The following is a 144,179-nucleotide window of genomic DNA, read 5'->3' as shown; positions in this document are numbered from 1 at the left end:
ATCTAAGCAATGCCTGCAGAGATTGTAGATATTGACTGTCAAGTATCTCTAATTCTAGCACAGCATTTTGATTTTCTTAAAGGTTGGTATATCTTGATACATTCTTGGAGACCTAATTTGTATTGTAGCATCATGGTACAAGTCTTAAGACAATAGTCCATTCTGTAATCTTATGACTTAAGGTGTAAAGACAGCATTAAGCTCAGTATGTATGGATTGGTAAGGCCACAGTATAATTTGGCTGTCATAGAGTCCATACTGCACCATCCTCTTCAACTTGCTTTTTGGGACACAATATAGCATTGGGTTTGTGCAACACTAGTGACTATTTGTCAGAATACCTCTTGCTTCATCCATAGCTTATAATTTATATAATCTAACACTGGAAGTGACAGCAGACTTATTACTTTATATTAACTTTTTTTCCACAGGGTGGCAATGCTAAAATGACAAGGAGGATTCAAAGATAATTTGAGTAAACCACAGTTTAATCTAGAAGGCTGTGTATCATTTCATGTAATGAATAAGGATTTTGTGCATTTCACTGAAAGTCTGCGTAAGCAACACAAAACCAAATTGAATAGGGGTAAAGTATGAACTATTGTATGTCTCCATCATAGATCAAATTTAACTGAGAAAGAATAGACTTAAATTTCATATGGTTGTTGCATAAGCATGGGAATTGTTCTGGTTTTGTTCAAATAGGTTTAGGTTATATCACATGACTTACCGCTATTTTTACATAGATAATCTCATCTGTCACCTTTTATTTCCCAACTCTATAGTGCAACTTTTGAAATTCTATCCGTTCTCTCCATTTTTACTGAAAAGAAATAGAAATGGAGCTCTTATCCCTAGTTTTTCAAAGCTTTGTATGTCTTGAGGCTTAAGTCCAAGAAAGAAGCCTGAGTAACCAAGGTAATATGAACAATTATGCTGAGAAAAGGAGCAGCTGTGGCTCTTTTGCAAACCTTCACCAAAGCCACATCTACAAAGTTAGCCAGTTAAAAATCTTTATAAATAGCTGTATGTAACAAAGACAGTGGATGCTTCAGTTTGTGGTGACAGAAAACTCAGCACCAATGCCCCAAGTATCATAATGCTGTATGAATGTTCAGTCTTCACTATTGAAGTTATCTTTTTCTTACTTTTCAAATACTTACTTTTTTATCTGTTTATGACTATTTGGGTTCTTCACCTGTGTGATAGATGTGATAACTCACAGGAATGTCATAAAGAATCATTTGTTATTTGGTCAGAGCTCTTGGATGAAAAGGTTTTCTGTTTTGTCTACTGTAGCTTTTAACTGAAAACTTGATTCTATTTGTTCTGTGCCAGCAACTGCCTTCCATTTGTTTTGTGTCTTATATAGTGTTACTTCCCTCTGCCTTTTCAAACTGTGATGACAAGTTTTCCATTATGTTTATTTAAGTTTATTTCTCTTAGAGTGTGAATATAGAGAAGCTGCAAGGGACAACCATCAACATATCTACTGAAGATGGGCTGCTGAAAACTAAGTATCTCTATGCAGAATCGGCATCTCTCTCTTCAGTAGCTGGTGATATTATGCTGGGAAGTATTCATGGTAAGAAGGAAAATCTGTCACAAATTTAGCTACTTTGAAGGTGTTCATGATGTTCACAGTAACAAATGGACTAATGCAATAGACTATCACTAAATCATAAAACATATGAACAAAACAATTCTGTCTTTATTAAAGACTGAATTGATTTTTTTGCCACCTAGCAGACTGTGTTTATTTTTAAAAACAATTTTATGAGCACACTTGTGAACAGTAAAAAGTGTGTATTGTGGGAAAGAAACATCACATGTATTAAGAACATCAAAATATTTTAAAATTCAGCAGTGAAAATTATACTAAAAGTTGTAAAGAGGCTTCTCTTCCCTCTCCCCATCCTTTATTTTCTTCATAGAAGAATCCAATCGTAGAGCATCTACTAAGAACTATCATAAAAGGTGATAGTAATTAGAAGTTTTTAGCAGAAATAGCCTCTGTGTGTGCTGGCACTTCATATTATTAATGGAATGGTGACAGTTCCTGTTCTTTGATTGGGGAAGAAGTCTCTAATCCATCCACCCTTTAATGTCTTTCACCTAGAACTGAAACTAACTACAGTCTTTTATTTAAACAGCACTTGTGGTTCAAATGTCTTGTGGTTTTCTAACTGAACAAAACTTCCACTGAATTCTGACTGTGCTGTAATGTGCTGGTGGTGATTTAACACTGAGTTAAACAAACAGGAGAATGTACAAAGAGTGAAAATTACTCAGCTCAGTCTGAGTTCCAGATTTTCAGCTATAGGCCTCAGAACAATTTGCTTCAATTTCTTAGCAATTTTATGTTGTCATCTCGCTTGAGAAATTCATTTTGTCTCTTCCTTAAAGGAGCAACTCCTCTGTCCATTTATAATAAATGTAAGAATGGTTTCTAAACCAGTTAGGTAAAGTTTGTTTTGGTATGCATAGGCAGAAATAAATGGCTTTTTTTCATGTTGTTGTATTTTTCTAACTTGTAGACTGTATTGTTACACTGTGATCAGTTTGTGAGCACTGTGAACCTCTGTTCATCTCTCTGTGAACCTCCAAAAGTTTATTTTTATTTTCTTGGTGCAAAAATGAAATCATAACTGCTGTAGCTAGTGACTTGCTTTCGTAGTAATGCTTCATTGTCATTTAGCTGAAGAACCATGTGAAACCAAATAGAATTGTATCCAAATTATACAGGCATTTCTTATGTTAGTTCAGGGTTGGTTTTGTGAGCTCTCTACTAAATGGGTCTGGAACACCTAATGTTACTTTAGCTGTTTCTTTTAAAAACAATTGCACATTAACATTTGCTTGGTAATTCTAGCCAGTTTTCTCAGAAAAACACTTTCTGCAAAACATCATGCTCCTCAATCATGTTTTGATAGTATGAGCAAATGCTTTTAAAGTACACACACAAACACATACTAATTAGTAGATAAGACAAACTCCTATTAAAGATTTCTGGTAGAAAAAAAATTATCACTTTCACTTATAGTTTTTGCTCATCAGGTGGCTCAGTTTTAGTAGTTGTTTTGTTTGTAAAACAGATTATTTCTTGAGCAACTAAACCCACAATTTGCCTTTAGCTGACAATATGCTGATAGTTGGCATCAAATCAGCACATCTGTGCACAAAACTAAGCTAGATTTCATTGCCTTTGCTCTGAGAAAATTGAAGTTAGGGCAACACAAACTTTACAAACCTGTCTGAGACAGTTTGTGGTTGAAACTCAGGCTGTACAATTGCAACACTGTCAGTGCTCAGGCTTTCTTAATTGCTCATTTGCATGCTTCATACTTTTATGAAAATGAGTAATGCATTGTTTTGAAGAAATTGGTTTTGAGTAATTTTCATCAGCTTCTGTAACATGAGAGATGTCAGGTGCTATTGAGCTTTTGATTTGATGCTTGAAAAAGAAATCTGATTCTGAGAAACTCTGTACTTTTAGCGAAGAGACAGTAACACTACAGTGAAACTTCTCTACAAAGGGGCACATAGGAGGAAAAGGAAACCCCTCTTTGCAGCCAGCTCTTGGATTGAGTTGCATTAACTATTTTATACATTAAATAGTTTCATCATGGCCAGGCTTTGTGAATGAACATTTGGGAAGGGCTCTACCCACACCTGCTACAAGCACATTGGTGGCTAAAGAGGCCAATGCAAGATAGACACGTCTGGTTGTGAAAGGCACAGCAGAAAGACTCCTTAGTTGTGTCGACAAGACACGATTCTTCCTGTGTTGTCTTTTCTCCTCAAGAGTGATCCTACCTGCTTTCTGAAAAGAAGCAGCAGCATTATAGATAGTGTGTCTCCAGACCTCCCGATTGGAGGCCAGAGTAGATGATATTAAATGATGATGATATTAAATAGTTTAAGTTGAAGGAATTTGATATCTAGCCCAAATGAATGCTTGAAGTGTGCTCAATTAGAGCAAACTTGCTCGTGGCCTTGTCTGATTGAGCTTTGAGTATTTTCAAGGCCAGAGTTTGCATGACCTTTCTGGGCATCATGTTCTGGTCCTGAATTATTCTTCTGGTATGGAAAAACCCCTTTTTTTAATCAAAATTTCCATTATGACAATTATGACAATACTGTAGTTTGAAGTTTTACAGTGTTCATGGAGAAGCAAGGCTTGTAGATGATAGAAAATATAACTATTTCTTCAGAAGCACCAAAAAACCAAAACACTAAACCACAGTCTTCAATATTCTGCAAAAACTATTATATGTTGGACGTCATAGTATTGCACCACAATGCTGAAGTCAGTTGGTTGTAATAATCAAACTAGTAATTACCTCTACTCAGGTCTTTCCCTCTTTGCCCTTGATGTGCCCAAGAAATATGAAGTTCAGTGTTGGCCTTCACAGAACAATTACATGACCAAAAGTGCACTTTAGGGCACTGTCTGTAGTCAGTGCAGGTCACGACACAGCAGGACATTTCTGTCTGCTTTAAAATCAGCTTTTGTTCTAGCTAAATGTTTGAAGTGAGCTTTTCACACTAATATGTTGACATTGCCAAACATTAGTTGTATCTGCCATATAAGTCTGTGGTTAATAGGAGTTTGATTTCTACATGTTTAATATTTTTCAAGCACCTGCTTGTCAAAACAGAAAACAAAACACTCAGACAAACAAAGAACATTAATAATACTGTTCTGACAATAATCTGCCTTCAGCTCCAGGAGAGTTGCTGGCTGACAAAACCCTACGTCTTTTTGTAGGTTGTACTAAGTACTAGTCATGATGAAATGGGGAAAAGGGTGGGATAATTATAGCATGCCTTTTCAAAAACATCAAAGAGTAAAACCAAACACATTTCAAGTTCATTGAAAAATGCTTTTGTTTCTGCTCTGATTTTCAGAACCCGTAAGTATTTTGTACAGTGTGTGTTTGAAAAGATAAATATAAGACTGTTGATGATAGGCTGCTTTTCTAGCTTTCGACCCACGAACCACTAAGAAAAATACAGGTCATATACAGTGGAATGCACTCAGCCCTAATGGTTGTTTACTACTGTGTAATTACAGAAAATAGGGCAGAGCTTGATCCATATGCAATTTGGAAAAATCTGAAAACTGTGAATACTGTATATTACTAAATCAGACTCGATTCCTGTGATCAACCTTATTCTTCATTCTGTCATCCTCTTGGGAGAATGAGAGAATGGCAGGAATGACATGCTGTGGTTTAGTTTTTAAATTAAAGCATTTTCTGAGAGATATTTATACATGGAACTGTGGAATCATCTACAATTTAGTTAGACTGTTAGTAGTATAGATGGCTTTTATGTTACAAGGTGTATCTGTCTTCCTTCTGGCTTCTCTTGATGATGCAGGTAAGGAGGAAGAATATGTATTTTGAAATTAAACCTGTTCAAAGTTATGCAAGTTCAGTAGGAGACCCTTCTACATTTTGTGCCTTTGCACACTTTTGTTTGATGTTCTCCAGTTTGTCCAAAGTACTCAGACCTCACTGAAGTCAATGGAAAGCATTGATCACTGGTTGTCATGCACATAAGAATAAGTTTGGAGGGAGTAGGTAATGTTCAGTGGGTAGAAGTAGACTTTGAAGATAAAGCACAAAATTCCCTCTGGGGGAGATGGATGTGGTATACCTTTATAAAAGAGGAAAATAGAAACTGTTTATATTACTCATCCTATTGAATTACTTAAATGATGCATAGTGCTGTTACAGGCATCAGAGCAACTGGAAAAAAAATCACCCCAAATAAAGTAAGGAGATACTGTGCATTAGCCTTGCTTTTTTTTGCCTCTCTGCTTTTTTCTCCCTCACATCCAGGCTGTGCCTAGCTTTACTCAGTGTTTTTCTTGGCTGGAATCACTTCGTTGTTACCCACATATAATGAGATTTTTGTTTGTAAAGCAATAACATAGAAAATAATTAAATTATGAATATGTTTAAATAGTATAGTTTTAACATTTTTCCCCTTTTCTTTTCATAATAGGTAACACCACCCTTCAGACCAAAACAGGGAGTATCACAGTAGGTATGTTCCACCATCTCTCTATCTCTTGCTCCTCCCTCCTCCTTTCTAAAACCTAAATATTCACAGGGAAAGTAAAAAAGAGGTGATTTGGCACAAATGTTTTTGCCCTCTTTTCTTTGCAGGAGTAACCCTGATAGCTGTGTAGCTGAATGAGATCCTTTCCAAACTTTGCTGTCAGTCTTTTGTAGTTGGGCAAGGCACACTGTCTCACTTTTGACACCCAATACTCTCTGGGCTTTGCACAAGTTAAACTGAGTCTAAGTGGCACCTTTTAGATTAAGGTGGGATAAAAAGACTAAGTGTACATCAAATGCAGTTGTGCCTTTAACTTAGTTCTCTATCTTATAGTTATTGATATCAATGATTAGCTATGTTTAATTTTTATATCAGGAAGTAATAGTCATTGATGTATTACATATTCAGGGGCTGGGGGGGAAGGCTTGTGATGCTTTCAACACTTACAAACTATTATGCTAATTGTTTTCCCTTCAGAAGTGAAAACTGCTCATAAACTTTCTTTTGTAAATTTGGGCATTTATACGACAGAATAACTCAGAGTTATCAATTATGGAATACATTATATCAGTGCATTTTATAGCACACAAACACAAAATGAGAAACTGAAATTCTGGTTATTGCTATGGCAGAAAATTGAAGTAAAGTAATTGTAGACAAGGCTCAATGTCCTTTGAATGTCTGTAGAAAGATTTCCCCTTCTGTCAGTGAACTTCGTTATGGGCCCAAATCTCAAAACTTCTGGTGATGGTGTTAACTGTAGTCCCTCACTAAGCATTGTTCAGGGACAATCTGTACCATTACAACTCTTCTTATGTTTCTAAGCAACCTGTATTAACATTCTTGGAGAATGAATGCCATACACATTCTTATGAGTTAGTCGTTAAACCACAGAATTAACTCGAGCTTGATAGTCTGTTTTTCCTTCTCTTAAATAAACTCACAGAGTATGAAGTGTGGTTAAATAAATGCTTCTTAACCCAGGAGATAGCTTTTTCCGTCAAAACAGATGATGATATTTTCCTTAACTAACCAGGTTCAGCTGAAACATTAAGACACATCTGACAGTTGGAAGAAACCTTATTTTTCAGATTTCAGTTCTGAAAGCATTAGTTAGACTTAAACTTTTCCTAAAGCATTAAACATCCTTTAGTATTTTTATGGATTTTTTCAAAGGTAGAAGACTTTTAAGTTCCAGGGGATTCAACTCTAAAAATGTGAGAAAGAAAATGTAAAGTTTTAAGTGAAAGGTTTTTGTGCATGAGGCATTTACACCCAAGATAGTTTGTTGAATTGCCAGAGACCTGACAGGGATTTGCTGATAGAAACAGGAAGAACAACTCAGATCTTCCAGCTTCCTTGGTTGGGTTAGGGCTGGGTTAGGTTGTAGTTATCTATTTCACCAGAGGCAGAATTTTATCAGTTATCTGAAAAAATGCACTAATCTCTAGGTTTTTTGAGTGTGTCCATGTTTTTGAGAGATTTGTTTACGAGTCAGACTTTAGTTGAGAATGATGGACTTCTTTTCAAAATATTTTTGGGAAATTACAAGTGACTATTTATGGTTTCTTGTTGTATAATTCCACATTAAAACAGAAAACCAATGCTCTTGTCTTTCAGTCTCTTTAATTTTTTGCTTTTATCTATTTATAAAGTAGTTTGATTTGGAAATTTATTTTGATATGAGTTCTTTGTGTAAATTTTTTTTTTTTAAATATTATCTAAAATTCAGTCCAATTTTAATCATCCAGCGTGTGGCAGTATTTCACACTGGCATCATTAAATTATGAAAATAGGGATTATTCCTTTTTTTTCTATACTGTGAGCATTGTTGGTCACTGACAAACTATTTTCCAACTCTATACTGGAAGCCTACTTCTAACAGTTGTTTGATGGGTTTTGAATGACTTGTTAATTTAAAACAATCAGACCTGTTTTTACTTCTAGTTTGTTACTACTTAAAATAGTAATTAGAAACCTGAATTATCTTAGGGAGTAATGGACTTGTAGTACTTTCTTTTTAGAACTTGTGTAATCTTTTAAATTTTTATTCAGTAAATTCATAGGAATACTGAAGTTGGAAGAGGCATCAGAAAGTTGCAGAATTGTAAAGTGATTGAGGTTGGAAGACACTTGTGGAGGTCATTTTGTCCTGCCCCCCTGCTCATGGGGAAGGTGTTCCATGCCCTGACTATGTTCGTGTTTCTCAGTCCAGTTACTGATGTCTCCCTTCTCTTGGGAGCTCCAACACTGGTTGCTGTATTCTGAGTGTGGTTTAATAAGTGTAGAGTAGAGGGAAATAATCCCTTCCCTTTATACACTGGCCATGCTCCAGATAATACTGCCAAGTTGCACTTATTTTCTGCCAGGGCACACCACTGGCTCACATTCAGTCCTGCTAGAATTTGCTTATTTCTCAATGTTATTGGTATGGTCTGATTGTGTATTCTGTACTCTGCTGCCAAGCTAAGTTTTCCCCTTCCAGCTCAAAAAGACCCATTGCTTTTTCTTACTGAAGTACTTGTGTTTAACCCAATTAATGCATTGAAGAAATTAGTCTTCTGTGTTTGGTATAGTCAGAAATGATAAAACTTATGGTGGTTGTTTCATTTCAGAGGAGAAGAAACAACCTTAACTAGCTTATGGGCAGCAAGGATTACTATGGAAAGGAAAACTCTATATTAAGCTCACAGAAATTGTAATTATTTTTTTACAAATACATCAGTGTCAATTGGCCTTACTCTGCTAATTTCTTTCTTCGGTAACCCAGTCTAGACAACCTGAAGGCTTCAGTGTCTTGCTGTGATGTTTGCTGTCTCAAATCAACCAAACCCCAACAATTAAGAACAGTTAAGAACAATTAAGAACGTTCTCGAAGATAAACCTTTGAGTAAAGTCCTGACATGAAAGTGAACTGAGGTGTCCTGAGATCCTCCACGGTGATGAGAGTCATCGTAAGACAATTCCCTAGTACAGACTCATAGAATGGTAAGGCTTGGAAGGGACCTTAAAAGTCACCTTGTCCCAACCCCCCTGCCATGGGCAGGGACACGTCCCACCAGCCCAGGTTGCTCAAGGTCTAATCCAGCCTGTCCTTGAACAGTGTCGAGGCATCCACAGCTTCCCTTGCCAACTGTTCCAGTATCTTACCACCCTCATGGTGAAGTACTGAGACAAAATGCCAAAGTTTTATTTCAAGAAGGGAATCAATTAAGAAATAAAAATTATAGTGTCGAAGACCATTTTTGGATAATTGGAAAATAAAACAGTAAACAACTTAGTGTATTTAGAAGTAGTACTGCATCTGTGAGATTTGTCTTGAGGATTCAGTTTTTTACTAAGTAATCTAGGGAATTCTAAAATTAAAACCCTCATTTCTGAATTCCATTAAAAGCAATTACTGTACTTCATAAAGTACAGCTCTTAAGTAGTTTAAAAGAAATAAATCCATGCACACACTTGTCTCTTAATAGCAATTAGTTCTGTTGATCTCATTTTTGCCATCTGCTTTAAGTGTGTTAATGCTCTGGCTGTCATTTTAAGTGTCCTTCATTTTCCAACTTCGTGTCTCAGAAGTTGGCCTCCTTCTGTATTCTGCTGATGACAGACCTGTCATTTTTCTCCCCATCATTCCCATGCTTTCTTCCATGTAGATTGGAGTCAGCTCCAAAAGTCAGGTGGTTTTTCTTATCCCTCAGGTGTCAGGTTATGAAAAATGAAAGTTTTAAACAGAAATAGTCCATTATGAGTTAATGTCTACCAAATTATTACTTGATTTTATCATCAGTCTTTTTTTTCCATGTTCCATTTCCCTCTCTTTGTCCATTTGAATGTAGATTATATGGCATTCTAGACAGAGCTTATGTCCTGGAGAAACTGCTTCTAAAAATTGGAACATGTAGAGCAGATAGCTGCTGCCTGAGTACAACAGCATTTTCCTTGCAGCTTAAAAGAATAAACTATTTTACTTCTGTATGTGTTCTTTTAGCAATAAACAGTTTTGGTGATGTTACATCATGTATGTTTTACAGCATCTCATATCACGGTGCTGAAGATTCTGGATGTTGTTACAGTAGTTCTTGAGTTTATATTGTATTTGGAGGAATATGTAGGGTTTTCTTTCCTCTTGGAATAGAATAGGCTATTTCAGTTGGAAGAGACCTATGAGGATCATCCAGTCCAGCTGCCTGACCAAAAGCTAAAGTGTGTTGTTAAGGGCATTGTCCAAATGCCTCAAACGCTGGCGGATTTGGGGCATCGACCACCTCTCTAGGAAGCCTGTTCCAGTGTTTGACCACTCTCTCCATAAAGAAATGCTTCCTCATGTCCAGTCTGAACCTCCCCTGGTGCATCTTTGAACCATTCCTATGCATCCTTTCACTTGATACCAGGGAGAAGAGCTCAGCACCTCCTTCTCCATATTCCCTCCTTGGGAAGCTGTAGAGAGCAATAGGTCACCCCTCAGCCTCCTTTTTGTCAAACTAGACAAGCCAGATGGTTTGGTTGTGGTTTTGGTTTTTTCTAACAGACTAAGTTATCTAGAAGAGACTATGACCTTTAAAACCAATGGATATAACTTTAAAATCGAGATACAAAACATCATTTAGAGGTAAGAGGGTAGTCTGGACAACTTAGTTAGCAGAAGAATTGTTTTCATGAGAGATTTCTTTGCTTTGTGTGTCACATCATTTGTTTTGCCAGGCCTGCATGGTGACTATGGTCAGGATGGATAAAGATTTTTCAGTATTATGTTCAAAGAGTTTATTTAGTGAATACATTTCAGTTTCTCACAATATTTTTCATGTGAAAGTTTTAGAGCTATGAACTTAAAGAAGAAAACTTGCCAATCTTCTATCAATAAGCAATACCAGATAGCCAGTTAAGCAGGAATTAAATCGTCATCACACTTCATATATGCTGGAATTTTATACTTTCTCCAGTCTTTAATCAAAACATAATAAATATGTTGTGTTTTCCTGTTGAGATTGATTTTGTCACTGATTTTAACATGAACAAGATCAGTACTTATGTGCTATTAGGAAAAGTATGTTTTTGCTTAGATTTAAGGAAAGATCACTAGTATTTAATCCCTTCTTCAGTATTTGACATATAAAATGAAAGAAGAAGTGATACTAAAAATTGCCTTTGTAGGCCTTTCACTGATCTTTAATTGTATGGTCTTTCTCAAGTTATGTGACTTACGTCTTATTCTTCAAGCTGTATTTATTTTTCATAAAACTTAACGAAGACTTTGTCAAGGACACCTTGCTTCACACTGCCCTTTTTTTCCCTTTTTTTTCTCTAGTACTAGTAAATTAAATAGCTGAAGCTGCTCAAGAGTGACCATCTGTTCCGTTTCCAGTAGAAGGATTTATCCTTGTTTTTCCCCTTGAGCTGTCAGTCCTTGGCAAACTCTGAATTCAAACTATACACTTTTTCCTTTTTTTTACCTTTAATTATTCACATTGATCTCAGCTAAAACTGGGTATATATTTAAAAATAAATTGCCTTAGGTTTGTTCTGTCATAACCATAAAATATGCATTGTCCCTATTATTATTTGTTGTGTTTTGTCCTACCAGCCTGTGCTACTTAATATGGAGTAATTTTTCATTGTTGAAATATTTATTTATTTAAATTAGGGCACCTTTTTTGTTATATCACCTCATCTTTATTTGTTTATTTTTTTTTTTTAATCCATTCCCCCCCCCCTTATTTGTTAGGAGTTAGAGACAAACTTAAGACAGCATCTTTATGGCTTTGCAGAAGTAATGAACAGCTCCAAGTCTCTTGGTATTCTTCTTTGTATCTGAGCACTTGTATTTAATATCATAGCCATAAAATTCATTACATAAATCCTATTAAGTTGTTTCCATGAAATATATTTCATGTTACTTCCATAGGTCAAAGATAAACAGTTGTTTACTGTGCAATACTGTAATGTCAGGTTTAGTGTTTGGTTAGTGCTGCCAAAGTTCTTTGTGGTTTTGAAACTGCTGTAGTTTCTTCTTCCATATGAAATTTTGTATTAGTGATGTGCTCTGGGGGTCAAAATCTGGCAAGTCATCCTCCCAAAACAGTGTTCTTCAATGGAAAGGTATTCCACTTCCCTTGAGGTTGTTTTGTGCTTTCCACGTGAATCTGTGCCTTGGTGAGCCTGTGCCTGATGCCCTCTCCCTGCCTCCTTTCTTCATGTTTATACCTTCTCAAAACAAAATCCAATCCCTCACAAAATGAGTATTGTATTTTTTTTAATATATATTAATTGAAAATCTAGAACACTTTGTTCAGTTGTGTAGTGGGGCTGCTAGATTCACAAAAGGCATCTTTCCACTGGGAAGAATCTCACAAGAACTGCTTTTGCATTTGAAGAGTGGGAAGAGAAAGGCTTCACTGAATAAACCTTGTCCCTGTAAAGCATCAGCAGCTGGGGGTGGTGTATGGACTGTTTGCAGTTGTTCTCCCTGGAGAGGGTCGCTGTCTTATCACAGGAGAATTTTCTTTCTTCCTAGAACTGATAAAGGCACTTACTACATGTTCTGTTTCAAGCCGAAGAGTCAAAGGCTGGATATTTCCTGTATCTGTTGCCAACAAAATCTATCAAGATCATGTGGAGAGTCAGTAATTGGCTGTTACTAAATTTGAATCTGCAAAAACAGCTTTTTCATGAATATCTCAAGCTATCACTACTTAAAATGTTTATAAAAATGTTGATACACGTCCAGTTTTCCTGTTCTAATGACTCTAACTTTTAAACTTTGATTATTATGAACAGCGTTTTAAAAAGTCATCAATAAAATGTTTCATTGTCACTTACACAAGCAAAACTATTTTCCAGATCATTATAAATGAAGAGTTAAATTTCTTTTTTCAGATTTGGAACAGATCTTTAACATAAAATCTTGAGATGGCAGAAGCATTCACATTCTAGTTGTTAGTGTTTTCTTGTTAGCCAAAGCCAGGCTTAGTTTCTCAGCTGACTAAATATGGATTAGCTGCTTTTTTTTAAATTACTTTCCCCTCCAAAGAAATCAGCTTTAGCTGTGGGATAATAATCCTTTTCCATTTTTTTGCTGTTGTAACCAATGCACTGATCTTTGGCATCTATTCTCAAAATCTGGGATCAGAAAAGCTCCAGATCAGTTTATTTAGAGCTAAAACTATATGGCAAAGGTAAGACATTAATGCAAGACATCCTTGTTCTGATTAATCAAGTTCATTCTCTCAGTAATGTTTTTACTTTTTAAAATGGAAAGTTTAATTCAGGTTTGTTTTTTTTTGTTTTAGCTATTTCTGAAGGCTTGACTGTAGGGTTTTTTTTTCCTCTGTAGATCCAGAAACGAGTCTCTATCACTATTTCAAGATTTCTTGCCAATACTTGAATTTCTAGCATGGTCTCTGAAAATATATTTCACTGATTTCCTTTTACTCATGTACAAATGTAATTTTTTTATGCTTCTCTAGAGTTTCTTCATAATTTCTTTGCAATTTTTATTAGCTATAGGTCAGTTCAGTTGTTTGAAAGTTAACTCTTTGGGACTTCACTGTAATATTGTCAAAGTCTACGTATTTAAAAATGGAAAACATTGCAAATAATTAAAGACTACTAGAGTGTACAATTAAAGTTTCTCAAAGACTTTCTGTTTGTAAAAAATGCTTCTTCACAAAGCTTTGTGATCATGAATTTTACCTAATAAGGTATAAAGGGCTGCAGGCTTCCCAGGGCACAGAACAAATGCTGTTTTCCTGTGTATATTGAATGGTTATCTCAAACATTTGTCTAAAATTCAGATGTAGTGAATGAGAATTTACAAAGTTATCCTGTGTAACACGATGTTACAGTGCACAGCTGCTTGTGTTCTGCATGGGGTGGCTTTCCTGGGTAAAGTTCTCCCTGCGCAGAGTCTGAGCAAATGAACTCTTTTGGAAACTAGAATAGATCTTAGTGCTCAAATACTGTGCTTGATCTTCACATGAAGATAAACACATCCTTGTAGAAAGATGTACAGTGAAGTTGAGGCCTTGTAGATGTAGAACAACTGCAGGACTATGGCCTTTGGACCAGTGTGTGCCCCAATTCTGGACTGGGGAGATTAGTTTTTTCAGAAACCTGTTTTTCTAGGCAAAGTCTGAGATTTGGTAAATTAATATGATACTTATTAAACACAGAAGGATTGACAAAAATTAGTTCAAAGAAACTATAAAGAAAGATTATGGCAAATATTTATTTAAGAAGAGTGAATAATACACAAGTTCTTTTGTTTGTTTGTTTGTTTTTTAGATTCTTCAGATGGAAGTCTAAAAGCTTCTACATATCACGGGACAATAGATGTTTATGTCAGTCAATTAAGAAAAGTGGATCTGAAATCCCAGAAAGGTTAGCAAACTAAACCAAATATTTTTTGTGGCAACTTTTGATGTAAAGTAAAAGGGGATAAAGTTTGGTTTTGGGTTGGGTTTTTTTTTTTATCTGTCTGTAAAAAAAATAGTTTGTGGTTCTTTGTTATCTACATTATCTTTTACCTCATAAATACTTTAAATATAGCAAGCTATAACTACTTAAATTATATAAATACCTATACGAATACTTAAAATACAGTATCTTCTATAAGAGTCAATGATACGTAAGATGGATTTAAAAATGTTTGTGTTTTTCAATATTTTTCCCCAGCAATATACCCAGCAGAATTCTACAGAGTTGACTTGAATTACAGTGCTTGTTACCTTGAATACAGTTTACTCCATGATACTTCACGTGCAGAGTCATAATTGACACACACACACATTTATTTTTCCTGCCTTCTGAGTGAAATGTCTCACTATGAAAATTTTAAGGCAGAAAAACAAAGATGAGAGCACCTTACTCTATCATTTTTCCTTTGTCTTCTGTTTACTCACTAAAACTTCACTTCTTAGTTAAAAGCTCACAACAAAAGTTGAATTAATAGTTTTGCCGTAAATTACAAAGCCCTGAATACATCTTATTAGTCCTGGTTTCGAAACAAACAAACCAAAAAAACCCCACTCTACAGCATTTTTATGTTTGGTGTTATCATCATGTCAGGGACTTCAGGTGAATTAAATGAACAGAGTATTTGGTACACTTCTGTCCTCTGTGAGACAGTGCCTGTGCCCTTTTAAAACCTAACATTTACTCAAAATGGCAGTGATGATAGCAATGCATTGAAATCACTTGCGTGTCCTGTACAATCTATTTTGGTTTCATTAGTGCAAAGAAATTTATTTTTACATTATTTCTTGGTTACCTTTTGAATCACTCATTGCTAAGTTAATGTCTCTTGGCAAAGAGGAATGTATTTAATAAAAGCTAATTAATGTTATTTTCAAAACATTGAGATCTCTTCTGGCAGCACAGTTTAGTAAAGGCAAAGTTGAAGTTCTGTTTTCATTTACCCTCTGAATTCAGAGTAACTGCTGACAGCTGCAGTGTAGAAAATGTCCCATTTGTGATAAATTAGCTGCATGTGTGTTGGGTTTTATGAGTCACATCACTGAGCAAGTCTCCAAGGAGGACCCAAAGATGAAGACCTTTTCCCTTTCTTATCCTGAGGCTTTTGTGTTTCCAGCAAAATGTAGGCCCAAATTATTTTGACAGTTATTTGTTCATTAGGACTGTCACAGGCAAGTCATTCTGCTGATTCTAAATTGCATAGCAAGAGTTACTTTCTGATGCTATGTAGCTGTTATAACATCACTTTCATTACCATGATCTACTTCAGCTTTTGGGATGGACATCAAGAAACGCTTTTATGTTTCTCTAAAGTGAATGTTGGAATTGGGAAAAACTAAGGAACACATATAAATAAAGTGTATACTGAATTTTGCTGGATTTTGATTTAATGTGTAGGACACAGCTTACAAACTTTGTGACTAATTCCAAATATGACTAATTTGGGCAGGTTGGGAGCCCACCATCTGCCTTTGGTCTGATGCATAGAACCACATAGTTAGGGGAAGCAGAAGTCAGAATTTCTGGTTTTAATCTCAAAGGTAGAATTATTCAGGCCACCAAAGCTGCAATTTTGCTAGGAGTTTACATTTTAGTGATACATAGTCTCTAAACTGGTTAAGTCACTTTTGAGACTGCATCTGTTGGAGGATGTGAACAGCTGGCCCTGAGCAGTGGTCAGAAACAATCACTAATGTTCACAGTACGTGAGCGAGTGGTGTCTCGTTGTTCCAGATGAGCAATTCTTTCATCATGTGCCACGCAGTGGCTGGATTATTTGTCCAGTCTGGTCCCCTGTCCTTGCTCAGGGTGTAAATATGCAACTAGAAGATGAAACTAAAGTCATAATACCTGTGAGATATAGTAGATTTGCTTCCCTTGATCATTCCTGTAATAAGATCCCCCACCAAGAGATGTTTCTAGCAGTGTATGTCAGTGTTTATTTTCATGTCTGTGAAAGAAATACTGTGAAATACTGTGACACCATTTTCTATATGTGACATACAGTGCTCTGTTTATGGTAAATGAAAAAAAAAACCCAAAAAACAAAACAAAAAAAACCAAAACAACAAACCACAAACAAAAAACCAAACACAACCAAAGGATGATTTGATTCAAGTTAGTGAAATAATTGCTTGTTTCATGCTTTGATCTCAGTGTTAAACTAACTAGCTTTCACTTAAATTTATACCAGGTTCAATTACAGTCAAGGTACCTGCCTCTCTCAAAGCCTATTTAGAGTTGTCTGGAAGAAAAGTGGATGTGAACTCAGAGATCCAGTTAAAAGAAACACAGAGAGCCTCCAAAGATGATCACGTAACTATAAGTGGTAAGGCTTACTAATCTTGGCTTCCAATAAATGTCTGTCTGGCCTTAGTCAGAGGCATCTACACTTTACTAGTTTATTGCTCTTGGCAGCTGCTTTTTCAATCTGTTTCATGCTCAAATGTTTACTTGTGCCATTGTACTCCCCATTTCACTAGAGAACATTCAAATTTTGATTGGTAAATGACTTGTGAATGTAGTCAACTGCTTCTCTAACAAGTCTTAAAGCCAAATTCATCCTAAGCATTATTCCAGTGCATTTGTGGGAGGTAATCCAGAGCTGACTTTGACCCATTGCTTTGTTGGCTTAGACAGGCACATATAATAGATTGCCTAGGAACATCTATTAAAATATAATAAAAAGTTTTCCCTGTCTGTCTTGGAGTGGAGGGGGGAAATAAAAGGGGTATATGGCATATTTATGAATGTACAGTAGTGCAGGATAGGCTGAGAAGTTGTGAGTGGGAGATAACCAGAAGTGCAGAAGAAGCTGGAGCTGGAAGAATAGACAGTACATGGAAAGATACCTGCAATTACTGGAAGCATTCTTCTAATGCATTTAAAATCAAGCTCAGAATCCCAAGTCTTGCTGTTTCCTGCTTGAGAAAAAAGTTTTACAAGTCATTGTCAGGGTGTGTATTTCTCTCCCCTTGTACAGATGTGTCTATCTAGAAGTTCAGGCTGTTGCTGTTACCAATTATGCAGTTTGCTCTAAAGGAAACATTGAAAAAATGTGTCTGAAGGCTCCAGCTTTGTTGGAATGTGTTATGTCAGAGTGACCTGATGTGATAGAGGATTGTGTGAGGCTTTGATTTTTGCTTTGGTTTTAAACCTGAGAAAATAAGCACAAAAAAATCTTGTCCTCTCCTATGTAAGATGTTAATCTCTTAAGTAGGGAAAAGTTAGATGTGTAATTACATAATTTTAATATGTAGCCTGCTTATACATATCTTTCTGCCTAAGAACAGTATCTAGTACTTGAGTTTACTAGTGGTTATTAAATACAATTTCTTTAAAATCCATGATTAGAAGTTCTCAGGTTAGAAACCTAGAGGATCCTAGATTTTAGCAAGACTATGGAATGAATCACCTCAGCAGTAAAACAAGACTTCTCCCAGTGAATGAGGACTACTGGCCAGGCAATCATCTTGTTAAAGAAAAGAGTGGAGTTTCAAATATACACAGCTGAATGACTTCTGTTGTTTCACAACCCAGTCAGTGTTTACATAGGACAGTCGTCCCTGAAGCGGATGCAATTTTTCAACCCACCATTCTGTATGAAAATGATCTTGGCAGTTGAGGCCGAAAGCGGCTCTGATTAGTTAACTCTTGAATATACATGTCCCAAAGGCATGGAAATCATCAAGAATTATGCAGAGGCAACAGCATTAGGCTACTGATAATTAATTGCTTAAAGAAGTTACAACATTACACGAAGAATTTATTAAACATAGATCTAAATTGATCCGAGGACAGGTGAATGAAAAATAGACCCTGGAGTGGATTTTCTGCAAGATACAATTCAGCTAAACTAGTGCTGGTCTGAAGTAATGTCTCTTCTTCAGTCTTTATACCCAGCAGTTATCTTTGTGTGTTTTCTCACATTATGTAACCTATGATTTATAGCAGCACTCTCCTCTCTGTTCTTCACTGACCACTAAGAAGCAATAAACCTGAAGGGAGATGAAGTAGTTGGTTTTAACGTGTGCTTTGCTCCTTTTTTTACCATTTTGAAAACAGTGCCTCCCCTTTCTTTGCCAAGTTGGTAACGTTCCTCTGGCATGGCAAGGGAGATGCTTCCTCTTCTCTTTACCTTATCACATGGGGATGGTGTATTCTTTCTACAGGAAGAGCACTTGTCCCCTCACTCTCAGCAGTCTCTTCCTCTTAAAATTGATAGTTGATCATTTTCTTGTACAAGTAGATTCTCAAATAATTAAAAATTAATTAATGCTATTTCTGCATCATGAGGACATTGTCCACTGTGATGTTCCAGGTACAAGGTCCATAACTGTCTTGCAGCTGCAACTGAAGAGATGTAAAGTAGAGAGTGAAGAGGGGTTTTGCCAAGTGGATAAAACCTGTATCACAAGAGCATAGCAGTTTAGTTTCTTTATGCTTCTGAGTAAAAAGGTTAGTTTAAAAATAGATGATTTTTCAGAAACTGGCTAGTTCTCATGTGGATAATGCAGGAACTCTCTGCTTTCAGAAAACTTTACTTGTCTCTAGGAATACTGTGAAGTTGTTAGAGAGAAGGCTGTCCAGTGGGAAGGCGGGGTTGAGTCCTGTGACTTGAGTAAACAAGAACTTAGTCTATCACCTGCCCTAGGAAAGCCTTCTCTGCTGCTGTTACAGCAGTTACCATGTACATCATCACAGGCTGCACAGCCCCTGCTTCCACACTGAGGGGGAAGTCAGTACACTGCAATCCCACAAGCAGTCACATCCAGGGGTTTGCAAGATAGCCAAGGAATAGAGTGGGATTTAGTGAAACGAAGAAGATGAAAGTCTGGAGTGAGTGCTCGAGAGACAGTGATGAGAGTGTGAAAAGGTGTTTTGCACTTTAAGAAAAGGAAAGGACTTTCCTGCAAAACTGGGACACTTGCTGAGAAAGGGAGGGGATTAGAGAGCAGTGACAGGGAATTTACTTTTTGAAGTAATTTGCAAGGACAAGGCATCTGTTTCCATTGACATCAGTAGGCACCCTTAGAAGTTATGTGTATGGTATAATGAAATCTGTTACAAAAATAGGGAGTTCATGCTAAGTACTGGTCCAGCTTCCATCTATGAAAGTGTTTGGCTGTCCACTTTGGGAGTGCTGCACTAATTCCAGTAATTTCTGATGGGTAATCATGGCAAAGTGTTTTTTCTCTTCCCTGGCAAATAGGGAAGCCCTTGCTTCTCAATGATTGCCTTCTCTGTGTCTCTAGGTCTGCCTGTATTCTTAAATCACCTGGTTTGAGAAGCTTGTAGAGATTATTACCTAGAGGTACTATATAGGTACCCAAATAAGTAAATAACAAAGTACTTATATAAGAAGTAACTAATAATTACCTGTAGGTACTATATAAGTACCTATAGCTATAAGTAAGAGGAGGGGTAGCAGGCTAAAAAGTGTTCAATATTTAAGAAGAAAAGGAGCTTAGGAGATTATCATGTCAAAGGGGTTACAAACGTGTTGAAGGTTAAAATTCAGATAATCTTAATTTACATGCTTTTTAGGCCATTTTCCCAGTAAATTATTTGAAGTTTGAAATACGAAGGTAGGAACAGTTACCTGTGTAAGCCTAAGAGGAGAAATATTTAAATAAGAATATCAGGCAGTAGTAATGTTACGGTGTTGAAAACAATAAGCACCACATTAACATGACTGTTCTGTAAAACTAAAAATAATCCCTTGGCTTTACATGGCATTAGTAACGCTTTGCTGGACTGCATCCAGTTTTTAATACTGTACTTCAAAAAAGCATGGGGACAACTGTAGAATCTCTAAAGGAGAATACATGATAAAAGGTCTAAAACCACAATTAATGAGAGAAGACTGAAAAGTGGTAGTTTTGTCTAAAAAGAGAAGACTGGGAGAAGAGAAGATTCATTTTTCTAGTAGTAAGAAATTGCTGCAGAGAAATAAAGAAATAGACTTTTCTGTCCACTCGCAATAGGACTAGAAATTATGATTTGACCTTATGGTAAAAGAAACTTAAGTAAATAGTAGTCTTTCTGATAGCACTTGTCTGGTGAGGCAGTAGGACTGTCAGTTCTGCAGATTGTGAAGACCAGGTGATGTGAGCATGTCAGGTTAAATTCAGTGCATCCTCAGGTTGCTTTCAGCCCTGTTTTCTCTCGTCTTAAGTTGATGTGACCATCTGCTTCTACCCACTCCACAGTAACAAAGGAAGGTTATCAGGCACGTGAATGAATGGGGACTAAATGAAATGTGGCTAGTGGGCACACTTCAGCCCATTCCTGTTGCCAACTTGTGTGTTGCCAGCTGTAAGCTTTGCTGGAAGAAGTCTTGCAATCATTCAGAGACTCTCTTTGGATCCTTGGTGTAATGTAATCCCTGGGCCTTTGGATAATGGTGTCAATTTCCAAACCATGTAAATCTTCCATCTCTGAGTGGTGCAATGGACTCATCTGGTTTCAGATGTTTCTCCATCCCTGGCCCCAGTTCTAGTGTCAAGTTCATATCCAGTGGCAACCTTTCACCTGACGCCATCCATCTGCTTGGTGCCAATGAGCTTTTAACTGGCAGTCACTTCTTCTGGTTTTCAGCACTTGTGTGAGTTTCCTTGGTAAAAGTCCCACCGTGTCACAGGTGCTCCTCAGAGACTGGGGATGTTTATCGTTGTCTCCCTATTCTTATTTTCTTAAGTTGTCAAACCAACCTCTTTGTGTTTTTCTGTCCTCATACGAAGAGCATACTCTTTGGGAATTACTTTCAAGACATACATTCTCCTGATGTCAGCCAGCATGACAACAATTGCAGCAGTTAACAGGATTTTTAGGTTTTGATTCTAATCCCATCCTTTCTACTGCTCTTGTGCTTTGCTAAGCCAAACGTTCCTCTGAGCCATGCCTTCTGGTGACCATACACACAGGTAGCAGGGCTCTCTCATACTGACTTGTGCCTTCCCTCAGATGTCTATCCTGGGTATGGAGAGAAATCCCATTTTCTTCTCTAACTCCTTTTCTCCTATGAAAATGTCGAGGTATGCATTACCTCTACCTTATGGGTTGATCCAGCATCCAGTTATTCTTTTGATCACTAGGAACTCCTTAGATGACCTTCTTCCCATGGCTCTGGAGAGAGTCACCAGTTCCCTTTGAAAAGATGAACATTGACACCACTGCCCTATCTCTGACTTTCCAGGTTTCTGTTAATAACACACTTCAAGTCTTTTCATCCTGCCCGGTTCTCCTGGTAGATTGGGGTGAGAAGCACCTTTCTCCTTACAGCAGTCATTCACTCAGGCATGCACTGAAACATTACAACTTCCACATCTGTCTGATGTTCCCCTCTGGAGCAAAGCGGGTTTGGACAGATGTTTCCTACCATCAGGAATAACTTACTTCTCACTGCTCAGGAACTGGCTCCTTATACTGAGAGAGTGGCCTATGGAATGCTGTGGACTTAGCTTTTAAGATTGCTCCAAAGCCAGTGTGCAAGGAGGGAGCTGACTGCATGAGTCTCCTACACCATGCACAAAGCTTTATGGATGGATCTGTCTGAGAGTTTTCATTATCAGAAATTCTGTGTTGTTTACTCCAAGGTAATGTCTGTGTTTTTAGCTGTCTGGAGTTCCAGGGTTGAATACAAACACAGCTGAAGGGGCAGTGAACAGCATGAGGCAAGCAACTTGCCTTTAAAAGGGAAGCAACTGTCAGTCTGCTGAAACTTAGGGTTTTTTCCTGAAATGTACCAGCTGCCCAAGTGTAGTGCTCCCTCTCCCACTGTGCAGCTGTCTTGGGTCTGTTGCAGTCAGAATTACAGTTCTGGTCCCAGGAGTAACACTATCTGCTGTCACGTCCCTCCCTGTTTTCTCTGTTCTTAGGGCACTTCAGAACTTTCCTTCTTTCTTAGAAGCAGTTTTTATTGACTCATGGCCCCTAGAATTGAGTGGGAAGAGCTTTGTTTTACAGTGTCCCTCCAAACACTGCCTTCTGTGAAGCCTTGATCCTTAAGCAATATCTTAAAAAAAAAATAAACAAAGACCCAGGTTGTATCTGGAAAAGATTACATTCCTTCAAGTGAAATAGAAAGTTCATCCAACTTTTATAAGACACATTAAATGAGATGCTATCCTACAGATTTTTATTGGTTTCAGCTTGCATTTAACTCAAGCTGTTCACAGCCTTTTTGATATATGCCACAGTCCTAACACCACAAGTGAACAACATTTAAAATATGATCCTCTTCTTGTGTTTTATGGTATGAAAATAGAGGTCTCAACTTCTCCAGTCTTCAGGAAGGCAAGTAAATAAACAGTCAGTACTTGACTGTGTAAAGGTTTGCAAAGGTGTTGTCTTCCCTTACACACTACACATGGGGGGAAAAACCCCAATGTTTCTCCTGGGCATTCAGTCGAAAAGGTGGCCACTCAGCATAATGGTGTATCTGCCTTCTCCTGAGCTCATGCTGCTGTCTTGATTGGTGGGTTTTGAAATGAAATCTCTTTATTTATTTCCCCTCCGCCCCCCAATTCTCAATCCAGAAGGCTGTTTGCTTTTGTGATTTAATCAAGCTAGCAAAGTCATCCTCAAAATCCACTTATGTTTCCACAGTGTTCAGAGTACAAGCAGCAAGTACAGTTAAGACCCAAACGATCATCAAAAGGTCTCCAACTAAACCTTATTGCTTGATTAGTGCCTCATACACAGAGCTATTTAAATACTTAAAATATCTTTGAATCTGCTACTAGTGATGGGCTTAATAACCTTAAAATAGTTTGAAGATCTTCATCCCTATGAAGTGGAACTTGACACTCACTTTCTTGCAGGCAGTTTGGTATTTTCTGCATTCCCCTCACAGGCAAATCTCCAAAAGAAGTATAAGGAACTAAACATTTTTCTACTCTCACATATCAAATGCAAAATGAGAAACAGAGCTCAGACAACCACTGAGCTTTAAAATGGCTCTTGTAAATTTGCTTCTGTGTTTCGTAAAATCTTCTTTAACTTTTTAGCATAAGTGTAGGAGGGTGTAAGCAGTGCATGAAACTTCTTTTACAGCGCTAATTCCATGCTTCACTGTTTGCTCCTTGTACAGAAGTACAAGCCATAGTCACAAAAATGGAGAGAGGAACTAGGACCAAGCACTCCAATATGCAATTTCTGGAAATATATATCTGCCCTACATCTATTGTGTCCTCTCTCTTTAGGAAAAAAGTTGTGTTTTCAATGTCTTAGAGCTCTGTTAAAGGATCAACTGAAATTTTCCTTTGTTGGTTCAATTTTTTGTCACTTGTAGGCTATTGGTGATGATCATCCTAGATTTAAGTCTGTAATGAGATGGCGAGTCAGTCCGTGGCTTCTGCCTTACAGTAGGAATGGTATTGACACAGTGTGACTGAGACTGCTGCTGCCCCGAACAATCAGGTGTGCAGAAATTGTACTGGGACATCCCCACGGAGATACCTGAAGGCATGGTGTAATCTGACAACAAAGGACTTCGAAATGACTCTGTCACTGTTGGGCTCTGAAAACTCTGTACTTCTAAACGGTACCTCAGCCTGTAGTGAATTGCTGTGGGTTTGGCCCATGAACTTAAATGAATCTCACTTAGAACTACCAAAGCACTGAAACGCTATTGAAAAGTTCTGGCACACAGAGCTGAGTTTTGGAAATCGATGCAGTGATGTCAGTTGGACTTCTGCCACTGTTTTTGCTGTGGCCAACATTTAACTTCAGCTGTGTTACAGAGCAGAGCATGTTTTGCAAAGTTGGTTCAGAAACTGCTTTCCTGCTATCCCTCATGCTATTCCAGGCTCAAACTAGTTCTAAACTTAGAATTCAGTCACACAAACACATGAAGGTTGATCTTGTGATAAAGGCTCTGATTAAAAGATCTCAGTTTAATTCCCAATTTGGACACAAATCTGTATAAATTTGGAAGGTCACTTACCCTCATTTTACAATTAAGAAACTGAGGCTGAGAGAGAGTAAGTTGAACTCTATTATTCAGTGAGCTTTTCAGAGCATAATTGTGAAACTAAATTTATGTGAAACGTAAGAAGACGGACATTTCAGAGTTGGTTTTTTGGTTTTTTTTTAGACCATTATCATAAGAAAACAGTAATAGTAGAAACATGTCTGGTCATCTGGATAATGAGGTCTCTTTTCTGTATTTACAGTAATAATGAAAACTTTTCAAATTACTTAACCAGATTAATGTCATGTAGTGTCATGGCTTAACTACAACTGACAGTGGAGCACCATGCAGCCTCTCACTCCCACCAGTGGGATGGGAGAGAGAAGTGGAAGAGTAAAAGTAAGAAAACTCATGGCTTGAGATAAAGACAGTTTAATGGGCAAAGCAACAGCTGCACATGCAAACAGAGCAAAACGAGGAATTCTTTAACTCCTTCCCAGGGGCAGGCAGGTGTTCAGCCATTCCCAGGAAAGAAGGGGATGTAGCAGTTACTGGGTAAGACAAATGCTATTGCTTGGAATACTCCTCCCCTCCTCCTTCTTCTACCAGCTTTATATACTAAGCATAATGCCATGTGATGTGGAATATCCCTTTGGTCAGCTGTCCTCTCCCAACTTCTTGTGTGCCCGTGGCCTCCTTGCTGCCAGGGCAGTATTAGAAGCAGAAAAGGCCTTGATGCTGTGCAAGGGCCACTCAGCAATAGCAAATTTTATATGTTATCAACACAGTTTTCAGCACAAATCCGAAACATGATCCGTACTAACTATTATGAAGAAAATTAACTCTATCCCAGACAAGACCAGTACTTATAGATATATTGCATTTGTGTGACAAGATTTTGGTAAGGGGTCTACTACAGGGGTGGCTTCTGTGAGAAGCTGCCAGAAGCTTCCCCCATGTCTGGTAGAGCCAATGCCTGCTGGCTCCAAGATGGGCCCACCACCAGTCAAGGCCAGGCCCACCAGTGACATTGTTAGCACCTCTGGGATAACACAGTTAAAGGGAAAAAGCTGCTACACAAGCAGAGAGAGGAGTGAGAATGAATATATGAGAGAAACAGCCCTGCAGACACCAGGGTCAGTGAAGCAGGAGCAGAAGGAGGTGCTCTGGGCAGAGATTCCCCTGCAGCCCGTGGTGCAGACCCTGGTGAGGCAGCTGTGCCCCTGCAGCCCAGAGAGGGCCATGAGGATTTAGAGATCCACCTGCAGCCCATGAAGGAGCCCATGCCAGAGTAGGGGAAGAATGTAAGTTCTCCTATGGGGGAAGGAGCAATACAGATGATGTGGTGAATGGACCACAATCCCCATTCTCCACTCTGTCCCACTGATGGGGAGGAGGTGGAGAATTTAGGAGTGAAGTTGAACTAGGAAGAAGGGAGGGGGGGAAGATGTTTTTTTAAGATTTGGGTCTATTTCTCATTACCCTACTCTGATTTGATTGGTAATAAAAAAAATTTTTTTTCCTCAAGTTGAGTGTTTTGCCCATGATGGTAACAGATGATTGATCTCTCCCTGTCCTTATCTCAACCCATGAGCCTTTCGTTATATTTTCTCTATCCTGTCCAGCTGAGGAGAGGAGAGATAGAGCAGCTTTAGTGGGCACTGACATCTAACCAGGGTTAGCCCACCATAACATATTGCTAGCCCATAATAAAAAGTACAGTATTATAGAATAAGATCCAAAACTTTATTGTGATGATGTATTATGGGAAATGAGATTAATGCGAATAAACTGTATCAAGAATGAAATGTCAGCAGCCTCTATTAAAAATAGACAAATTCTACCAAATGAAAGAGTGTGCTTTCTTCCAGGGAGCTTTGAAAGAATGGCAGTGTAAAGATGATACATTTACTGTGTGTCAAATTAAATTAACAAAACTCTCTTTTTCAGGTCACATGAATCAAAAGGATGAAACAGAAAAATGGATTAAAGCTGACACACAAAATGGCAAAGTATATCTTAAAAGCCAAAGTTGGATCCAGTCTGTCAAGCTGAAGAGTTCTTAATGGTGAAATAGGCCAAAGAGATTAAATCAAGAAATTGTAAAGGAACATTTGTGTAAAATTATGGAACTTTGTTGATGTATATTCTTAATATAAGAGAGAAAGGATATTAAAAATGAGGGTGTTTTAATCCAAGATTTGCCTGTGACAGTACTGGTGCTAAACAGGTCTGATGTACTTTTAGTGCCTTTTAGGAATAAGATGGTCTTACATGTTCAGAATTTATATACCTTGACCCACTGACCACGTCAGTTTAAAAGCTGGTAGATTTCAAACAAAAGTTTGGAATTGTCATTTAAAAATAAAAAGCATTTTCGACACTTCTTATCTCCAGATACGAGAATTTACTTCCAAGTTGACGTGCTTTGCAAGCTCTGTTACACTTTTAAATTAAATGTCTCAATACTGTGGAAATTCTATTGGTTTATGCAAAATGCAGAGAATTTTCTTTAACCAAATTGTCTCTATTGTGAATAGGATAAAATCACTTTCAGAACTGTAGTTCTTTTGTGGTCTTCTCGTTTGGTGTTTGGACCGTAAGTAGTTTCTGCCTTGTCAGTGGATACTCTGTGTAAAACTATTGCTGTGAAATGGCAAAACTTGCTCCATGTCTTCTTGAACTGCTTGTTTCTGGATAGGAATAAGAGCTCTAGCTATGTCTGCTGCTGATCATCTGCAAAGAAAAGCTTTTAAAGTAAATAGAAGTGTAATGGGTCTGTCTGATTTCAAGGAGGAACACTCCACCAACTGGACTTCAGGTGAGAGTCCACATGAACATTCCCCTGAAGTAAAAGCTGCCATAGAATGGAAGTATTGGCTTGGTAACTGAGAACTGTAATCTGTTTCCAGTGACTTCCATCCCCATCCTGCAAGGCTGCCAGTCAGCTCTTTGAGGCAGGAAGGGAGAGGAGGGAGGTGAGAGAAGGAGGTAGGCCCTGCACAAGGGCAGGCATGATTTTTGTGAAGGATTTTGTGTTACTGTAACAGAAACACACAGTAAAGTAAACGGAGCTTTTAAAAGCCTTTCCGTACATCTGTATGACACCTTATAAAAGAAGTACTGAAATTTGTGTTTTAAAGCTGAAATGTAAGAATCTCTGCCAGACGAGTGGATGGAGAGTAGCAGAGGAGAGTTCAGACTGTCAGCTCTGGTTTTAGGTTGTGTGCGTGTGTGTGTGCTTTAGATCATAATGGTACATTATGAGATGAACTTCTTTGCCACGTGATTCTCCAGAAGGTAAAATTGTCCTTGGCTAATGGACTTCAGTAGTCAAGAGCAGCATTTTTACTGTAATTTAGGGTGGTTATAAACTCCACATTCTTTTTGCTGTTGTGTGTACTGTTGAGATGAAGTGGGCACTGATGTTTATGATAAGTTATATGTATTTTTAATATAAACACTAATATATAAAACACTTCTAATAGTATTACTAAATGCATTACAATATTACTAGTTATTATTATACTTTTAAAAGGTACAATATTAATAAATCTCTAATGGGTTTGGATATTCCAAAAAATTTTTGAAACTAATGATTTCTATGCTGGAGCCAAAGTGAAAGAAGCACCTCAAAATTCACACCACATGGAAACATAAAAACAGTCTAATAGATATTTCAGAAGACCAAGTCCATTTAATGTTCCCATTATTCACACAGAGTACAAAGCCTGTCACCCTCTGAGATTAAGGTTGTGCTTTTTGGGACTGCTGCATCAGCAGTATAAGAAAGAACATAGTAAGAAAACATGTTATTTGTTCCACTTTCAAAAGAAAGCAAGCTAAGGCATTCATATTCCAAAACTAGCAGGACTTAAACATCAGGATTGTTAGTTACTTGCTTAAAGAAGTTTAAATAAGCCAGCAGAAAAATTGTGCTGCCACTAAAGCTAATTATTATATTCTTTCAAAGGTAGTAAATGTTGAGACAAGCTAGAACCTTAATATAAAGGTCAAGAATGAGCTGAAGAAGGACAAATCCTTGGGAGTTTCCCAAAAAACATTAAGTAATGTCTTGTTCTGCTGTAATGAGGTGAAACTATATTTTTCTGTAGACAAGTGAAGATTAGTAGGTTATCAGTAATTAGAATTTGAATGGCAAATCCCATGTGTGCTTTATTTTTTTTTGGTTCATCCATTTGATGAGAAGACGTGTTCTTGTAACAGGAGAAAATTTATTCTTTAACATTTTTCTTATCTGTGCTCTTTTTAATTTGATTCTCCTGATCTGTCAGCTGCCAGCCAGCTCACAGTTCAGATCTGCAGCTTACTTAGAGACAAGCTCAGCCCAAGGGGGTTTTATGAGAATTAGGGCTCTGGGTGCACAGGTGGCTGTTGAGAAGTGGAGAACTGTGCTTAAATATACATGTATCTTTGCATATTAAAGAATCAGCAGTCACTACCTACTCACTGTTCTCAGTTACTCAAGAATGCTGTACTTGATGAGTACCAGCCATGTCAAGTGTGAAGTTCTGTGGGGAGTCAGAGTGTTAATGGCCTGGAGAGGACTTTCATGGCACACAAGAACCCCAAACACATGCGGGCTTATTTATTGCTTACCCTGCATGGGACTACAAAAACTTTCATTATCGAAAGATGAAGACAGCTTGAATCAACATCTGAGGGTCAGAAGTGCTGTCTGAGTGCAGCTGTCTTGCTTGGAGGCATTTGCACTCCCGTGAGAAAGATTTGCAATGCTTCCTTACTAATGCAACAAATGGCCTTTTATTAAAGTGTGATTAGTTTTAAGAAAAAATAATACAGTGTTCTTTTCATGCTCTAGAGAAAAACCCTTGAACTGTAGAAGATTTTGTGCAATTTCTTCATTTTTCATTTGAAGAATTTGTTTATTCAGGCTCTGATCTGTGTTTTTTGGTGAAGGTAGTTATATTACCATCCCAGTCATATCCAAATCAGCATCATTATATTCATGTTTCTCTCAAGACAGCTTGTCTGCAACAAGGGTTTTAAAATAATAATGACAAACATTTTCAGAGGCTGTTTCTACAGAGAACCCTAAAAGCAGTTTAATGAGAAAAATTCCTTTTTTTTAGCTGAAACTATGATTATTATAAGAGCTATGTGGAAACTTAAACAGAAGATAATTTTTTAGGCCATAGAGTCACAGAAGAAATTAGGTTGGAAGAGGTCTCTGGAGATCATTTAATCCTGGTCTTGATTTAAATGGATCCAACTAGACAAGGTGGGTTATGGCTTTGCCAGATGAGTTCTGAGTATCTGTAGGGTTGAAGGTTACACAGCCTCTGAGATCCTATTGAAGGGTTTGACCAGCCTCCTGATTAAAAAATTAGTTTTGTTGTAATCAGAATTTTACGTATGCCACTTGTCCTATCAGTGCACCTTTGAGAATGGTCTGGCTGTGTCTTGTCTTCTGTATCCTCTGATCAGAATCAGAGACAGCAAATAAGGTCTCCTCCATCTTGAGCCTTCTCTTGTGACTTAGCAAAGCAATTTTCTGAAGACTCTTCAAAAGTCATGTGTTCCAGCCCTTTAATGGTCCTGGTGGGCTTCATACACACTTGCTCTAGTGTGCCAGTGTCTGCCTAAACACAGATCTGAGCAGGCAAGGCCATTGGAATGACAGCATTGTGTTTGGACGAAAACAACACCAAACAAGATAAAGAAACCACCTACATCAGAAGGTATCACAGCATCTCCAGAGTGATTTTTCGTAGCTCTATAGAAAGGCTAAAGTAAGTGTGCAGGTCCTTCTCTCTGTTTTTCTATTTGAACAGTGTCTTTAACACCTCCAAGTATTTTTACCCTTTCCTCCTTCACCCTCTGCTTTCTTTTTGGCCACCCTCTCCATTGTAGTTATCTTCTGTCACCCACCTCTTGTAAAGTGTATTGTTTCAGAAATGGAATTGAGTACACAGAGGGTAGTGCTATAGAGCCTTACAGTTACCTGCACTGGTCCTAGACCCATCCCAAGGCTGTGTTTTGCAGCCTCTCTGATAGCTGAACCAGAAAAGAGTTATCTGCGATGTCCAAAACTACCCATGACCCTTCAGATCTCCCTCAACAGTTTGTGGCCACTGCCTCTTAACAGCATTAGAACACAAAAGCAACAAACTACATCAAAATAGGAGAAAATCAGGCCTCCTATGTGAGACACCCTAAAAAGGATTTGAAGGGCAACTCTCCCCCTCCTTTCCCAGCAGTATCAGTCTAGCAACTTTCATTACCTTCCCAAACTGAAGAAACTCAACCCGCCACTTTCAGTCTTTTGAACATCTCTCTGTTTCCATCCCTTCTGTGACCTGGCAGTCAGCCCACTCCTGGCTCCACACCCACCTCCCCCACTGCTGCTCCTGTGCTCCAGAAACCTCCCCTGGGCTGAGTGTGCTCTTGTGCTCCTTGAGGAAGAGCCAACTCTTTACATTTCCTCTTCAGGAGATTCAACCAGATCTGGTGTGTCACAGCCACAGCAAGGCAGTCTTCCTCCCTGCTGGCCAATTCCTAAGCTCTGTAATGATATAGTATACAGCTTCTAGACTATACTAGAAAAAATTCCAAATTAAAGTGCTATGTTATTTGCCAGTAGTGCTACTACAGTGTTTTTTCTTTCTTTTTTTTTTTCCTGAAGTGGAAATGCTGAGATGGTTACAAAAGAGGCAGACATGCCCAGCTGTAGTACTGGCACCACCACAGCAGGAAATAGGAAGTGGGCAGGAGTGGAAAAGGGACAAAATTAGTGAAGCAAGGAGAGCTCCTTTTCAGCCGCTGCAGGATACTTTTTTTTAAAATCTCCAACACTGACACACTGTATAAACCACATGAACATAAGGCTGCATCTGTTTTTATATTAGGGAGGCCTGTGCCATGGAGGAATGTGTGCACAACTTATATGAGCTATAAGCTCTGAACTATAAAACAAAAATCAACTCATCTAAGTCCAAATTCCTGTTTTTCATGGAAACTGCAATGTATGGTGGCTGTCTGAAGCATGTATAAGGGGAGCTTTTACTATTTTTTTGGAAATTTATGATGTCTGATGCCTGGACCTGCAGTTGAATGGTTTGCCAGAAACAGCCATTCATTAATCATCAACACATGGCAAAAAAGATTGTTTATTTAAGATATACTGTACTGTGATAGAACCTGCTTATTTATTTATATAGTGCCTTAAATGAACACATTGATGACTAAAAGCATTTCAGGAAATAGTTGCAATTATCTTTGGCAAAACAACTATCTCCTGGTATAAGTGAGACAAAAGTACTGGCCCAAACACGCAGCTTGAGCAGCACTGGAATACGTAATTGCATCCTTTTCCAAAGTTTCAATCATTTTTACTGAGAAGGGGTAGGAAATACAGTTCTGCATCATGGTCTGAATCCTGTCCTTTCCAAAATTCAGCAATGTTTGACTGGGTCCATCATAATAAAAAGCAGAGGTTTTGAAAAAGACTTTTTTGAGATGAGGTTACAGAAACCAATCAAGAGTAAAAAGTAACGGAAAATAAAAACTTAAAAATGGGAGAACTGTTTATAGTGCAAGTACAGGAGAAATCAAGCCAAAGAGGCAAATGGAGGCAGGCAGCTAATGGGAAAAGCAGGAAGCATCCTGCATGCATGCTCCAGGTTACCAAAGGTGCTAAGACTACATTGAATCCAAAGTATTCTGAGGCCTATGTCAGCTGCAGTAGTTTTATCATTTTATGGGATCCAGTTCATGTGCACATGATGGCCGAAACATGGCACTCCAGGAGCCTCTGTGCCACTTCCAAGGAGCAATTTAGAGTCTGTGAGAAGACAGTACTTTATTTTTGTTGCTTTTTAAAAGAAAACTTGGGAGTAATTATTGTTAGTCATGTGTAGGTTGTCTTCATTTCCAGTTACATATGTGTTGGACTTCCAGATCCTTCCTGCCTTGAGACCTGCATATTTGGATAATACCTAAGAAATTCTGCTTTTTCAGGAAAAAAGAGTTCTTGCAACCTTCTTTCCAGCCATCAGCAACCATCAGAAAACACAAAAACAACAAAACCAAACAAAAATCAGAATGTTCTTCAAATGTCAAATGTATTGTAGCTATTAAGACCCAATGTAATTTTTCTTCAAAAGGCAAAAATTTTAATAGCATTTGTTGATGAGTCACTTGTTAACAGTGTAGTCATAATTTTAGGAGAAATGTAACTAGTTTTATATCAGTGCATACAAGAAAGAAGGAAACATTTAATTTTGCTCTTAAAGAAGATCTTTCAATGGAACAAAAAAACCTGTTACAGATGAGATGCAGTTTGGGGAGAGCAGAAGAGTGGCTGGCTTCTGTTGTCAATGACATCTTTCTCATTTTGCATCTAGAAATGGTAACACAGAATGTTTTACAGTGAAGTGTTTCTCTGAAGATGCTGCTGTGTTATTTCCTGTAGGATTAGTCCGAAGCAAATCACAACTGACACAACTTTTTCCTACAGAGGCTATGCTTTAAAAAGTGGTTAGTTAGCTTTCTTTTTCTCCTGTAGAAGAAATAAACTGTACCAGTACTATATTCTCCCACAGATAGATTATCCATGATTCTTTCTGGCATTTAGAACCAACATTAATTGACAGGTCATTAGCCTCTGGACACAGAGACCTTTTTTTTCTCCTAACATTTATTAAACCTGGAACCAGGGCAGTATGTCGGCAAATATGACCTCGAATGCTGCCTGATACTGGAAAGAATGGACAATTTATACACTAGTAACTGTTTCCTATGAAGCTACATTGGACTGAAACTTGAAGAACTTTGTGGCTCCACATGTTTTCTATTTTAATCCATCAAAACAGTAAAAATCAAAATAACTTTGAAAAATAATGTGACACGATACAAGAGATGTACTCAATATTTGAAAGGTTTAGTCTATTAAGAGATGTCTGCTAGGACTGGTTAGTGTTTAACAATAAATAATGGGGAAATCCTTTGGCACAGTGAAGTATACAGGATCCATAGAGATTTTAGGGCAACTTTAAACTAAAAACATATTTCTTCTATTGCTTATTTAGAACCTAAGCCACTAGCATGTTTAGTTCTCCAGCCGAATCTGATTTTTACATAGATGACCTCTTCCATCTCTTTAAACAGGGAATGAAATGTCTCTGTAGTGTAGGTTTCACACATGCAGAACATCTGAAACCAGCCTTTACATCCTGTGAAAATCTAAGAATCTGAATGAGGTTTTAGAGTTAGTTTGAAAACAGAGAATGAGGCCCCATTGTTTATTTTCCTGACAACCTGTTGCTTATTATTCCTTACAAAAAACATACAGGTTGTGACTGAAACACGTAGTTTTATCGAAATATGTTGTGACAGTGACAATACTGTCATTGCTTTTGATGTCATTGAAGAGACACTGCAAGATAACTAATTATAGAATCATGCTGTGCTTTTGATGTAGTTATTGGCAAAAGATAAATTTTTTATCATTTTTTGCCATATTGGCCTTAAACTGTAATGAAAAAAAGATTTTGCTAAAGTGGGAAACATGCAGGATGTGGAATATATGTGAATCTAGCTGTGAACTCCCTTTTATCTTCTGAATATCATTGGCCTGTGACCTGGCAGGGTCTAGGGAGGGTCTTTGGACCTGTTGGAAAGAACAAGCAAAAAATATCCAGTGCTGAATTAATCTGCATGATTGATCCATCTGATAGTTTTTGTCCCAGACTCAGGAGTTTCCTATCATAGAACATATGGTGCAAAGGATTAGAGGCTGAGGCTGGCAAAGAAAAGGACCATCCACTGTCCAGAAAACCAGGCTCAAAAAAGTAAAATTGGCAAAGTTTGCCTGGTTCTAAAAATCACAAAAAGGGCAAAGATAACACTGGGTGGAGATGTGTGTCTCATGGTTGCTTTTTTGTTTTGCAAAGATCTATAACTCTCCAGGGTTTTCTTTACAGTAAAAATAACTGGTTGAGAAATTCCTTGGCTGAGTCAGAAGAGTTTAATCAAGAGGCTTGGAGAACCCATAGCATATGGGACTCTGAGGCAGAGGCATAATCCTCGGTCATCCAGGCTGCAACAATGCACATAAGTCATGTCAGGTCTTTGATCGGGGCTCACCCAACACAAGTTGGAATTCACACAGATTTCTGTTCCTATTACACCTCGCCTCGACGGGAAGATGGATAAGCAACCAAGGCCTTAGAGGGCTGAAGCAGTGCAGTGTTGCTGCTCTAAAGAGTGATGTGAAGTCACAGAATAAACAAGTCAACAACAGTAATCTGATGATAAAAGAAAATCTCTTGAGGCTTAGTATGAGAAAAACTGTAAATCATAAAGCTATGAAGAGATTAAATGAATCTGAATTAATTTAGGTTGGCTTTTTCAATCACTACTCTCGCATACCAATCTTTCAAAGCACTTTCTGTATCTAACAAGCATTTAATTAGAAGTAGAGGTTTTAAGAAGGAAGTTCTGAGATGACATTGCGAAAACTAAGTCGGAGAGAAGTGAATATAAGAGCAATGACAGCAGAATTCTTTGTGGTTAGACATGGAAATAACAGAGGGGTGTTTGGAAAGTGTGAAGCTCACTGGAAATATCTTTGAACTTATTAAGCATTTACATTGGTCTTGTGGTCTCTAAAGTGACTGGTAAACCCTGGAATGGTTTAGCAGGGAATGCACTACCAACCATGGTCCTGTTAGAGTGGGGTTTGAGCTCTCCTAGTATAGACTCTCCATATAAGATGGTATTATATATTTCTTAGTCTCATAAATTTTTATTAAGTTGTATACTCAGATATATCAACCATGTCTAAACTTTAATTCCTGTCCAGTTTCAGGCCCTGTGGCATGTCTGGCCACTGTGCCTGGGCCGTGATGCTCTTAACCCCCATGGAAGGGTGGCATTCATTGAAGCCACAACTTTTGAGACTCACAGCTGAAAAATCAACTGCAAACTCAGCTCTCCCAATTTTCAAGAAGGGTAAGAAGGGAGACCCCAGCAATTACAGGCCCTCCAGTCTCACTTCAGTGCCTGGTAAAATTATCCAGAACGTTATTCTGGGAGTTACTGAATAACATTTGAGAGACAATGCAGTCATTGGGCATAGCCAGCATGGGTTCACGAGGGGAAGGTCCTGCTTAACCAACTTAATTTCCTTTTATGACAAAGTCATCCATCTGGTTGACCAAGGGAAGCCAGTAGATGTGGTGGGTTTGGATTTGGCAGCCAGTCACCAGTGGGGTTCCCCAGTGCTCAATTTCAGGGCCAGTACTTTTCTAATGTTTTGATAAATTATCTGGAGGCAGGAATCAAATGTAAAGTTTTCCAGTGATACTAAATGAGAGTCCTTTAAAGGTAGAGAGGCCTTACAGAGAGATCTGCATAGACTGGAGAGCTGAGCAATCACCAACTGTGTGAAACCGAACAAGAGCAAGTGCTGGGTTCTCCACCTGGGATGGGGGAATCCTGGTTACGCATACAAACTGGGAGATGAAAGGCTGGAGAGCAGCCCTTCAGAGAGGGATCTGGGAGTTTGGGTTGATGGCAAGTTGAATATGAGCCAGCAGTGCCCTGGCAGCCAGGAGGGCCAACCGTGTCCGAGGGGGCATCAGGTGCAGCATCGCCAGCCGGGTGAGGGAGGGGATTGTCCAGCTCTGCTCGGCACTGGGGCAGCCTCACCTTGAGTATTGTGGACACATAAAGAGAATAGAGAGCTATTAGAGAGCATCCAGAGGAAGGTGACCAAGATGGTGAAATGTCTTGAGGACAAGACTTACAAGGAACAGTTGAGGTCACTTGGAGAAGGGAAGGCTGAGGGGCGACCCCATGGCAATTCATCTACAACTTCTTCAAGGGTGGGTAGTGGAGGGGGAGGAGGGGGAGGTGCTGATCCCCTCCTCTGCTGACCAGTGATAAAGCACAAGCTGTGTCAGGGGAAATTCAGACTGGACTTCAGGAAAAGGTTCTTCCCTAAGAGGTCAGTCACTGCAACAGGCTCCCTGAGACAGTGGTCACAGCACCACACCTTGACTCATTCTCTGTAACTATCCTGTGTTTTGAGCACAGGCCTACACCTACTTCTGCCATATACTGACGTTCAGTCACTGGGAAACAGGCTCCCACAACTCTTGTTTGAGTTTGTATTTCAGTGAGCTGAAGTACATAATGCGATGGCTGAGAGCGTTAGGCCGCATCTGGTTTTCTCCTTCATATTCCCATGTGCCCTTGAGGTGATATCCTGTGTCTGCAGAAACTTCCCTAAATGGACATTGTCTGCCATAAAGATAGATGGGGGTCTGTATTTCTCTTCACTTCTGGCTGACACTAGAATATGTAGATAACCCCACCAGACCAAGGGAATCCTAAGGCACCAGTGTGGACACCCCCTGGTTAAAGAAGCAAGTTTTGGGGTTCACAGCCACCTCTGAATTAAGATTAGGAAAATCCCCATCCTCTTGGTAATATTTCTACAGTACAACCTTCCCAAAGACATTTCAGTGTTTTGTCAGTAAGATGAATGCAACTGGAGACATCCAAGAAGTAAAGACAAAGACAGGCTGCAGCCAAGTACTGGTTATGTGTATCAGTTATCTGTAAATGAAGCAACAAGACATGCAGAAGTTAGAAGATTATTGAACAGCTGAAAGAAAAAACACTGAGCACAGCATTAGTGTCTGATTTGTGGGAAAACTATATTTTAAAATGGAAATAAAGTTTCTGGCACAGCAAAATTCTTGAGTCTCTCCAAGAGGCTCCACAGAAACTGTCACTTTCTAATATTAGATATTAGTTAACTGTGATTCTAGTCTGGTCTAAAGTATTGTGGGATTTTTTCACCTACTGAGGATGGTTTAACTTTCCCAACCATATATGTCCATGTAGGATATGGAAGCCCTTAGCATTACCTGATATTGCATTGCTCTCACTGAATTATTAGGATGCATTTGTATCAGGGTTTTTATCTCAGTTCTCTGTTACAAATTGGTGTCTCACACCAAGACCTTTTGAATGTCTAGTGGGGTTTTTTAGCTCTGAAGCACAGCTGCTTAGTTTCACCTCACAACTCTATTTTTCAGGAACTTGCCATTGATGCTGGAAGTTGCACATAGAGTCTTCAAGGTACATAAACAGCCATGCAAGCTAGTAATTGCTCCACTGACATCAATGGGAACAGTCAAGAATACATTATGCAATACTTTAATTACCTTGTTCATTCAGGACCAGAAATCAAGAGGGAACATAGTAAAAACCTTTTAAAGATATTTGATTAAAATCACTGGAGCAGGATGATGGAAAGAGATGAGGGTTTCACTTGTATTAAAGAGCCAATCTCATGAGAATCTAAAAGGGACAAGGAGGCAAGATGAAACTGGGACCTTGGAACAAACGAACACTACCTCATGACAGTCCTCCTGGTATATAGAGGAATGTATATGTGCTTTGCTTATTCCAGATTTATTTATATGCTCAATATTAAGATCTGTAATAGATTAATAAATAGATTAAAATATCATTAAGTAGTTTAATATTCCTATTGAAATAAAAAGAAGTCGTTGGCTCTGTAGTCAGTAATTGGTATCAGATGCATTTAGAGAAATCTACATTCGTCATACACTCAATCTATTCCCTTTAGAGGACAGAATTACAGAATTCATTGTTCATTGAACTGTGTCTTCAGAACTTTGCTATTTAAATAGCCAATTCATTTAACCAGAGATTTATTTTCAGTTCTTGCTGTATATTTTCATGTGTAGGATATGTTTCCCACAGCAACTTCATTTTTTCCCTATGAAATAAGAATTATCCTTGAATCAGGTTCATTCCCTGAATAAGACTCAGAACAACACTGCTGAATATTTTATAGAATCAGCATTTGCAAAATGACTTGTACCTGCCCAAGGTGTACAGAAGCATGACAGGAAGGCTCAGTGTACATTCACTGAAGTCACTGGAATTCACTGAAATACAATTTGTCCCAAAAGATATGATTAAAGTGATAAGGTCTTCTAATTTTAGCGTAACCTGCATAACACATCCAAAATATTCTTAGTGTACATGTATTTCTATATTAATTTTTTCCCATGTTCTCTTTCTATGATTTTTTTAAAAATTCATTTTCTTGAATATAATATATTCTGATGTTGCAGGACACATTAACATATACCCTTTGGAACAGGTTCATTCTGATTTTAATCTCATGACCCTTTTTAAACAGTCTCTGAGTGGAAAATATTTCCCTACTTAGCAGCTGGATACCCTCAATTTACACTACAGATTGCCAAAGGATTTGTAAGACCCATTAGCTTTAACATCCACAAGTGTACCCATCTCATTTTATGGAGCTGCAAGCTGGATTCAAGTCAAAAAAGGACTTGTAAACCTATGTGTAGGTTTATTTGGAAGAATCTTGATGTTCTTTTCTGAAAATAGGGTATTAGCACTTAACAGATTGGCTTTATAACTGTTTAAAGAAAAGATACCATCTAGGAACAAAGTGTTGGAAGGGGATTACAGGGTCCCTGAGTTGACTCATTGTTCCCATTTGCAGGAACTACAAAATATGACCCAGTTCACTCCCTTACCAGGAGCCATACTGACATGCCTTAAGAGTTTGCCCCTGCCTCCTTTCCTGGGATGCTGTTTCACAATTCACTGCTGTGATAATCAGAAAATCTGCCAATTGCCAGCCTAAATGTGTTTACTGACTTTTTATGGTGTATAGTTTTTTGGATTTCCTTTCTTGGTATATAACATATAGCGGGAAGCACAGCAGAGAAGACTGATTGCAACATTACCTGACTTCAACTACTCTGGGAAGGTCTCCATGCACAACTTCCATTACCACTGTAATTGTGGAAAACCAGCTCAATATCTATCTAAAAGCAAAGGATACAGGAGATGGAGCCCCATGTATATAGTAATTAATGGTGTACAATAGGTATCTCAAAGAATAAACCGAGGGCTATTGTAAGATACAGTGGCCTGTCAGATCTGAAACACAGCCAGTGGGTTTTGGCCTAGAGGCTGAGAAACTTATGCACATTTGGGAGGCACACAGCTTGATTAAAGAATATCTATAATTTAGGACTGGCTAATTAGCCAGCCAAGTAGTCTCAAACTAGTTGCCCAGGAGGCTGTGTTCAACCACTGCAGGGAATGAGAGGATGTGAGGGCTGTGTGGAGCACTGAAAGGACAGCCAAGGGTTGTGGAGATGGGTGTTGGAGAGAAGAAAGGCAGAGACAAGCGATGGCTGCAGACTTATTGGGGAAGGAAACAGGACATGGGCACTTCAGTGGGAAAAAAAAGGGAGAAACTGGTCCAGTCAGTGGTGAGATTTTAAAGGATAGTTCAAGCTGAACATTTCCAAAAGTAGTAATAAACTTGTCTATTCCCACTTGATGGTGATGGAAGTGACATGACAACTTCTTGCACGAAATTAAAAAACTTAAATCTGCATTTTTAAAATTGCATTTGCATGCTTATTGTCAGAATGCAGCAAATATTTTGTTTTGCTGTTAAAGAAAATAATTAAACCCACTGAAACAATTAATGACACAAAAGCCAGAGCTTTTAAGTCAAAGTACAGGGAAGACATATACACCTTCATAATAGCAATAATTTCAAAAGGGAACACACATTCTGATACAGGAAAAGGATAACTGAGATGCAAGACTTGAATCAAAAAGAAATTATACAGAAAATACAGGAGGCAAAAATGCTGAAGTTGTAAGCTCACAGTAAAGAGGAACTAAGTTTCACTATAGATGAATCTCAATCTAAATAATTAATTGATGTAAATAATCGTAATTTTTTTCAGATATCTAGACATCCTGAATGAAAATGAGCAGCTTTCCTGAAGAGATGCTAGTTAATTGAATATGGCTGGAACTACACATGGTTTTATTGGCAATAAATACCTACTAAAGCGTGCACTTCATTAGACTCCCCAGCACACTCATGACAGTGGGAACCACTAGAAAAACTGTCACAGTAACTTGGATATTAAGGGAATATTCATATAGCCCTGGTATAACTATTATTCTAAGTCTCCTTTTAGTAGTCAACAAAGATGGGGTTTCTCAAAGAACTGAGGAAAGGTTCCCTGACTGATGCTTTGTAGAAACACTTCTCTCCACTGGCTATAAAAAAACAGGCTCCCTTCCATAGGTAGAAGTTATCCAAATAACTCATAAATTTTATTTTCCAAAGGATTTAGTTTCTTAGGCTTAGAATCTTCAAAATCATTAAGCATAAAGTTACATCTCTGAGTGCATCAGGTTTTAGGCACCTCTGCTATTTCAAATAGCCACTTGCCCTGCCATGTACAGCCACAGGTATTAAGTTCTATTACCCAAGTTTATGCTTTACTTGGGCTCAGAAAGAGCACAGGAAAAAATAAAGCATGAAAATACCAAGAGTTATTAAAGCAAAAACACTACCCTTTGGAAGCACCCAAAACCCTGAGAGAATATTTGCAGGGAGTATCACTAGAAGCCCTTCTTCCTTCACCCTTCCCTAGACATCAACCCCCAGAGAGACCAACTTTTTATCTGATAAGGAATGGACACCTTTATATTTTAACTGCAACCATTAGTAGTATGCCAAACCCTCTCAAGAGCTAAGTCTCAAAACTTAAAACTCAGGGAAAAGCAGCTGAACGATGCCAGCAGGTCAAATTTCTGAATGAAATAGTGAGTAATTCTTTGCAATAGCAATCCCAGAACTATCTCCCTATTTCTTAAACATACCTTTGGGCAACCCGCTATGTTGCCAGATGTTAGTCTGTGGCAGTGAAATGCCATTGCTTTCACAGCTTCATCTGTCAGCTGAGGGCAGTAAGAGACATGGCAGGGTTACAGGTATTTTGTGACCTCAATTACAACACATGTACATCAGCCCTTGGATCCACTTCGGGCACTTCAGTTCTCCAGGCACCCTTTACTAGTAGTGAAGTCATTCAGCTGCTGGCTGTGAATGTCACTAGTAAAAGAAGAGGTGCATTAAAGGGCTATTTTCCATTGCTAATATATTATACTTTGAGATTTTTTTTTTTAAATGAAAAAAAAAAGTATAAATTACATTATTTTCTTGGAAAGAAATGGGTAAGAACTTCAGAACTGTCACTCACAAGTTCTGGGTTCTAATATGCTCTGTGGGGTTCAGGACAGTTAACTGTGATACTGGTTGACTACAATTTCTATCCTCCTTTTTAGAGTGAATAAACCTCTGCAGATCCTACTGACTCCAATTTCAGCACCTTTATAACTCAGATAGCTTTTTCATATGCCCTGTAAAACAGATAGTTTTGGAAAAGAACAAACTCTCCTGAAAGGTCACAGAGATTCTTAAAATACACTTTTCTCCTTTGCACTCTAAAACTTTTTTACCTTTTGGCCTGAATCTTTATGAAGCCTGAAAATAATCACTTCTAGGCCTACAAAGGGAAGAAGGTAGACCTTCTCTTGAAACCTTTTCTGGAAATGTTCTCTTGAAGAGAGATATCTAAAATCATATTTCTTCACCCAACAGCCCCATGTTTTGAGCATCACAGAACATTTCGCAGCTCTACCAAAGCTTTGGCTTCGGTGAGAGTCTCTCCTCTTCTGTGATGTTCAGCTTAAAACCGTGGTGAGATATTTGTTACTGAGTTATCTTCCAGGCCTGCTAATCTTGGCCTAAGGCTAGTGTAATTTGTCATCTACTGGAATGCAATTCTACCTCTATAGGGGAAAGAAGGAAATACTTACATAGCAAATTGAATAAAAACCATTGGTTGCATGAAGCTTTTCAAAGCTTTCAAGACTTAGTCCTGAGGTAAACAGATTAAGGATCACATGGATAAATAACACATGCACACATGGAGAGGCACAAAAATGCACCTATTTATCATGGACAAATATTACATATTTATCATTTTGAAAAAAACTCTGCAATAATCAGACTATTGCCACTAACACACAGCTATTTTTGTCTTACATAAAACAGGAACTGGCACATTAACATACCGTTGATTACTGGAAAATTTTACCTTTGTTATGACAAAAAATTATGTGATTCTGTGTGATTTTTGTAAGTCTCACATAAACAGATGCAAAGAAACTTATCAAATCTGAAATTTGTATCATAGATGGGAATTTCAGAATTTTTGGCTATATCCTCACTCCAGTTTCTTTTTTCTGTCCGTCAGTACAGCTCTAGGAAGGCGGTGCTTCTTGGGCTTTGGGTTCTTGTTTTATTTTACAAAATACTACAATGTCAAGTGTTTTAACTTAGGACTGGTTAGAGTGGACAGTTCAGAATTCATATTCTGGATCGGCTTCTATGCCCTTCCTATTTCAATCTTGGCTCTACAGGCTGTTTGTCACCTGTAACACAGAAACATTCTCAACTCAGCAACTGAATGTTTATTATCCATGTGCAAGAGAAACTGCACATCCTTCAGAACTAGGCCTCAGATGTGATGACTTAATCACTACATTCTCAGCTAGGGTATGTAACACGAGCTGAAGCCAAGATTTCAATGCCTATGAGATATGTTTATCTTATTTTTACTAACATAGCTTGTCTACATACATATTTAAAATATTCTTCCAAGTTAGGTTCTGAATTTGCTCTTAACTCTTAAGTCCACCCCTGCATTATTTTGCAAATAGCATTGAAATTATATTTGCAACCAAAGGAGATGGAGCTTTGTTTGCTCCATTCATCTCTGTATCCCTGGTTCTATGTCTATATTTACCTTCACAACCTCTTCTGTATTTTCTTTAAAGTTTGCAAAATCTTTAGCCACTACAAAAAATCAAATGCCATATGAAGCAAATATAATTTTCTAACTTATTTGCACAATTTTAATTCTGTGTAAAGAAGGCCTGAGGACACACACAAACGTCAATGAAAATATCAGATACTAAAGTGCTGCTCATTAAGTGAGCATCACCTGAGTTATGAATGAGCAAAGATCCTATTTACAATATATGGGATCACATAAGCATTTATATACTGTTATACTGCCCACAGGCAGTGGGATTATAATGGGATTACTCTCTACAAATTTTCCATAAACTCACATCCTTACATTCAACTTACAAAAAGGAATTTGCCATTTTGTTCCAAGTTGCTTCATATCTCTTCTTCTTTCTCCTGTCCTCCCTGGATCCATGACAACATGGCTTCTGCTACTCCTACACATACTCCCTGCTGCTGCTTTCTTCCGCAGAAAGTTCAAATTCATATGGCAGACAAGGAAAGCGTAAGCATTTCTTTTTCACAATCTTTTTTTGAACTTACTCTGTGTAATGAGAAAACTGAAATAGCTTCTTACCCATAAGCACAGCACAACACAGAAGGTAATATTCTCCTCTGAGAGCAGCAGCACTGGCACTACTCGACTTTCCATGAGGTACACAAGATGTACATACTTGGTCATTGTTAAAAACATGGAACTTTACATGGAACAGTCATGAAAGGCGAGTCAGAATTATTCCCAAAGAGGCGAATCCTAACGGCCTGACGTGTATGTTGGGTAGCAAGATTCAATCCAGATGCAGCCCTTGTGGTACAACAACAACTAACTCATTTTTACAATATATGGCTATAAAATGATGGATGTTGAAGATTTATAATGGAAAAAACGTAGAAGCTGAAAACTGGGATTATGTGATGGCATTGCCTGTACCTGCAGCCTTATGATCTGCAACTGTTTATGGGCATGGAATTGATATAATTAAAAAACATGATTTAAGCATTTCTGTTACTTATGGTTAGGAGTGATTCTCAGCTACAGAAAGAAAGTGCTCTTATTTGGATGTAAAACCTCTCTCCTTCCAAACAAGAGGGATGGTTTTTTTTAATACTATAAAGTTACTAACTAGTGTTTATTTCTTATATTTTTCCAAAATACAAAGCAGTAAATCTATGCAATCATATTGAATTCATCAAATCTCCGTAAGGATTTTGGTAAACTACAAACAATCTGTGATAAGGACAAAAAAATTTCAGAGTTTAACTATACATTTTAGAAACAGTCATCTCTTTCTCTTCATTCTTAATTTTCAAACTGAGTTCATTTCATGCTCACTAGATTCTGTATGGAAATAAACAGAAAAAAACTGACCTCTATCCACCCTTTTCATGCCATAATTGAATGGATCTCTGCTGTATGGAATTGTAGGAATGAAAGGGTAGAATAATTTTTGAGACTGTAGAAAGGTGTAATGAAGAATGAATGATGATATGCAGAGCAAAATAAGATCAGTTTTGGACATGGTTAATTCAAAGAAATAGGGAGGCTTACAGGGAACACTGGAAAATAGGTGAAGTTTTACCAGAATCCCAGCGTCACTGATGTTTTTGCATTGTGATGTAGAAAGTTCCAATATTTTTCCAGGCCAGCCTAGGGCTCTCAAGCCCTAAAAAATTCCAGAAAAAATTAGTCTTAAAAATCAATACATGCAATTACATGTAATTACATTCAACATGTTAAGATGGTCAATACTGTCCAATGCCTGTATAGTAAAGCTTCCATCTAAGAATCACCGCATATTTTAAGACATTCTCTTCAGCAGAACACATATAGTTTATCCTCATACTTTTGAAATATGTATAAGGTTCAAGAATTCTAAGCAGAAATAATTCAATTAAGAAAGGGAAAAATTTTATTTTCCTACCTGCTGAAAAAGAAAGAGAGTGAAGAAAAGTAGTGTGATGTGAAATACTTCCACCAAGGCTCTCATAAACATACATTTACAGATGCACTCCTCCAAAATTTGGGGTTGAAAGAACTTTTCATAATTGTTGGGGGTTTTTTTTAGAAGAACAAAATACTATTTTCTAGGACCAAATAATGTCTTAAAATTGCTGCCTTACAATTAAAGGCTTTATAGCTACAGCTATGGCACAAGACAAGATTTGAAACAGTGCAGTCACACTCATAGGTGTATGAACACCCTCCATATTCAAGACAATAGGGAGGTGAAAACTTCAGTAAATTCCTATTTCAGGAGTGCAAAAGGATCCAAAGATGCTTTGTGATTTTTACTGTTTGTACACCAGGAAACAGGACAATGTCTGATCCTAAATACTCTAAACTGAAGGAGAATTGAATGTTGATTTTGTAAAATGTATTTTGATAGTCACAGCGGAATATCTCTGTACTTCATACCAATAAAGTAAACTTTATTGAAAAGCAAAGTTATCGCTTTATTCCACATGGTTAATAAATTATCTACAATTAGGCAGTGAACAGCACTGCTTAATTGTAGGCAGAGAGGAAGTGTCAGCCTGAAAAATAAGCACATGTAAATAGTGTCTGGAATCCAGATGTGGACACTGTAATGGTAATGCTGAAGAGTGCGGCTGGAGTTCAAATTTTGCAAATTCCTGAAATCTCACAGGCTGAATAAAACCAAAGAATGGAACAAGGAGAGAGATTTCCAATCTTGGAAAATCCTACTTATGAAAACACATAAATTTGCATTTTCCTCAGCAGACACTGTTATGTAGTGAGCATTACTTTCAACAGCTTCATGAAAATCTACAGATTCCAAATTTTTGTTGACCAAAGCACTCCTATTCAAGACAATAAACCATTTATGTACTTAAACCCCTGTGGTGGTTTGGGCTAGGCCTTCCTTGGTTACTAGTTTGTAACCAAGGAAGGGTCCAGATTTACCCAGTATTCCCTACGATTTTTACATAAACCAGATTATAAGAAGAAAGGAGGAGAGGCCTTCGCTCTCTTTCCTTCCGGCGGCTTGGAGGTGCAGGTTCCCTGCTGTTGAGCTGCCGTGTTGGGGAGCGAGGCCTGGTTGGGCCTTGTCGACCTTGGGAGACAGAGGTTGCCGGCGAGCGTTCCGGAGCGACCCTCGGTTGTCCCAGGAGAGTAGTGAGCTATTTCTTTGCTAACTCTTTTAGTGGATAGATATTGGGCTGCTAATTGGGATATTTATATATATAATATTTTGGTTTTGTTCCTTTTCCCTTCCCCCTTCCCTTTCCCTTATTTTTAATTGTATATAAGTGTAAATATATTTATATATCTCACTTTGGTTGTCTCTCTCTCGTTTCGGGTTTTCTTTTGTTTTTTTTTCTCCCTCTTCTCCCTGAGGTTTGAGGGGGGGGGGGGGAACTCTGGTGGTAAGGTTTGGAGACTTGGCAGGGAGCCAGCTTCAAACCATATCAACCCCAAACAGGTTTATGCCAGAACTTGAATTCCTTACAGCAGAGACTGATAATGATAAGGGTGACCTTTAGGAACATAATTTCTTCTTGGATTTTTCTTTATTTGAAAGTGTTCCCACTTTAATGTACTTGCTAAGGAAATACTAGAGAATATTATAAAGATTTTTTTGCTACTTGACAACTAATGCTGTTATGCCTTCAAAGTTAATTTATAATAAATTTATATTATTAAAGTGACATTGAATCACAGAACAACTATTTTGTTAAATGAAAATCAAAGTCTACTTTGAATTATTTCATTATTATTTCCAGATTTAAAAACAGAAAGAGTGAAGACTTGAAAGACAAGAAATGTCATTAGGAACCATCTATTACATATAAAAACTAAGATATTTCTATGTTTCCAAAAAGAAACCTCTTCAAACAAGCTCTATGCAGGAGGTCTAATCTATATGACATTTTAAACTATTATTTTTGTATCTATCATAAATACAAAGGAGCCAATTATCAGTAGTTTTATTAGACTTCCTGATTTATTCAGTAGTATTCCCTGATAAATAACATCAGGGATCCCCATCCAGAATACTGACCTAGTTCTAAAATCTTTTATCTTCTATACTAAGACTCCTGACATTTATGAAAGATATGGTTGGAGCTGTATTATCATTGGAACCCCTGGAAACAGATGCTGGCAAAACAAATACTGTGTAACATAGACAGTAGGATCACCCACTCTAGGATCACTGACTCTCCAAAAACATATTTCCTCTTTAACATAAAAAAATCCCCTCCTGTGTCTTGGATGAATCTTCTGTTGCCAACGCAAAAAGGAAGACTTTGTCCAGCATCTCTTCTATTGCATGTATTTTACCATTTCCATTTAGAAAACAACTTTAAAATAAAACTTCTTATTCCTCTGTAACAGCTGGGGGGTTTTTTTCGGTCAATTTTTACTTTTTTGTTCTGTTTTGTTTACTTTACTACATGAGGCCTACAAACAGTAGCAGAACATCATTTATTATTATTTCACCATGGTTTCTGCAGATGGGAAAATGGGTATTAACTACACCAGTTGGTAAGGGTCTTCACTTGCTATAGGCAAAAGTCACCTGAGGCTATGACATACCAAAGAACAGCTCTTCTTTATTTACATTCACAAGCTGCAAGTCTCTGCCTTTCTACTGTGGCCTGCAATGAATGTACCATCTCTTGCTAACAATAACCATGTGCTACTATATTCAACTTCTGAGATATCTGTTCACATATCTCTTTGTAACCTTCAGGGTCAGCATCTGTAATGTATCTCTATGTTCCAGAGATATACAGATGTTACTTCCTGTTCATACTCCAAAACAAGTAGATTGACCCCAGAGTGACTCCAATATTGGAAGACAGCTTTTAGGAGGTATCTCCCACCTTCTATTTCTGAGTCATTTAGTACTAAATCTATCCTCTAAAATGGTCAGTTTTCTGCACAGATTAGCCACAGCCAGGCACCAGTTTCATGGATCCAACACTAGAAGAGAACAATGTAATTCTTACCATGCAGATTCATTTTGCCATTAACAATACAAATGTGGCAGAACAAAGTTCAGTTTCACATAGTAAAAAGCTCCTGGAAAATGGGTAAGTTCTCACACAAATGTATACACTAACTATACTGTTTCCAACACCTGAGCTAACATAAAGGTGGGTTAGATCTGTTTACAGGAACTGCAGAGACAATTTTCCATTGCAGTGCAAAAATCTCCCTGTGTAACTTTGTGTACAACAAATGCCATAAAATTTAATTTCTGTATCCAATACCATTTGCTGTTAGAGCAGATCATAACTTACAAACTATGGTTGCCAATGTTTCTTCAGGCTAAGTCCAGACAACAGGGCTTCCATTGTAACAAAACGTCCTGTAAAAATATTGAGCCTGATTTTCAACATTGCTCAGTACTTTTAATTCCATCTGATTTGTGTTGGGACTCAAGGTGTTAGAATATCTGGCATCGATTGCAATTACTCTCTTTGTTCTTAATTCCTCTTTTTATGCAGAATTAAGTTTGTGAGTCTCCAAGTTTAAATCTCTCTTTCTCTATTCTCCCAAGTGATTTGGAGGGATAATAGCTGAATTTGGAGCTCACTTTGATATTTCTTTTTCCCTGCCTTGGGAGTGTGTGTGATTTGTCACATCCTTTCCTTTGGAAATCAAATGCAACTCGTTCATTTGCAGTCCATAGCTGGTCGTATCTATTAGACCTGAAAAGATTTTTTCATTACCCTTTACAAGGCTCTCCTACTGGCCTAATTTTCTAACAGACCAAAAAGTGGAGCCAGGCTATCAATTCAAGTCACTGCAGATTCAGAATCCCACTAAGAGTAAAAAGAAAGAGGTAATTGTGGAAAGTCAAAATGCCACTTTCGGCTGTGTGGGGTTTTTTCACCCTATTTAGAAACTTATTATTAAAATATTAGTAATTATTTATGTTTCATCCTGGCCTTCAGGACCAGTCAGGATCTGAAGATCATTAAGTACAAACACATAAGAAAATTGAGCTAAGTGTTCATATATCCATATAACCTCTACTGAGGAGTGCCCAGTGATTACAAAGTATCCTCAAATTTGAATTGTAACTACACACAGCACACAATTCAGCCACACAAGAGAATGGGGCCTTAGATTATCATGAGAGAATTTCACGCATGGCAGTCATTCCTGAAGAAAGTGCAGAAACAAAGAATACTTCTCTCTATGCTTTGTATGTCCTTTTTATCCTTGATTTCAGAAGTTTATCAGGGTTCTTCCCATTTTTAAAGTATTTTACCTATTTTTTGATGTTCCAGGCAATTTTTTTTTCTCTGTCATTATTACACTGCATATAATCCACCACTGATATTAAGCTTCCCTGAGTCTATGTCAGGGCATCTACTGTTTTTGTTGCTGGATGTTCCATATAACTCAGGATCTTTTATTACTGTGCTATGCTTTTCTGTCTAAGTCCTGCTTGATTGAAGGCATTTCCTTCAAATGTCCTGACACTTTTGTACTTAATTACTTTTTTAACGTCTCAGGAATATGGGTGGTCCAGGCCATGTGCATTAGCAGCTTGTGTCAGAACAAGGAAACGGGCAGCTGAGCACTTTCAGACACTCGGAGCAAAGCTGTCAAGGCTGTCTCATGAAGACATCAGAAAAAGTTCAAGACATTTTTAAAAAAATATGGAGAGTATGCAAATAAAACTGGTGACTAAAACCGCTTCTCTAACTCATGGAAGCATTTCCACTGAGTCTGCTTTTATAAAACAGATTTTGGTCCTAAATGCTGATGTTTTCTTCTCTGTAATAGAAGCTTAAAAATCTTACATATACTGTAAATACCCTTACAATGATCTCTAAAATTACGTGTGATATTTTCTATGCATTCATGAACACATTCATCGTACTCATAATTTAAAACACTATGGTTCCTATTCCAGGGATTTTAGAGGAGCAAAATGTGAGGGAAAACAATGAGGGACAGGAGGCGAGCTAGAAAAAAAAAAGGTGGTTTCTTTGCTCTGTCACTGTGTTGTTGCTTTTTTTTCCAAAGAAATGTTGTCATTAAGTTGCAAATATTTTCATTTCTTATATTCTTTTAATTTCTTCGAAACTTTAAGAAACTGATTTCTGGTACTTCAGGAATGACAAAAACAGAACAAATGTCTTTCCCACTATTGAAAAAAGTTATTGAGACTTAAAAAAATCTGTGTTTTTTAAAAAAAAAATAATAATAAAGAAGGAAATATTACCTGAAATGTAAAGGGATGAATGCTAAAATAACGAAGTTTAAAAAAAAATATATATTTAAAATGAAGATGAATTACTTCCTTTATTCTAGCTCATTTTCAGAAGTTTCCCTGGATATGTTCTCTCTATGTAAGATGCAGAACTTTTTACACAATATCAGAATCTGAACATATGCAGTGATTACTTTTATTCAACTTCCAATTTTTAAGTCGAGGAGTAGACTCAGGATAAGGATAATAAACTTCTTCAAACCCAAAAGAGACTTTTAATGTATTTTTTTATTAGTACTATATCTTTTAATTACTGTCTGTCTATAAGGTACTGTTTTGTTGTTTTGTTTTTTTTTTTTAATTAACAATGTCTTGTCAGGGACAAGTCTAAAGAGTCAATACATTTCATCCAAATGCAACAAGTTCTCTGATTGAAAGACAGGTCACAAAAGGAACACTGGGTTTCAGAGTAACCACAGAAGAGGAAGGAACCAACAGTGGGGGAAAAAACTTCCATTTTGCTTAAGTCAGTCATACTTGAGACACAAATCTGTAAAATATATGGCTCTGCTATATCTTTTCTCCTCTATCCTTCCCTTAGGTATCCTTACGGAAATAAATTCTGCTCTGCTTTGATGAGCAGAATGATTCTGCTGTCATTTGAAAAGCCAGAAAGTAAAATTGTCCTGTGTAGTACAAATCTAAATTGCACATTCTAAACATTAAACAGCAAGACAGCAAAAGCAAGAGAGATCTATTGCACATCCTGCAGGGAAGCATATAAGCCTCACGAGTTTTCTCTATCAGCACAGCGTACGGGTGTTGATTACTGCACATAAAACATTGTGCCCTTTTTAAAGCAACACTTACCAAGTCTAAATTGAAAGAGATCTTAGTATGACTTCCTCTGTATGCTAATAAAATGCATAATATCAGGTCAAAGCACACAAACAGTAGCCTGTTACAGAGCAGACTGCAAGTTTTCCTTTTATTAATTAATGTTTTAATACTAGAAAATGTATCTAATATCCACGCATGAATGCTAATGCTTCAATACAGCAAACAGCAAAAATCTTGACAGTTTTTTTGCTGGTATTAGCACTCAGATAGAAATGACAAAAATTAAAAATGGTCAGTTTTTGGGTTAATTTTATCTGTCTTGTGGGAAAGAGAAAACTGAAAGCCTTAGCAGTGCAGTGTAAGCAAAAGAGCTTGGCTTGTTGCCGAGGTCACGGGTTGTGCTATGTGAAAACTAGAGTAAGAAGCAACACAGCATTTTAAAAGACTAACTGTGGCAGGCAAGGAGAAGAAAACATTTATATTGAAACACTGTGGGACTAAAATTCAAGGCAGCATAATTTTCATTCAGATATAATTTTATGATATTTTAAATGAACACATTAAGGGAAGTCTTGGATTTCCCAACCCTCTTTATTTGGCTTAATTTTCTTCTTTATAGTCAGACCTCCATAAAGGATACAGGCATTTTAATTTTTTTTCACATTTTGATTACTTTTGCACAAACTCTTGTGTTAGAGCCAAATAATGAGGTTTTTGGTCAGAATTTTGTTTGGACGGTGACTGAGTGAAGAGTCTCTAGGGCAAATTTTTTTCACAAGGATTCTCTCAGATTTCTGTGTTCACTGTTTGAGAGAGTTTGTCACAAAAGCAAATGAAGCAGCAGAACTGGCTCTGAACCCTGTGCACAAGCAGGACCTACCTGCACTTCTAATGTGGAGTCCTGCAATGTTTAACCTGGCTCCCCAACTTGCTTTTTTTTTGCTTTCCAGTTTTAGCAACTCGACACATTGAAGACACCTTATTAGCAATTCTTTCACTATCAATTGCTTTCTAGATCACAGTGGAGAGGCACAATATGCCTCTGACGGAGCTAAGCTCACACTCAGCTTTCTTAGCTTAGCTCCTGAAGAATCTTGTACCAATGGCCTTACACATCCATTACTGACCCTAAGAGAGAAATGTAGGCAATATTTATAATCAGTACTTTTCCTACTCCATACAAGTCAATACATGATTTGCATTCAGCAGTCAGCATTGTAGATAAACAAAAATTAATAGTGGTATTTTTAAAATAGCCCCCAAAAGAATCAGAATGATGCTGCACTTTGGAATGGCTGAAAACCCAAACTTTCTGGAAAAGAAGGTCTATTGGAGATTACGGGAAATTCTGTCAGTTCCAGTACTCAGGTATGACAGCCACTCTGAAAGACAGAGCTTGAAAAACACATCTAGAAAGTATCAGAACATGTTTAAACATCTCAGAGTAATATTTGTATTAATTTTTTTTTAATTTAAGGAACTGAAATAATTTTAAGCGAAAATTATCTCCTAGCACAGAAGCAAAAGTCATCAGCAGCATATGTATGTGGCGGCTGTTCTGTACTGCATGGAGAGTTAACCTGAATTCTTAGGAGTGTTTCGCTTAATCAATTGCATATCTCCCACACAGCTAACTTATACAAAAAGGTTATAAAAATTAAGTAGATAGAAAGTCTTTCAGCCAAGCTGAGAAGTCTGGAGAGCTGACTCCAACTTTGGTGTTTCAATACAGTTCATATCTCTGGTATGTTTAACATTACTGTACACATAGCTTTTCAATGCATTCCCAGTATTTCTTTTGTGCTCCCTGATGAATAAAAAATTAATCCCAGAATTATGCAGGACAGAATCATACTTTGGCCTGTACACTTTGTTGCAGCACAAAGAATCACTGCAAATCCCAAAGTCTCAGCACTACTAATAAACCGATAACCTGAACAGAGCCTCATTGTGTGACCACAGGCTACAGAAGAAGCTAGAATTCATAAACTGTTAATTACTCTGCAACAATTCAGCCACTGTGGTAGTTTGGGTGTTATTTCACAGTGCAGTTGTTTTTCATTCTAGATGACAGACAAATTTAAGAAATGTAACTTCAGAATAACCAACTCGCATGAAGTCTATAAGGATGGCAGGTCCTGGCAATACTGAATTAAAAAAAATTTAAAATACTTATTCTGTAACCAGAGGTGAGTGAGAGAGCAGCTTTGGTGGGTACCTGGACCCCCAGGGTCAACCCACCACACAAGTTTAGATGTGTTAAAATCTATAACTTTGTTAATGCTGAAACTTTTAAAAGTGTCTGCAAAAGCAATAAAGTAAGTACAGAGTTCTACAACAGCTTTACAACTGCTTAAAAATTTTGTTAGGGTAATTCAGGAATTCTTTAGCACTAGAGGCAGTAGACACGTGCAAACACACTCACAGCCCATGATCTGGCTGACAGACTGGAAACCCAGCCTTCTAAATGTTAAACCAGAATACACAGGCAGCTGTCCCACCTGCCCAGCTGAACTACCAACATGATACCACGGTATTATTCCAGCTCTTCTACTGATATGTGACACATCTGAAGTGGAAAACAAGCCTTCATATAAAATATATCCTTCCCCTATACCATAAATAACAATATTTTCTTGGTAATTGTAAAAAAAATTGGCAGTTTTATTTATATCTTAGTATTAGACAGTTATAAAGTATTATTTCAATATTCAAAAAATTAAATAATGTCCAAGTTTCAATATAATTCTTACACTGGAATTGTCTTTGATTATCATATTCATCTTCTTCATAGCCACATTCCAGCACTGAAATATGCCATGGCTATGAAGTCATACTAAATCTACAGTTAGTTTTTTTGCTTGAATTGTATTAATAATAAATACATTTTTGAAAACATGATACAGGACCAAAAAACTACTTGCATAAAATATTTTTTTATATATTCAGATGCATATATTAACATTCTAAGAATTTAGTTTTAAAACTGAAACGTGTTAACAGGACTTATTACGAGTATAATTAACTACTACAATCCCTTTGCAATGGTTACAGAAATCCAATGTGATCTAGTGCCTTATACAGTCTGCCACATTCAGTACAAGAATATGTTTCAATGGTGAAATCATCCTAAGACCAGCATCTGTAATCTTCTGGCATCAAACAGACATATGAATGTGCCTGATGTATGGGGCTGCATTTACTCATCAACTTGAAATTGAAATATTAAAGATGTAAGTTACACATCTGACATACATTAAGGGACTGATCCAAATATCCACTGAAATGAGCTGATTTATTTCAAATTATCTGACTGAATTTTAAAAATATATCATCCTAAGAATTTTTTGAATTAATATACTAATATTCAGTGCTGACCTTGACAAGGGCTTTAAAAGTTCAGAAAGTTTTGGAGAGTCAGGGAAGAAAATAGACCTTATTTGTTGGCGTTTTGGAACCAGAGTCTTTGAAGAGAGAAGGTGACATAAAACATTCATATCCCTATGCTGTCACATAAAAAAAGATCACCAAATATTCTGCATATAACACCAAAATGTTACCATTTCAAACAAATAGTTATAATTCATTTAAACAGTAACTTCTAGACAGGGAGCGGTATGTGAAACACTTAAATTCTTCATATACTTATGTTTTGGAACACAAGGAAAAGAAGTAAGCACCTGGAGACATGAAATAGGACACATGTGAGACAGTGATCTAGTTAACAATCACTTTTGCAGAAGCCTGGAAATTCTTTTTTGATGGGCAAAATCAGTAGGAGAATGCTGTTCCCATATATTACATTAGCTTTAACACTAAAAGTGAAAAGTGCTCATTTATAGACTGGAAGACCATAATTCAGACATACTAATGCAAAAAAGAAGACAAGACAACTGAAATTTTCTGCACAAGACTGTAAGTGAGCAAGATTTATAAACATAATTAGCTAATAGTTGTAAAAAAATGTTTTGGAGAGAACTTTTCCTTTCAAATTGATTCTGAATAACTTTCTTTAAAGTCATTTGAGAGGATAACCCAGTTCCAACATCAGAAAGTTTCTCCAAATGTACAGATTTATTTTCTTACTTGAATACATCTGTCTGTAAGAGTTGGCATTTTGCTGATTAGCAAATCTTGAATTCCATTGCAGCCATTGGCAATACTTCTGAAGACATCAACTGAAATTTAGACAAGAAATAAAATGATTATGTCTTAGCAACCCTAACAAAAACATTACAGGGAAAGCTTGAGATCTCTTCAGTATTTTAAAACCATAGGTACCTAGATGCTCACTAAGACAAGAAATGCATTAATCTTACCAAAAGAAAAACAGACCCATAAGGTATATATATTATTCTGCAATTTGAACAACATAATCCAAAGGATCTGTCCAAAAAGTGTGTCTTTTAATCAAGCAAGAGTAAAGTCCAACAATTTTTACAGCTGACACCATTTATGGAAGTAGTAATGAATGTCATCGTCACATTATTCTACCTTAGTTTTCGCAGCCTTACGAGGTATTCACTGCTAAAATCCAGTTTGAAGCAAACTCTGAATGTAGCAAAGTATCTTCATCGCTTTTTTTCTAGATCCATTCCATCTGGATCCATTCCAGATCCAGATCCACACATAAAATGTGTGTTAAATTCAGAGGGGATACAAGGAAAGATCCTGTGCAATCACAATAAACTGAGCTCATTTAGAGAATCCTTCATGCAGGACCACATCACCAACCCTGAATACTCTAACAGAGCAATATTCAGTGAAGTTACAAAAGGACAGATGGATTTGTTAATTCAGTTTATTCCCTTTATCACTCCAAGGAGACAACTCTTCAACTACCTAAATTCAATAGATGTCCGTTCACTCTTGGGCATACGAAGTATTTCCTTTGACATATAAATGCTGTGTAAAGTAAAGGACAGTTTCCTTCTAGCTTCATGTTCCACAGACAACTTGGATGTGAATCATTCCTCCCCAGGAATTTGCCCCCTTGATATTTGCAGGTAGAGATTTCACTGTTTCCCAAGGGTTTGAATTTGTATAATATAACAGATGATGGTTGGACTTGGTGATCTTGGAGTCTTTTCTGACCTTAACGATCCTATCATTCTATAACAGTTTTGTGTGGTTCAGACCACAGCCATGCTGTGTACCAGGAATTCATTCACAAAATGTCCATAGAAAAAAGTAGTCTGTCATATCCCCCTGGGTACCAAATGAGGCCTGTGGAGAGAAGAATCCAAAGCAGGAAAACTGTAATACAAAGTATTTTGGGTGGGATTCTTGCTGTGTCCTACCTCTGCTACTTATCAGTGGAAACAAGGGTCAAGCCTGCTTTCCTTCCATCTTGCATTGAATTAGAAGATTCACACCCTGGGTTTCTGGCTCTTCTTCATTTTGCAAACTTAACATTTGGGTTCTTTTTGCATTTGGCATTTTTTTCATGGAGTAACTGACTTTAAGTTAGAATCAAGGCAGACTGTCTTTTCTTTTCTGGCATAATGCCCCATCTTTTAACTTATGCCCAGGTTGGCTTGCTCTTTATTTTCAGGCTGGAGTGGCCTTTTAAACAGATTCTTTGTAAATTGTTTTAAATATTTTGATGTCAAATGTCTTCTCTCTCCTTAAAGGACTGTGGCACTCTTTGCATTTTTTCCCTTGTGCAGCGGGGGTGTCAACACTAGAAGGGAAGTGGCTGGAAATGTTTGTGCAGGTCTCACAGCCAGCTAGCCAGAATATGGTGTGGCTCATGACACACACTGGCACTGTTAGCACTGTAAATAATCTGGTGTGTTTTAAGCTCAGGACAAGTGTAGCATAAATGTTTTTCCTACAGTGGATCTGTAGCAGCCTGTAAAATGGGAGTGAAAACCCTAACACCAAAATAAATAGAAGAAATATTTTACCAGTAATGCATGGTAATATAAATCCCATCAACTACCTGATAGCTGCCTGTGCTCAAGGTCAGGTCTGATATGGTGCAGCTGCAGAATCTGGATCAGGTTCTGAGACCAGCCTGAGAACAGCCACACCGTAAGAAAGAGGTGAAGAAGGAAAATCTTGGGAGGCTGCAGGGCTGCAGAATAGGATTATACAGAAAGAACCATCTTGTAACCACAAGCTGCTCAGAGCATGTAGAGCTTGTTGGTGCAGTCCAGGCTCTCACAGCACCTCCAACTGAGACATATCCGTTGGACAAAAGGGCACTGTGACTTTGGGAATGTGGTTGGTATGGTAACACATCAGTGAGGATCTGCAGAGAGTACTGTAGATCTCACTCATCAGCATGGATAGGTTGGATTTGCCCACCACAAATGATTGCAAAACAACCACTAACAGTATATGGCAAAGGCAATACTCTTTTCTACTGCTAATGATCACTAGAAGGTAAAATGTTGGTGTGGAAAGATGGGTGCTAGTTCTCAGGACAGAATGTAAAATTCAGCTGTCCAATTCTAATTTTGTACTCACTATTGGCATATGTGATGTAAGACAATATAATCCTATCTTGTTTCCTCAGCCCAAAACCTTCAGTATGTATGAAAGGGATTAGCTTAATTGTGAATATCAAACAAGCAGCTGCCTGAGGGAAGCACTGGGAAATCTTTACTCTCTGCTGGTCAGGAAGCACCAATTGCTTTACCACAGCATCACCAATTCGTCCAAGCAGGAGTTCACCTAACCCTGCAACAGGCCTCTTCCTCATTGGCTCTCAAGTGCCACAACAGAATAATTATGAATCCTGGGATCTCTGTATAGCAAAGAGCAACAAAGATCCCAAGACAGGTCAGACCTGACAAAGTCTGAATCGCCTCTGGAGACCTCCCTCCCTCTCTAATGGTTACGTAGATAAATTAATTTTCTAGGCACCACCTTAGTTTAGAGGCCTAAAATTAAGTGAAATTCCCATTCTCAAAAGGATAGATAGTAGGTAGCAGGTAATCAGATCATACTCCACAATCCTGAGGAACAAAAGTAGCATGTCTGTTTCTGGAATTCACTAAGGATTGCATAATGTTAACTGCAGTCTAAAGGACTTTTAATCTCTGTCTGGAAAAACACTGTTCACTTAACATAGCCATTTGATACCACAAATAGCAGAAATCTGGTGTTTTCCTCCATGCAATCCAAACCAAATTACACTGAAGCAGTTAATAATACCCCTGCACAGATTGTTTAAACTTTTTTTTCACTAGAAGAGTTTTTTAACTTAATAACTGGATAATGAGTCTCGGGCATCAGGCTGAGAAAGTTCCAGTGTGAAACATGTATTCAGATAAGATTAAATAAAATTAGTCAACATTTAGATGCTATTGCAATATCATATGTATTTATCTTATTTTCCTTTATTCCCTTTATTAACCTTAATTTCTTCTCTAAAGCCCATATGGACTATCTATGAAACTTCAGGCACTCTTGAAGATAAAGTATAGAAATATGAAATTTTGTGCACATTTTAGTAAAACAATTGCTTTCTCAACTCACCTGAAATTGCTGTGTTTAATAGATTGCCTCAAGAGTGAAGAGTTTGTCCTGAGAATCAGTGTTAGGATACATATGGAGTTTAATACTGAATTCTTTGCCCCAGATGAGCAAAAACCAACTTAAACCTTCTCCTTCAAACCAATTGTGAGGAAAGATCTTTTGAAGGTTATTGAGTCTTAGCTCCTACAAAATTCTGCAAAATAGACTTTTTCAGCATGACCTGTAAGATTATTCTATAAATGTTTTACTTTTCTTGCACATACAATTCAGAAGTCAATGGAATGATAAAATATAAATATAAATAAAACAAAGTAAACAAGTAAAATATAAGTCCGTGTCTGCAGGAGTTTTCAGTCTAATATGTAGATTTCTGACTTGGGTTTTTTCTAAATTGTATGCTAGGATACTGTGATCTGAAATGAAAGTACATCAAAACAAACATGGAGCAAACCACAGCTAAAGATCTGTCCCCATAAATTTAGAAAAAAAATTTAGTGAAATGATAAAATGCTTGTAAGAATCTCAGAGTTCATTTAATTTAATCTTTTTACAGTTTCTTAATCCCAAAGAATAGGACTATGCAGATTTTTTATTCAGGTTTTGGCTTCTTTGCTACACATCTCCCACTTTAAAATTCCCTCTTTCTCCCCAGAACTGACTGTATTTGTGAAATCCATTCTGCAAGGCAGAATGCTGTCTGCAGTACAGAAGGGATTTTGAAGAAACACTATTCTATGATTCCAGTATTGGCAACGCACTCTGAGTGTAGAAACTTGAAAATCAATGTTCAGGATCGAGGAAGTACTCACTGGGGCACAAGGGACTATCTTTTTTTTGTGTGTCCTCTCTTTGTCAAGAATCATAAAATGAATTGTGGTATCCCTTCAGATGTTTAGCACATTACATTAATGGCTTGCCTCTACATGTTATTTTTCTTTTAGTTTTCCACTGTACAAAAGAAAAAGCTTATATTAACATACTCCTGAATTAGCATGTTTCTAAAAATAAATAACAGTCCATGTGTAACTTATAGTATTCTTCAGTTACACAAGTTTGTACTCAGGAAATGTAAACAACCAGTTCTCTTCTTCAATAAATAAAGAACATGGCTCAGACTTGCTCCCCAAGTGATGGCCCCTTTTTGTTGCTCGATAGGTCCGAAGAAGCCAGAATTGGACAAAATGAGAATTCTCCCAATGAAGCCAGAGCAGGAGGACTGCAGATGGTGACAACTGGTGAAGCCTACACATTTGCCAATAGCTTTCCTGACATCCCCACTAACACTGAAGGATGTCAAGAAATGAAAGGGTCAAACTTATTTTTCCCAGTGGCTTATCCAGCTGTTGTAAACCACAGCAAGTGACAGACTGTTCCAACACATTTTGGGCCAGAATAGTTTCAGTCAGAAAATCAGCCACAAATGTCACCAAAAAAAAAAGGTCAATTTCTTTGAACACCTTCATTTTTCTAATTTAACTGGAAATATCTCTCATCAAACTGTTCTAGTTGTATCATCCCCACCTAATATGTTGATAAATGACATGCAATTGCTTTATACCCTCCCGTCTTTTCAGTTTTGTGTCTAACAGCAGAAAATTTTCCTCCTGTGCTGTTCAGCTTCAGAAGCAGGACAAAGAAATCTTATGCTTTCTACGTAATGTTATGAGAACATCAATGGTGTAACAGGGTACCCTTTGAGCAACACACAAGAGAATCTCTGTATTTTTATGAAAATATGTTGAAATTCATTAGTGAAAATATTTACCACCTGTGTCATAAGGACACGATCTTGATTACTGTGTTTTATGCAAAAAAACCCCCTTACCTACAATTCATCCAGTGTTATCACCAAGTATTAATATAACAGTCAAAGGAAAGACTGCCCTGCTTCATGACAACAAACTAGAATTCCCAGTTTTCTGCCTAACTATGTTTTAACAAGCTATTTAAATGCCCTGGTCCTCAAGTTGCCACTTTACAAAATCATTCGCATAATCACCCATTTTACACATGGGCTTTCTAAATAGATGTTCAAATCCTTTGGTAATAATGGTAATAGAAGAATTCATATAAAAAGAACTCTAATACTAAAATAAAAGAAAAAAACAAGAATAATGAAAAAACAGGGAAAATACATATTCTATAGAATATATATTCTGTTCTATAGAACATTTTTAGCATAATTTAAATATTTGTACTATAGCTTCCCTACATTTTTCTAACTAAATCTGAAATATTAGCCTTTCAGAAGTTCCCTTTGGTTTAGTTCATCCAGTGAGAGGGAAAAAAACCCTATCTTATTAAAATGCTTTCTGTATCTGTGATGCAATCTGATGCTCTTTTTGGTTTTAACTGTTTACTTAAGCACTTGGTTATAATCATTAAGCACGGCTCCAGAATCATGGGGAAACCCAAAATGGAGCAAGCTGTGGAATTCCTTTCAGAGCTCTCAAATACACTGGCAAGCAAGCCCACTTTCCTCTGGAAGGGAAGGACTGTGGTTTTCCCAGTCTGATGATGATCCCTTTTCTCTGAGTACTATGAGATCATGCTTTCTAGAGGCAGATCCCTACAGCTCATGATGACACTTCTGAACAAGAAGGAATGATGCTTTTGGGAAACAGAACCAATTACTGGCATTTTGAAAAAGTAACTCAGAGGTAGGTAGTTCTTAACTTTCCTCTAATCTCAGCCCTCATTTCAAACTTCACACTGTCACTGCACAACAGTCTGATGACTGTTATGAACAAGAAACAGATACTCAGATCAATTAGATCAATTAGAACAAGAATGTTGCCCCATCTGCCTTCATCTTTGGTTCTGAAAAGGTTTTATTAGATGCAAAGTTAAACCATGATATTATTCAGACTCCACCTCTTTATCATTTCACATGTATTTTGTAATATGGAGAATCTACTCAGTGTATAGAGAAATGTATGTGGAGTCTTTATTGTCTTACAATCTGGTATTTCATATTGCTTTTGGAGTATGTTTCAAGATACAGTATACATTTGAAAGTTTCTAAAATGTACCACATTCTAAAACTTCGGTTTTCTTTAGCATTTTAGTAGCATACTAAAATAATCCAAAATTTTTACTATTTTTGATTGCAGTTATAAATACTACGTCTATTTATATATTAAAGCAATATAAAATAGTAAGAAAAATTAACTTTTTAATTAAATTCCTTCTTAGGAAATCAATTGTAAATTTTTCTTTTTTTTTTTCCAGCACAGAGTGTCTTTTATTTTTTTGATATCTTAGCAAAAACTGCATTTCCAAAGCTCCAGATTTTAAACCCCAACTAATCATGGCACAGAATTAGTCTATTTATGGCTACAAAAAGCAAGCCTTGTTCTCATTATGCAGTAAGCACTAGCTGTTTATAGATCTGACAGTTTGCTGGAAGGGATCCAAACCTATAGTGCTATTATTCCTGAGTAAAACTTAAACAGCTGTAGTCATGTAATTCAAAACCCTGGAAGGCTGCTGCAGTACTCATTCAGCTCCAGTATACCATGAATGCAGGATGCAGCCAGTCATATAAAGGATTCTTTGCTTCTCAGAATGAAAGAAAGACGTGAACTACAAACCTGAATGCAACCTGACATTTCCAAACAGATGAGCCTGTGACAGCTTCTTCCAGAGTCCAGGTATGGTAAACCTTTGTCTGTGAATTTTCTGCAGTGAGCTAAACTCAGATACTGTAAAGTGGGGAAGTTGCTTTGCAAAAAAAAAAACAAAAACAAAAACAAAAACCAAAAAAACCTCCCAAACCACAAAAAACAACAGAAAGAAAATTATTACAAGGACATGTTACAGAGTCAAAAGAACATAAAATACCGTTGTTAAAGTATTCTGAAAATTACTGTAAAGAAAAGATGTTCAATATGAAATTGAGTTATCTTCTTGCTGATGTTTGAAAATCCTTTCTGTTGCAATTTTTTCTCTGCTCCTAGTATTGCAAATTACTGGGGAATAGCTCTATCATACAACATGTTTCACCATATGAAACCAGTATAATTTTAAAGTTATCTCCAATAACTGCAAAAGCATACTTTTTAAATTAATTGGAACTTTTTTGTGCATACTTTGCAAGTATGATTTTTCAGTATAAGTTTTCTGGACTTCCTTTGCCATTAATTTTACAAGCAGTGCCTGCTGGAAATGAAAACCAGATCTCTATCAAAGAACGTTAAAAGCTTAAATGTGCAGTTAAAGCTTCTCAAGTAATATAATTATGTAGAAGAGTACTATTAAAAGAATATGAAAAATTGAAAGAGTTACAAAAGGGAATTACCCTAAGGTGAGTCACGCAATTTTAGATTTTGATCTGTTCTTTTGAAAAACATTTCTTTATACTAAACATTAGTTAAGAGAGATCAAACTGTGTAAGTAGAAAATGTTAACCAACAGCACTCTGTAGAAGCAAGAATCTATACTCTGAATTTACTTAAGTTTCCATCTGCAGCTTTGGTTTATATCATACTGGAAACTATTCATTTTACTGAACTACATTTCTAACTGGAATAAATAACAATTGCCACAAGCACCACAAATGAAAGCATGCAGAAAATCAAAACCTAGAATTAGGACCTTCTGTTCTGGTAGACATTTAGTTGTAGGGATATAGTAATGCAGTTCTGCAAGTCAGCCAAAGCAGGCATTTTGAAGAAAGATGGGAACACCCACTGAGGAGCTGACTGCTTAAGGAGTGGCAATACTGACTTTTGGAGCTGACTTTATACTTTCAATATAGAGTGGGAAAACATGCTAACTTGAACTGAACACAAAGAGATAGGAAATACAAAAGAATGCTGTCAAAAAAGAATAATACAAAATATTAAGAAATTAAATATAAGATTACATTTCATGAAAAAAACCCAACAAGACGGACAATGTGCATCAGAACTAGATATTAGAAAATAAAGGTATGTGTTATTTCTGGTGTCTGTTTTTAAAAATGGAAATATTTTGTTCATATTAAGAACAGAAATAAAAGTATCCTTCTCTGTAGAAGCCTAAGCCTTTTTGCGTTTTAGGGTCACATCCCACAGAAATAAGTAGCAAAAATCAAACTTGGAGAAGCATACTTCAAACATATCTGATAAAATAGATAATACATTAGGAGACTGAATTTTATACTCTGGTAGTTCTAAGTTTTTTTAAAGTATATGTTGCTACAAGGTTGCACAACTTAAGACACAGGTAAGCCTTTCTTACTGCATATTGAAAGCTGTGATCAAAACCTTATAATACTTTTGAAAGGATGTTAATTTTCTTTATAGGTCATATTACTAATTTTTTATGATCTGGGAATTTTAACACATTCCTTCTTTTCCATTTTAAAACAATCTTGAGCACACAGACTACTAAAAATTCTTGTTTTGTGTTAGAGCTAAATTCTGCAGGAGTTAAATCATACTGGTTCTTCAATTAATTTTGACATTTGCAATCTCAGGATCATTGTTTTAAAGCAATCTGACAAAATCCCCTTCTGACATTTATTCTTGATGGACAATATTCATGTCTACCAAATGCAACAGAACTTTTCAGAGGGAAACTATAGCTGATTATTTGTGTTGTGAAATATGGAGGTTAAAATGCTTGTATGGAATAGTATGAGTACACTCCACTAGCTCCTTGTTCCAATAAAGGATGTCTGACATACCACAGTAAACTTCACGTGCACTATTATGAAATGCAATACTGCCATCTCTAAGCAATTTGTATTAGTTACCATATACAGAGGACTTGTGCTGAGCTAATGCTTTTGAGATGATGTAAAATGTTTATGAAATCTGTCTGCTATCAAAATCTTCACAGGACAGCAACTTTCTGTACCTCCACATAATCTCAGAAACGATGAGCTTTGCTTTTTTGTCCAAAAACTGTCAATACCAACAGTGGAATCTTATGGTTTTAAATCAGAACTATCATGTGTGACTGGGAGAGTTTCTTATTAACAAGATACAAATTAATTGCAAAAGGTATTTTAATAGTGGATAATTTTTCTTTGGTATGTGCTATTTACACATCAAAAGAAATGATGTTCCAAACTTCACCAAAAATATATGGAAATTTAAAAATACCAGCCAACATGGAGAAAACAGAGATTATAATAAGGATAATACTAATGAGGAGATGAGTGGTAAGATTGGAGACATAAAATACAAAACTTTGCCAAAACAAATGTTAGTTATATGAGAATATGGTGTTACAGACTAAGAAAAACAAAAGTCAAAATGTATTATGCAAATGCCAAAGAAAAACATGTTTCTGAGCTTTGTGGGGATGCTGTTGAAAGAAAGACATTTGTTTTCCTCATAGAAAAGGGAAACAACGTACAGTTATCTTTAAATCTATATCCATCTTTGTGATGGCTGCTGTCATGGACCAGCACATCTCTTGTCCTCCATGGCAGCTTTTAATGCAGCAATTCTACCAGCCAGGCAGACTTCAGGTATCAAGGGATACATTTAAAAACAGGAATGGGAGACTTTTGTACGATTGTAAATTCTCTGCTTTCAGCTCACTGATCTTCCAAATAAGAGTTTGGAATAAATCCTTCTTTTGCAGTTGTCACACAAGGCTTTGGCTCACACAATACACCCATCCACAATCCTCTGTTTCAAAAACAAATTATTAAGAACATATCTAACTTGCAAACTTCTTGCATCATCAGTGAGGAACTGGACATGGACAAGAAATTTTTGGGTAGCATGTTCTTTTAAAAACTTTTGTAAACTGTGCAATATATAGGGGACACTACCATATATTTTTAAATATACTAAAAAGATAAAAGAACTGCTATCTAAGTGAAATGTATGGGGCATTTCTTTAATTTTTCATAGCAGACAGAATCCTGCAAATCACTTAAAAAGAGTATTTCTGTTACATATGCCTCTAAATTTCCTACAAGATTAAAACAAATACACTTTCATATTTCTGATTAATTTTATCTTGACAAAAGTCATAGGACTATTCCATTAGTATTATCTCTATACAACAGACTTAAATAGAGAAGAGCTCTGCAGCCTTCTGGTGTCTCATCAATTCATCCTGACTAATGAAAAAAATCCAGAAGTATATTAAAATTATATTTGTATTTTTATTAATTTATCCTACCTTTTTATGCAGAGTTTCAAGGGAACAAAGCCATGATTAAATATTTTTAAATCATCATAAATTTTTATACATCTCAGCCATTTTCTTTGGAATCCTCAGAGTAGAATACTGAGAGACATCTGATGCTACTCTTACTCACTTGAAGTATGGTCATTTTATCATTTTAATTCAAGGATACATACACTATACAGACCTATAGAGCATGAAAACTTTTCATATGATTGAAAGTTAGCACATGTTTACACATTTTGGTAAATCAAGATTACTCTTAGCCAATCTAAAACCACTGGTGAATTTTATCCATGAGCTCTGGTGCATTTCTCTAACCTGTAATATAATTTACAGAATTCTTCCTGTTTAGTTCTAACTTCTAGGTGGAATGTTAGATTTGAGTAATTATAGTGCTTCTACATGTTATTGACCTGCAGAGAGGTACTACCTATAGTGTTCTATACATTGTTCCATTATTATATAATGGGAACAAATCTCCTAGTATGAAGAACATTTCACAGTAAATGTCAATATAATAGAAAGGCAAAAAGTCAGCACTTGTACATGAAAACGTAGTAGTTGAGTGCATACCTTTTGCCATATTGTGGTCACCTTGTCACTATTTCAGTTATCAGGCAAAAGGACAATCCAGATAGCTGGTAATTCAATACCAATCAACTAACTCTAAAGAGGACAGTTTGTGCTTTTGAAATACATTCCTGTAATGAAGGATTTGAGAGAGGAGATATCAGTGAAAATAGGTATGCTGAGGGAAGATAACCATAACCTGAAGAGGACTGAAGGCACGGGCAGTGATGAGAAAGCACTGGGGGGAACAGCACGATGAGGGAAAATTCCAAAACCTTCCACATGAAAGCAGCACAACCGAGGGTCTGTCCCAAGGGTCTGAACACAAACACTTGCTGCACAGGAATCAACCAGCAGGGACCAAAGTCCACACACAGATGCAGAGCTGTGATTTCATTGGGACTCCAGAGATGCAAAGGGGTAGCACGCACAAGCGGAGGGGTACACTGAATGGTTCCAGAACATTTAGGAATGACAGCCCAGAAAGGTGAGGATGGGTTGCACTCTATGCAAAGTTATGCCTGAACACATGGAGCTTTGCCTTGGAATGGATGACAAGCCAATCAAGATCTTATTTTAAAGATTAGAGGCTAGATCTGTGAGGATTACATTGTGGTAGGTATCTGCTACAAATTGCTTGATCAAGTAAAGAAGGCAGATGAAACCTTTGGGCAGCTGAAAGAAGCCTTACTATTGCTTATCCTGGTTACTCATGAGAGACTTTAACCACTGTGGCACCTGCTGGAAGAACAATATGGCTGGGCGTGAAAAATTCAGGGACTTCCACAGTATGTTGAAGACAATTTCTTGATCCAGCTGACTGACAAGTGGTCTAGGAAATACGTTTTTCAAGGGGTGAAGGAACGTGAAGAACTAGACTGGCTTTGTTACTGTGACCATGAAAAAGAGAAGTTCAAAATCCTGAGAGAAGAAAACTGGACAAACCATAGAAAAAACCTGAACTTGATAGCAGATTTTGGCTTGTTTAGGGATCTACTTAACAGGATCTCATGGAATACAGCCCTGGAGGGCTGTGGAATAATGGATAGGGTTAAAAAGGGGTTACTTTTTTGCCTCAGTTTTTACTGCTGAGGCTTGTCTGAAGGCTTCCCAGGTGCCTTGCTTGGAGCCTATGAGGAGAGTCTCTGGGAAGGAAGAAGTTAATGTCAGGGAGCACCTGAGGAAATGGAGTGAGTCAGGGTGCATCCAGGAGCTGAGAAAGCTGGCTCTTGCCACTGAGAGGCCTCGCTCAGTTTTGAAAGTTCACAACAATCAGAGGAGATTCATAATGACTGGAAGATAGGAAATGTCAGATCCATTTTCAGGAAATGGAAGATCCAAGAAATTACAGGCCAGTTGGCTCCACCTGAGTCCCTGGGAATGTTATGCAGCAAATCCTCCTTGAAGCCCCATCCAAGAACATGAGGGATTAAAAAGTCACAGCAAGCAGCCAGTATAAATCTACCAAGGGCAAAGAATTACTCACTAAGATGGTAGTTTTCTATGATGGAATTACTGGATCTACAGATAAGGGGATAAAAGCATCTATTGTGCATCTTGACTTCAGCAAGGCCTTCAGCACAGGCCATAGTATCCTTTATAGCCAAATTGGTAAAATAAAGACTGGGTAAATGGACTTCAAGATGAGTGAAACTTTGTCTTGACTGTGAGCCCAAAGGGTTGTCACCAATAGTGCTAAAGTCCCACTGGTGTCCTGTGGAAACTGGTATCCCTCAAGAGTCAGTATGGAGGCCAGGACTGTTAAATGTCCTTATAAATGGTTTGGATGGTAGGAACAGAGTACATTCTCAGCAAATTCACAAATTATTCCAAACTGGGGGATCTGTTAATACACTGGAGGCTAGAACTGCTATTCTGAGAGATTCAATCTGGAAAATTGGGCTGAGAGAAACCTCATTCAGTTCAACAAAGGTGAACGCTAAGTCCTACAGCTGGGATGGGATAAGCCCACGCAGTCCAGTACAGTCCAGACACTGGACAGAAAGCAGGAACCTACAATCAACATGACCCTGGAGAGGCACACGACCTCTAAATATTACACTGCAATTATAACATCATATAGCAAGTATTATGTTATGTAGCAAGCTGATTCCACAGTGTTACTCAAAGGACTTCATAGTAATTCTTTATCCATTCTTTGTAGTTGCTATAGCAAAGAATTTTACGTAATCTGTGAAAATTATGAGAGCAAGACACTTGGCAATAAATAGGACAGAGAAGAAGATATATGTAAAGCAGAACTAAAACAGAGTATTATAAATTAGAATCTCATGATTCTTCTGCAGCTCTTGCCTCTCTAACTTGACTATGATAAGCCATTTTTGCATCAGGTACATAAGCTGTAGCTCATCTGTGGTAATTTTTAAAACCTTGTGTGTAAATACTGGCATGTTTCTTGGCTAGAACCTTGCATGTACACTTCACTACAAAGACAACTAAACTATACCAAATTGTTTGTTTATATACCTAACACTAGAATAGACTATAAATGGATGTATACATCATCTGTCTATTAAGAACCATAATTTCTTAAAAAAATATTAATTGTATCTTTAGATTGATTTTATTACTAGAAAAATTTGCACATATCGGTGTCTTTTCTAAGAAATTGTTAATTAAGGCAGAGTGAAATATTGTTTTTCCATCAGACACAGCAATGAAAAAAACATTAAAGAGAATTAATGGAAGCAAGATAAAACTGAAAATGTTAAACTGGAAAAAAATGGACAAATACATAATGGTGATTGCATTCTTAGACACCTCTTAAAAGCTCCCAAAAATATCAAGAAATTTAGTGAGATGTCTTTAGAGCTCAAGTGTACTACTGAAGGAAGGAATAAAGGAACCTGAAAACAATATAGTATTAAAATGCATTATGAACAACTCCAAGCTCATAATAACAAAACCCTCCTCCCAAACTGGTGAAGTTTTGAAGCCTGTTTATTAAAATTAATTGAAATGGAATATATGATTTTCCCTGGCACCGTATAAAACCAAAGAGAGCTTCACTGATTATCTCTGAATCCTACTAAATTCCATTTTCAAAGTACTTGAGAACACAAGTCTTTATTTTTTATCAGGAACATTTGTGTACCCAAATAACCACAGCACTAGGAAAAAATCTTCCCTAGAGTTCATAGGAAAAGTCTATAGCCTTTACATTTAACCCCTGGCATTCAGAGATATTCAAGACTTGCAAATTCCTACATTCACCTAAAAAAACCCACAAAACCAAAATAAAAAAACCCAAACCCAACCAAACCCACATTATATTAAAGGTTAACAGCTCAAATTTTCAGCATATGACACAAGTGTATGAATTCCTCATACACATTCAGTCCATCTAGGCCAATATCCTGAACTCATGGTCACAGTAGATTACTGAAATGAAAGCACAAACCCCAAAAGTAGAATACAGAGCTGGAGTAAACTGACTTGAGAAAATGACTTGAAAACAAGTCCACACTCAAGCGCAGACTAAAACTGTGAGTTTGACAGTCACTGGATGACTTTCCCTGGTCTGGCTGTGTATGTGTTCCAGTTGTTTAGCACCAAGAAAGTTGGAATATATCAGCTTCAAACTCCTCTTTCAAACCCAACTTCCAAGATTAACTTAAATGTAAAGAAGATCCAACCTGATGCTGTTTTCCTGAATACATGAGATCCTCCTGACAAAGATAATTTAGAAATTGGTCCATGCAGTTTCCCATGTTTTATCAATTAGACCTAGTAGACCAGAGACAGTAAAAACAAAGAAACAAACTAACTAACTAACAAAGATAGGACATTAAATGTTCAAAGCATTTGTGAAGCTCCAAGTAATGTGATGATTGAGTACTTGACTGAATGCTGCATATTATGTACAAGCCTCCATGAAAATGCCCATTTCATCTGTTCTAATGTTTTACTTTTCTTCCAACACAGGGATCCCACATACCCCAGCTGTGCCTCCTCATATCTGTACAACACTGATTCAGACTATTCAAAAATTTCAACTGTTCCAGCTGTCACAGAAAATAACTGGGGCCAGCTGAATGTCAGGATGCAACTAGTTACTATTGTAGTACTACTTTTTCTTTGTAAGGCATCTGACTGTAGAAGGACAAGGAACAGGAGTTTGAAAAACAATGAAAGGGAAAACATCTTAAGGAGAGCATCTAGCACTGTTAAGCGCAATGCCCAAGGTCTAACATGTGATATTTACACTCACCTTCATGAGAAATACTTAGATTGTCAGGAGAGAAAATTGATTTTTGTGGGACCTGATTGGCCAGAGGATATAAAACACATGCTGCTAGCAAGAAACAGGATTCGCAAATTGAAGAATAATATGTTTTCCAAGTATAAAGCACTGAAAAGTCTAGATTTACAACAGAATGATATATCAAAAATTGAGAGCGAGGCTTTTTTTGGTTTGAATAAACTTACCACACTTTTACTTCAGCATAACCAAATTAAGAGTTTATCTGAAGAGATTTTTATTTATACACCCAGTCTAAACTACCTACGCCTTTATGATAATCCCTGGCATTGCAACTGTGAACTAGAAACCCTTGTTACAATGCTACAGGTTCCAACAAACAGAAATTTGGGAAATTATGCCAAGTGTGTGCATCCAATAGAACTGAAAAATCAAAAGCTAAAGCAGATAAAAGCTGATCAGCTATGTAGTGAAGAGGACAGGCAGGACCCCAGAAACATAAAACGGGAGAAGCCCGAACCTGTCAAACCAGAATTTGATTCCTCTTTGTGCCACATGTATGTGTTTCCTGTACCAACTCTGAACTGCAAAAGAAAAGGTTTGTATCTATCATTATAGCTGAATTAATGATTTTAATATTCTTGTTCCCTTACCACATTTATTTACATATTATGTACTGCAAATGAATATAGTACTAGTACTCGCTTTACTTAAATTGATACTTTCAATTGTTTTTCTCTCATAATTAGTAGCAATTAGTAGGAATTCTTTCTGCATTTTATCTCTGTTCTGCAGCCCCAATTCCACAGATATTCCTTAGTGCTCTAGTATAAGATAGCTAACAAAAATCAACCAGAATAAACCTGAGAATATTGCTTAAGTTACTGAAGGACTAGCACCTTAGCAGTCTGATTTACAACTATAAACATACTCATCAGACAAATTAAAGCTGTGCTGAAACTGCTGAACTGATAGAGAAAAGCACAGGGAGTCTTTTCTTCTTTCCAGTGTACAAGCACAAAAATAGCAATAACTTTGCCAGAAGTGAACTGTGAAGCAGGGCTGGGGCAGCCAGCTGTGCTTGCAATGCCCAAAGGAACCTGATTGCAAGGGAAAGCCATTGCATCCTCACATTTGCTGTGCAAGATTTCTTCTACTAAGTGAAGAAATTGTGTGCTTGTGTTCACAAAGAAATACCTCCCCTGTGTTCTTCTTCCCAACACGCAGCAAACAATGCAAAGTTGAAGGGCCTTCAAGAAATGTTTTTCAGACACTTGGATCCATTCCATTCCTAAATCCTTCTCAGGCTCCTAAAAGCCACAGTTAAGCCTTAAGGGTAAACCAGATGGGGTATATATCAAAACAAAAGTGCACATCTATCTGTGCTTTATATTTCCCATATTTTATCCCATGATGAAACAAAGCAAACAACAAAACAATTCAGAAGAGAATCATTCTTTAACATAACAATTCTGAAATAAGAAGCATTACTGGAAGCAGCCAGCATTGTGAGGATTTTTTCCCAACTTTTTCAAAGCTTAGCCTGCAATACCAGATCACCGCAGTATGTTTTGAACAATTAAACTTCTATTTGCTTTAAGAGTGACTTAATTTTATGTAAAAACCTCAGTGTGCCCTTACTCTTGCACCTTAATGCCAGGGACAAGCTCAGAGTGCAGTATGAGGAGATAATCAGGAATTCACAATTTCAGTATTTGATTACCGTTAAAAATGGTCCATGGTTTTTTCTTTTTTCCGTGCTGTTGAATTCCTTTCTTCTCCCTATGGCTCACTTTCCTCTTTGTTTTACCATGCAGCTGCTACATCTTTTTTGTTAATGATTTTGCTGCTTTACTGGCTAACATTTATTAATTTTTTAATGTTCACCTACCTTATCGTTCTTTGTAGGTAGGATCTTAATTATTAGATTAAAGAGTATGGTCTTAATTATCCTTCATAGGATCTTAATTATATCATTATTACTTTATGTCTTCAGTAAACTGTGCCATTGAACAAAAACCAGGCATATATTATAATCTTAATATAAGAAAAGATTGACTTTACAGCTCTCCCCATTTAGTGGTATCAAAGAGCTGAGCTGAATATATAAATATACTCAGAAACTTTTGGCACAAAAAATATTACTTTTTTTCTCTAAGTTCATAGAAACATTTGATGTAGTCTGATCTTTGTGGGAGTTTCACAGGGGTTTAGGGTATTTAAAAAATGGTTTATTGTCTTTGGTCCTAATAATGGAGAAATAAAATTACTTCAGACTCTACATGAGTGTACTAGAGGGTACAGGGACTCCCTCCTTCAGGTCAAGAACTAAATATATCAGTCCAGAATTTCCTGAATGTTTAGCATGGACACAGTGAGTATGTTCCAATATTTTTTAGGAAGTACCAGATCTACTGTGCATATGCTTAACAGCTGGATGCAGATATCCCATGGATATTTGGCATTTCTGAACATATGGTAATCTTTGATGAAAGCATTGTACTTACTGTCTTTGTATATGATTACTGTACAGCAGATGCACAATTTCATTGGCATTTTCATCAGGAATTGGAGTATAATGCACACAAAATCCCAGGAAAACACAAAAATTTCTCTAAATCTGCATGGACAAGATTTCAGAGTAGAAAAAATGGTGCATCCGTTGCCAAACCAGTAAGATGACATGAAAAGCTGCAATCCATTATTGCTTTACTATGGAGTGGATGCAAAGACAAGCAGTGTACCAGAGTATGAATATCTCTAAAGTGGTATGACAACAGGTCATACCTGAGCTTTCAGTTTATGCCAGAAAGCTTATGAAAGAATCATCTTAAAAAATACATTTAACCACGTGTATGTTCTCTTTTTTGAATTATTTGCTTATATCTCACCAGATCAGTGACATGCCAGACCTCTCAGTACTCCAGAATGAAATACCCTATGCCCTTGATTCTGTTTTACAAATAAAAAGAAATAAAAACATTTGGAAGCAAAAGCAATTTCTGTTTGCTTTTCTGCAAAGAATTTGTATTTACAAGAACAGTTAAAAAAACTCTGCTTTCTAGTACTGCCAAGTCCTCCAAGTCTCTAAATTTAAGCATTATTTGCTTTCATTTGGTGACAAATAGGCCCTGAAACTTTGACATCTGCACAAGCAGGAAGTCATCCAACCACAGCAGGCTGGAGTAATTATAATATTTGTGTATTTATAATACCAAAGCTCTGCTTATAATCAGATAAAAGAAAGGAAGACTCTGATATGTTGCTTTAGTCTCAAAAATACCTGATTCATCAGACATCTCCAGAACATCAGAAGTACTGTGACCACACAAATTTCAGTACAGATCAGAAACTACTTGCTTTCATTCAAAGATGGTGAAATAAGAGATATTGCTCATTTTTCTGTAATGACAGTGCAGAATTAGAACTCTCATTGAGTAAATATAATCCTAGAGATTTGGTTTATTAACATTACCCTGAGAGGATTCAAACCACAGTCTGCACTTCTCAAGCATGTGCCCTGACTACTGGACTAGGAGCTATTCTTTCTGGAACTCTTTTGCAAGGAACACTGTAAGGATATGAACACAGATGACTAAGAGCTCCATGGCTACTTTGGTTACAAATGATACAATTAGGATAGAGAAGTAGACAGAATGCCACTATGCTGCCTGGATGGATTTTTATATAGTTACTCTGGTTTCTTTTCTTTAAATGAGCAAGCCCTTCACACACACTTTTTGTTAGTATAGTATCTTCAGTATCTACTCTATCCCTATGTGAATGGTCTAGTTCTACTAAAATAAAGATATAAAACACAGAAAGAGCCTTTACTTTGCCTTCACTATAAGAGAATAATTTCCACATGTAAACAAAAATTAAATTTAGAAGTTGAAAAAATATGGTGACACTAGTAGAGGGAATAAAAGGGAAAGAAAACACAAAACAGTGCTAGACTGACAAAACTCTGTCTGGCATGCAACTGTGATAGCTATGCAGTAAGAATAATCTAAAGCTGATAAAAAGCTATGTCTTTTTCATTTTCTAAGATTTAAAGAAAGTTCCAGGTAACATACCTCCAGATATAGCTAAACTTGATTTGTCCAACAACAAAATAAGACAACTACGAGCCAAAGAGTTTGAAGATGTCAGTGAACTGAAGATATTAAACCTAAACAGCAATGGAATAGCTTACATTGATCCTGGTAAGAACAATTTTAAATATTCATTAAAAAGTGATTTCTATTTTATTAATTATAAACTTTGATCATGTCTCTATCAGATATAAACATGGGGGGAAACAGATTAAAAATCTAGAGGCCAAAAAAAAGTAATAACTGGGTAATTATGAAAATGTTTTCCTGTAGTAGATAATGCATGTTTTTCCCATCAGAGATATGCATGTTTTTTTCTAAGCTATCTTCATAAGGTACCAATAACTATTTTTCTATTGACTAGCTGCTTTCTCAGGCCTCAACAACTTAGAGGAGCTGGATCTATCAAACAACAGCTTGCAGAATTTTGAATATGGAGTACTGGAAGATCTTTACTTTCTGAAAGTACTGTGGCTGAGAGAGAATCCTTGGAGATGTGATTACAACATCCATTATCTTTTTTACTGGCTGAAGCATCACTACAATGTTCACTACAATGGCCTAGAATGCAAAATGCCTGAGGAATATAAAGGATGGTCTGTTGGAAAATATGTTCGAAGTTATTATGAGGAGTGCCCAAAAGACAAGCTTCCCATTTATCCAGAAACTTTTGATCTGGACAAAGATGATGAAGAATGGGAGCGACACAAAGAGCAAACAGTTCAAACAGTAAAGAAGCACGGTGTAATTGTCACTGTGATAGGCTAATAAGGGAACTCTTTTTTTTAAATTACATTTAAATATCTGATACTCTGAAAAAGAAAAACATGCTGTTTACATTTTTTGCTAATTATACTGATTGTTTGTAAGACTATCTGCCTTCAAAGATTTCTGTGTATTGCAGATAATAACTACAGAATGGCATTAGTTATCCAGCATCCTTAATCCAGTAATTGTTTCTGATGATTTGTTCTGGACACTCTTGTGAAACATTTTTGGTAAATATTTGAAACTATGCAGCAGAAATCGATAGACAAAAATGTACATAATGTGATGGGGAGGAGCTATCCTATGTATGAACACATCTTATGTGTTCACACAGAAACAGCTGCAGGATTGTGACCAAGACACCTTTTTCTCGAATGTATTGACAGTTCTTTGTATCTATCAGTTTCCTGAAATATTCCCAGAAAGCATTTCTAAGATTTTTGTATTGACTTCCTCTTGTTTCATTGTATATCAAAAAAACCAAACTGAAGACTAACCTTAAATACAATTCTAGAAAAACAGGAATGGCAGTTGTTATACTGATTAAGATTCAAACACAGAAGGTGGGTTCTACTTACTGATTTACCAGTGTTCCTGCTCAGTCTTGAGTGAATAACTCAGCCTCTTCTGCACCTGAGTTGCCTTAAAGCCATGAGTAGCCAAGACATGGTTGGTTCCCAAACTCCAGTTCCACATGTTCATAATTGCCTTGTTTGGGTTTTGAGGTAGGTAGAGCTGAAATCTTTCTAGGAAGAATTTTAGGTTGTCATATCAGTTTGACACAGATTACATGACATCACTTCCAGGTGACAAGGATCATGTGAAGGATGCTGTGGTCTGCATCCAACACTCCAGTGCCCATCCAAACTGTATGCTTTTGAGAGCTCACTAGAAGTGAGGACATTCTCACAGGTTAGTCTAATACTCTAATACACATAACCACAGGTTACTCTAATACTACAATAATGGAGTTGTACAAAAGCCTCAGCTAGGTAGATGATATCTCTAAAGATAAAATTCCTTTCTACATAATACACTTAGGACAGTAAGAAATGCATAAGTGCAGGGTAGATATTCAGGGCCAAAACTTTAAATTTCTCTTGGCTTTAAATTTACCTTGGAAGAAGTTCTGGAAAACTCCAGGGAGAAAATTTGCTCCTTTAAAGATCTGCAGACAATTGCAGTGTTTGTGCATTCCTCTGGTGCTTTTACCACAAGCCCAAAAGGTCACACATTTTGTTTTTCAAGTGCAATACAAAGCACTCAGTGCTTTTGTGCTAACAAAAAGAACAACATAAAGGAAAAATTCAGGAGTTATTATGGGTGGTAGGAATTCCAAAGAATCTCAAAGCAAACACATCCTATTATTAACTGCATTCCTTCATGTCCCCCTTTATTCAGATTAAGAATATATTTAATGGTGCTTTACTGATAAAACTGAATAATTTAGCCATTTCTTCCACAACATCTTTCAAAAACTTTATACCAAAAATACAACAGTATCTGACTCATCCCTGTTCCTGGAAATATCTTAAGTATTATCTCAACTATTAAAGGTTAATCCTGAAAAGATGGAACAGAGAGGAAAATCCCATTTGGCCAGCTATATTCACTACATGGGGTATATTCTGGAAACTTGAAAGTGCTGAAAGTAAAAAAAAAAAATCTGGCACAAGCAGTAGCGGGCATTAAGTGAAGTAGTCCTCCTCCTCTCAGATTCTGAAGGATTATTTCAGTAGAGAAGTACTGAGATTGATTGAAAAGGACAGACAATGAAACCACAGCAGAACATCTGTTACTGGCAGCGCATTCAATGGAGAAAAGCTGAGTAGGAAAGAATGCATTTATAAACCATAATAAGTTAATTTCTGCAAAGAGTCAGTATTAGGAAAAAAAATACTAGCTTAAGGCAGGCTAAAGTCTGGGTAGAAAAGGCAATCTAGGAGAGGAATACAGGATAAAATCTGTGTGAGAGACCTGTGATCTCTGTGGTCAGCAAAAGGTACCGACTGGAAAAGCAGTGGAGTAAGACAGAGGATCAAAAGCAGTGGCCTAATTGCTGCTGTTCAAAGACCCTAATCCCCAAACAGATCATGAATGACCCTCTTGGGACCAAGGCTAAAACCTGTGGTACACAGTGACAAATAGGACAATTGTTCAGTAGAAGCCAGAGTCAGGGGAGGGGTGTGATCATTCAGGGTTCCCAGACACTGGCACCAGAAAGTGCTGCATCTGCTGAAGGTTCAAGGGGGATAATGAGCTGAACATCCTGCCTGTATCTAGCAGCACAAAATATTTGGTGACACTATTAAGTGTGAAATCTGCGAGGGAGAGACATATCAACAAGGAACATTGTTCAACAACTACCCTGCAAATAAAAGTTTCCATGTGGGCTTGTGAAATCAGTATCAGCTCCAAAGCTCCATGCAAGAGTAGATCTGATTAAGCATCTGGAAATCAACAAATGGAAAGACTTCTAGCAGTGAACAGAAAAATGGCCTGAAGTTTTGAATGCTGGAATTCTCCTTGGTACTATTTTCCTTAGATGGCCTCTGGAGCTTTCAAGGAATAGCTGGAAGTTCTGTTCTTTTAACTACAATGCACTATAATTTTATTCCTTACTGCCTTAAAACATTGCACCTTTCAGTTTTTTCAATGATACAAGAGAATTGTTATGAAATACATATAGAACTATTCACTTATAATTAAAAAAAGGTGTGTGTGCTTGGTTGAAGCTCTCCTTGAAAACCTAGCTGCAATCTGTTAGGGTTTTCTGCATGTTGGCATTTGCAGATACCCACACTGAGGACGTGGCAGAATAGACAGTAATTGCAACTGCAACTAATATAAGAACACAAAAATGGAAATATGAGATTGGGGCAAGGGTAATATAGGTTAGCATGTTCTCCTGACAGTGACTACTAGCAAATTCCTTTAGAAAAGATTGTATGAACAGGAAAAGCATATAGGAGTTAGGAAGATGATGCAGAAGGAGAGAACACAAGGAAATAGACAATAATATATTTAAAAAACACATATATGGGAGAAATGACTAACAATTGATAAAAGGTTCAGCATTATGGGGTTAACTGCTATTTCTCTGAGCTTCTTAAAAATGTACTGTAAAGTACACCCTCCATCAAACACCACATTCACAAACCACAGTTTAATGTTGACATCTCTATGTTTCTCTACTATTCACCAAAGACCCAGAAGCACTTCCATGTCTAAAAGAAACCATGGGCATTTTTCTTCCTTTATATGCTCTTTGAGTCTCTCCTTTCAGAAATCTTTTGCTTGATTCCCTTTCTTTCTCTGTCCATATCCAGGAAAAAATTGCATGATAGAATTGCATGAAGACAATTGCCTTGCCTTCCTGACATGCAGTACATGTACCAGGAGTGCTGTCCTAAGGGATAAACCACAGTGTGCCTCTCTCTCTTGATGCCTATGGATTTTTGGATTTTTAGCTTTTCATAGATTTTAAAGTAGCTGTATTATATCCCTCACCCTTTAGTACAGTAGTTTACACATTTTCCTAACACTGTTACCCCATTCCACATCACTCCCTCAAAATTCTGTTAGCTTGTTTAGACTTCCCCCAAGGTAGACCTTCATTCCATTTAAGAACATCTGCACCCTGGCCTGGACAACAAGATACCACCCAGGCACAGCGACCTTCAAGCCCAGATCTTTGGAGAAGCTCCAAGGACTGGATGTGCTGTGATGAGGAGGATGAGGAAGAGGGTGTTCCAGAGCCCCTTGCCTCAATTTCCAGAGGAGTGTGCCAGGGGGAGGTGCTGGGGGGTGGATAAATCTGGGATTGGATGGGTTAACACCTTAAATTGGGGAACCCCCTGGATGCAAGAGGCATATCATGTGTATTCCTGTGGGCCTCAGGCCTGGAATTAAAGGACCCACCCACTTTATCTTATCTTATACACTAAGTTGGCTCAGAGTCTTGTTTTCTGCTGTCTCTTAAGGCAACACTCTACACAGCCACACGAAACACAGAAAAGATTATTTTGCACCATATTTTGCCATGTCAGAGTGCAGGAAATAGATCCATCAACACTATGACCACTACTGGAACTAAAACACTTCAAAAGCTTCTGAGGAAATTTTAGCTCCTGCACTATGAATAAGGGCGACAGCATTTCGATGAAGTTCCCAGTCACACACAGAAGGCAAACAATTCTCTAAGATCACTGAGTAGGTGGAGAAATACCACAGACAGCTGAGCTATAACCCATGCATCTCATATAGTGATTCTTCTTTGGCACAGTAACACATTGATTTGCCAAAATGTCTGAGCTGGAATCATATTAACATTCACATGCAGATATTAGACAATGACTATTATTTCATGAATACACCACAGTTAGAGTACACAAAAACAATTTTTAAAAATTGCAGATAATTAATTTACAAAAAAAAAATTAATATGATTAGCCAGTTGAACATACCTAAACCACAGTTAATATAACTGATGCTTTAACACTAACAATAAATCTGTGTTGCCAAAACCTGTGCAATTTTGGATTCACTTGAAAAGATGAGGTCAGAACTGTAGCTTGGGGAAGTTCAAATGGAAAGGTTCATCACATCTGCAGCCTATAATTGAAAAGACAGTTCAACTCAGTTTGTTAGCTGAAAAAATGTCAAAAAAAGAGAATGTCAGTATGATTTTCAATCACTAAAAAAAGATAGAAAAATAGTTTTGCAGCAATCTTAAACTATACACAAGAGCTTCAAAAGAATGGCACAAGTAGGCTGTATGATAAATATCAGTGAGTTCTAACATAAAAACATATGCAATTAATCTAAATAGAAATAGTGCACTGATTTATATGTGTTCCATGCTTAAAAAGAATTACTGTGTATCTTCAAAGTTAGAGGAAACAGCTTTATAAATAATGTTTTCTAAAAGCCCCTGTAGTCTGTCACATTTGACTCATCACAATTTGTTTAAAATAGCACTGAGTAGATGCAAGTGGACGTAATCTTGATTTTGAGCCTACAGAAAACATTAATTATCAACAAAAATTGGAAAATGTATTGTTGATATGTACACAAATTGAATTTAGTGTCTGATATGTGAGAGAAATGGAAATGGATGGCAACCAACATACTGATGTTCAAATAGATATAATCAACACTAGATATGAATCAGTTAAATAATTTGACAGAAAAGGCAGTTAGTGTATAAAATTCTATCACAACTGTTCTTTACATGTTTTTAGCTCTAAACACAATAAACGTTACTATGATTTTAGTTTTGTACAAAAATACATAAGGAAAACAAGATCACAGAAGGATTTAACATTTCTAAGTACATCACCCATAAAGGATGTGATGTGGTTGGGTATGATTTATTTTTGGCTTGCTTTCTTTATTAGCTGTCAAAGTTCATTATGATATTGGATTAAATTCTTTCACTAAACAACAATGCTGATATAATTGAGAATGTTATTTTATCCTGTGATTTAAAAGCCAAGACCATGATCAAATATACTTTTTATTCTTGGTCAATTGTTCTTTTTTGTCACCAATCTAGAGAGCAAATTGTTCTCACCCATAATTACAGTCACTTTCTAAAACAAGACAAATCACACTGAAATTGTTATAGGCTGCATCAACAATTTCAATCGTGTTTTCAATCTGTTTAAATAATACTTGCATTATAGTCTCAAAACATCAAAATACACTTTTTCATTTCAAATATATAAAAAAATTTCCTTTTCTTTTTTATGCATTTGCATTTAATTAAAGCATAGGCTAGAAAAGAGTCAATCAGTAACATTCCCCTGCTACAGAAATACTGAAGTAAAACTGTGCCAGGAACCAAAAACATTTCTTGTTATCTTGCCTACCTGTAGCAGAAGAGTTTTTTTCTCATGAAAACACTACCTCGATGTTTTCCTACTCTTCATGATAAAATGGCTGAGCAAGTCAGGATGCAGGTGATTCCTAATGAATCAGTACACCTTCACAGTTAGCACTGAACCTCTCACATTGATTATAGAGGCTTTTGGTTTTCCTGCCTACTTCTCTGCTTAGTGGAGCATACAACCACACTGAAAAAAAGATTACTGACCTGAAACTATTGCAAAATGCTGTCACAAAGGGAATTAACCACTGATCACACAGTCACATGTACTTCCACACATAGTATCAGGAAGGACTGAGATGATTTTTTACATCCAGAGGGACTCTGTTTTGGCAGTGGAATCAAGTACTAATTATTTGTGCTAAAACTTGAACACCACCAGGCTGAACATGAGCCTGCCATGTGCCCTTGTCACAAAGAAGGTAGATGGTATCCTGGGCTGCATTAGGAGGAGTGTTGCCAAGAGATCTAGAAAGGTGATCTTTCCCCTCAGCACTAGTGAGGCCACACTTGGGGTACTGTGTCCAATTCTGGGCTTCCCAGTACATGAGAGGCATGGACATAGTGGAGAGAGTCCAACAGGGGGCAAAAATATGACTAAGGAGTTGGAGAGAATTTCCTGTAAGGAAAGGCTGAGAGAGCCTGTTCAGTCAGAGAAGGCTCAGGGGGCTTGTACCAAGGTGTAAAAATACATGGTGGATGGGTGCAAAGATGGAGCCAGGCTCTTCCAGTGGGGCCAAGTGACAGAGGAGACAAAAGACAATGGGCACATACTGAAACCACAGAAGATGCCATCTAAACACCAGGGAACACTTTTATACCATGAGGGTGACTGAGCACAGGTTGGAGTCTCTGTCCTTGGAAGATATTTGAAAGCTGTCTGGCCACAGTCCGGGGCAACCAATTCTAGGTGTGCCTGCTTGAGCCAGGGGCTGGACCAGATACCTCCAGAGATCCCCGCCAACCCCAACCATTCTGTGATTCTATGATAATTATCAGGAGAGTTGGATCTGTCATTCTGTTATATTAAAGCACATGTTTGCAATCCAATCTTATTTGTCATATGACAGCATTTCACACATAATATAAACCATTCCATGGCATTCTAGCAATGTTCAGTCATATGGATACGGCTGGGCCTGAAGACTGGAATGAAGGAAGGAGGGCTGCATTTAAAGTAGTTTTACAGATCTCATACATCACTTCATTATGGCTGGACATACAGAGAAAAATATAGGCAACAAAATGGGACAATGGAGAAGCATGGAGGGAAGACAGTTTGAAGAGAGAATTATAATTTAAAAGTAAAAGAAGTAATATTTAACTGACACTTTAAAGCTAGTCCAGCAAAGAGAATAGCAACCTCAAAGATTCACACATAACACATATGGATGACATTTCTGCATAATATTTACTACATGTTTATATACTAAAATGTCCCATGTCCATAACCATTTGCAGTACTGAATGACTACTTCATATGCAGAAATATAAAAATCTGATATGTAACACTTAAAACGTGCAGTTCTAAGTATGAAGAAGAAACTAGAAAGAACACAGTTAATAAAATCCCATGTCATTTTTCCTAAAGCACTTTTATATGAGAAGTTTTATGCTTCTAATGTAATTACTTTTGTAACAGTACAATAATACATCAATGGCAACAGTTTAAACTTGGTATAGTAACCAGCTGATAGCAAAAATACAAAAAAACTTTATATTATAATTTTATTCTATATCCTGTCACTGAAGAGATTTTTTTCTTAATAATATACATTTTCAAAGAATTTTCACTTAAGATATGTATGTTAATAGTAAGATGTCAGCATGAAAACAGAGAAAAATTCCACTGTGGTTTATAGAAGAGTATTCCCATATTAGCTATGCAGCCTTCCATACAATAATGCACACAATAAAACCTGGGTTTCATTATAGCAGTATATCAAGTATGATTTGAAATATGCTCCAGAAAAATGATTGCATGCTCTGTACAGGGGGCACTCAAACTGCACAATTTTGAGTCAAATAGAGGCTTTGAGACTCAAATGAGTGTTGTACACAGAAGCAATACACATAAAGCCTTTCTAAAAGTAAAGAAATAATTGCTAATTTTGTTTCACTTCTGGAAATCAAGATAGCTAAGAAGCAAAGTGACAGTGACTACCTGTCTGAGTGTAGAGTGCATGGATTACTGAAGTGTAGATTACATTGGTTATACCAAAATATACTTCATAGTAAATGAGTCACTAAAAATTGTTAGAATCAAAAAGGGGTGTTCTTTAAGAGAAACTTTTTATTCTGATTTATATTCTGTGCAGTTCTACTGAAATGAACTGAACTGAAAAACACTGTCAACTAGAACCCACTTCTATCACAGAGATCAAGCTCAATTAAACAAAACACGCACAAATCAAGAGTATTCTACTGAGATTTAAAACGATTTTCTGCTTCAACCTATAGAAACTATCAAAAGGCCATAATTCATTAGCTAGAAAAGGACAAATCAGGTAGGGAAATAGCTAATAATGTGTCTTTTCCCACTATCATTTAAGCACATAGGTAATACATTCAGGTAATTTGCCTGCTCCCAAAATATGGTGCTGTCCAACAAGCTATCTCTGTTCATTTCATATAAACTACTCAAAACAACTTTAAAAATCAGGTTTTCTAGCTTTATGGTCTTATTCTGGAATCTTGGGAGCTTGCTATAGCCATACTCATTTTAAAGATATTTAGGTGGTTCAGAATGCAGTTGGGGACTTACAAAGACCTTTTAAGGTGCAGAAATGTGTAGGCCCTCTTCAATAGCAGATTCTTCCTGTACATCCCTTCATCCATGACCATTATAGTTCGATCCATCACAGACTTCTCTAATCAAAAGTCTGTTTAATTCGGACATGTGGATTATTTCCTTAACTTCAAAACTCAACCCAATTTAAAACTCAGTGTCAAGACCACAGCAGTCACCTCTAATACATAGCAATCATTTTCTGTCAACAACTCAACATCAGAGTACTGTGGTACCAATGACTTTTTTAGGAAACTATAATTTCCAAAGCAAATGGTTTCCAGCTGGCCCTGAGGACAGATCTTGTCCAGCTGTAAATACAAACTGGTAGATATTTTTTTCTGCACAAGAGAAGAACAGAAAGCTGCAATAAATGATAGCATACTAAAAATTATATTTACTAAATACCCTGTGATTTTGAAATGAACCACCATGAATACAATCCACAGTGCCAGAGACAATAAAAGATCCCTATCATAGGTTCTAGAACTTTGAGAAGCCCAGGCATGCTTTATTTTCCACAGTCTTGCTCAGAGCAAACACGGATTTGGCCTGGAGGAGACAACACCCAGTAACAATCCCCTGTGGAAGAAGTATCTACATACTAGATTCACCAAAAAGAGAACATTAAGATTCACAGAGGGAGAGAAAGGAAGAGAGAAAGTAACAGAAAACAGAAGAGAGAAGGAGCTCTGCCTTTCTGCAGCAGACGGTTAGGTGCTCAGCTAGAGCAAACCTCTGGTCAGTCTTCTAAACAGGAGAGCTCTTTCTGCAACTCCCATATTGAATAAATTAGTGACAGCTCAAGAAAAAGAAACTAGGTGACAGCCACACAGATTTGTAATTCTCTCTGGATCAAGGCAGCTGCAATCTTTTCAAATTCAAAATGGAAGTATTTCATTAGGCTTTCTGCTTTTCTGTAATAATTTTTGTTCCCTCTGTACTTCACACATAAATAAAGCCATTTTTTTCTAGCTTGCCTCAAAGTTCCACAGACCTAGCTTCCAGCCCACAAATGTATTAACTTGCATGATTTATCACACACAGACAAAATACTTGCAAAAATACTTTCAGCACAGCTGGCTTAGCCTGTTCTCTTTTTGTGTGTCCTGAAGGAGACCCTACAGAAGGCACTCCCCAGCCCTGATTGCTTCCATGCACCCCTCCCCAAAACCCTGCACTATTGCTGTTGTCTTCTGGTTGATACCAGTTCCTAACCCTCTGTATCCTAAAAATTCATTTGCTCTTTATTAGTAATGTGAGTTCTTCTGACCCATTAGGCTTATTATGAATTACAGTCATTGGTGCTTTGATTCTGCATTTTAAAATTAATCCATGCCAACTCATCTGCCCCATATTATCCAGATATCCAGAAAATACTGGCAGGGGATTCATGCACTGCCTGAACTTTAAGCTGGAGGCCTCTCTGGTCTAGCCTTGTCCAAGATATCCCAGGGCATGCTGAATTACACCAGATACCTATCTTTTAGGTGACTTTTTGCACCAAAAATGTCTACAGAATTGTATACAATACAAACATACACAATTAAAAAATGACTCAGTTATATGCACTCTAATCTAATTATGGAAGTCAAACCAATCATTGCAACTGCTATTAAGAATGAAAACAATTTAAGACTATTATTCCCTAAGAATGCCCTGATACTCACCAGAAACAGGACATCTGTAGTGAACTCAATCTAGCCAGACTAAAATTTTAAGTATTTTAAGATACCAGCCTGTCTTCTGACTTTTTTGTTTTGATCTTTACTCCACCTCCACTTCCCATCATGCATTCCCTCTACCTGAAGCTAGGACTACAAGTCTGTGATCCCTCGTGTTTTATCCCTATCACTGTACTTTTCATTTCCCAGAAAAAGCATCCCAACTCATTTCACCCTGTATTTCTGACATACGTACACTCCATTTCCCTAACACCTCCCAAGCCAGTTTTGCCTTAGCATCACTGCTCAGTCTTCAGAGAAGAGTACCAGCACCATCTGTCCTAGCAAAGAATACAGGGACCTGCCTCTCCTGGCACTCATGAGAACAAGTTGCCACAGCTCAACTAATGAATGGCATCCTGCAAAAAGAGAGCTACATAAATTATTGGACCAAGCATACTTAATTTATATATCATAATTTTCTATTATATAATATGTATTTTTTGCTATGCAGAGCAGCTACATAGACTTACGTGTCTTTTTTTCCTTGTGAATCTGCACCCACATTTTCCACTGCTGCATAATAACTCTTAATATTTGGACATAATAATGGTCTTATGCTAGAGCCATCTTCCACTTTGGCTTTTTTCTTTTTCTTCTAAAAATGTAAGTGGATCTTCTGGATGTGCAACAAATACATTACAAAGCAGCACCTGCAAAAAGAAACTGCAAATTAACACCTTTGTATTAACAGCAAAGTAGCACCTAGTTATGAAACTAGTTAAAATAAGCAGAAATTTACCAGCATCTTTTAAAATACTGCAAAATAGAGGTATTTCTTTTTATCACTTGCCTTCCCTTTCATTCAATTTTTAAAGGTAATATTGCATGTATCATATTTCAATTGCTAGACTACAAAGCACTGGTTTTAGGATAGTAAAAAAATATGTGGCATTTCTTTAACAATTCCTACTAAGAATTTCATTGCTTTTAACATGCACTAAAGAAAAAATACATAGAAGATTAGATAATTTTATTTACTTAATGAAAACCAGAATATAATACAAGTTTAATACTGTGTAGTAAAGAACATGTTGAATGGGAATTGAATTGAAAACAAAATGCAGCTTAAAAAATATTTGCTTTTCAGGGTTATCATACAACTTTGCATTATCTTTTAGTAATAATTCAAAATAACCAACGAACCATTTTTCTCATTTGTCCTTTAGCTGTCTTCAGCTAAAGAACATGGATCATTTACTTTTGGACTTCAAGCTCACATACAGCAAGAAAATCCAAAGTATATTGATTGCTTAAAGTATATGGACAAACTGCAGTTATTTAAGGGAATATTTAAAGGAAACTATAAATTGGAAGTTCTTGCGCCTGGTAAAAATTTCAAAACATGACATGCAATACTACTTCCCTTTCAAGACATGGCCTCTTGCTGTTACTGAATTAATTTGGAGCATGTGCTTGAATCCTTTTCAGGAAGCATGGTGGGAGGACAGAAGTTGTGGATGCCCCACTACTGGAAGTGTTCAAAATCAGGCTGGATGGGACTTTGAGCAAACTGATGGAGTGAAAGGTGTTCCTGCCCACAGCGAGGTGGTTGGACTAGATGATCTTTGAAGGTTTCTTCCAACCCAAACCATTCAATGATTCTATGCACCTGAGTTAAGACCAATACGAAAAGGTGAAGAAAATTATTCATTTGTGCACAGACAAAGCGAAAGGCCACTGTCTTCAGTTCAGACACCTTGAATATTTACAATAGTGACCAACACACTGATTCCAGCTTTAGCATCTCTTCAATGTTCTCAACAAAAATGTAATTTGCCAGGTATATCTTGATGGTTGACTACATTAAGAAAATATTATAAATCCATCCCTTATCATTGTAGTTCTTGACATGTAATATCTTTTTAAATAATGGACAGCTAAATGGCTTTCATCACAAATTTTCCTATAGACAGATTTCCCAAAGCTAATCCCAGTGTTGGTCAGCTACTCCCTCTGCTGGATTAAGCCACAACGTGTCTGCCATACCTATGCCATTTTTTAATTCAAGGGTTTTTTGCCTTTATTTCCCTTCTTTTTCAAACAAACACAGACAACTTCTTCTCCTTTTGATGTTCTGAAAGGTTTCCAACACAAGAAATCGAAACTATACAGCCATATACTGGATTGCAATTCCTCTGTTTAACATTTTAGAATGTTAATTACTTGATTAAGGAAGGAATTTTAACACCTGATCTTGCAATCCTCATTCAGGTACTCTTCAGTGTTGCTTGGACAACATGTAAAATTTTGAACAACTATATCCATTATGCCAAACAATTATGCCTGTACAAGTCTGGCTACTTCTATCAGACTTCTAAAAGGCTCTCAACGATGTGAAGGAGTCCATTATCAGAATTTCTCACCCATTTTTCTTCCTACCACTTTAGCCATTTACACACTTCATGGCAAAATTAATTTGGATCACACAGTAGAAGATAAAAACCTCTGCATCCATATTTAATTCTAACATTTTAAGAATATGTCTACTTACAACAGTGAAGGTTGTCTTACACAGAGTGTTTGCAGGATTACAGTTTGCCTGACTTCTAACGAATACTGTTTAAAAGTAACTTTGGAGGAGACTGAAAGGCAGGAAGGAAATGCTCAGATGCAGTAGGGAATCCTAAATTATTTGGACAAGATTACTTGGACTCCAATTGTGTTTGGACCATGTCCAAACCACAACCTCCTCATAAAAAGACTTAAGCAAATGGCCATCTTAGAACTCTATATCCTTAATTTTGAGAATATGTGTATAAATGTTCAAGGGGCTCATCTCGGCTTTGATGTTCCTTAATACAAGGACCAGTATCATCTCATTTATCTTCACACCATGCATACTGTAACTTCCTAAAGAAATTAAAATATAATAAAATTAAACCAGAAACATGGTTGGATATCAGCAAGCACCAACCTCTAAGAAAGAAGAAAAAAAAAAGATAAAAAAACCTTACACAGGGTAAATTTTAACTGGTTCTTTCTATTAAGAAACTTACTTAAATCTTATCCTTAACTCTTTCATTTTTAATTCATTAACTTAGGTACACTGCTGCTATAATGCTGTGTATAGCTATAATAGCTATAATGCTGTGTATAGCTATACTAGCTATAACTTTTGCTTGGAAAGGTAGACATGAGCTATTTTTGAAGTGCTGAATCAAGAACTACACCTCATGCAGACATATATTTTGTTTTTCTGTGCTTAAAAAACAAAGAATTATCTAGAGACAGACTCTCAGGAGAGGTACTCGGTCTGCATGGTAGTACTGCTCTCTAATTATTTGAATTGGCTCCAGATTTCTTTATTAATGTTTCCATGGAAATCTTGGCTGTAATAGCTGCTTGCAAATGAGGTCTATTTTGGTAACTTAAAAGTATCAGGATGTCTCTTAATCTTGTACTTGTGCATTGTGCTTTTCTTTGTTTGAAGGAAACTGAAAAACAGCTGCTGCAGATTTGGAAACAGGCAGAGATGAATGTGTCAAATGAGGAGGAAACCAACAGAATACAGAGAATCACGTTAAAAATCCCAAGGGTAAACCCATCAACTCTGTTTCCCCCACAGTCCTTCATGTTGTGCCAGTTTCTAACATTTCATGGAAGGTTATTTACTCCTGTGCCAACAAAAATACCTAATCCACCAGTACCTGAAGCGTGGTCCAGCCCCACCTTTATCTTTGACAGGCCATCAAAAACCACGGATTGCACCCACAGCACTCAAAGAGGAGGGAATTATCTGCTCGAAACCTAGAGGTGCTTCTGTCATTAACACTGAAGAACTTAAGCGTATCAAGTAAGGTGCCACTGCAGTTCACTGGGTTTGCCTTAATTTCAATCCTCGTTTAATACGTTTAAACACGTACTAAAAAGCAGAACGGCCTTGCTCCATCTTGTTTCCATTTTTAAAGTTCTCATAAATTGTTCGAGTCAGGCTACTGACCAAAGCAGCAGAACAAAAACAGGCCCTAGGCCAGCAGAGGGCGGTGTTAAGGGGTGTGAGATGCCCTGGCCAGCGCCGAGGGGTACAACGAGGACTCTGCTGAGGGGCCAGGGGGACCTTCCATGGGGATGGCGGGGCGGGCGCCTCCCTCCCACGGATGCTACCGGGGGAGTTTGTGGTCCCACCGGCTCCATGGGGGACCAGGCTGGACAACCAGCGGGTGGTGGGGTCCAGAGGCGGCGGAGGGCGCTGACTGCCCCACCTCTGGGGACGATGTCCCCCCGCGGGGGCTGCCATGGCGCAGGACCGCCCTTGCCTCGGGGCCGGCCTGGGGGCGCGGGTGATTCCTTCCTCTGGAAAAAAACTGCGCAGCGTTGTGAGGGCCGAGCCTGCCCGCGTCCCGCACGCGGAGCTGCCGGCTCAGCATCCCCCCGGCCGCCCGGGGGAAGAGAAGGCAGATCCGGGGCACATCGCCGGCCGAGCGGCGGCCGGATGGGGCGGTGTCTTCCGCGGGCGGTGCAGCCGCGGCCGGGCGATGGGGGCCCGCGGGGAGCGGCGCTGAGGGCGGCGGCGGCCGCGCTGCTCGGGCCGGCGCCTGCTACTGCCTGTGGCGGCTGACGCGGGCGGGCGGCGGGGCGGGGGCCGTGCGGGGCCGCCGGCAGGTGAGGGGCAGGGCAGGGCGGGGCAGGGCAGGGCAAGGCTGTCCCACACCCCGCGGTGTGCGGTGAGGGCGGCGGAGGCTCCGCGGCCCGGGGGGTTCCCAGCCCGCGCCGCTGCTCGGGGCGGATTCCGCGCCCTGCGGGAGGCGGTGCCTCAGCGCTGCTCGCCGGCCCTCCGAACAGCAGTGCGGCGCTTCGGAGGACTCTGGAGCGTAGCTTATTTTTAGAAAAGTCTAATTTTTGTTGGGTTTTGTTTGGTTGGTTTTTTGGTTTGTTTGGGTTTTTTTTCAAGTCCCCTAAAGCGTGCGTCTGATCACTGTATTTACATAATGGGCTGATTTGCTCTTATGTTATTAAAGCTATTTGTGTTCCCCCTATAATTCAAAGTTAAAGTGTTTAAGACGAGGATGAGGGTGAAAACCGATCTTGTTTTTGAAGTGAGCTCTTGGATTATCATCATTAACTTTGACCTTTTTTTTTTTAAAACCCCCAAAGAATACTGTGGTGTTTGCCTGGTGAGATGGTGGCAGCAGGTGGAATTTGAAGGACCGGTTAGCTTCTCAGGAGACATCTCAAGCCAGCTATGACTAGTCCAGCAGTCATAGATCAGGTCTCCAGGTTCTTCAGCTTAGCTAAATAGTTCTGCCTCCTACTGGGTGAAAATGGGCTTTGATGGCATTTGTGTCACCCTTTTATGAGAGCCAGGTGCTCCATAACATCTTCCTGACTCAGAAACAGCCTTCCTCAGTTGTTTAAGTGATGCCACGACCAGCAGTATTCTTAACATTGCGGCTGTTACTTTGTCGAAGGACCTCAGGGTACTAGCAAAATTGTCATTATTATAATTTCTTGAAGTAGTAGTCTGCAAATCAGAAGTTTTGTTTTCCTACAGTGCCCAGACAGATTTCCACATTTCATTTCATAAGCCACTAGGAAAACAAAAACCCAAACATGTTTGGTGAATATTCCTAATAATTTTTAATGGGAGGTTTGCTGTTCATTAGCCAGAGAGTAACGTACCTCAGGCTCTAATTGTGCGCTCCTTTTATTCTCTACTTTAAAAAAAGAGGTAATTAGAGGACTCAGTGAAAAAGGATGGAAAGCTTGCTGTTGTAAAACACAGTCTTTTTACCATGACATTCTGCTTGGGTACAATCAAACCTAGAAAAATGTGTCCTGCAACTGAGAGCTAAATTTCAGCTTTGTAAAAAACACTAAGGGTAACTAAGTGAAATGTCTCAAACTTGGTATCAAGTATTTCATTTTTCAACACTGACAGACAGCAGTCCTCCAGTGTCAACCCATGGCATGGATGCAGATGCTCTACAGAAACTGATTCATTTGCTCCAGGCCACAGATGATCCATTAATTCAAGAGCAAGCTTTAATCACTCTCAGCAACAGTGCTGCCTTCTCTGTAAATCAAGTAAGTATTGTTCTGTAGAAAACAACATGTCCAATGCCAGCCAGTCTGGCAGATGAGAGGTGCTGTTTTGCTGAAGTGACACAGGACAGAAAGCCACGATAGCTTGTGCTCTAAAATCCATTTTATGTCTATGCCTTAATTTCTGCTAGCCCAAATAATATAATTTACCAGCTTCACAGAATTCATCAAAGCGTAATGTTTGGACAACCTAAAGTCCTTACAGAGTTCTCCATTTGAAAGTGCTGTAAATATACTTTTTTTTTTGCTTACAGTTATGTAATGTTAGTGAAAGGGTTGAATTGGAGGTTAACTGCTTTCAGTTTCATATCTGCAATTTACTGAGATAAACTAATTTTTTATTCTCACAAAGTTTTATGCTGTTTGTATATTAGTAATTTTCCAACTATCCAGGTATCTTCCAATCAATTGGACATAGGATGCAGAAAAACTTTGAGCTGGATGCAGATTTTCATGTCTTTGTAAAAGTTTAACCTCCAAGGTCCCACTCTTATTTTTTTTTATTTTGTATGGTACTTATAACAGCTGTTTCTTTTGGCTTCTCAAAACTGTTTTCTTAATATAAATCTGATAGAACAGATTGTAACTGAAGCCCAAGGCCCATTGGCCCATTCTTCATTTTCTTGAAAACAGTATATTTTTTTTTCACTGACAGTTAGAGTCTAAGTGAGAAAGATTAAAACTATTCAAATCAAGTGTAATGGAAATTAAAAAGTTTCAGAACTTCTATCATAATATGAAGCTGCATCTTGAAATTCTGTTCTGTTCAGTCAAGACTTTTAGGTACTGTGACCTGGCTCAGCTGTTCTATAAAGTCATTATGCAATAACTTTCTTTGATTCTTTATAATCTAAAATGCTTTAAGCATGCTTTGCAGGCCAGATTTTAAAAGTAAAGGCGTTGTGCCATTGTCTAGTAACATCAAATAATACTTTGTCCCTAAGCAGGACCATTCTTAATTTCAGGGGAGGCAATAAAACAGTATCTGCCAACTGTCTCTCTTTAAACAGACCACCAGTCTGTCCTGGAAGTCTTCATTCACACATATAATTTTTGTTAAAATGGAAACTTTGAGAAAAGCCTTCAGCATTTAATTTAAAGTTTTAAAAACTGTATTAAATATCTTTTATATTTCAGGATTTAATCCGAAGTTTGGATGGCCTTTCTGTTATTGGAGGGATGCTCTCTGACTGCGTTCCCAAAGTTAAAGAAAAAGCACTAAATGCGCTTAATAATTTGAGTATGAATATTAAAAATCAGGAAAAGATACAGGTAAGTTTCTTAAAAGGAAAAAACAAAGTAACCAAGGCACAGGAGATAGTACAGGACTTTCAGCATGTTTGTTAAAGACAAGCCAGGATGCCAAAATGTTTTGATGAGAGGCATACGAGTCAGCAGATTGGATGATCTGTGCATCCCAAGAGTGAAAAGATAACTTTGAAATTAATTCCTTCACTGGCACTTACTTTTATTTTAAAAGACAGGAAACTAGGCAGCTCGTGTTCAGCTTTCACCAAATGTTATTAAACAGAGATTGTGCTGCTAAGTTTATAGTGGAATTATGTGAGGCAAGATGATTTCCAAACATCCCAAGAACAGCAGCAGTGGTTGTTTAATACAATGGATTGCAGACTGAACTTGGCAGGACTCAGGCAAGGGAGAAGAAAACAGTAATTGAGCCCCCTGGGTTTGTGTGAGACCAATTTTTCAGGTGATATTTTCATCTTTAAAGAACAATGTGTATACATGAATGCCAAGTTCCACTTGTAAATATAGTGGATGCCGTGGAAATAAAGGGACTAAGCATCAAGAAAAAACCCTACTTTTTGTCATTATCAGATTAATCAATAGATCAAGAAGTGTCCAGGCAGAGAGCTGAGGCAGATTTGAAGACTTTCTTTTTTTTTTTCAGTAGCTTGATAAAAAGGCAGCATGATTGTATGTGGTAGTTTGCAGGATCTTTAGCAATGGACAACTTTTATTACATACATTTTACAGACATAGTGCTTGCCAATATTTGTATAGGTAGAAAATAACTCCTTTGGTAAAGGCAAAGTAACTTTTTTCTTAGTTAGGACTCCGAGATTTATTGTATATTGTCATCCAAGAGAAAATTTAGTAAAAATAGTTGTTAATGTCAGTTATCATCACTGTTCCTACAGAGTGCTCCAGTAAATGAGCCACATGATTGGAAGAAAGGATTTCATTCCAAGGCTTGTCCTTAGCTTGTTCTCAACATTGAAGATATTAGTCGCTATAAGTGATTTTCTTTAAATAACTCCTTAAAGCAACTGTGCCACTTCTGAGATGGAGTGAAAGCAATTTAGGTTTTCAGAGCAATTTATGCTTCAGAAAGGTTAGTGGGCTCTGTCTGCTTCTGTCCTGCCAACAGAATGTTTGAATGTATTTAAACCTAAAAACTACTTGTTTATAAGATCCTTCACCATGCTATATATTCAGCCAGCAAAGTTCAGGAGGTATTTATGCAACTGTAGGTAGGCCACAGATACTATTTGTGAACAGAAAATATGCTTGTATCAAAAACTGTCTTTTCTGCATCTCCTTCCCCTTTTCCCCAGGTGTATATTACACAAGTTTGTAGGATCGTTGAGTCAGCTCCCCTCAACTCTGATCTGCAGCTAGCTGGACTCAGGCTGTTGACAAATATGTCTGTTACCAATGACTACCATCAAGAGATGATAAACTCAATTCCATGCTTTCTTCATTTGCTTTCAGAAGGAACTGAAAGGACACAGGTACTGAGAGGTGTTATTGTTACGAGCCATTTATGAAGCTGCTTTACTTGCCTCCTTTTTTATTGTTTTTGTAAAAGAGTCGAGACTGTGCTAAGGAAAACCAAAACCAAATATTCATGAATGATAGCAGATACAGATTTTGTGCACTAAAATATGGATCTGTATTACTTCCACAATATAAATTCAAAAAGGAGGGGGGGAAAGGGAATCTTGGTAGTGGAACCATTGGGCTTGAGCTCTACTAAAGCAGTGCAGGACGCAGGGTGTCCTGTGCCTTTGCTATAACAACTCCAGAATTCTCTCCTGCTCTCAACATTGCTACTGCACCACAGAGCAAAGAGAATCTGCATGTGAAAGGGTTCACTGATGCATGAATCTCTAGGGAAACATGCTGAGCAGTGATCCTAAGCTATGGACTTCTGTTGCCTTATGCCTATTACACCTCTTGCAACCCTCGTGACTGCAGTGGGAAATTGTGCTTACTTGTGAATTACTGTAATATTGAAACAAGAGCTTCAGTCAGGGACCAAACAGCATTTATTCAAGATGTTATGGTACCATCAGTGTACGTGGTTGCTCTCTCAGATCAAAACCAGTTTTCCGAAACAGATTTCCACTAAACATAGCACACCTATTTTACTGAACTACAATAAGGAACTTGGCCTTCCCCCAGTGTTTAAAGACTAGTGTCACAAGGTCCAAGAAAGTACAAAGGTACATTTGTATATGCTTCTTATCATTTTAAATATAGCACTTAACCATCCTCTCTGTATTTTAAAAATATTCTGCAGTTTGCCTACTGGGAGTTGTCTATAGATCTTGCCTTATTTTGATGTTAAAGTCAAACTGAATTTGCTTCCAACAGGTCTATACCTCGGTTTTCCCCTATATCAAAGAAGTGCACAACTCAAGGTGTTAGTTGAACCATTCTACCTTTTCCTGTACAAGTCAACACTGACATTATTGATGCCTATTACTGCTGTACTTACTGTTTTGGAGCTTGTAATGAACTTGTATGTTCCTCATTTCAGATTCAAGTTTTGAAAGTACTTGTGAACTTATCTGCAAACCCAGCCATAACAAGACATCTTCTCAGAGCTCAAGTAAGGTTCTTGCTGCTTCATTTTATTTTTAGAATATATACACGTGCACCTGTTTAGATATGTGCATGCACTAGAAGAATTTTAATGTATTAGAAATATATATGCAATTCCAGAGTAAAACTCTAGGCAGTACTTGGTTAAAAGCAGTAGTTAGAAGTGCACATTCTTTCCCAGGCTGCCTTTCTTCCAGAGGGTAATGCAATACAGATGCAGTACTTGCAGAGAGACAGGCACAGGGCCCTACAGCCTTGGAGACAGTGGGTTGGACTTCTGGTGTACCATTCCTGATAATCAATGATAACATGCAGAAGCCTTTCCACTAAAGGGGTAGTACCAAGAACTTCAGTTTGTAATATGTATAAGGAACCCAAAACCTCATTTCCAGGCACACAGTCAGTATATAGATTGAAGACCAGGAGCAGACATCAAATAGAACCAGTAGTGTAAATGATCCTTCTCAATAGGTGTTTCTACAGCCAATATACTGTACCAAAACCAACCAAATTCCACTGAAATCCCCACCCCTTTACTCAAATGCAGTCATAAAGTTATTGTCTCTAAGTGAAATTTCCCTGGGCATCTACTTACATCTTCATGGAGAACTTTGGGACATTTGCTGTGCTGGCCTTGGCACACAGGTTTGTTTCAGTTTCATTCCCTCACACAAAAACAAAGAGTCAGAGTTGGAATGGTGCTGCATCCTCTTCCCCAAAGTAACTTTCTTAAAACATGTAGTGGCCTTTATTTGTGAGCTATCTGCCATCAACAGAGCTAGTCTAGATAGTACTGTCTTTTCATTATCCAAACAAGATCTATTCAGTTCTGTTAAAAGTGCATCCTCTTCTCATTTATCAGAAGTGCTAACATAAAAATATTCAGATCAGTGCAGAGAGCAAAATCAACATTACTGAGAAGGAAAGCAGACCCTCTCTTCCAAATGGGAATTTTCCAGCCAGCCACATTTTGGAGATTGAAAATACAAAGTATTTATTAGGATGTTGATGCACAAGCCAGTCTTTTCTAAAGAGGAAGTATGTGCATACTGTGCAAGTTTCTGATGTGCTTTCACAACATGCAAAGTTCTGAGATTTCATACAGTTTCTGTTTTAGGTGCAAATTTTTTTTACATTTTCTAAAGTTAGATTTGGTTACATGTACTTACTGCTGGTGATTAAGTATGGAATATTTCTTGAATGTCCTAGGTGCCATCATTGCTATTACTTTTTGACAACTCTATAAACAGAGATATTCTGCTCAGAGCCCTGGCGTTTGCAGCAAACTTGAAAAAGAACATGAACAATGAAGATGGCACCATAACTGAGGACCAATACAGTGAAGACTCAATTTTCTTTACACTCTGCAGGGACTCTGCCCCATTTGCTCAGAAACTGGCATTTTTGCTGCATCACCCCGATACAGAAGTGAAAGAACAAGTTGTGAGAATATTAACACAATAGTGTTGTTTTCTTAAAACAGACTGACCTGATGAAAATATTTAATCTTGGGAATGCTATGCTAAAAAAACCTGCAACAAGCAAACAATAAAACAACAATGACAAATAAACCCTGAATACTACCATATTACTAGGCACAAATCAGTTAGTGCAAAAGAGTATTTAATATAGAGAGCATAACAGATTTTTTTTTTACAAGCAAGAGAAAAGCAATAGCTTAATTAACTACAGTGCAGTTAACCACAACTGTGCAAAGTTTCTACACTTGAACAAAAATTGGAAGGATTTTATTTTGCTTTAAAATCGTCACTTTAAGGAAAGCAGGCATATTTTTAAAAATATTTTATTAAGAGTCAAACATTATCTGCAACTGCAATTTAGTATTCTCATCTTTATAAAAAAGTCTATGAGAGCAGTATCATACACATTTTTACAAAAGCTTCCTATTCTGTAGCAGCCCTTGAGCCTGCTTTCCTTGGAGAACTTTACTCCTTTTTTTCTGCAACTGGAACATCATTGGAATAAGTGCTTCTGCTGAATTAGCCTCCATAAAGTTTAAGTCATCAATTGAGCATTAATTCAAAATGAAGTGGAATACATACAAACATCACTTGAATGGAGTTTCATTGATGAACAGAAAACATACTGGAAAAGACTTCTCAAACCAGACTGCTAAAAAACTTCCTAACACTTGTATTATAGAGAAAGTAAAAAAAGCATCGGTTTTCCACTTTGTACCATTTTTAAGAGAACTGTATCACCTAAACTGTTACCAGGTGCTTCATCTTTCTAACTTAATATACCCACTCTGCTCTTAATAAAACATTCCTATCTTCTCTTTCTGTAATGCAATAGATGTTATTTTCAGAAGGTGACTTTGCTAAAACTGCAAGAAAAAGATGACCTTGAAACTGCAACATATGTATGCCCTGATCAATACAGGGGTAAAGCTACATGTATCTAATTTAACCACATAGGTAGTTTTAACTCACCAGGAATACAGTCAAGGCAGAAATAGAAGTTGGCATGATTCCCAGTCAGAACTTTGACAATTGCTGCATTGACAGTGAACTTCCCTTTCTCCTTCCCACTGCTCCTAAAACACTGTACAGTTTTTAATAAGCAAGTTACATTACAATCACTTAATGTTTTGCCACTTTTTGTAGACTTAATGTGTTCTGCTGCTGAATTTAACAAAGAAAAATAAAAGCTAGGCCAGACACTAAGAATTTACCAATCCCACTCTCCTCTCCTGATGAGACCTTAAGACTAGACTGTTCTAGGTATAGCTGATATATATGTTTACTTTAGCTGAGCAACAGAGATATCTAGATGTCCCTTTTCATGTTCTCCAACCTAAAAAGAAGTTTTTTAAATATCTTTTTGGTAGAGTTGACCTTTTATCCTTTGCTTTGACAGCTGACAGAAACAAGTGACATTTTCTAAAAATACACGAAAAGTTGTTACAGTGTTTTCTCAGTTGTCTTTTTCTGGTCTAGAAAGACCTATTTTTAAACGCTTTCTTCATAGAACAGTGCTGTTGAGATGTTCTAAAATCATGCAAGACTCTCCAAAGTGCCTTCATGAAGGATGTCTAATTTTTTTATTCCCTACCCCACACCCTGGATGGAATCTTATCAACACCAAGCAAAACATAACAGTCACCATTCTACCTAAAAATGTTGTGAATTAATAGATTCAAAACAAAATATGTCTCTGATCCATGTAAGTCAGTATTTCTCTATGTGGCTGCTTATCTGGGTATTTTATATTTTAGTTTCACTCTTTCTAAAGTACGTAATTTTCCAGAATAATCTATTGATGATTTTGCAAACAGGAAAAAAACCCAACCTACAACAAAACCAGCCTTAATTTTAACCTTGTCCTCCAAAGAACTCGAAAATTCCTGCAGCTCGGTGTCCTCCACAAAATTATGAACATGTAATATGCATTATATGACTCAAATTGTAATTGAAGCTGTTGTGTAAATAAAAGGCTCAATAGAGACTTCATCTGAAATACCCTTCCAGAATCAACACTGAACAACAGAGTAGCTTTAAACCCCTTTTTGAACAAATTCTGGTGAATACATCTACATGACACTAGAATTACCTTTTTAAATAAAGAAATCTTCATGTTTGTCAAAGATGAACCCCACCAAAGCAAATAAGCTGCTTTTTCCTACATATAAGTGTAATCTCTATTCCAGAACCCTTCCTCAGCATGAACTAACTCATCTTTGCCTCCTTTTGCTGTTCTTTGTTGATATGAAGATCTATAAGACTTAAAATATTTATATTGGGAAGTCCTAAAAGAGATAACTGTCTACAGTTAAAAGATTACTTCAGGTTGTTCATAGCATGAAATCTCATTAGCTGATTTTAATTAGTTGCCAGAAGTTCATGTCTTCAAATAATGTGTCTTCTTTAAAAATTGGTTTTATCTTCATGGAATATGAAAATAAAATGTAATGCACAGCAAGAGATAAAAAAAAACCACCCAACCAATAAACATATCCCATAGACCAAAACAAATCATAAACAAAAACCAATTTGCCAATGAATTATGAAGGAGAATAACAACCCTTTTTATTGGCAACAATAGGCTTTAATTCTGTAAATTAGCACGGCAATTTGATACAGACACATTTAGCCAAGTTTTATAATATTGAACAATGTTGTAATCTCTCATTCAACTTTAAAATTATAGGGAAGCTATAAGAAAAAATACCACAGCCCTTGCTTCAGACTTTCCACTTAAAAAGAAAAAAAAAACAATTTAGAAAAAGGCTGAGTCAATGCAAAGACAAGCGCCATTAAGGGATTGTTCCGTTTCATGCGCTTCATTTGACACGTTCGACCTAACTTAAAACATCGACCAAACAATGAAAGTGTGCAGATAACTCTGGCCAGCAGTTAGTCTTACACATCCATGGTGCAATATTAAATTATCTCTCTCTTTAAAAGGCACATTTCTTTGATCACTGTAAAATTCAGTTTTTGTGGTTCATCGATATATGAAAATGAAGAAGCACTCAGTAAAACAGTTGTACTGTGCTTGTGCTTTAACAACACAGCTGTAATGGAAGACTCCACCCCACAAAACATACAGTGAAGCTATCAAGGTACAGGGCAGAACCTGAAGACTAACAAGTGGGAGATGACAGTCTAACAATGATTAATTCAAGTCAGCCATTAATCCTAAGAATATGTCCTGTGCTGAGGTTATTATTGCTGTTGCAGGTAAAATGAAGAGTGTAAAAATTTTTATCAGTGGTATACATCAGAGTTGAAACTGCAAGTTAATCCCAGACCACACCTTTTATATTAACCAGTTTCAGATGATCTCTCAAAATTTATAAATTACATAACTAATAAATTTGTCATGAAATTGGTATGCAAGCTTTAGTGCTGAGACTGAAAAACTTACCATGAAATTGGTATGCAAGTTTTAGTTCTAAAACCTGGCACCTAGAAATCCAATTCAATCTAAAAAATGCACTGTGTAAATACATCATATTAGTATTTGTACTGTTAATTGGTAGTTCAGATCAAACTGGGCTTACAAGGAACTGCTCTACGGTTTCAGTTTTCAAACGTGTCATTTGTACCCAGGTCCCGTGATTCTCCATGGTTTAAGAGGAAGAAGTCATCTTTTTTCAAGCCGTATCTTTCAAGAGCTTCATTCAGTTTAACCGGAGGATCTAAGTAATACTGGAAAAAATGAGAATAATATGAGGGAAAAGATACCACTGCAACATTTTGGGGGTAGAAATCCCTGCTTTAAAAATGGGGGGGAGAAGGAGGATGAGGATATTTGTCAAAACGTTTGGGTTCATTTTAAGTTTTTAAATGCTAAGAACGCTGATTTATAGCTGCAGAGTAACTAGCAAGGCACAGCCTGTCCTCCACAGTTCGGTCGCCTTCAGTGTACTAACAGATCCCTTGGAGGAAGCGCTGTCCGGCCAGCAGCTGGCGCTTTCTCTCGCTCCGTAAACCCAAGGGGTCAGCGGTCCTGTCTGAACTCTTGCGTGCTGCCACTGCGGCCCCCTCAAGTTACCGCGTTGTATTTGCTGCATTTCAGAAAAGGCACCATCAGGGAGAAATCACCTACTTTTTGCGCTTCTAAAGACACAGTAACATTTGTACCGTGGGCACTAGTGACACGGTTTATTGGAAATGCTGTGGACAGGAAAGGTTCTGTCCAAGCGTCCTCGCTAGGTTCCCTGCCTGGCAACTTTTTGCTCTGCCAGGGAGGAGGTGCACAAGGAGCTGGAAGGGACAGAACATATGACATATCAGGTGATCGCAGTATCAGGAAGGAATCAGAAGATAAAGAGGTGTAACTGATACAAGGACAAAGTTGAAAAACGGCTACCAGACAGTATCAAAGCAGAAGTAGATACTTCCCACTCACTGCATTTTTAGTTGCTGTGAAAGTACCTGGGTAACCTTCTTATTAGAACTGTGGACTTAAAGAGGGGAAGGAGGGAATAATAAAAAAAAAAAAAATTAAAAAAAAAAATCAGTAACTCAGTAATTCAATTTTTCATATTCTTGCTGATATTTAACTCTGAATCAACTATTAAAAATACTATTCAATTTATTTACTAGACAGGTATGATTATAAATACCATACTGACCCACAGGCATGAAGTTCTTACTATCTCCAAGTGATGCACTGCTGAGTCTGCTTTTATTACTGTATATGTGTCCCTGCCTATTATGTTCCTCAGCTTTTGGATATCAGAAATCCTCCACATTTGTTTCAATAACTCTGTACTTTCTTAACAGTGGAAGTATTTTATGTAATTAGTTATGAAAAGCTAAGCATTGTTTTGAACAACAGTATATGGAGTAACAACTTGTCACTCTTACAAAGGTCACAACTGAAGTTTACGTTTACAGATATGTAGGTTTAATTGCACAAGCAAAGCTTCACTAATCACCATGTAGTACTTGAAAATCTGAACTCACGTAATAGTGTTGCAATTTACCTCATTTGCTAAAGCAAAGGTCCCCCAATGAATTGCTACTGACTTCTTTGCTTGAACATCAATATGGATTCTTACTGCTTCTTCAGGATCCACATGCTGGTATTTCATAAACCACCTACCAAAACAGAAAGTAACATTTTTTTGTGTCACCTAATCAAGTGCAAGATTTCTTCTTTACTGTCACTGGGTAAGTTGCAAAGAGAAAAAAAAATATATATATAGTCACCTAATCAAAAAAATCATGAGCATGTAGACCTCAACAACATACAGAACACTCAGAAGCAAGAAACTAACATATACCAACATGCCCATGAAACAGCTGTTCATGTATTGCACTCTTTTCAAAGGGTTTTTTCTTACCTGTGTTTCCAATAGTATAAGGACATATTACTGGTGCCTTGAGGCATTAAGGCCAAAAATTTAAATCCATCCCTGAAAAAATTTCATGCTAGCAGCGCACACCAAGGAGTGTGTGCTTCAGAAATAGCTCAAGGGAATGGTGGTAAGGGAGAAGGGAGAACCTGGCACTTCTTGAAAGATACCAGATTTTTACCTTTCTATTCAGTCTTATCTTCCTTTCCCAGCCCATACACATTTCCCTTCCAGCATTATAAGAGCACTATCATCTAGAAGTTTAGATAACCCGTCATAAGTAGGATAGAGATGCCTAAACAAACAGATCTTTCACACATTATAAGTGAGTCATCTCTATCTCCAGATAAGTTGCAAAACCAGCATAAAGCCTGAAGCAAGAGAAAAATGCAGCAAATGGCATGCATCTGAACGGGCTGGATTAAACTGTGCTGTTTTGGGAGAAAAAAAAAAAATCACAGAGCAATTCCAGATTTTTACTCAACATCTTTCATGGAAGAAAGACTGCCAATTCATCCCGGCTGTGCTTAACATGGAAGGAAAAACTCTTCAAAAGCATCACACATACACAGACAGGCATCCTGGACATTTCAGTTCCATCTTCTAATTCCCTGCTTTTTTCTTTTTTTTCATTCAGCAACATCCCTTGGCCTCAGCAATTTCCTTCTTTTGCCTCTATATTCAATTGTATATTCTTAATAAAGTACACCTACAGTTTTAACTTCTGAGTGTATTTTTTGCCATCAGTAAATAATTTCATTTACGTATTTTGATCAAACTTTGATTTTCATACCTTGGCTCATAAGCTCCAATGGGGATGGCTGCAAGATCGAAAGGTCCAAACCTTTTACCTATCTGTTCAAAAGCTAAACAATATCCCGTATCTCCTGCAAAGAAAAACCTATTCCAAGGACCCAAGACAGACCAGCTGCCCCAGAGAACCTTGTTATCATCTCTCACAGTCCTTTTGCACCAGTGTTGCGAAGGGGTGAAGACAAAAGTCACGGCGTCGTGACCAGGGACACAGTTCTCTTCCCACCAGTCCAGTTCAATGACATTCTCACAGCCACATCTCTGCATCCACTGCAGGAGCCCCAGTGGCACGAACCAGCGCAGCTCGCTCCCAAAGCGTTCGTTCAGACTCGTCACAGTGTTGTAGTCCAAGTGATCGTAGTGGGTGTGGCTGATCAACACTGCATCTATTTTGGGGAGCTGTGCCACTGTGCACGGAGGCCTTCGGAAGCGCTTGGGACCCACCAGCTGGCTGGGGGATGCTCGCTGGCTGAAGATTGGGTCAGTAAGAAGCACAAGTTCGTCCATTTCCACCATAAGTGTGGCATGTCCCAGCCATGTGACTCGCATACCAGCTCCTGTCTTCCCAGCAAGTTCTGGCTTTTGAACAAAGTAAGGTTCCAACACTGGAAGCTCTTTATCGAGTTCCTAGCAAAAAAGAGCACAATATGCGTGAGAAATTTCACAATGTGCTTGGCCACGGAACAAAAACTGCATACAAGGCACAAATCAATACAGTCAAGACTTGTACTTTGATTATGTTTTTATGCAATCAGAGAACTGCAGCACAAAATAGATGCCTTTTTAATGGCCATTTTCCCAGCTACTGCCTCCTAATTTCATTTTAGGTTTTTGCAACATTTACACTTCTCTGTTGAGAGAGAATATCCTATCAGACCTACTGAGAGAGTCTGAGAACACTGCGGTGAAAGCACTGCAAGGCACTAACAGCATCTTGAGAAGGGCTTTGCAATATAAACACAGTGTCTTAACAAATGCTGAAGTTTAGCTTGTGCAACTAAATGATGCATCCTCCAAGTCCTAGCACAAATAAGTCACAGATGAAAGAGAATGCCATGTTCCCAACAGCACTCCACAAAAGCTCTGTTAGCCTTTATCAGACCCTCTCTCTCTCCCCATTAGGTCCAGTAGCAGCACATGGAGGTTAACCTCACCTGGCTAATGTCACCTTTCACAATTCCATCTTCCCATGCTGCCAATAATTCAATGAACATTCATAAAACACAAAATCATTTTTAAGGAAAACCTTGAGATACTTAGCTATGCTGCTTCTGATGGTTTACGGAAGCCTTTAAAGTAATTAAAGTTTAATTATTACTGAATAAATCACTATACTGATCTCCCTCCACGTTCAGGACGCAGCCCAGTGACTGACTTGAAATCAGCCTAAATCCATTTTCCTGTGTAACATTCTCCTCTCTTGTTCCAGCATGAACAATTATGCAGTCTCCACTCAAGTCTGACAGGTCAGAGAACTGATCTGGCTGAACACTAATGCAGAGGAGAAAAACAGACAGCTTTCATCTCAGTTGGTTCAGATTTGGCTCTGTGTGTAGCCTCAAGTTGGCACAAAGGAGGCCATGGCTGTACATCACCTTTTGAAACCCATCACCCAACCACCACCCATTCTCTCATTCTGAAAGAGTTACTCTCTTCACTGCAGTTTGGTTGAGATGTTTATGCATAAGTTTTATGTGTAATAACAATAGTTTTCCTATTAAAAACCCTAAAGAGTCTTCTCAGAGTTTCTGATCATCTCCAGCTTGCCCACAATGTGGCTATGGCTCTCCTCCCAAACAGTTCTGAACTCCTCATGTTGCTTTAGAAGAATTTTTGTGTGTTAGGCAGCTTCTACAGACTGCTGACACTCCTTTCCCTGGTAATCACAGATGTCCCAGCACTTCTGGTTCCTAGTCAAGTTCTCCCTGTGATGGTTGCTGCTCTTATGCTCTAAGCCTAGCACAGATTAGCACTATCAGTGAGTTTAGACAGAGCTGACCTTGTGCTCTCTTAAAAGTCCAGCTGATGCTGTGACAGTTTAGGACTCCAGGAGTTGCCTTGCTAAAACAGTCTTGACACCTTCAGGGGAGTTACTTTCTCCACAATGTTTTATTGATTTGAAAGGCATATGTTGGGAAAAACAAAGCACACACATCTCCACTCCCCTGCAATTCTACTGTAAATAATAAAATATTCATGAAATTGCTTTTTCTGAGAGCTAATGGACGAGACATGTCTACTGAAAAAGTTTCATTACTGTCTACAGGAATGAGAAATACATAACCTTCTCTAAAGCCGAATATAAGGTTAGTACAATACAACCACTAAATCATACAAGAAAAGTAGTGGGCTTAGACTGAGATAAATGGCTGCTTCTCCAAGAAAGCAGCATCACTTTCTTATCTCTATTTCATTCTAAGCACATGGGAATGACACTGGTCACAGAAATTTGAACCACAGAGAGTGTTATATTGTGACACTTCAATTTAAAAAAAAAGTGGAAGATGCACAAAACTAACACAATACTCAAAAATGGAAATTCGGAAAAACCAACTAATTAAATGGGGTTAAGCCAACAAATCAGAATATATCAAAGAAATTAAACTCGGATGCGGAATTTAGTAATTAATTGTCATAATGCAATTTAGGTCAGTAAGTACATTTTTATGGAAAATATTCTTTTTACTTAGCAGGTTTTAGAGTTAGACTATTTTCTGACCTTATTTTTGCTGACATTTGATACAAATTAGTTTTTAAAATTAGCATCATGGAATATTAATAAACAATACTACATGGATGAAGAACTGGCCAATTAGCAGACATGAACAGTTAGTTCTTAACTAAGACTCAAACATATTGTACTAGTTTTGACTGGGATAGAGTTAATTTTCTTCCAGTATCTCCTATGATGCTATGTTTTGGATTTGTGCTGAAAACAGTGTTGAGAGCAGACTGATGTTTTACTATTGCTGAACAGCGTTTACACAGCAGCAAAGCCAGTTGACTGGGGGTGCACAAGAAGCTGGAAGGGACAACTGACCCCAGCTCAGAGAGATATCCCAGACCATAGGACATTGCACTCAGCAATAAAATCTGGGGGAAGAAGGAGTGAGGGGGACATTCATACTGATGGCATTTGTCTTTGCAACTAACTGTCACATGGGACACAGCCCTACTTTCCTGGGGATGGCTGAACACCTGCCTGCCCATGGGAAGTGAATTAATTTCTTACTTGGCTTGTACATGCAGTTTTTGCTTTACCTATTAAACTGTCTTTATCTCAACCCACAAGTTCTTTCATTTTTGCCCTTCCAATTCCTCTGGGGTGCAAGTGGTGTGGGGGGGTGTAAGTGAGCAGCTGACTGGGGCTTGGCTGCCTACTGGGGTAAAACCACAAGACCCCTGCACTATTAACTACCTGCTGGGGTAGGCACCCAGAACATCTCTACACTATCAATAAAGGCTTTACAGGGATGTCACTAGGATTGATGCTATTAAGTATTTCAAATGGTTCATTAAAGGTAGAACTAATTGCTATAAAAGGCATTTATAAAGGTCACACAGACAGGAAGATTGATAAATAGAGAGGAACACAGTTCGAATGACTGCTTTCTTGGCCTATGTACATGAAATTCTGTGAACAAAAGTTTAAGACAAACCAAGAACACAAAGGCAGTGTAACTTGCAGATCTCATACAGAGCTTGTGCTTTCCAGGCCTCTGTTCCAAATCAGTGATTCCTCAGAGGATGAGATCAAAAATCAGGCAGGTTGTTGAGCTACCATAGTAAATCACACCAGGAAATAGCCAAAAAACTTAATTCTCAGTGCATGGGGCTTGTGTTTGGGGTTGTTTGGGGGTTTTTTGGTATTTTACAAAAGTGCACTAAAATCACCTTTTAAAGCAATAAGGACTTGTTACTCATCTCATAAGATTTCATACTAAAACACAAGTCCTATTATCAGTATACTTCACATGAAATTCTTAAAAGTTACACAACAAGATAAAACAACATAATGAATAAAATACAGAATCTTAGGGAACTTTTAACCTGCTATAGTTCACTTTGTTTTATGTCAGACTAACCAGAAACATAGCAATACTAGGAGAATTATAACAGACCTTTGAAACATGGCATTAATGTCAAATCAGCTACCGACAGAAGCCAAGTGTGCTTAATACTGTCTTATCTTCATCACTGAAGTAATACAGAAACTCTTCTTGCTGTGTCCCTTCCCCCTCCCACGTTCTTCTTTCCTTCCTAATGCAAAGCAAGAAGAAACACATGACAGGCTTTGGTAAGACTAGCTGATTAGCTTAGGATTTTTGGTGCTTAGTGCATACTGGAATACCACGGGATTTTTGCAGAAATGAGAACAATCTAAATTGTTGATCCAACAACTAATAATTAAAGAACCTCCAATAGCACTGAACAAAGTTATTAATAAAACCTGTAATGAAAATACAAGAAGTCTATGCATTCTGGATAATGATACAGGCTCGTTCTGAAGGCATGATTATAATATATATAGCTTTTCCACAGTGAAGTACAAGTATATATCCTGGATAATATGCTTTTTTTTTTACATATGCAAACTACTTGGTACAGATAAACTGAACCTGCACAGCATAGGAACTCAATGTGGAAACTGAAGCAGGAGTCTGCTCGAAGGACATACCATCTAGCAGTGCTAAATAAAGTTTGGAGCCCTTAGTTTGAATTTCAAACAAGCTCAGATGTGCTTTACAGGCTGATTTAGGTGTGGAACAAAACTGGTTGGAACAAGCATCAAAATGGCTGAGGACTCCAGAAGTGCATTTCATTGATCCCTATCAAGGGATCTTCCTATTTCTGATTTACTGAGCTCTTGAATAATAGCAGGGACTTAATTAAAAATTGTCATATGCAAACAATAAAATTAGTCCAAAATTAATCTCATCTGGGTCAGAGACAGTTTTTCAACTGGTGCTTTGCAGATTTCTTTGTGATCATCCTTTATTGTAAGGACAAACTGTAAATTAAAGGGAAGTGCTGCAGTTCTCCAGTGCCATCAGAGTGCTGTGTGTCCTGCACTCCATAGTACACCCTCAGCTTTGCCTTCTGGGGATGTCAGTCACAAACCAGGTTTCTGGCTGGTGCTGGGAAGACACGAAGCCTTGTACACGTATCAAGTAGGGCAGAGGTCAATGCAACTGAGAATGTCAAGGTGTGAATTTTATGTAAAAGTTGCTGGCACTCTCTAGAAAGCTGTACACACTGAGGAACTGCTCTCACCATTACAAGGTGCAGATCATCAGATTTTAAAAAAGTAAAGTGCTGAAGGGATCCCAAGACCGACACAGGTTTGCTGTGCTTGTTTCTGAAGTCAAATTATTTGTTATTATTATTATAGAACAATAACAGCCAAGATTATTTCTTCCTTAAATATGTTCCATGCCACATATCCTTAAAGACATCCCCAAACCTCTGACCATTGTGTGCTAATGAGTAACACAGCTTTTCTGTCCATAAAACTGATTGAATTCCTTCCTTCACAGGTAACTCACATAAGATAAAACTGAAAGCTCTTTACTAAATACTGACTGAGATTTATAGCCTACGCATACCTTCTTAAAAGCATTAACATCTGCCTGTTAACAAATGCTGTCTCTGGTTGTGCACCTTTCAGCACAGCTTTTCTGAAGTGCAGCCAACACATCAGAAATACACTAAGAAGTAATCCTGTCAAAACTGTAGTCATCTTCAGACTTCCTGTGGCCACAAAGAGAACCATGGCTTTCCAGTATCCATTACTCTTCATGGAAAAGAAGCTTCTCTCAGAGGTCGCTTCTCCTGTCTCCTTCTTTATACACAATATCTGACAAAAGCAACACACCAAGAACAAATAACGATGTTTCACAGTAAACTGGCAGTGTACTTTAAGTGTTTCAGTACAAATATTTCCTAAGGTTAGTTTTAACATATGCAATTTTTTCTCCTGGTGTACTGAAACAGAAAAAACAGAGATTTGCCAACACTTTCATAGGTAAGTGACAGTAAGTATTTATTAAATTTTCATGAAAAAGGTGTAATTTATGTATTAAATGGCAGTCTGGAATAAAAAGGCAAAACTTTTAAAATTAGAATGCCACAGCTATTTCATGCAACAAGGATCATGTTATGCTTCCTAAGGCAACACCTATTAGAAAGGAAAGGCCATTAAGTATGGTTTATGACTGAGCTAGGAGGCATTTTTGTTGTTTTTAGAAATATAAACTGAGCTGGATAAATCAAAGGCAGCAGAACTAACAGAAAGGAGACAAAACTTAAAGAGGTAGAAAGTATTAACCCATCTTTTGAAAATAATGAAGTGATAATAAAATCAGAAAAGTAAAATTTAGAAAAACCTCCAAAAGATGCCTTACTGTCCTATTTTATTGATTAGAGCAGAGGTAAAAGCAGTCAAAATCATGAAAAGAAAACATGCAAGTATTTACCTCTGAGCCTGGCACATTGCTGTTATTTTTTTCCATGAGGGACCATTTCAAAACATTTGGCAAGGTTGGCGATTTCCACGTTGGCCATGGGTTGGCAAATCTCCCATCTTTGCCTCTCTTTGATTTAGTTACATCCTCTTCTAACCTGTAGTCCAGCCTGAAGCTTTTCCTGAAGGTCCTGGAAGAATCACTGCTCCCGGAACCACGGCCTGAGTTCTGACGTTTCTTCACTGCTTCTTTAGGGTACTGGTTACACGCAGTTGAAGGCTGCTCTTCATCTGTGTTCTTATCCATATCTTTTTCAGAAGAACTAAAATAAATTTTTAATTAATCAATATTTTCTTGGACTAGCATCAACATTCGTAAGACTGAGTGTTCTCACACACATTAGAAACAAACCTCTCGTTTTATGATCTACTCTTTTTTTTTTAATCAACAAAATATGCCTTTAAAACAGTCACTATTACACAGAAGCCTTCAAAAACATGCTGTGGCAAGCAGACATGAGATCTCTTTGTAGTTCAGGCTGAATTTTACTCCCTGGAATGCACAGCTTCAGATACTAACACTATTATCTACCAACTGCAAAAGGGAGGGGGAAGGGTTCCTTAATTTACATTTTGGAAGAATAGTAATTCCTACTGAAACTTATGACATTCAGTGCCTGATGTAATACGATCCTGCAAGTCTGTCCAGGAGACACTGGAACTATACAGTACCTTGGGATTTGCCAATATAGTGGCTTTATTTTGTAGTAAGAGCAGCAGCCTCATGTAGCATTACCAACACTTTACTTATACCAACAAGAGGCACATACATGCAGGAAAGTCAGAGCACAAAAGATATTTGGCACTATTTCCTATTTTGTCTAAAACAAAGGAAAAGCTTATTGTAGGTAAATGTAACAATTTCAAACACAATTTCTGATACACATTTAACTGAACTGACTGGCGAAAGGCCACGGGAAATTGAAACATCTCAAATCAGGGCTGCAATGTTTATTCTTAATTCCATCGTGAAATATAAAAAAAAATTAAGAAAATAACTGAGAAAAGCTTATTTCTATGAAGTCACAATTATAGCATATTCCTTAGAAAACTGTGAACTCAGTAGTCAGAATCTCTTATTCCAAAGTGCACTTAAGTGTTGCAGAGTTTAGGAATATAATCTCATTGTATCCAAGGTAGAAAAAACAAATATCCCTATCTTATTTTAAAAGTTGCTGAAGTAAGTCAGTTGAAACTAAATGCTTCAATTTCTCTATTTACTTTCAACTGAAATGTGGAAAGTAAATACACTGCTCTGACAGCCTTAAAAAAAAAAAAACAAACAAAAAACCCACAAAACTCAACCAAACAAAACAATAAAACAAACAAACAAAACCAAAAAACAGTTGCTGTTTTAAAGAGTGCACGGCTTTCCAGTACTTACAAACTCTACCTGATAAAACTAGAAGATGACCAGTAGTTGAAGAGACAGTACGATTTACGGCTGCAGTGCAGGAATAATTTTTAATAAAAAATTGTGATGTTTGTCCTGTGGAAAGCTCTCCACCACGTTTTAGTCTATCTATGGTTTCACTAATTCAGATACTCAAACTGCAGCTGTATACTCAGAAGCACTGGGCTGATGTATCAAAGCCAGTCCACTCAAACAACGTTGTCAGAGAACAGAATTAAAGCCCACAGTTTTCCCAGGAATCACATAACTCACTGTGCCCTCCACAAGCTCATAATTACAAGGAAAATGAAATATATTGTTCACTACAACCTTTCAGCTAAGATATTCCACACATGTAAGAAGCGTTACCAAACTGAACCCAAATGCATTTACTGGTGATGCTCCAATTCAAATGCAGTCTGTTCCCGCTACTTCAGCAGCAACTCAACTGCAACACTGAGTACAGCTGCAGTTGAAAAGATATGGCAATTGATAAATACAGTGAAATTTTCTTAACAAAATTACCATTATTTCACCATACAGCAGAGATAAAATATTAACACATCAAAATTCACTTCTGGTAAAGAAGCACGAACAACATTCAGAAAACACTGCTGGCAGAATTTTTGATACCTCTGGTCATAATCGTGTTTTACGTAATTGCCTTGTACTCCAGTTTCCCTGTAGTTTTACTGAAACTACTCCATTTATGTATTTTCTATATAGCATTAAGATACCACATATATATATATCATATATATATAGAGCATTAAGATACCACATCTGCATCATAATTTAAATGTAACTGTTTACAGTTTAAGGCTTTTTTTCCTCTATTCCACTAAACATTTACTGGAATAAGCCTCCAATGAAAGTGACACTCAACTTGCTCTATAGCATTTTAATCAGATATAAATGGTATTAGAAAGAATCAGTGCCACAAAAAGGCAGACAGAATACCTCAAAAAATTCTAATGGATATTTTAACTGTTACTTTAACTAAAGAGGGTTGAGTTTGGGTATTTTGTTTGGCATTCCTCAAAGAACATTCTCAATGCCAAGTCAGCTTATTAATTTAGCAAAGCATGCAGACATAGCATAAAACATCCACTCTTCCAGAAAGCATCATGAAAACAAATCACAGAAGTTTAATCATGTAGGTACTTAATTCCAGGAAATTCATCTGTTAACATCTCAGATGTCTGATTTTTTAAATATATATAACTACTGTAATTATTGTTGCTACAAGACATTTTATATTAGAGACCGGAGTGCCTAAGGTTTTATTTTTAAGCTTCTGTTTATCTATTCATTTATCTCTAAAATAAGTGAATTCTACTTTTGCTTAAATTTTCATATAAACCTTTGATCTTATTCTCAAAGTATAAACCTCTAGGGGAAGCAGGGATCAACCATGCTGATTAAACAAAGACAATGCCAAAGCATTTAAGGCTCTGCAGGTATCTATGTGTCTGCCAACATATTTTCCACATGATGCACATACATTACTTTCATTAGTATTCCATAAGCCACTTGAGGGATAAAAGACCTCAGTGCTCACAGAATACTTTAAAACTTTTACATGTATAAGAAAGGGACACATTTACAAACAATTAACTAGAAGTATCCCTGATGAACTGTGGATTCCTTTGAAGTATCAATCTTGCCAGTTCATTTCTGTTTAGTTTAAACTGGTAAAATATATCCTAGAATATTCATGACATACAGTAAAAGAAATCTTAAGTTTTCTTATTAAAAAAACCATAGATGATAATTTCTTGAAAACCAGAAGTCATTAGCTTAAAATAAAACTCAACCAACTCTTAGTCCAAGGAGACTCTTACACTTCTGCAAAAAGAAGTCTCTACAGATAAGGAGATCTGGTAGGTATATTTTAAATATTAGAAAATATGCAATCAGAAATGATTTTTCTGCCAGCTTTCCTAAATTCTCCTCCCCCCAAAATAATAGTTTGGCCCTTGAGAAACTAATTCAAGAACTTGAATGGCAGCAAAAATTATGAGCTGTAGAAACAACAAAATCAAACTAGAATAGAATCGCGTTCACTTGGGAGGGACAGAGGGAAGAGGTCACATCCTTGGTGAATATTTCTTGTTACACAAAGTTCTTCAAGAAATCTTCTATTTTCCATACTTTTAAAAAGAAATAAAAACTCCTGTTCTACTTAAAGGTATTAAACTGCTTTCCTAACAAACGGAGCCCATCCTTCAGGATGAGGTGACTTACCCCCAGCCAAGGGCAAGTGGATTGACATCATTTGTAAGAGGGGCTCAGGCAAGACACAAGGCCACCACCCTCTCTGTGCTTAGAGATTCTTTGCTCTTTCAACTGAATTCAGAAAAGAAAATGGACCAAGACATACAAACTCCTAAAGGAGACCCTTAGTCATGCCAAATCCACAAGGCCAGGAGATTTTCTAGACATGAACAGCACCACAGGCTGATGAATCGGACGAAGCCCAACATGAATCAAAATGCAGAGCTCACATAACTGGTTTTCCAGTTATGTTTTCCAAACACCAAGGCACCCCTGGTAATCCACAAAGCAAAAGAGAAGTTGTAGATCAGGCAGGACATGGCATGGAAAACCCATGTCTCATGCCCCACTAAACCAGCTTACACCTGAAAACAGGATATAGCGCTTAGGACAACAGGTCTGGGGTAAAATGGTTATTTCAGCATTTCTGATATAACTGATAGAACTGAAAACTTGGATACAAATATTTTAGCCCCGAGCCTTCTGTTTATTTAGAAAAATAATAAAAATTTAACTAAACATTTTAATACTTTCTGTTCCAAGAGAAAGTTGGAAATGGCACAATAACATTACAAGAAGCACTCTGCCATTGAAATTTTTCTTTTCAAATGGTCTTCTGAACAAAGCAGAGCTTCAAGCCAAATTACTTGAACTTTATTTGAATACAGAATGCATCGGCATAAAATCTATTGTGTTTTCACCTTTTCCACCCAGTCTCCTCTAATATCTGCTACTCCATAAATGAAATGGATGTAGTTTCCCCTGTTAACCATATAGCCAAGCACAGACATGCTACTAAGCATGAAGTCTGCCAAAACAGATTTATCATTCTTTTCTACACAGAAATGTGGTCCTTATTTAATAAATCCATAAGCCAGAAAGTCAAAGAGTTACTATGAAGCTCTGAGTTACTGGAATCCAACAATATGCCCAAAACTTTACAATTGCCTTGCAAACATTCCATAGCTTTGCAAATATCTTTAAATTTTTGCCATTTTTGAAGCAAAAGGCTTGGTTCATTTTTTAATCACTGTCTCTCTGTGTAGACCACATCCAGAACTGAGCTGCACTACACATCACCTAAAGGGGACAGCACACAATTCCCAGCAAACTCACACCACTGTAGCCTTACCAGCACAAGACTGAGCTTTCTGCAAGCCATATACAGCTACACAACTCAGAAATTTTCTTTCAATATACATAGTTTTACTAACTGCAAAAAACCCATGCATTTTGGCTTGAAACAAAAAGAATTATTTCAGCTAAAAAGAAAGCTATTTGCAAACACTAGGGAGCATGTAAGTAATTGGCTCCCACAAGCTCTACTATCAAATGACTGCCAGCTAAGTTTTGGCTGTGCTTTTATTTTTCCTTCAGGTCTGAAATTGGCCGCTTTAATTAATGAACAGTTTGAAACTGGAAAATTCTGAATGCATTTAAACTTTTATTGTGCAGTACTTCAGGCTGTTCCATCATACCACTGCAGATTTTGCAAAGCAAGAAGCTGAGCCTTCTGCAAACTGTACACTGCTACACATCTTTGAAGTTTTCTTTCACTATGCTTATTTTTTATGGCTGCAACAGCAGTTGCATCATCAATTATTCCAGTTGCTCTTGGTTTTAAGATTTCACACAAATAAGATCTCTCAAGTTTGCAACTAGCTGATCTGTAAATACTTTTATTATTTGAAATTTCACATTAAAAATCCCTAGCAAGAATAAGCATTGCCAAAAATTTCATTCAACAGATCTGAAAGTATACTGACTCTACAGTGACCTTGTATACCATTCAAGAAAGATTAATAACAGTGCTGATAACAAAAAAAAAAGAATAGCTCTCTCCATAAACGGCCTCAAGAATTAGAAGGAATCTTTCTTAATAATTCTTATCTAGTTTTGAGGATCAACAGTAAAACAAAGTAAAGTTTTATTTAGACATCATGAAGGGAAAAAAAATTAGTTACCAAAAAACCAAATGTGAAGCATCCACCCATGATCATCTGCTGTTAGGCTTATTCTTACAGCAGCTGTAGTACTTAAGCAGCCACTACCGTGAGCCAATCCATTTCTGCCCTCATTACTCCCCCACACCTGCCAAAACAAACACTTTTGTACACACAGTGAATTTACTAATCTAGATGATAGTCACTTCTTACCTTACCATCCCTTGAGAAGCACTTAATTTTCACCTGCATCACTGTGCAACCACGAAAGTGTTTATACCAACAAACTGGCTAGGACAGGGAAGGGTGAGAACAGGTATACACTGTTGTAAACAAAAACTACTTATGCCAGTGCTGGTATTAAAAAACTAATTAATTAAATACTCTCCATTTATACTCTCCAGTGTAGCTCAGTTACATACTCCGCCAAGTGAGGTTCAACAATTCCACCTACCCTTAATATGCTTCATTTTCAATCTAATTCCTATCCGAGGTTTCATTCACATTCAGTACTGATGCTGCTGAGAGTCTCTGGCTGCCTCCTCAGACAGTAATGTTTAATATTATAACTGAGCAAATTCAATAGCTACCTACCACCTCCAAGGCAGCCCACTCCCGTTACTGCACATTCCACCTCTGCTCTGCTGGTATTCATTAGGGCAACCAAACCAACAGAAAGTTATTCATGCCTATCAGCTACACCCTCACATGCCTCTGGATACAAATGCAAATAGGCTTTAAAGTCAGGCCCATCAGTAGTCCCTAGAGCCAGTTATTTCTCAACCCTGGGTTAAATCTGACCAGCTATAGGCATTGTATAAACTGCATAAAGATGTCTCTTCCTGGATCTGGGACAACACATAACTATTCTCCCTTTGCTTTCAGGTGCCTCAGCTGATTGTCCCTGCCATATACAATCATTTTGTAGTCCCCAAAGATGTTTATGGACTGTATTTAATATGACAGAAGTTTTCTATTACATGCACATTCTGTCTAGGTTATGATCCCTGATATGACAGTAGCTGTCCATGGGGGGACACAGTTTAACAGAGATGACAGATCTAGGAGCCAATTTCTTTAGCAATACAGTCCTATTACAGTAAGTTATTTTCCTCTTTACCCTCATCTTTTACTGCAGTCTTGAATAAAATAATCCAAAAGTTGGCATATGGCCATCACATTTAAAAGAGCAGCCTAGACTATCATTATGATTAAGGCAGTGTAATTCCATGCTATTGCTGAAGCAGCCACCAAAGGGAAGGCAGAGTCAAATTTCCCTACACCAGAACGGAAATTGCTTTCCTTTGCTCTCCCTAAACAACTAATTTCATATGACTACTTAATGAACAGGGAAGAATGCTGAAAGCACAAGAACTGGAATGAAAGTTTTCTTACCTGCTCTGCAGGACTCAGGCTGACACACACAGAAGCAAGGCTTGTGTATTACAGCTGTGATGGTGTGCAAGACAATAGATCATAAATCAACCAGACAATTTTTAAATCAACGGCAAAATAAGCGAAGATGGCACATGCACACAGCTGCCCAGGTAAGCCATGGATTCCCACAATAACTATAATCTCTATGGATGGCCCTTCACACTTATATAGAATTTCAATAAAGCTTTTCTAAAAGAGCAAACATGAAACTCCTACCAGCCCAGCTACGAACCAGTCCCCAGCTTAGGCGTTCTGGCACCAGCTCCACTCCTGTAACTATTTATGCAAATAAGTAGCTCATTAGTTTCAACTGGTTTACTGATGTGACTACAGTTAATGACACAGGCACAGCTTGCCAGGATAGGGTTTACTGTTAGAAAAACTGCCAAACTTTGAAGTCCAGCATTTAAAAACACACTTTAGCCCCTCCTGTGTGGTAACAGCCTATGGATCTTGGGTTTGGTACTTTAAGTTACTATGCTCTTGAAGCTGTTAGCACAGGTTTTTCTTAACTAAAGTTTTTAAAATATTATTATTATATCTAACATCTTAATGTCAATTAGATATGACTAAAACCAAGTACTATTACATGTAACGAAATTAAGGCTCCACTTGAACGTGCAATGGGATAAAACTGATTTCCTTTGTAGCACGTGGTCAGTGTAAGAACTGTTTCTGTGAAAGTGCACAGAAATCACGTTAGACTTTGATCCAGAGGATCTACACGGCAAAGCAGGATCTGAAGTCCATTTATCATCAACTCTGGAACTTTTATGTCTGCAACTGTGTAATTGTTATCTCCACCTCATTTACTAAGCCTTTTAATTTTCTTTTTCCTTTTCCTTCATGCCAGGAAGGAACAAACTCCTATGCAAACTTTCTCTAGACTCACACCAAGAATAATCCTTTAAAACATAAAACCTCAGTTGTCTAGGAAGTGCAGCAACACCCAAGCACTAAACTCAATTTTATTTTCAAGTTAATAGACAGTCTTACAATTTTGTTTATATTCATTTAAATGCTTGTCTATTTGATTCCCTCTTTTGAGTTCAAAGTCCAAGCACATAAGGCCCAATGTAATTTCTCTGCAACATGAAAATACTTTCCCAAATTCTTTCTAAATCTACTTAAATTTCAACATAAACTCCACTTTTGCTTGTCCCAACAACATTCTCTCTCCCTCTGCCTGTGTATGTATCTACAAGCACCCCATGGATATATGGATTTTACAGAACTATTTATAATATTGGAATTCAAATTTATTGAAATCCAAGCAAATAATTTCTAAGTCAGCTAAGATAAAGAAATTATAAATTTTTCTCTGTGGAAATATATGCTATTCTTGAATGCAACTGTTCAAAGACCATCTTTCACATGAGTTAAGCCAAAAGGTCATCAGCCTTTCAAAAAATAAAAGTTTTGAATATTCAAAACTGCATACTGGAAAGCCAGAAAAGACACAGCACCCTTATAGTTCTTCAACTGAAACACACCCATTAAAAAAGAAATTCCAAGAGGCAGTACACTAGACACAGCAAAACATCAATAGTCAAGGAAACTGGAAATGTCACAACATGCTTATGCTTTTCACTACAACACTTTTTCCTTATGAAGAACCTTCAACTCCATCCCCACAACTTTAGATTACACTGTCTCTTCATGTACTCTAAACGAAATGCGAAGTGCTTTGGTTGTTAGTCAACAACAAAAGTGTTAATATGAGAAGTTGTTTGGTTTGTTGGTTCCTTTTTCTTTTTACCCTTATTACGGAGTCAAGGCATAGTTCCAACACAAATGTGAGCCATCTACTAATTTTCAAGGCACCATCCTAAATATGTAGGTGTTTTAAGGAGACAAAGTGTTTCACGTAAACACAACTGCATAGACACACATAAACAACTTGTTATTGACACAATCTCATTACAGGAAACAGGTGAACCTCACTGAAACCAGTGAGGTTCAACCCTCATAAACCAGTCCACAGCATGGGAGATTTCTGCCTTAACAAATGACCTATTTCCAAATATTTTGAGCAATAAAACCTGAAATGTTATGACAAACCTTACGTACCAGACAGTAGCACTACCAGCTCCAACCCTGGTAACAGGTCTTAGAGAAGAAGTAACTCTTGATACAGTTTTTACCACCTGATTTTTCACTCACACATCATCTTACCAAATCTTGTTTTTCACAGTAGGAACACAATGGCAGCAGTGTTGTGTCACTTGGCAATGCCCATTCTCTTTCCTGAACTGCTTCATAAGGTTTATCTGCTTGGGCACAGTTGTTGGCTATTCAAACCCTTCCTTGTACAGCTGCTAAACACCAAGATGTTACATGCAAAGAGCATGTAATATGTACCTTCTTTCCTAGATTTTCTAAGAATGTTCAAACCAAGTGCGACATATGGTTTACACAAAAATCCTTTTTACTCAAATCTGCATTTAGATACAAGATGATCAAGTGATTTTCCATGGTCCTGGCTCTCAGAATATTAGAAGTAGGATTCTGATTACCTAGCCAACACACAGCAAGCTATAAAGTTAAAGCAATTGACTGGAAAATAATGCAAGTGAAATCAGTAAGGGATTTGTAGATGTGACAAAAAGTGAAACTAATTTCACAGCAGGTGAAAGGACACTAATTAATATGGCAGCATTTCTGTTTTTCTCATCACAGACAAAATAACTGCTTTCCTATCTGCTGAAAAAAAAACTTAAAAGCTATTTTTGAATGAAGATTTAGCCATTTTTGTTCAATCTTGAGCATATAAAGGCTGAGAAAATAGCAGATTTCTCCTGAGGTTTTTCTTCAAATCTACTTAGTTAATGCAAGTGAAGAAAATAATAATAATAATGGTTGCTTCCTCCTAAAAAGGCTGCACATATCTTTTGATTTGGGCCAAGCTGAAGTCAAATTAACTGTGTTTATATTTCAACTGTTTCACTGTCATCTCTTTCTTCTTCCTCTCCTGAACACATCCTCTTCCATCACAACAACTGAACCAAGACAGGGCTTTCCAATCTCCAGGCATTAAAAATTGCCATTACTTTCTATAATAGGCATTTCAATTTCAGATAATTTGGGCCATTTTTAAAGCAACTGTTGCAATAATTCTTGAATTAAGAAGAAAAAAAAAATCTTATTCTTGTCTTTCCCAAATTCTTACCTACAAAATGAATCAGACTTCCTTCTTTCTTGACTGATACAGCTGCTACTATGAATTTAAAAAATACATTAGTCTTTTCAAGGGTCTTTTGCCGGAAAACTGAAGTGATTTCCCTGTCACTCCCCTTAATTTTGATGCTACTTTAGTTGGTGCAGTTTGAAAATGAAAGAAAAAATATTTAAGCATAAACAGTACTTTTCTTTAAAACTGAAAACTTGCTTCATAATCGCCATTTAGCAAATATAAGAAATCATAATCGTCACTAGAAGAACCATTTCTGCATAAGTCCAATACGAACTTCACTGCCTGCCGTCAAGACATACAAACGCTTTCCCCAAATCCTTACTAGAGATAATTGACGATCATTGAGATTATTTGACGGCACTAATTACATTAAATGACTTCGTTAACATCTTCCACTTCGCACTATGTAACGCGAACCCTCTCTCCCCCCCGCCGCCCTTGCGATAAACATCTGTCCGTGCCTCCTCTCCGAATGAAAACATCCAGTAAACCGCCGATACCATGAAGCGGATTTTTGGTAAGCGATTATATAACTTGTTTCTTTCGGAGCGCTGCTGCGGCATGTGTTACTGTCAATTGACGGAAACCGAAAGCTCGCCGCCGGGAGGTGGGGGACGAACGCAATACTTTTTCTTCCAGGGTTTCGCTCACCGGTGCGAAAGGATGGGGCCACCCGTCCAAGCTGGTGCCCGTCGGCGTCTGTGCCCAGCCAGGGCGGCGCGCAGGGCTGGGCAGAGGCACACGCCGAGCTCCGGGCCGCCGGGCTGCGCTGCTGCTGCTGCTGCTGCTGCTGCCGGCCCGGGAGAGCGGGCTCGCTGGCCCCGCGCACCCACCACCAACTTTGCGGCTCTGCCCCGCTGCCCCGCCTCCCGCAGGGGCTCAGCCCGATCCCCACCCACACTCCCCGGCGGGACCCCGGTACCGTGTGTGTGTCTGGCGAGCTCCGCTGCTGCGCTCGGAGCAGGTGCTCCGCTCCTCCCGGCCGCCTGCGGGGCTCTGACGGCGGCAAGTCGAGCAGTGGCTCCCCTCCGGACGGGCACGGGGCGGGAGGCGCCGCTCGGCTCGGTCCGGTCCCTCCCTGCCCACAGCAAGGCGCGGGGGCAGCGACCCCCGCCCCCGGAGCGCTGCTGCCGCTCGAGCGCCGCTCACCTCCCCGGCTGCTGCTGCCGCCCCTGAGGAGTCTCGTCCCCCTTCTTCTCCTCCTCCTCCTCCTCCTCCTCCATGGTGCCGCTCCACCCCTTGCACGGCTCCGCGGCTCTCCAGCAGGAGCTGCTGAACGGCTGCGGTGTCCCACCTGACCAGCCCGCCGCCGACGGTAGCGCGGCGAGCTGCAGGAAACAGCTCCACAGCGTCCTGGCCTCACCATGGCCGGCAGGGGTGCACAGCGCCCAGCCCCTACTGTGGCGGGCAGAGGCTCCACACAGCCCGGCCCCTCGCCGTGGAGAGGCGCCGCTCCCGGGCTCGGCCCGGCAGCGCCTTCACAGATGGCGGCGGGGGGCCCGCGGTGAGGTGTCCCGGAGCCACGGCGGGACAGTGTGAGGGCTGCCGGCTCGTCCCGCCGCTGCGGGCCGGGCTGCTGGTCGGCACCGGAAAAGGGAAGCGTTCCGCTGTGCTCCTGGCCGGCTCCGGTGGTTGGTAAACGCTGCCCGCAGTCCCGTTTATGCTGCGGTGAAAAGTTTCCTGGTCTCGGTTTCCTCAACAACCCTGGGCAGTGCCCTTAGCCCCGAGGGTACCGACACCCACGGGAGGTGCCGTGTACGGGCGAGGCCGCCTCCCACCTCGCAGGGCCCTGTATCCCCACGGTCATTTCCCCACCTTAGGAAAGTAAAATTCATGGCCAAGTCACTTTACGTGCTGGATCACAACCATCCCCTTCACCCCCTCTCTACGCCTGTGAGGAGTTCGCAGGCAGCTCCAGATGATGGGCCAAACAGTGAGGCATTTGAGGCACCCAGATAAACCCAGAAATAAATATATATTTTTAAATCTTTCTTTATCTCCTTAAGCACATTGGAAAGCAAAAGAACAAAGCTATGCAGGTGTAATATGAAACCACCACCTCTCCCCCCCCATATATAGCAGTAATATGAAATCTAAGACTATCTGGAGCTCTGATAACACACTTAGGTACATTTTATCTTAAAGCTCATGAAGGAATGAAGGTTCGTTGGTGAAGGAATGAAGGTTCATTGGTGAAGAAATCTTAATTATGTTTAGAGGCCAAAGTTCTCAGGGTAGGTCTTGGGAGATTAGAAATGTGACCCTTACTGTTCTGATTAGTCTATCATTCTCTTAGTTTCCTTAAGGCAAAAGGAAAATGATATTAACAAGTTATCTTGTTTTGTACAAGTTATCTGTTATCTCTGTTGTGTACATGTATGTATTCTTTGCTTATGGTCAGGTGGATTTGCTGATCTTTGCCAGTGGAAATTGCTGACTTATTTCTTACTTTCGGTCCTTCTTGTCTGACATTTCCTGATCATTTCATCTCCTATCACTATGTCTACTGTTAAGCTGGCCTTGTAGTAGCAATGACTTTCACTCAAAATTATTAAACACAAATCTATACTGATTAAAGTTATTTCTACTGTTACTGTATTTAATCTAAGATTTACTAAATGAGTTAGATGATAAAGCTGTCCTGATCAATGACCGTTCACAGTAATAATTAGTGCCTATGTATAGAAATCTGTGTAAGCTGCTTGGTAAGTGCTTCCAGGCTGGTAGTAACTGATTGTCAACAGTAGCAGATTTGGGATGCTCATCCTACACTTCACCTGGGTATCTCCTGGTAGGCAGCCCTGCCTCCATGTGTGGAGTGCTGCAAAAACCAAAGTTCAGGAGGCTCTGCTTCAGTAAATATGTTTTGTCTGTACTACAAATAGAGATGTCAACACTTGGAGGCTGTAAGTAAAGACACCTGGTGTCTGTGCTGCATGCAATTTTCAGTTTGAAAAGGAAACATCTCTCTTCTAGTATAACAACTGGTGAAGAATTATATGGTTGTTCAAGTGATTTGTGACACTGCTAGAAGTGTATATCAGCTCCTTTTACCAACTGTGACATGCCAGCTTGCACAACATGAGAAAATTCAACTTCATAGGTGCTGTTCAACAGAACAAGCATTTTAAACTATTTTCGGTATTCCCAGGAGCCAACTACGATCTCAGTCTAGTCCTGCTGCTTTGGCAAGTTTTGATCTTTCAATCTCTTATGTGCACAAACATATCTAAACTGAGGAAGAGTCCCAATCTGTGCTCAAGTAGTTGTGCAAACCCAGAACAGATCTCTCTGACTCTTAATATACCCCAGACGTGCTAATATGCTTAGAGGACTGATGTTAGGATCCTGCAGGAGTTGGAGGCCAGAAGTTACTAACAGATGGGAAGGATACAGCCATCTGTGCATGAGGTAAGAGTTCTTGCTTGGCACAAGTCTTAAGAAAGAGAGTTTTAATAATTTTATTTCCATCAGTGGCATGCACTCCTGGCATTTTTACTGCTGAGACTGGCCCTATATATTGTCCAATATATATGGAAATAAAAAGGTTATGGGAGCTTCTTTGTACTGCAGAGAGGCACAGATACTGAGGTGTAGCAAAGTGGGGTTATTTTGGGGTCAGTGCATTTTATTTTTCTCACAGTGAAATTTAGCACCTGAAACAGAATAATTTTTTATTGAAGAAGGTTTTGGGATAACCATTTCATTAACTGCTTGGAAGGGTAAGTTCCTTAATATAGGTTAATCTGCTTAATGCAGCAACCTGTATCTTAATTAGAATCTCACAGTTAATGTTTCATGAATTGTATCTGCAGTGGTGTCTTTCCCTTGGAGATAGTGTTTGCATTAATCATGGGCAGGACAGCTCAACTAAGTTGATTATAAAATTTCTCTCGATGAAAGGTTTAACCTATGCAACTGAAGTTTATCAGTATTTTGTTTAGATCTCCAAGTGTAGAGTTAATGTCTTATTCACAAAGTTTAATTTAGTTGTTTGACATAAGCTCTGTCAGAGCAAGATACTCATTGTCTTGGGCAATAACTGAAGCACAGTCTAAAGTAAGAACAAGTAGAAATTCTTATAGTTAAAATTTTTGTAGCTTTATAACTGAGCTGTCTTAATTGAAAATCCTCTCAGATACCAAAATAAAAATGTTGTACCATCTCTCGCTCCATCCTAGAACATCAAGTAATAATCCAAAATCCCTTTAGGCCAAGGCTTGCTATATATTAGGCAATGTTTACTGTTACAGTGCAGATGCAGTTTATTGCAGCAAAAAAACACACTTGGTTTGGACAGTTTGTGCTGGATATCTGAGCAAAATAAGGTATCCTAGCAAAAAAAAGCCTTTTATCACTCTAATATTGGCTATACTGGAATTTTTACTTGCCTTGAAATTTTGCACCAAATGAAATTCTACTAGGCCAGTAAAATACTCTCTGGCAAAACTGGCCAATACTGGGATATAATCAAAAACTTAACCTAGCCCTTCTAATTACAGTTTGGAGGAGTAACCACCTTTACGGTATCCACCCTGTTTTGGAGAGAAGTGAAGGGAGAAAAGTTACTTGGCACCTGTTGCAGACAGAGGCAAGCAGGGTTTCAAATCATGTTGGATGTTAAGTTAGCCAGTGAAAGAGGGTTACACAACCAGCTAATATATGTGTATTTTATATATATATATATATACATACATATAGGTATAAAATGCTTCCCAGGAATGTTAAATCAAAACATTAAATAGACCTAGGTACAAAATTTATGTATAATCAATATCCAATACTTAATTAAATGACTGTAGATGTTATGTTTACCATTACAAATCCAAACCTATTATATGATAAAGAATTTGACAGTTTTGGGGACTATGGAGAAGGAACTTAGGAGCTACAATTAATATTAAGAAGCACATTTTGTTGTGTTTTATGTGAAATATTCTCTGATGCCTAGCTGATGTATTGTTAACTTCTGCTTAGGGAACAAAACTGGGGAAGACAATCAACTGGGACCATAACAGAGACATTTATTTTATGTAATACCAGTAAGGGGCCAGGAGCATTCTCCAGCCCTGACGCCAAAGTCTCCAATGCACGTATTTTTGTACAGATAAACCTTTCTGAAAAGCAGGTGGCTGCAGTAGAATTGCTGTTGAAACTCTTACAAGGCCCACGCTAATCCCTGAAGCATGCCTGGGCACTCTCTGGGAGAATGCTCGTTGGCATGAGCCAAAACTCAGGGAGCAACCTTGCTGGTGATTTAATGCTTATTGAAGTGCAGTAACATCCAGGCAAGTGTTGTAGTTTACTGGAACACATCTAGCCTTAGACAACACCTGATTTTGAGATTATCCTTGTGTCTCAGAAGAAATTAAAGTTGTTAGGTCTCTTTCAAAACTGATGAAGCTTGGCAGTGTCATTGTGAACAAGCATGAGATGATGCTGTTACAGTCAGTACCTGATAATGTATTGTTACTCCATAACATTTTGCAAAATTGCTATCATTAAAATTTATTTAGGAAGTCCAATTACTGTGTCTAAAAGGTTGGATCTGATCCAGATTCCTTTGCAAGTCGGACTATTCAGTAAGAAAACTCCTTGCCCTTTTATAATTGAATTTGTAATTGGGCACAAGGTAGTTTGTTTAGTGAACAAGAAAAAAACACTCTGGATTTACAAAGCAGACAAAAAATAAGAATATGTAGGGTAGCTCCTAACACAGTTTGTTATGGATATCTTGACTTTTAATTGTGAATTAGAAATTGTAGAACATTGTGCTGTTTTCATTGCAGGCAAGATGGGGACAAACTGTTTCTTTGTGTATAAATGCATTATGGAAAAGCGTCCCCCTATCATTTCAGACTGATACTAAAATGGATTGAGTTTGTACTATTCTTTATTTAAGGGAGTGTTTCTTCTCCTTAGTGCTATGCCTTGAATGTGAATGTTGGCAATTGAGAAGGTCTTAACTTTTACTTACCGTTTACTCATATGCTTTGAGTGGAGACACAAATCCATACAGGAACATAAATTCATATATAAACAGACCTCTTGAGAAAGAACGAAACTGAACAAGCTTGCTATCTTCATGTCTGTTTACTGCTCTGTAGTTTCACCCTCTCAGTGCAATAATCCAAGCCCTCTTCTTGCTATGCCTTCCATGGCATCTGTTTGGGCAAGAGACAGCGTGTGCTGTGGTTACCCCAGTTAGTCATATGTGCAGGCAGACTGGCCAGCCAGTGCTCGTGCCCACTGCCAACTGGCTCATGCTCAGATAGCACATGCTGTTGTGTTCTACCTACTTTTCTCATACTCATGTAACTAATTCAAGTCTCTGTCCTATATCCAGATGCTGGTGTTAAAGAAAGTTATAGGGACTTAATTACTTTGGGCTATATTAGGCTTACTTCAGTGGTGTATTATTACCCCTGCTATTCCTATTGTTAGTAAATCAGGATTTAGAATATATGAACAGTAGTAAGGAAGTAGCACCATTACTATGTTCTGAGGCCTTGAGCCCTTGACTAACCAGAACAGATGCCTTGAGAGCATCATTTATATCCCACCAAACAGAAATTTCTAATTTTTGCTTCCTATGAAAATTGGGCTACAGGGAAAAGGACAAATGCACACCCAGGATTCTTCACAGTATGAACTGGGATGCACTTGAGTTGTCAACCTTCACTAAGAAAGCAGGGATTGCTCTAAGATTTCCCAACCGAGAGAAAGCCCTTGAAATTTCTTTCCTTCTTTCAAATATCATTGAAATTGGCCAACTAGTTCAATACAAAGGCACAGAGCATGGTTTCACAAGAAACATGGCTAAAATCAGATCATGATGATGGTATTGTAGCTGAGACCTTCTGCAAAATTTCAAATAAGTTAGGTTTTAGATTACAGTGAAAAATACGTTGTGATAAGGGAAAACAAGAAAAAAATAATGACTTTTTAAATCACATAAAATTAGTGTTGGGAAAGAAGGTGTATAACAATGGGGTAAGTCAGAGCTTCCTTGTGATTGCTTGTAGATATCCAGATTCACAGACCATCCATTTCCTTGCCTCCATAAACTGTTTTTGTAGCTTTATCATAGAAGTATCATAGAAATGCAGAGGTAGAAGGGGCTTCAAGAAATCCCATTGTCCAAACCACTATATTCAGTGGGAATCTTTCATAATTGGAGTATTATTGTAACCGTCAGCATCCCATGCAGGCATGCTCTGGGCCACATGGAGCTGCTTTCAGCTGTTAAGCTGCTGCTCTGGCACTAATGAAACTGCTGGGTTCCCAGGCTGACCTCAGCACTCTGCTACTGCCCTCCTGAAATGTGTCTGAAACCTCTTCTTCATCCACAGCTCCCAGGAGGGAGAGGGAAAGGAAATCCACTTTGGTTTTAACAGCTGGCACTGGATAGAGGAGAGAGTTATAAATAAACGGAAATAAAGAATGAGGGCATGTGACTGAAGCCCCACGATGGTCACTTCTTGGTATGGCAACAGATGAGCAGTGCTCTGAGTGACAAAATGTCACTCTGAATGTGTAGGCACCATGATAATGTCAAAAGAGGCTCATTTGAATTGGGATTCAGGAGGATACTCTATTTAAATCCTGTCTGAACTACTGACAAGCTGCATGACCTTCTACAATAGACTGAGCTCCATGGGTCAAATTGGTCCTTGCTGCAACTAAATTGACTACAATGAAATTATTCTGGGAGTGAACTTGATTTCTCAGATGTCAGTCAACACAGCTGGTTCATTGAATAAATGAAAGAAAGCAATCACAGACGTCACTGGAAAACAGATGCATCTGAACCAAGTCTTTTGGTTTTAGCAAAACTAGAGCAGAACTGCACAACTGTTACTTAAAATGCATAAATAATTGCTGCTGGTGGTTTATTGACAATGTAAACTATATGAAGGTAACAGAGGTGTAAAAGTGCCATTGTCTTTCTTAGAGAGAATGTAATTATCTTATATATTATTTAAAACTTGGGAAATGACTGATGCTTCTTTAACTATTCTGCTATAGATAAGTTTTTCTTAAAAGAATTAATAATGATAAATGACTCAGGCATTTATGCTGAGTCATTTACATTAAAATGCTGCACACCGGTAAGCTTCTTCCATAGAAAATGCTTTTAGAGTCAGATAACGATGTTAATTAATAAAAGATAATGGTTATTAAGAGGATCACAGGCAAAAGGAGAGCTGCAGACAAAGTTTATTGGGGAGACCCCTCTGCCCCACTGAGTCATGAGGTGCAGAAAGGACCCTCTTACTTTCTAAACTTGTCTCAGAGAGGGGTCTGGGTGCAGCTGCATTGGGTCCTAGTCCCAGACTTGGTCAATGGTTTATGTCTAAAGGATTATATAGGTGTAATTGAGCTCTGTCCCACAGGAATAAGGATGGCACCCCAAATATATTTATATGAATAAAATAAATTATTAATTTAAATTGATGATGATAATGATAAGACCAAAAGACCTTAATCAGAATTATTTACTACACAGTATAGGTAGCTGTAACTACTAGTTTAGTGCATATGTATTGAATCAAAATCAAAGCAATAATATTAAAGCTACTAAAATAATTATGGAAATTGATGTTACTCACCTATACAATGACTGTGGGCAAATCTCTTTTGCTCATCCTCAAGGAGTAACCTTGAAGGGCATCCCCACTTAAGGGAGGAATCTCCATACACACTCCAGAAGGGGTATGTTAGAAGACCCTACTGTTCAAAAGTGAGACTGGGCCTTTATAGTATAAAGTGACTGACTGTCAGTCATATGTCTCCAGGCTCAACAGCTTTAGATATGTTGTCAGTACTAGCACTTGTTGGTTCCTTTATCTGGAACTTTGCCACCCACATCCTCACAGCTGCCAGTTTCTGCTGGAAAACACTGAATGTCTAACTTTGGGATTAATAAGTCAGTCTGGCCTCAGCATTCTTCAATATTGAAAGCAGCATGACCCCTATGAGGTGAACCTCACAAAGTTCCAATGAGGCCAAGTGCAAGGTCCTGCATATGGGCCAGGGAAATCCCAAGCAAAGTACAGGCTGGGCAGGGGATGGATTGAGAGCAGCCCAACACAACCCAGCAATGTGCACTCAGAGCCCAGAAAGCCAAACATATCCTGGGCTGCATCAAAAGCAGCATGGGCAGCAGGTTGAGGGAGGGGATTCTCACCCTAAAGGGTGCATGCAGGTCTGGGGTCCCCAAAGTAAGAAGGGTGTGGACATGCTGGATTGAGTCCAGAGAAGGCCACAAAGATGATCACAGGACTGGAGCACCTCTCCTGTGAAGACAGGCTGAGGGAGTTGGGGCTGTTCAGCCTGGAAAAGAGAAGATCCAGGGAGACCTTAGAGCACCTTCCAGTACCTAAAGGTGACCCCCAGGAAAAATGGAGAGGGACTTTTTACATTAGCATGTAGTGACAGGACATGGGGTAATATGGCTTCAAACTGAAAGAGAGTGGGTTTAGATTAGACATTAGGAAGAAATTCTTTACTTCAGGGGTGGTGAGGTACTGGAATAGGTTGCCCAGAGAAGCTGTGGACTCCTCATTCATGGGAGTGTTCAAGGCCAGATTGGATGGGGCTCTGAGCAAGCTGGACTGGTGGAAGATGTTCCGCCTGTGACACGGGAGTCGGAACTTGATGATCTTTAAGGTCCCTTCCAACCCAGGCCATTCTATGATTCTATGAAATGAAGAATTTAGATCAGGAACATGTTTTCAAACCTAGATGAAAGACCACTGAATCTTGGTGTCTGTGTGCCTGTGGCACTAGGTGTGCTTGTTTTGGCTGGAATAGGGTTAATTTTCTTCATAGTAGCTGGTATGGGCTGTATTTTGAATTTGTGCTGGAAACAGTGTTGATAATTCAAGGATATTTTTGATTTTGCTGAGCAGTGCTTACACTGAGTCAGTGCCTTTTCAGCAAATGGGCTGGGGGTGCACAAGAAGTTAGGAAGGGAACACAGCCAGGACAGCTGCCCCCACCTGACTGAAGGAAGATTCCATACCATATCACATCATGCTCAGTACATAACGCTGGAGGAAGAACAAGGAAGCCGGATGTTCAGAGTGAGGGTGTTTGTCTTCCCAAGTAACTGTTATGCAGGATGGAGGCCTGCTTTCCAGGGGACGGCTGACCACCTGCCTGCCCATGGGAAGTGGTGAAGGAATTCCTTGTTTTCCTTTGCTTGCATGGATGGCCACTTTTACTATTCCAGTTCTCTCCCCCATTCCACTGGAGGGATGGAGAGAGTGACTGTGTGGGGCTCAGTTGTTGGCTGGGGTTAAACCATGACACAAGGACAACTTTATAAAGTTTAGAAAGCATCAGTGTAAAATGACCTAGACAAAAAGGTGGTTTACAGAGCAGTTGCAAGAGATGTGCTCCAGCACAGATAAAGTTAAGCAAGGGGTTCTTCTCTTATCTATGACATTCCTGTGTTTTAAACAAAATGGATAGTTACAAGTCAAAGGGTTCTTTTACCCCAGCTGCTCATGTGATTTAAGTTAGAAAAATATTTACAAAGCAAAAATTAGAACAACCTTAATAAAAATAATTTTCTAGTTTCATGTATGCTATATTGTTCTTGCACCTAATTCTACGTAAAACAAGACTGAGATTTAACAAGTAGGAAAAAAAATACTTGGCATAATTTAAGAAAACTTGAAGAGGTGACACTAGTACATTTTTTCCTTTTTTCAAGCCAATTTAGTAACGAGTACAATGGAGGTGCTTCTTTAGACATGATTAAAAAAGAGATCTGAAAGGGTTTTCCAGTTCATCCTCTTGCTTCAGAGCAGAATCCACTCTATCTAATCAGTTCCTGACAGATATTTGTTCAACCTGACCTTGAAAATTTGCAGTCATGCTGATTCTTCAGACCTCTCCACAGTCTGCCTAACATTTCTTATAGTTCAAAAGCTTTTTGTAAATTGTAACTGAAATCTCCAAGTTGCAATTTAAGGCTATTCTTGCCATATCTCAATGGACATGAAGAACAGTGCGTATCTCTGCAATACTTTTTATGTGTTTGAGAACTGATATCATATCTTTCCTCAATCCTCTCATTGCTACACTAAAGAAACAAATTTTTTGAATCTTACCTCCTGTGTCACATTTTCTATACCTCTGAAAATTATACGGCTCTACCATGGTTTCTTTATCAAAATATTTGTTTTTCTGAAATGTTGCTTTTAATAGGTTGTTTTCTGATAAAACCACATTACCTGTTACTGATCACTATAGGATTACAGGATAATTTAGTTTGAAAGGGACCTCAGGAGATCTCTAGTCCAACTTTCTGCTGAAACCAGGATCAGCTATGAGTTCAGATCAGACTGGATCCTGTTGGATTTTGAAAACCTGCAAGAGCACAGACTTCACAAGCTCTCTGAGCAATCAGCTCTATGACTCAAGGTGAAAATGTTTTTCCTTAAATCCAGCTTGAAACTCTCTCTCATTTCAATTTATGCCCACTGTCTGGCAGTCTCACACCATACAGCAATCTGAAGAGCCTGGCTCCATTTTCTTGATAACCTTCTCTTGCCTATTTGTATAGATGCTTAAGAATACTCCCCCCCCCAATTATTATTTGGCAAAAGGAACTAAAAGGCAAAGAACTACCTTTCCTGAATCCCTGAGTTTTGGATTCTCCTTTTTTTCCATTTGTATGCTTGACCGTTTCTTTCTTGCCTAACTTACACATTCCTTATTTAGAGAGAGAATGAAGCAGTTACACCTTTAATAGAGAACTAGTAAAGAATGATTAAAGGTTATATCAGGCTGACACAATTTAGAACATTTAGTTTATCAAAATTGTCTTTATCTGTTCCTTCCCTTTTCTATCTGGAAGTTTTATTCCCTTCTCTAAGTTACAAATCAAAGCAAGACATCACACACAAGCATTTGCAGAACTCGGTGTAAGGAGGTAAAAAAGAGACATTAGGAAACACTTCTTTTCCAAGCGTGTGGTCAAACACTGGAACAGGCTTCCTAGAGAGGTGGTCAATCCCCAAGCCTGACAGTGTTTAAGGGCATTTGGACAATGCCCTTAATGACACACTTTAACTTTTGGTCACCCTTAAGTGGTCAGGCAGCTGGCCTGGTTGACCATTCACCTTCCAAATGGAATATTCCATTCCATGTTCTGCTTGTGAGTGTCAGCCACCATTTTACACAAGTCAAGTGGTAAATACTTTGAATTAAATTAGTGGTCTCGTTGACTGTGCTGAACTTTGATTTGGGACTTCAGAGTCTCTGCCTATAAAGATCAGGTAGCAAATCCCAACTACACACATAGTTCCTGGTGCTTTACCATAAACTGTGTAGATGGATTTTCTTTATATAAATATACATGATTTGGGGTAGAATCATAAAATGGTTTGGGTTGGAAGGGACCTTAAAGGTCATCTAGTTACAACTCCCCTGCCATGGGCTGGGGCACCTTCCACTAGATGAGGTGACTCAGAGCCACATCCAGGCTGGTCGTGAACACTTCCAGGGATGGGGAGTCCACAACCATGCTGGGGTAGATTTTATGTGTGAAGAGAGAGTCAATCCATACATTTCTGAGAAATGCATGAGTACCTTACATGGATGAAATAAAAATTGCATGTAAATGCCACATAGTTTTTCTTTTATTTATCCAGAGGCTTTGAAAAATAGTAAAACAGTAGGTTTCAAGAAGCTTTGGGGTGTTCAGAGTTTCTCAATAAATCTCGTGATCAAATTATATGTATAATTACACTAAAAATTACTCCTAGTTCTTAACTTATAATTCAAAAATAAAAGATTGAGATGTAGATAATTTCACTGGTAGAAAGCCAAGACTAGAAAATACAGGTTATCACAGTGGGGAAAAAAAAGTGGAAAAGATAAAAGGAATAGCTGTGAGATTTGTGCACTGTGCAGCTGGCAGTAAGTTCTGAAGCTTTCTGGTTTTATTTTTTTATACCTGATTTGGGAAAAATGTGTCAGGGTAAAATAAATACATTACATAATATAAAAAGTAGATCTGCCAGCATTAAAAGACCAACAAGATGACTGATAGGCACAGTCAGAAACGTGAGATTATGGCTAATGCTTGAATTAGTGCAGCCCCTGTGCAGTACCATCAATGCAGTAACTGCAACCAGCTAGAGAGTAACAGCCCATCCCCTAATTCTGTTAAATCTACTTAGTAATGACTTGGGTTCCTATTCCAAATCTTATTCCTTTGACATACTATAGCTCATCGTGTCATGTTTGAAAATGCCTCTTAGGTGGATCTCTTAAGCCTCTCATATTAACCCAGTTCTTACATACTTAGTTAAATGGGATTTTCAAATTAAAAAAAATCTCACAGATCAACTCAATAACACATATGCACTTGCATTGCAAACCTGGTGATTTTTTTGAGCATATGAGGCTTCAGTTGCACGGATTTTGTGAGGAAGAAGCTTCACAGTGCACATCAAATACAGAGAAAATCTGTGCATGCACAGTGTCTGGGACCAGTAGATGTTTGGAAGCTTTCTTGGAGTTACTGCTCTGTGCTAGCTGCCAAACATCTGGAAGTTAGTAGAAAAATGTAGAAAAGTGGTAGAGAAGAAAATGACCGGCAAAAGCAGCTGTCTGTCTCCCACAAAAAAAAATGTCAGGTCTGGCACTCTGGGCTATAATAGGATTTGAGAAAGGCAGAGACATAAAGTCCAGTGGGTTTAAGAGGATCCAGAAAATTTTTCCTTCAGAGGACTGTAAAAAAAGGCCAGTGAATCTGAAATCAGTCTGAAAAAATGATCTTTAGTGACATGCACCACTAAACTCTTCAATCAGATTGTTAACTTGAAATTTAAAAGTGTGAATATTAACTTTAGCAAATTGGCTGCTTATGTGAGCAGAAATATCTGACCAATGTTATCCCACATTCCCAAACTCCTGATGGCTTCTCAGGTTATAAAATCCCCAACTTTCTCTTTGCCAGCCATCTGTCAACACTCCTGGCTTTTCCCTTGATATCGTCTGCAGTGTGGTTGTTCATTACACAAAAAGCAGCACAAAATACAGTTGCTACAGAGTCTTGAAAAACTTATTGTAATGTAAAGATAAGTGACGCAAAGAATACTCATGTGATTACTCCATTTGTATTTAATTAATGGCAAGAAGTTGATATTTAAAATTGAGTAAAAATGCTGCAAAATTACCAGCCTCCTGCATTAAAATGCTGTAGGCCCTTTCAGAATATAAGTTCAACTTGTTGTGCCCTTGAGTAAATGCATTTATAATCTGTATAATATCCTCTAATAATATAATAAAATATATGGATCTGATCTTTAGATAAGGGAAGCCTGCAATGAGCTACTAGCCTGAAGCTCAGGATAAGATTTGTTTTGCCTGAAGACAGCTGCCTATAGATTGGGGTTTTTTAGTCTGCTGAACTAGTCCTCATTCCTCTACAATCAGTGTGAGCAGGAAGTAAGACGAGAAGACATTTCTAAGTAATCATCCTAAGAGAAGTGTCCTGTTACCCTCCACTGACTACTGAAAGAGTGTAGAGAGCTAGTTTTATTCAGCTGAAGTGTGATGAGTGGTACAACTTCTGTACACAAGCACAAGGGAGGCCTACAGCACAGAGAGACAGATGAGTCAGGACACGAATCTGGCCAGTCTGCAATAGCGTCATGGACCGTGAAAAGTCTACGACATGATGGCAACCAGTTCACGCTATGAAGTCAGCTAGGAAGAAGCTGGTTAGAGCTGTAAAGCCAAATGCTTATATATGTTGTTTCCACAGTTAAAGTGCAACAAGGAAGCCTGGAAGCTAAACAAAACCTGCCCTGGATCAATGACTATAATGGCTAAGCATATAATTGAACTGTATTAATATCTGAATAAAACTACACGGCCTGTAGTTTGTGTTTGCTAACGCTTACTTAAGAATTACTGAGATTTTAGGGATTAAAGATTGAGAAAACAGGGTTTAACACAGGAAATAAAAGAGAAAACTCAGTTATATGGATATTAGAACAGCATATAACTGTGTTATAAACTGTGATGAGTAGCATTAACAGCATTTTTGTAATGGAAAATCTGCTCACATTATCACTACCTGAACAGTGCCTAACAGAGGAAGAATGAATTAGAGGATCAAAGAATGGTGGCTGTCTTGGCTGCTTGATCAGGTGCCAAATTCTAATATTTGCATTATTTCAGTTTTCACTGTGTCAATTTTGATTGAATTATACTAGAGACTTGGGTGACCTCTTGATTATTTTCTGGAGAAAATATTTGCTGAAGTGATCCTTTCTTAAAAAGAGAAAAAGGTTGAAATAGATGGAGTTCTGGGAATTCAGCTACCATCAAATCAGAATAATGCTATACAAAAATGGAACTGTATGTGGTTATAGTCAAAGGGAGGGGCGGAAATGACACTTCTATACAATGCCAAAAATAGCTATAAAAAAGGACAAATCTTCGTTCTGTAGCGAGTCTGCTGAAAGGCAAGGAGGAATTTATCTGTTTAGCTAAATCAGATACATTTACCCGCAGGAATTTCCAGTTGAATTACTGCATCAGGCAGAATCTTTTGTTTGGCATGTTATTCTTGAAAAGTTGTTGTTATGAGCTATCCAAATTTCTTCCATTTATCTTTCTGATAAAAGCCTTCAGCAGTCAGGTTAGTAGGTTGTCTGGTACTTACTGACAGGTTCCACTTTCTTCTTTCAGTACGTAAATACTTATGAGAAAAAAAGAACTGCAGACAGAATACTGTAATATTCCCTGAAGAAAGCTTTTAATCAGCAGCCTCAAAAGAGTGCTCTGTTAATGAGCAACTGAAATGTTATAAATTCAGCCAACAGCCTCTATGTTTAATTTAGACAGTCTTCCTTGCAGCTTGAGAGTACAAAAGACCAGTGTCAGTGGCCTGGAGGCCTTTGCAGTTGCTGCCCAGTGGTTAACCATGGGAAAGAAAAGCTATTGCAATTTAATTAGCTGAGGATAACCCCTAGGTAACACTGATAAAAATAATCAGCTACATGCCAGTGAACAGCTGGCATGAAAATCAGAAAACATAGTGTTCAGACAGTTTAATTTGTATTCTCAAAACAACTTTATTCACAAAAAAAACCCCAACCCATTCCTCAGCAAAAAAATGTATTGTTTCTTGAGCCTATGTTTTTAGGTTTGTTTGAAATCTTCTTGCTTGGCTGAGCTCAAGCCAATTCCTGGCAGCTGGATTTCAGCATATTCATCAAGGGAAATACTGTATCATTGCTTTAAAAAGATAGTAGATTGTAAATAAACAGTGAACATGATGAGTCTACAAAAAGCTAACACAGCACTAAGCAGTAGTTTAGCTGAAGGCAATTTCAATTGGTAATGTTTACCATGTGCTGGTTTCAGCAGTTTTGAAGCAGTGCTGCTCTAATGCTCAGTTCCTGTGCACTCTTGTCTGGGGTTGGATCAGCCTGCAACTGAGGATTGTTTCTTCATGATAGTGTGTCTTGCTGATATGAACATTTTCTTTATTTCAGAAGAAATATTTTATATATACAATTGAAAAAAAACCCCTTTCAATGTGATCGTGCAGATTAGCAGTGCTGGTTTCAAAGTGTTGTGTTCAGCCCCTGTGCTGACACGTGGTTATACATATGTCAGGTATGCATATGCAGATTTCTGATTTCTGTCACTGCTACCACATGGAATTGTTTTATAAAGTAGGAGTATTACTCTAGAAGCAACAAGCTAGATCTATGAGTGCTGGCACCAGGTGAATGTTTTTCTCAGATGGGGTAGTGCAGAGTCTCTCCCCATGGGAGAGCTGATACCTCAGGCTTCTCCTCAGCTGGTTGTTCCTGGAATGGCCCAGTCTTTGAGATGCCTGTGGTTTTTGGTTGATATTGTACAGTAATGAGCATGGAAATCTTATTTCCTCAGAAAACCAATTGGAATTGTATAATTCAGACTTCATATTACTAGTGTTTTTGGTGGAGTACCTGACAAGTTTTAAGCCTGTTTAAAAACAGAAAGTGCCATTTGGTCCTTTTCCAGAAACGTGTTTAGGAGGGATGCTAATCTAAAATAGCTACTTAGTGTAAAATACAAAGCTCCCCATACTTAGGGTGAAATCTGGAAACTGGATTTGAAGGAATCAGATTTTTATCCTGAGGCTCTCACCTATATCATCCACCCATTTCACGAGGCTCTGTGGAATCTTGAACTTGGCAGGCAACTATTTATGTATCATGGTGATGACAAGGACATAATATAGAACTTCCCTCTGCTAATCCTGGCCCTTCTACTCCATTGTTGCTTGAGACTGGACACATAACTATAAAAAAAGATCTCATTTTCTCCCTCTGGGAGCTGCAGATAATATTGTTTACCTAAAGCAGAGGGATATTGCGAGCATTCCTTGTTATAATAGTCCATTTCTAAAACTCATTTTAAAAAACAGATTGTTAAAACCATTTTAAAAGTACTGTTCTGTAAAAGTTTAGTGGTGAGTGTTTCCATATTCAGCTTCTATTGTTAGAACACCAGTATTTGTTTTATTTTATTGCATTTTAGCTGGTTAATAAGATTTCTTAATTTAAAGTTGCCTCTCTCTAATGACCTTTCCTGGATGCTAAATTTTAGATTGCATTTACATATGAGACACTGCTATTTTGTTAAGTAGGAGACATATTATGAGGATAATCAGTTTTTCTTAAGCTGTAATTCTATGTCTAGCAAGGATTCAAATTTCTAGGATGGAGGGTGGCTAATGGCTTAGTGAAGTCTGGTAAAACATCTTTGAGATAAATCCCAGCATAATGAGATCAGTTAGATCTAGCTGTAAAATGGAAGAGAAGCTTAATTTTAATTTTCAATTGCACAGTTTGGTGCTTTGCTTTTTTTCTTTTACAACTTGACAGAGCTCTATCTGAAATTTAAAAAATGCTGGAACTGGATGGATCTTTTGAATATGCATAATCTAAACAGGAGAAACTAAACTAAAAAAAGAGAAGTATTTTCATGTAAGGTTAGATTTTCTATTCCATGGAAACTAATTTGACTTGAATGTAAATTCTCTGGTGAAAGGATGTGCCTGCTTTACAGCTACAAGATTATTCTTACCAAAGGTTATGTGGATACTAAAATAGATATCTAAATTATAAAATATATATATATAAATTATATATATAATACAGACAGCAAGATAACACTATCAGTAATTATTTCAATCACAGAGATATACAGTTCCATACACGATCAAGGGGTCATTGTCAAATTAGGCAGCATCTGATTTCTTGCCATTTAGGTTGGTCTCTTAACTAACATGCTAACAACAGTTTCAGTTTTATTTTTAGATGTATGCAGTATATCACGCTTTTTGGTTTCACTGTGCATATGCAATTACAGTGATTGTGGCAGAAACTGGGCAAGCCTGGCTGCAGGATTAAAGCTGCTGTTCAAGCACAGAGCTTGTGAACTGGCAGTGCAGATGTTCTAGGGCAGTTGGTACAATTTCATTCTGAACTGCCGAGGGTATGAGACCTTGCCCTCCTCCTCCCCTCCCCCCTAGATACCCCAGAAAAGATATATATTTAAAATACAATGGCATTTTCTGAAATTGGTCCATGTTTTGGAGTCTGAGAAGGTAAATCACAATGAAGAGCCTTCTCACACTTCAGTACCTGAGCCAGCTCAGGAGCCACTAACAACCCTCAGTGTTCTTTGAGAGTCGCAGTAGTTTTGTCACCTAAAACCTGCATGTAACTGATAATATTCCAGAGCAAGGGGAGCATCACTTCTGACAGCTCTGGTGAATCAGGTCTGAGTAATAGGACCTTGGCAGTTGCAGGAGACAGCTCACACTGAGCAGAAGCATCCTCAGTTCTCACCATTTTCAACACTCAGTGTGGAATCAGAGCCCCGGGCAGGAGATGGAGCGCCTGAGGGCACTCATCAACACAGCACTGAGCTCCTTCAGAAACTGGCTGTATTGTTAAAAAGCCCAGGGGCACAGAAGGCAGGTGCTGAAGGACCTGGGGAAAAGCCAATACTACATCTGGGGCCCAAGAATCTCTTCCTTCTGATGGATTGCCAAGAGCCCAGCTTCCTCTCTCTTTTTGGAGCAGAGCAAGATGGGGAAGATTTGTAGTACCTATACTGAGGCAGAGGGTGTCAGAAGTATGGTGCTATGGTTTGAGGCAGACGGAAGTTCAGGGTTAGGAAAATAGTACCTAGAAACAGAGTCTCTACCCAGCATATGCAGTACAAATTTCTTTCTTTATATAGTATTTGTTTCTTCCTATTATGCTACTTAATACATTGCAGGACAAATAACAGAATTTCACCCTGGTTTTCCTTATTTGAGATAATACTTGATTAGGTAAACCAAAAGCTCCTAATTCTAGGAAAAAAAACCCAAAACCAAAACCCCAAAACCACCTCCCCCCCACACACACTCAATCCACACAAAAAAACCCCACCTACAAAGCCAAACCAAACCAAAACAAAAAAAACCTGAAACCAAAACCAAAAAAAATCCCCCACCCTAAAAGTAAAAATTTTAAACAGGAAGTCAATCAAAACCGAGAGCAGTGCTTCCTGCATGTCTGTACCTATTTATCTACATCCGCACACTCCAAACGTGCTCAGGAACAGTCTTTGTCACCAAAATGAAGTTGCCTATAATGGCATATTGCCAGAACTTTTCCCAGGCCAAATTTGGCTCTTGTCAAGTACCATTCCCACAAGCCCTTCCCAGCCGCTGGCAGCTGGGAGGGACCATTCCCAGCAGTTTGCACAGTCCTGTGTCGGGAGCTGAGGGAGTTCCCTGCCAGCTGGGCGCTGCAGAGTGCTGAATTCACTGGTGTGGGTGCAGCCTTCCTATTCATAACAAGTCTTCCTGCTACTCTGCACTCACTTCTTAGAACAAGACTTCAGGTTGTAGTTTCAGCCTTGGGATTTCCCCAGCCAGGGCGGGCCTGTCCCACAGGAAGTGCAGCACCCTCAGCCAGCGCTGCCCAAAGGGCCCGGTGCAGCTGAAGGAGCCTCATGGGGCAGTGATGTGCCCATGGCAGCTCAGAGCAGCCGAGAGGCAGCGCTTTGGCCATAAAGGGTTATGGGGAGGGAAATGGCTTTCCTGAACTGCACTGCTGTGGAGCAGAGTTAGTAGAGCGGGACCATTAAGTGCTGAGGAAAGGGACCTGGGGGTTCTGGTCGATGGCAAGTTGAATATGAGTCAGCAGTGCCCTGGCAGCCAGGAGGGCCAACCTTGTCCAGGGGGGCATCAGGCAAAGCATCGCCAGCCAGGTGAGGGAGAGGATTGTCCCGCTCTGCTCGGCACTGGGGCAGCCTCACCTTGAATATTGTGGCAATTTTGGGCACTACAATATAAGAAAGATATTAAGCTCTTAGAGAGTGTCCAGAGGAGTGCAATGAAGATGGTGAAGGGCCTTGAGGGGAAGCCATATGAGGAGCAGCTGAGGGCACTTGGTCTGTTCAGCCTGGAGGAGAGGAGACTGAGGGGAGACCTCATTGCATTTACAACTTCCTTGTGAGGGGAAGAAGAGGGGCAGACACTGATCTCTTGTCTGTGGCGACCAGTGACAGGACCCGAGGGAATGGCCTGAAGTTGTGTCAGAGGAGGTTTAGGTTGGATATTAGAAAGAGGTTCTTCACCCAGAGGGTGGTTGGGCACTGGAACAGGCTCCCCAAGAAATGGTCAGAGCACCAAGCCTGACAGAGTTCAAGAAGTGTTTGGATGACACTCTCAGGCACATGGTGTGACTCTTGGGGATGGTCCTGTGCAGGACCAGGAGTTGGACTGAAATGTTCCTTGTGGGTTCCTTCCAACTCAGCATATTCTGTGATCCTGTGAAAACCAAGCTCCAAGCCCGCTAGAGCTCAAGGAGCGGTTGGACAACGCTCTCAGGCAGAGGGTGGGATTGAGCTGTGCAGGGCCAGGATCTGGACTCAATGGTCCTCGCAGGTCCCTCCGAACTCGGCACATTCTCCGATCCCCTCACAATTCCCTGCAATAGGGAGCTCTCGCTGCGCCCCCCGGCGGGGGCGGGCAGAACTGCCCCGCGCCTGCGCGCCCCCGCCCGCACAGCCCTGCGCGCCCCCCTCCGCACGCCCTGACGCGCCCCCGCCCGCACAGCCCCGCCCGCCGCCCGCCAAGAATGCCACGTCTGCGGTGCGCACTGTGCGGCCCGGCGGTCCTGCTGCCCTGGTCCGCCCGCCTGAGGGCGAGCGCCTGGCGCGGCGGAGCGCGGTGAGGCGGCGGGACGGGAGCGCAGGGAGGCCGGGGAGCGCCGGCGCCGCGCCGGCTCCGTGCGCTGGTTGCTCGCGGGGCGCTGAGGATGGTCAGGGGCTGAGGCGGGGCGCGGTTGCACGCTGGGCTTGTAGTCCGGCGGGACCGCGGTGCAGGGCGGGAATTGTGGTCTTGCCCGGCCCAACGGGGGGCGCGGCCGCTCCTCACAGATCCCAGCGGGACGAGCCCGGCGGCCGCATCCACAGGCATTGCTGCTGGTGCCCATGCCCGTGCCCGCCCCAGGGGGCTCAGGGGAACGTTTAAACCCTCATTCCCTCCCGTGGTTCGGTGGAGGCCCCGAGGGGAGGGCTCTTTCCCTTCTGTCACTTCCCCCGTCCTCCCAGTTTGAAGCCAAGCTTTTCCGTCTGTAAACGGGAGAGGGAGGTCTTTTCAAACAGTTTTTTCTTTCCCTGTAATGCAGACGGGCAGTGAGAGTCCCTTGCATCAGCCCAGGCTGGGAGCTGAGTGCTCGGGGAGCAGCTCTGGAAGAGGCTGTTGGAGTGTCCAGCAGCAGGGCAGGATGGCACAAAGGGAGCAGCCCATAGATCAGAGGGACTGATTAGTTTGCACTTGTCAGGAGGTTTCTGTGTGACAGCTGGTTTTGGGCTCCTTAGTGTGAGGAGGACGTCACTGAGCTGGAGTGTGTTTAGCAGAGATGAGCTGGGCTGGAAGACATGCCCTGTGAGGAGGGGCTGAGGGTCTGGGACTTGTTCATCCTGCAGAAGACACGGCTTCAGCCGGACCTGTGGGAGGAGCTGTGAGAAGGACCTGTGCCAGTACCCATGAGAAGGTTGTCAGGAAGACAAAACCAGGCTTGTCACAGCGGGGCATTGTGGCAGAATGAGAGGCAATGGGCATAAGTTGAAACGAGAGGAAAAATTGGTATGTGAAAGCTTTTTTCCCCGTGAGGCAGTCAAGCAGTGGAGCAGGCTGTGTACAGAGACAGAGCTGTGCAGTTTCTCACCATCCTGGAAGATTTTCAATACCCAGATGCAAAGAGCCCTGAGCAAAATGGTCTTGACCCCATAGCTGATTGTGATTGGAGCAGGAAGGAAGTTAGACTAGGAACTTTCAGAGGTCCCTTCAAACTTAAATTGTGCTATGATTCTGAAATATATGAGTTTTGAGAGATCTCGCTATTGGTATTCAGGGGGAGAGTGGGTGAGAGCTGGATTTTGTACTTCCATGTTTAAGGCAGTTACATGGGGAAAGAAATATTTGTTTATTTGATACATTTAAAATAATAGTCTTTGAAATAACTGATTCCTTGAAGTTTGCATTTGGGATACAGATTTGTATTTCTTGACATTGAAAAAGTGCAATAAACCTTTTTAACCTACATCCTCCCTTCTTTTCTGCCCCACTCTGATTTAATGTGCTTTAACTGCCAGGTGATTGTTTCAGAGGTGACAGTTTCACAGTCTCTGACCAATGAGTGACTGATTTGCAGTCCTGGACATAGGCACTTGGGCTGTATCTCACTTCACTTTAGAAAGCAGGTGCCCAGAGGAATTCCAGATGGTAAAGGATATATTCAAGGTCCTGCTGGCTCTTGCTGGCAGAGCTGGGAAACAAGTGTGGCTGTCTGATGTTAGTAACATGCTTCTGTGTCAGATTGGAGGGCAGCAGATGTATCTCCTCAGTTTTAGTAATCTTTGGGGGTTTTTTTTGGATTCAGGTTACTGCATCTCAGATGTGAAGTAGTGGTGAATAGTAGTGCTGAATTTTCTTTCCTTTAAATGCATTCCTTAGAAAAGATCCACGAACATAATGTTTAAGTTTAGGAATACATTGTTCAGAGGAGTGTCTTTGGATATAACTTTAATGACTGATTTTTCTTACAGTGTGTGCATGTTGGAACAGGCAGGCTCAGGGCTTCCAAAGCAGCCACAGAAGTAATCTTAAATGTTCCTGAAACTAGGGTGAGTCCATTGGAAAATGGCTTGCAAGTAGCTTCTGAAGACTCTGGACTCTCAACGTGCACAGTAAGTAACTTGTAAAGGGAAGGGTTTTTTTGTACTCTTCATGTGTGTTCATTTCCTTGTGGAACTAAATTGCATTTACATGCAATGTTCCTAAAACTTAAGATAGGAAATAGAGGTCTTAAGGCTTTTGTAGATTTGTGATTAGATTTTTTTGTGAAGATGGAAATTTTCCTTTTCTTGAAAACCTGATGTGTTTAAGGAAAAAGTCCTTTAAAAATAAATCTTGAAAATCTAAGTGTGGCTCACAGAGCAAAACAGAAAAGCTTTTAGGTGGTAAAATGACTTTTTTTTTTCTCTGTTGAGGTTGGACTTTGGATTGATGCTGGAAGCAGGTATGAAAATGAGAAGAACAATGGGACTGCTCACTTTCTTGAGCATATGGCTTTCAAGGTGAGTATGAATATTGATGTAGAAGTTTACAATGAATTTCTGAGTGTGCTGGTTTAAAGGTAAACCGGCAGGAGAAATGAACCCAGCTCAAAAGAGATTATAAGTCAGAGTTACAATTTGATAAAAATAATACAATAATACAATTATATGGACAAACAATTGGTTTTAACCCACAAACCCCAGATGTATAACCCAGCACCCTGGGGCATGAACAGAGTGGTGTTCATGCTAAGCCCCACGTGGTTCCCCCTGAGTCCA

General features: G+C 38.4%; 5 protein-coding genes across 10 annotated transcripts in view; 3 read left to right on the top strand and 2 right to left on the bottom strand.

Moving 5' to 3' along the window:
• Nucleotides 1–28,424: 28,424 nt before the first annotated feature.
• Nucleotides 28,425–88,205, bottom strand: FBXL13 (F-box and leucine rich repeat protein 13). The gene is given in 17 exon segments (XM_029958069.1): nucleotides 28,425–28,481; nucleotides 29,280–29,398; nucleotides 36,952–37,063; nucleotides 41,222–41,344; nucleotides 44,798–44,881; nucleotides 52,318–52,384; nucleotides 54,332–54,458; nucleotides 54,571–54,657; nucleotides 54,660–54,720; nucleotides 55,343–55,434; nucleotides 62,331–62,467; nucleotides 65,704–65,792; nucleotides 69,633–69,685; nucleotides 79,629–79,635; nucleotides 82,757–82,854; nucleotides 86,411–86,556; nucleotides 88,129–88,205. Coding segments are annotated over 17 exon segments (1,536 nt in total).
• Nucleotides 61,344–76,054, top strand: LRRC17 (leucine rich repeat containing 17). Its single transcript, XM_018068207.2, has 5 exons — nucleotides 61,344–61,404; nucleotides 62,311–62,397; nucleotides 70,397–71,271; nucleotides 74,723–74,878; nucleotides 75,132–76,054. Exons 3-5 carry the CDS (start codon nucleotides 70,515–70,517, stop codon nucleotides 75,533–75,535), a joined length of 1,317 nt encoding a protein of 438 aa, XP_017923696.1. The 5' UTR covers nucleotides 61,344–61,404; nucleotides 62,311–62,397; nucleotides 70,397–70,514; the 3' UTR covers nucleotides 75,536–76,054.
• A 2,319-nt stretch (nucleotides 88,206–90,524) lies between the features above and the next one.
• ARMC10 (armadillo repeat containing 10) lies at nucleotides 90,525–98,147 on the top strand. 2 transcript variants are annotated; one of them, XM_018068083.2, is made up of 6 exons: nucleotides 90,525–90,542; nucleotides 91,819–91,964; nucleotides 93,120–93,254; nucleotides 94,562–94,738; nucleotides 95,770–95,841; nucleotides 97,044–98,147. In XM_018068083.2, exons 2-6 carry the CDS (start codon nucleotides 91,848–91,850, stop codon nucleotides 97,296–97,298), a joined length of 756 nt encoding a protein of 251 aa, XP_017923572.2. In that variant the 5' UTR covers nucleotides 90,525–90,542; nucleotides 91,819–91,847; the 3' UTR covers nucleotides 97,299–98,147. The 2 variants fall into 2 exon arrangements, with proteins under 2 accessions (XP_017923572.2, XP_029813945.1); XM_029958085.1 differs by lacking the exon at nucleotides 90,525–90,542 and having other exon boundaries at nucleotides 91,589–91,964.
• A 1,711-nt stretch (nucleotides 98,148–99,858) lies between these two features.
• NAPEPLD (N-acyl phosphatidylethanolamine phospholipase D) lies at nucleotides 99,859–121,385 on the bottom strand. Of its 5 annotated transcripts, none has more exons than XM_018068080.2 (5): nucleotides 121,148–121,385; nucleotides 109,953–110,262; nucleotides 103,457–104,103; nucleotides 102,292–102,406; nucleotides 99,859–101,008 (listed from the first exon to the last, which is right to left on the bottom strand). In XM_018068080.2, exons 2-5 carry the CDS (start codon nucleotides 110,244–110,246, stop codon nucleotides 100,880–100,882), a joined length of 1,185 nt encoding a protein of 394 aa, XP_017923569.1. In that variant the 5' UTR covers nucleotides 110,247–110,262; nucleotides 121,148–121,385; the 3' UTR covers nucleotides 99,859–100,879. The 5 variants fall into 5 exon arrangements, with proteins under 5 accessions (XP_017923569.1, XP_017923570.1, XP_017923567.1 ...); XM_018068081.3 differs by lacking the exon at nucleotides 121,148–121,385 and adding an exon at nucleotides 120,894–120,987; XM_018068078.2 differs by lacking the exon at nucleotides 121,148–121,385 and adding an exon at nucleotides 120,565–120,622.
• Nucleotides 121,386–139,369: 17,984 nt separating this feature from the next.
• Nucleotides 139,370–144,179, top strand: part of PMPCB (peptidase, mitochondrial processing beta subunit) — an 11,276-nt gene continuing 6,466 nt past the window's right edge. Inside the window, exons 1-4 of the mRNA XM_029958068.1 lie at nucleotides 139,370–139,415; nucleotides 141,275–141,752; nucleotides 143,390–143,531; nucleotides 143,835–143,921. Of these exons, the coding sequence (XP_029813928.1) occupies nucleotides 139,370–139,415; nucleotides 141,275–141,752; nucleotides 143,390–143,531; nucleotides 143,835–143,921 (753 nt within the window). The remainder of the gene's footprint in view (nucleotides 139,416–141,274; nucleotides 141,753–143,389; nucleotides 143,532–143,834; nucleotides 143,922–144,179) is intronic.

This window comes from Manacus vitellinus, unplaced genomic scaffold (genome assembly GCF_001715985.3).
Source record: "Manacus vitellinus isolate BGI_N305 unplaced genomic scaffold, ASM171598v3 scaffold_13_pilon, whole genome shotgun sequence".
Classification (NCBI taxonomy): domain Eukaryota; kingdom Metazoa; phylum Chordata; class Aves; order Passeriformes; family Pipridae; genus Manacus; species Manacus vitellinus.
This window is presented reverse-complemented; position numbering and strand designations above follow the sequence as displayed.

Coding starts and splice junctions, on each gene's coding strand:
- LRRC17 (XM_018068207.2), top strand. CDS start 70,515: ATGCAACTAGTTACTATTGTAGTACTACTTTTTCTTTGTAAGGCATCT. Junction 71,272..74,722: donor TCTGAACTGCAAAAGAAAAG/GTTTGTATCTAT, acceptor TCATTTTCTAAG/ATTTAAAGAAAGTTCCAGGT. Junction 74,879..75,131: donor AATAGCTTACATTGATCCTG/GTAAGAACAATT, acceptor TCTATTGACTAG/CTGCTTTCTCAGGCCTCAAC.
- ARMC10 (XM_029958085.1), top strand. CDS start 91,773: ATGTCTCAAACTTGGTATCAAGTATTTCATTTTTCAACACTGACAGAC. Junction 93,255..94,561: donor AAAATCAGGAAAAGATACAG/GTAAGTTTCTTA, acceptor CCTTTTCCCCAG/GTGTATATTACACAAGTTTG. Junction 95,842..97,043: donor GACATCTTCTCAGAGCTCAA/GTAAGGTTCTTG, acceptor TGAATGTCCTAG/GTGCCATCATTGCTATTACT.
- NAPEPLD (XM_025894622.1), bottom strand. CDS start 119,310: ATGAAGCAGTTCAGGAAAGAGAATGGGCATTGCCAAGTGACACAACAC. Junction 110,263..119,224: donor ACTGTGAAAAACAAGATTTG/GTAAGATGATGT, acceptor AATTTATTTTAG/TTCTTCTGAAAAAGATATGG. Junction 101,009..102,291: donor CCTTTGCTTTAGCAAATGAG/GTAAATTGCAAC, acceptor CATTTTTTCCAG/TATTACTTAGATCCTCCGGT.